The 144,179-nt window shown below is 35.7% G+C and overlaps 1 protein-coding gene, 1 non-coding gene and 1 pseudogene across 2 annotated transcripts; 1 reads left to right on the forward strand and 2 right to left on the reverse strand.

Annotated features, from left to right (window-relative positions):
* Nucleotides 1-14,106: 14,106 nt before the first annotated feature.
* Nucleotides 14,107-115,803, forward strand: GLRB (glycine receptor beta). Its single transcript, NM_001132363.2, is given in 10 exon segments — nt 14,107-14,229; nt 15,932-16,082; nt 64,905-65,011; nt 66,672-66,739; nt 79,515-79,744; nt 79,850-79,932; nt 81,847-81,987; nt 86,848-87,000; nt 96,446-96,738; nt 114,144-115,803. Coding segments are annotated over 9 exon segments (1,494 nt in total). The 5' UTR covers nt 14,107-14,229; nt 15,932-15,960; the 3' UTR covers nt 114,441-115,803.
* A 23,033-nt stretch (nt 115,804-138,836) lies between these two features.
* Nucleotides 138,837-138,943, reverse strand: LOC112133175 (U6 spliceosomal RNA). The gene has a single exon (XR_002914862.1). It is a non-coding gene; the product is annotated as a U6 spliceosomal RNA (small nuclear RNA).
* A 2,789-nt stretch (nt 138,944-141,732) lies between these two features.
* On the reverse strand, nt 141,733-142,229 carry LOC100438593 (chromatin accessibility complex protein 1-like; annotated as a pseudogene).
* Nucleotides 142,230-144,179: the final 1,950 nt, after the last annotated feature.

The raw sequence follows: 144,179 nt of genomic DNA on the forward strand, positions 1-144,179 counted from the left end.
TGTGCCAATGCACTCCAGTCTGGGTGACAGAGTGAGATTCTGTCTCAAAAAAAGAAAAAAAGAAAAAGAAAAAAGAAATATAAAATTAAAATGAGCTATGTGGTATTCTTAATGAGTAATTTTCTTACCTTTTTTTTAAAAAAAAATACTGTTGTCACACACTGAGGACTGTGGTAGGGTGGGGAGAGAGCATCAGGAAGAATAGCTAATGGATGCTGAGCTTAATACCTAGGTGATGGGTTGATCTGTGCAACAAACCACCATGACACACGTTTACCTATGTAACAAACCTGCACATCCTGCACATGTACTCAGAACTTAAAATAAAAGTTGAAGAAAAAAGTACTGCTGTCTGATTATCATTCTAGCTCTCTATCCTTCTACCTTCACACACTTGTGATAGTGAGACCCTAGGTTTCATTAATTTACAAAGGAAAGTACAGGGCAATGAAATGAATTAATTGGAATGAATAAATAAAATATATGGAACACAAGAATAAGAGATAAATCTTTATCAAAAGTGCAGTTGACTATTTTGTCCTGGGATAAAAAGTTTTCACTTGGGACAATCAATTTTGAGTAATCATGAATTCCATGGATGATTATGGAAATTTCCTCCTATTGATGACCCTTATGTGATATTGACAAATGTAAGTTTTTTGTTTTCACAGTAGGTTGATCTATATGTCCAACTGTCTACCTATTTATTTATCATTTGTTACCAATTCTACTTTCCCTTCAGTACTGTTTTGACTTCCATATTTTTAAGTTCTATCTAGATAATTTGCTATAAATTATTTACATATAGCAGGATATGAAAAGATAAAAGGGCTACATTTTAATCCTGGCCCTAATGCACAGAAAAAAAGAAATATATCTACCTTCAAAATGAGAGATATTGTACATAAAGTTTCTGGTACAAAGTAACTGACTCATGCTTGCCTTTAGTCCTTTACTCCATCCATACCTCATTTTCCTGTGAACCCCATCATACTCATTGAAGATGATGAATTGCAGCCTTTGTCTCTGATAATTACACTTTTTCAAACTCTGCCATTTCTTCACTTCCATGATTTCTCTGTCTTTCTTCCTCTAAGTGTAAGCATCTTCAAAGATACAACTGGACTTTCTTTCCTGTATTTTCATTTTCCCTTGGTGTATCAGTTGGTATTGGACATTATATTACATCTCTATCCCTGACACTCTCCTGAGTATAGGGTCTTTCATTTCTTCTTTTTCTTTTTTTGAGATGATGTCTCACTGTGTCACCCAGGCTGGAGCACAACAGCATGATCTTGGCTCACTGCAACCTCCACCTCCCCAGTTCAAGTGATTCTCCTGTCTCAGCCTCCCAAGTAGCTGAGATTACAGGTGCATACCATCACGCCCGGCTAATTTTTTGTATTTTTAGTAGAGACGAGGTTTCATCATGTTGGCCAGGCTGGTCTCAAACTTCTGACTGCAACTGTCTCAGCCTCCCAAAGTGCTGGGATTACAGGCATGAGCCACTGCACCTAGCCGGGTCTTTCATTCCTAATAGCCTATTAGAAATCATCATTAGGTGCCTCAATCTGAATTGAACTGAAATAGAATACTTTACCTTTCTTTCTACAACTGTACTTCTCCACTTATTTCATAATTCTATAAATATCCCATCAAGCACCTAGTTATGTGAATTCAAAAACTACAAGTTCTCTTTGAGTGGTTTTTACCATCATTCACAATTCGCAATCAGTTACCAAGGTGCGTGGATCCTTCTTTTGAAATTTCTCTCACCATTTTCTTCTCCATTTCAGCTTCTTCAAAGTGCTATCCATATATCTGGTATTTACTTCAGGTGCTATATCCAAAACCTAATTATTATAATAGGTCTGCAACTTTTGCCTCCACTTTCAGAATAGGGAATTAATTAATATGCTAATATCTAAGTAGTCAATAAAGTTGTAAGAGTCTTCACTATGCTTCCTTTTACATTTGCTTATAGTATTTATCATGACTGAATTACGTCCCCCTCAAAATTGATACGCTGAAATCCTGAAACTCCAATACCTCAGAATGTAACCATTTTTGGAGACAAGGTCTTTAAAGAGGTGGTTAAACTAAAATGATCCCATTAGGGTCGAGCTCTAATCCAATATGACTGGTGTCCGTATAAGACGAGAAAGAGACACTAAGGACTCCTATACACAGAAAGATAATCCTGTGAAGAAGCAACAAGAGGACCATCTCCTGCAAACCAAGGAGAGAGAGGCCTCAGAGGCAACTAACCTTGCCAGCACCTTGATCTTTGACTTCTAGCCTCCAGATCTGTGACAAAACAAATTTCTATTGTTTAAGCTTCCCAGTCTGTGGTACAGTTGTTCCTCTAACATCTGTAGGGGATTGATTCCAGAACCTTCCACGAGTACTGAAATCTGTAGATGCTCAAGTCGCTGATATAAGTGAAGAATTTTCATATAATCTATGCACATCCTCCTGTATCCTTTAAATGATCTCTAGATTACTTATAATAGGCTGGTCCGAGTGCAGTAGTATTTGCAATAATTAATTACAACCAGTTACAGTTTTCTTTGTTCCTTCTCCAGTCCCATTGCTGGAGAAAATTTAACTAACTTAAATTTTTTAAAATACAAATTTAAAAATAGATTACTTATGATAACTAATACAATGCAAATGCTATGTAAAGAGTTATCATACTGTATTATTTAGGGGATAATGACAAAAGTCTGCACATGTTTAGTACAGATGCAATATTTTTTTCAAAAATTTTTGATCCATGGTTGGTTGAATCCACGAATGTGGAATCCACAGATATGGACAGCTAACTGTATTTTGTTATGGCAAACAATGTGTATAACTGTAATTTGTTATGGCAGCCCTAGCAAACTAACATAGTATTGAGCTTAGGTAAAGCAATTTCCAATCCATAGCCATCTTGTTTAATCTTTAATCTTGTTCCTCCTAGACATAATAAAGTCAGTTGGTTATGTAAGTAGGAAAAAAGAAAGTGCTAGCAAAAGGCAAGCATATATGTAGATGTAGAGCTTCAGAATTAGAACACTTTTTAACCCACTCCTTTATTTTTAATTATAAAATTGAATGCAGGTTACTTAGCCTGTCAGTTTATCCCTACAGTGCTCAATACAATTTAGGTGAAGCATCAAGTTTATAAAATGAAGTGAGGTGTAGAAGTATCCATTTTATTTCCACTTCTTGGCTTTCTGAATTATCCCCATGGGTACGAAAAATAAAATTAAAGAACTCAATTTACTTATTTTTCCTTTCAGCAAAAGGTAATTTAATTGATTTAATTAAATTAATTAGTAAAAGATCTCACTGTACAATACAATATTCCAGTGGTATGTTTCCTCTTTTTTTTTTTTTTTTTTTTTGAGATGGAGTCTCGCTCTGTCGCCCAGGCTGGAGTGCAGTGGCGCGATCTCGGCTCACTGCAATCTCCGCCTCCCAGGTTCACACCATTCTCCTGCCTCAGCCTCCCAAGTAGCTGGGACTACAGGCGCCTGCCACCATGCCTGGCTAATTTTTTTGTATTTTTAGTAGAGACAGGGTTTCACCATGTTAGCCAGGACGGTCTTGATCTCCTGACCGACCTCGTAATCCACACACCTTGGCCTCCCAAAGTGCTGGGATTACAGGCGTGAGCCAACGCGCCTGGACTGTTTCTGTTTTTTTGAGACAGGATCTCACTCTGTTGCTCAGGCTGGAGCACAGTGGCACGATCTCAGCTCATTGCACCATCTACCTCCCTGGCTCAAGTGATCCTCCCACCTCAACCTCCTGAGTAGCTAGAACTAGGCATGTGCCACCATGCCTGGCTAATTTTGTTTATTGTTTGTAGAGATGAGGTCTCACTATGTTGTCCAATGGTATATTTACTGTCAAGGATTATTAGCTGTAGACACATTTCTATTTATAGCTTTGATTAGCCTTTTCTGGGTTACCTGTGTAGCCTTCTGCATTTCAACCTAGGGAAATATCTAATAAGTTTATTAAAAAAATTATTAAGTTTCTATTATGTCGCCATGACAGTGCTAAATGCAGAAGATACAGTGGTAATTCAGATAGGCATAATCTCTAAGAGACCTTACATTTTAGTGGAGGAGACAAACAAGTAAACAAACAAACAAGACAATTGCAGGCTCTGATAAGGGCTGTAAGGAGACCAAATAGCATAATGAGGTGGAAAGTAACATGTGATGCTAATTAGGGGGACAGGAAATGCTAATAACACATTTCAGGTAATGATAAAGGAGAGCACTCTAGCTGTAGGAAGAATTGGTAAAAGAGCATTCCTCATAAAATGCACAATTGTAAAGGCCTTTGGGTGGGGATAGGTTTGGCTTTTTGGAAGAAGAGAAAGAGATGAATGGACTGAAGTATAATGTGTGAAGTTGCACATGGTACAAGGTGACTGTGGAAACTGGATACATAATAGTAGTTTTTATTGAAATATTAAGCCCTGGACTATGAGAAGTTTGGAAAGATCTGCAGAGGATTGTATATTTCTAATTTCGAATTCTAGCAAGATCCTCTAATAGAGATGTCTAGGAAGCAGTTGTGATACAGTTCTGAAACTCCCAGAGAATTCTGGGCTAAAAGATATTTTTAGGTCATTAATTATTATTGACTGAATGTTTGTGTCCCCCTCAAATTCATATGTTAAAATACTAACCCTCAATGTGATGATATATTAGCAAGTGAGAGCTTTGGGAAGTAATCAGGTCATGACGGTGCAATTCTTACGAATGGGATGGTGCCTTTATAAAAGAGACACCAGAGATGATTTCTCTCTCAGCCATGCGTGAATACAATGAAAAGACAGATGCCTGCTAACCAGAAAGCAGCCCCTCATCAGACACAATATCTGCTGGTGCCTGATCTTGGACTTCCCAGCCTCCAAAACTGTGAGAAAGGAATGGTTGTTGTTTAATGTGCTCAATCTATGGTATTCTATTATAGCAGCTTGAACTGACTCAGATATTCACAAATAGAGATGCTACTTGAAGTAACAGAAGTAGATGAAGTGAACAGAGAGATTATGTAGAGTGAGAAGACCAGAGGGCCTGAGAAGGAAATTTGAGGACCATCAGTTTTTAAGAAATGGGTAGAGTAATAAAAACCTATAAATGAGATGAAGAATAAATAGCCAAAGGAAGCAGAGAAGACAGAGTCAAAGGAAGAGCAATTTTCATGTAAGAGAGAACCATTTGCTACATCAAGGGATGAAGAGAGGTCAAACAAGGTAAAGATTCTAGAATGTTCAAATCGTTGGTGATGCTGGTTTGAGCAGGGCACGTGCAGGGGAAGACACTGGATTACAATACATTTGAGAGACGTATAAGAAAATGAAGACAGACAGAGGGTTTGCAAGTGTTTGCTCTTGAAGGTCTGGCTGTTGAGGGTCAGGAGTGGAACTTGAATGTGCTTCATACTTAAGCTGGGGCAGAACAAGGTTTTCATTTTAAATGTTGGAAACTTTGGTCTGTTGAAAGATGGAGTCAGTGGAAAGGGTAAAGATGCAGGTAAAGAGAAAGGAGAGGAAAACTGATGTATCAAAATTCCTGAATTCATGAGAGGTGGATAAGATTCAAAGCACAGGTGGAGGAATTGATCTTGGACAGAAGAAACACAGAAGGAATGTTCTATTTTAACAGAATAGACGGAGAAAAGAAAAATTCATAGCATAAATAGATTTGTTGAATGAACTTGAAAGCACTTCCATTTTGATGGCTTCCATTTTCTCATCTCTTGAGACTAAGGAGGAAAAATATGCTTGGAGGTTTGAGCAGAGTGGAGAATGTATGAAATAACCATGGAAAACAAGAGCTACTATAATAAAATTCCTGAGCATATGAAGGATTTCTCTATTATACATGACAATTAAACTACAGATGCATCTGCACTTATGTCAGGTTATGTCCCAATAAACACATCTTAAGTCCAAAAGTAACATAAGTCAAAATGCACTTAATGCTGGGAACAGAGCAGATGGTCTCTGACTTACAGTGTTTCTACTAATGATTTTTCAACTTTACGATGGTGCAAAAGTGATACATATTCAGTAGAAACCTTGTTGTTCATAAGAAGCTTTTTGAGTTCTGATGGGGTTATATTCTGATAAACCTATTGTTAAGTCCAACCACTTTAAATTAAAGACCATCTGTATTCTACTGCATAATTAATCTGTTGACTCAGTTTGGAGAAAGCAGGTAGTAGGCTTTACCCACTATTGGAATTTTGTCAAGGGAATGTAGCAGAAGGACCATGAAGTAGTTCAGGCTACCTGTAAGAAAGTTTTTCCTGAAATTTTCTAACCACAATTTACATTCCCTTCCCTGCCACTTGAGCTGGGAATTCAAAGATCAAGGTGTCTGCCAATTCAGTGTCTGGTAGGAATTCACTTTCTGGTTCACAGATAGCAGTCTTGCTGTGTCTTCACATGGTAGAAGGGGGCTAGAGAGCTCTCTGGGGTCCCTTTTATAAGGGCACTAACTCCATTCATAAGGGCCTACCTTCATGACCTAATTACCACACAAAGGCTCTACCTCCTAATACCGTCACATTGGGGGAAAGGACTACAACATAGGAGCTTTTAGGGTACAAAAACATTCAGTCCATTGAACTCGGTTAAACAATATTGACAATTTTTTTAAAATTTATAATATAACAGGCCAGGTGTGGTCACTCACGGCAGTAAGCACCTAGCACTTTGGGAGGCTGAGGCCAGAGGTTCACTTGAGCTCAGGAGTTTGAGACCAGCCTGGATAACATAGTGAGACCTTGTCTCTATAAAAAAAATTAATGTTTAAAAAGCAACAACAAAAATTAATATGCTAAAATACTTATAAATCTCAGAAATACTTTATAAATCTTAAGAGAAAGACAACATTTTTCATTGATTTCTCTCTTTCTTTCTATTTTTACTCCCACCATGAAGCATCCTGAGGGCTAATGTTGAATAGAACATGCTTTAAAAAATGCTAACCTGCAGAATTTTCTCCAAACGTTTTATTCTGGTCCCTTTTTTTTTTTTTCTAACCCAACCTAATGGGTTAGAAACTTTCCTTTTGGCACATTTCCCAGCCAAGCCAGCCTCAGAACTGTATTTTTACCTCTTTGCTGATGCTATTACTCCATAACAAATCTTCTTCTACCTCTGCACCAGTACTACATATAAATTCTATTGATAATTTTTTTTTAAATTCAACTAGGAAGATATAATCTCAAAAACCCCTGGCAAACTTAAGTAAGTACATACTTAATGATAATGAAATGTTGAGAGCTTGCTCGGTGAGCCTAATTTTTCTTTCATTCTTTTTTTTTCTTTTAAGACAGGATCTCACTCTGTTGCCTTGGCTGGAGTGCAGTGGCATGATTTCAGCTCATTGCAATCTCAACCTCCCAAGCTCAGGAGATCCTCCTACATCAGCCTCCTGAGTAGCTCGGACCACGTGTGCACACCACCATGCCTGGCTAAATTTTGTATGTTTTGTAGAGATGGGGTTTCGCCATGTTGCCCAGACATGTCTTGAACTCCTGGACTCAAGCTATCCACTCACCTTGGCTAGGGTTACAGGCGTGAGCCACTGGGCCTGGCACAGGGAAGCTATTTTTAAAGTCTTATTTTAAAACTGTAATAATTTGATAAATGCAATGGTTTTCTTTCGATAGCTAATTTGTACTATTTGTATGACTGTTGCCTGTTCACTTGCTTATTCTAATAAAGTTACTAAAGTAGAGTGCTGGTTCTTGTTCATCTTATCTCATACCATATATATATAAATTATAAATGGATTTTACTGGTATGGTTAATGTAAAACATTTCCCACGAGGCCAGATTTAGAATTCAGAATCTGCATGTTTGGAGCTTTCAGTTGAACTGTCTTGGTATGAGAAAATCTGGAAGAATAAATTCTTTACATGATCCTCATGTAATGCTTCTGCAATGTTAACTGTTTACCTAGGTCTTAAAGGAAGGAGAAAACAAAAAAAAAAATCAAGATTGACATTATTGACAAGCTTCTAAAAGACAGATTTTTGGATTGCTTATTAAACTGAGATTACATATCTACTTTAGATTCCAGGGGAAGAGGACATGTCACAAACACTTAGGACTTGAAATCCTGGCTTGTGGAGGATAGCATGACCTCTTCTCAGATCTGCAAAAATGCTGATGGGCAGATTCAAAAGAGTCAACAATAACTTTGCTCTGACTTGGTAAAAACTGCTTTTGGAAGAGATTCTGTTTGGGAAATTTGTGGGCCTGTGTTACCAGTCATCTGTTCCTGCCACAATAACTGTCATCATTGCTTCGAAGCAATGTTTGGCTTGGAGCAGTCCCGAATGAGCTGCCTATCACATGTTGACCACAAAATAAGAAGAACAAATAACTCGCACAAACTGATCTGTGGTTGACAGTTGCTTGGTAATACCTACTTGGATGTAAATAATTTTGGCTAAAGTTCATGATTCTGTATTATGAATATTGACATTGCCTTAATAATAGAAGTGAGAATAATCAACAGATTTATTTGTTTTTAAGACGTATTCTTGAAATACACTAATAATAACATGTCATTTTCATAGAGGAAGGTGATTTTTTTTTTTTTTTTTTTTTGCTAAGGACTTAAGATATATGTCTAATTTATCTAAAAAGCTGTGTCATAGCTGTGAATACTTTGACAATGCATTACACTCTTGATATCTGTTTTAAGTCCACACGCATCAAGGCACACATGGTTCTTCCCCATGGGGGTAAGCACTGATGGCAGATTGGTAGATACTAACGGGGGCCATTTAATTGTTCTGGACTGTTTCCTCAATTAAATGAAAGATAGTGGGACACTCAAATTTGTAAATAGAAATATCTTATCCACATTTCTTCTCTCTTCTCATATCATCACAATTAGTGTGGTATTTTGGTTGAATAGTATTGTTATTCTGTGTATCATAAGATGTTATTGAATATACAATTTAGAGTCACACAAAAATATTCTAAGGGCCAGCTTCCAGAATCAGACATATTTAGATACATATCTCTCTCAATCACTTACTAGTAAACTGACTTTGGAAAAATTATATGATGCCTGGGGATCTTTATCTGTAAATTGCAACAAGAAAAGTATTAACCTCATAAAGGTATTGAGGAGATAATAAATTCAAAGTACTTTGCTGTCAATCAATGACGATGGTCATTATTATTTTTACTATTATTAATATGATGAACAGAAAAAATATTAAGTAAAAAATGACTCACATATTAGTTCATCTTTAAGGCCAATCTGGAGTTGGAGGTAAGAACAACCCCTTTGACTTCAATTTTTTAATTTGCGTTCAGTATTCTGTACAAAGACATCTACGTCTAAGAACTAAGCTTCTTTCACTTGCCTATGTGCAATTGGAGTCAGTCTTAATGTTGTAAAGGACATGAAAGATGAAATAATCCTATCTCTTCCTCTTCCAACTCTAATATTCTGGATAAGTTAAATTCCCTTTCTGAGCCTCTCCTCTGGTTTCTCATAAAAAATATGGATATGAAAATAACTTGCAAGTAAATTTTGAAGTTTTAAAACCATAATGTAGAAAACTTTTTTTGCAATTAATAGGTAATCAATGAAAGATGGCTATTATTGTTTAAAAGTTAGTTTAAAAATAAGAGATTGGAGAACATTTTAAGGATAGTATGCTATTTGAAGAAAACATATGGAAGTGATTTTATCAAATATCAAATAATGTTTTTATTATTCTCATAAGACTGGCTACACATCATTTCCTAATGTAAGTTTTACTGTCTTTTAAGTTTTATGAATAGTGTTTGCAAGATGCTGAATTACTGTCCCACTATTCTCGTCATCTTCTGCTGTAATTTTCTCTTTATTTATATTTATTCTCCCATTATCTATTTTGATAAATGTTTAAAGATTATTATTTAGAGGAGAACCATATCTAAAACAGCTGGACATACTTTTCTTGAAAATATCTGATCATTATAGTGGTAAATGGACTGAAAGTTTGATGAAAAATTTCATGAATGACTATTACAGTGCAGGCTGTCATTAAAGAGGAAGTATGACTCATGTAGAGAGAATACAGAAAAAAAAATTATATCTTTAAACCATGTTGTAAGGCTATTTAGGCAATGGCAACAGTGATGAGTACTTATGTCACACACAAAAAATGATTTGGTGAGAATACTCTCTCTGTATTCAAAGTTTGGTTTCTTAGTATAACAGAAGATATTTAGGGCTGTATTTAGGTTTTATTATCAAGTCAAATAAAATAAATATATTATAGGCCAGGTGAAGATGGATGCATAGAAAATAGGGTCCTTAGCTACTCAGGAGGATGGGGTAGGAAGTTTGCTTGAGCACGAGAGAAGGAGGTTGCAGTGAGCCAAGATCATGCCACTGTACTCCAGCCGGGGCGACACAGCCAGACCCTGTTTCAAAAAAAAAAAAAAAAAAAGAAAGAAAGAAAAAAGAAAGAAAAGAAGGTTAGAAGGTTTTTAGTGTTTAGATGTAGGCCTACAAAATGTTTTCAGTGTAGATGTACAAGAAAGAAATGGATAACAGGGTCCCAGTAAGCGAAAAATGCATGTACCCACAAAAATTAAAAATAATTAAAAAAAAAACAGCCACAACAAAATTCTATCATTCCGTTGAGCAAATAAAAACAAGCAAAAATAGGGGAGGGTAATTCTTTGTGACTTTTCTTCTCTGCAGCAGATTTTTAACGTCAATTAACCTGCTTATTTCTTGGAACAATCCTGCAAATTATGCATTGTCATTTTCATTTTGCTAATAAAGAAGCATGAAATTTGAAGAAATTAAGAAATGAGGCCAAGATTTACACATTCATTCAACACTATTCTAGGTGTGTGGGCAACATCAATGGACAAAAATAGATACAAATCTCTGCTTTCATGAAGCTTACATTTTAGCAAGGAAACAGAGGCCACAAACTGTAAGTATATTGTATGATGAGTTGGGAGGCAATAAGTACTATGAAAACAAAAAGAAAAGCAGGCAAAGGGGGATTGGAAATCTTTGGATGGGAGAGTGTTTGCACTTTTAAATAACATTGGATAAATCTCTGTGAGACGGTGACATCTGGGTTGATGTTGAAGATATGAGGGAGTCAGTCATGTGGTGGTCTGGGGGGAAAGCATTTTAGACAGAGGAGCCAATAACCTAAGATGGGACCATACCTGGCTTTGGCATGTTGGAGAAGCAGCAAGATCAGTGGGGCTGAAAGAGAGAGAGCCATTAGGAGAGAAGAAGTCAGAGTTAGGGGGAGGAGATGCATAACAATTGAAGGTTTGTAGACCATTGTAAACACTTTGGTTTATAAAATGGGGGACTAATTGCTGGGTGTTGAGCTGAGGAATGACATAATATGACCTATGACATGTTTTAAAGGGATTACTCTGGCTACTGTTTTGAGATTACTCAAGGGTGGGAGAGGACAATGATAGAGGCAGGGTGAGTAGCTAAAATGCTATTACAGTAATCTAATGTAGAGATGAAGGTCACTGAGTCTAGGTTGGCTGCAGTAAAAATCATAAGAAGTAGCTGAATTCCTGTTATTATTTGAGAGTAAACAGGATTTCCTCAGAGATTTGGTTGTGAGGTGTGAGAAAAAGAGAGGAATCAAGAACAACTTCATGAGTTTTGGCCTGAGCACCCCTAGGGATGAGGTTGCCATGAACTGAGAAGGAGAAGGCTGAATGTGGGGCAGATTTTAGGGAGAACAATAGTTCAGTTTGGGATACACTGAGTTTGACATGCTTATTAAATATGCAAGTTGAGCTGTCGAAAAGGCAGTTAGATAGATGAGTCTGGAGTTCTGGAGAGATGTCTAGTCAGGAGAAGTACATTTGGGAGCTATCAACACGGTGTTTAAAACCTTGTGACCAGATGGAATTACTAAAGGAGTGAATAGTGATAGAAGTAATGGAGAAAAGTAGATCAACGTTTGATAGAATTGGGGAAAATAGGTTATTTCATGACGTTATTTAGAAGCATCCCTTTTCACACTATGATACAAAAGTTATAGAAATATAGGTAAGCAGATCACCTTCATAGAAAAAATTTTCAAAATTCTGAACTTGACCATTTTACAGGCTAGAAGAAGTGCTTTTAGGGCATCAACTATATTTCTTAACCTTTGGGTAAAAAACCCACAAACCCATCCAACCTGCTGGACATGCTTTTCTTCTGAATAACCTAATTCTCCAATATAACATCCATGGATGGCATAGAAACAATACTAGGGAAGGTGAGCAAGTCAATTGTAGGTATTTTCAGCATAGTTCTTCCAAATGTGGACATTAGAGTTTGTAAATAAAAGATGTTCATTTTATTACAGGAATCGGAATATCCTATTATTCTAAATTCTTAATAATTTCTTGATTACTTGAAAACTAAGTGTAAGGTTTTCGCCAACTTCTAAACTCCCCTTGTTGCATGCAAACTAATTCCTTTATCATTCTTCATATGACCTATTCACCAAAAGTTATATCTTATGAAATGTATATTATCAATATAATTCTTTTTAATAAAGCATTAAAATCCAAAGTTATATCCTGATCCACTTTGGGGGGGGGGTCTCCACATAGTACAGCTCTTTGAATAATGATCATTTTGTAATGTAAATAAGGTAATGATCACTTATTAATGATCACTACTCTTAGGCAGCAGAATATCTCATGAAGCTTATGGAACACGGTTATATGCAGGAAATGTTCCTTTCCTCCATAGGCTGTGGGTGGAAAAATTTATTACTGGATACATCTGTAGGTCCACAACACAATGCTAAGTGATGCTCACTTGAGACAATGCTTTTTTAATAAAAAAAATCCATCAGGGCCTGGTGTAGTGGGGTGGGGTGACTCAAGCCTGTAATCCCCCCAGCTTGGGAGGCTGAGGCAGGCAGATGGCTTCAGGGCAGAGTTGGAGACCATCCTGGACAACAAAGCCAGAGACGCTGTCTCTTAAAAAAAGATAATAATAATTAGTGGAGCACAATGGCCTGTGCCTGTTGTTCCAGCTACTATACTAGGGAGACCGAGACAAGAGGATCTCTTGATTGCCCAGAAGTTCAAGATTGCGGTGAGCTATGATTGTGCCACTGCACTGCAGCCTGGGCAACAAAGTGAGCTCCTGTTGCTTAAAAATAAAAATTAAAAAAAATCAATCAGGCATACATTCAAGAGGTAATAGGATAGACTTATCTGTTATTTAAGGGCTGCATATCCAAGTAAGGGCTACTTCTTCACAAGGATGAGGACAACAGCATTTTGCTCTTATAAGGCAGAGACCCTATCTGGTTCAGATATGCAAAAATCACTAACTTTGAATCTCTGGTAAATTTCTTTCAAGATCTCTGTAACTCTAAGTAAATCTCTTAATATAACTGAGTTTCAGATTCTTCATCTACAGAAGTGGAAGAATGACAAAACTTGCCCAGGAATGTGGTGAGGGCCACGTGAGATAAGGTGAGTGAAAGGTGTTTTGGAACTGTCAAGTTCTGTACACATGTGAATTATGTAAGAGTTGTTAAAAATAGTATTACCTGTATGACTATATTGTCAGTAATTTTGACCAATTTAAGCTTGCTCAGAAAGTTCAGGCTTTTAGAAATTGGAAGACCCCGAGATTAAGCTGGATGTCTGGGTTCCAGGCAAATGATGAAATGACAGAAAATGTGTTTTGTTCGCTTTGACCCAAGAAGGTCATTTGTTGCTCTGTTGTTGTTTGTTGCTAGTGGTCAAAAGCTGACCCCAAGCAATCCCAGCTCCTTGAAAGGTTTTTTCTTTTTGTACCGACACTATCATTCCCGCCCTTCGTCCCCAACTCCTTTAGTCCCCTAAGGAGTGAAGGGGGTACACATTTCTGCTCGGTAACCCCTCCAGTGCCTGAAGGGGACGATGCCGTGACGTTGCTCTGTCGGGACACCTCTTCCCTCCCCCGCCCGCGGTCGCCAGGTTCCCCCGCGGCCCGCGCTGTCCCCGCTGCGGCCCCGACCGCGGCGCGCCACGGCGCAGGCTCCGCGGCCCGAGCAGGCGCGTCAGCCGAGCTCGGCGGTGGCGCGGGCGGCTGGGACGCAGCTGCCCCCGCTCGGCGCCCGCTGCACCCCTAGCAGCCACTGCCACCTCGGCCCGGAGCCTCCACGATCTCGCCCGGCGGTTGTGGGCAGGGGCGCCTCCGGGTAAGTGCCAGGAGCTCCACTTAGGAGGAGGGGACGCGGGTTGGGGCGGCGACGGTGGTCTGAGGACGGGAATAGACGCCTCTGCGGAAAGAGCGGGTCAAGCCCGGGGCGGCGGAGCGCGAGGAGCACTGCGGCGTGCAGGGGAGGACGCGCGCTGCCCTGCGCGGGAGAGGGGCGCGGGGCGCCTGGCAGCGGCAGCCGGGTCCCCGCTGCGGTGGCGCCCGCGGAGACGCTCCGGGTGGAGGGATGCAGAGGGCCGGGGTAATTAGGGAAGGCAAGGTTGGCCAGGAGGGCTCCTTGCGTTGTTTTGTTTATGAGGATCTTCCAGTCAATGCAGCTGTCCCCCTTGAAAGATTAGGGGTGAGGACAGAGCAGAGTGTTGAATTTCTCTGTTTTTCGAAGCGTTAGGAGGGCTCAGCCCTCCTTTTTTGGGGGGCAAGGATGTGAAAGTGGGAGAAGTACCTGCTGCTGTGGGCAAAGGTGTCTGGAAGCAGGTGCCGCTGTCGGATGGGGGAAGGGAGCGTCCAATGCTGTGAAGTTGCCAGAGGAGAACCTTGTGTTGTTGCTGTTGGTCTGATGAGCCCCCTCTGTTGTCTTCAATTTAAAGTACCCAGGGATAAGCCCGTCTGGCTTGCCTCGAGTGTGTGTAAAAGATAAATATGGGGGGAAGAATCCTGGGGGGGGGAGATGAAAAACACGACATAAGGAGAAGCAAATTTATGAGGGTGAGATGGGAGATGGGAATTAAGTTAGCATTGAAGAATATGACAGGTCTTTTACCCTGCGGAAAACAATGAAAGAGAAACAATTTATGGTTTGGAAATGAAGGATGCCGAAGAGTTTGAACTTCTCTAGTGTCAGTAGAGGCTTAATTATTTTTTATTTATCAGAATCTCTGGCAAGAATATAATTCTGATTTGAGCATGAAAAATGTTATTAAAATATGGCTAGGACGATAATTTGAAAAAAATGTAACAACACTTGTTTTATTTCTTGTTGTAGAATTTCTGAAGTAATCTTTTTGATGATAAATGTTAGTAGCAAATAAGTAAGAAAGCTTTAAAGCTAACTTAAGAGGCACCTTTTTTGGGCAAAAAGGTAGCTTGCCAATTTAATGTGTTTAAATAAAAAAGCAATGAATTTTGAATGTGGAACTCTTTGATATTAATTTTTTCTTTTATCTGTCAGGTTTTTAATACTTAGAATTTCTTTTTCTTTAAAATACATTGTTTTTGAAAAAATATACATAAGAACTTCAAACAATATAAAAATTTAAAAAGAAAAAGATACTTCCAATGTACTAGCCGAAGATAATCATTTTAACGCTGTGTTAAAACATGCTTCCAGATATCTTTCTAAACATATTTTTGATATACTGTGCAATTCAATATCATTTTATAATTTTGTGTAGCTATAGAATCAGAAATTTTATACAGTAACCTATTATATCTCATTGGCGGTCTTGTTTTCTATGTGCCATTATTTAAACTGACTTTTACTGCTATATAAAAAAGACTTTACAGCTACTATATAAAAAATACTAAATATGTTGTGAAGTATTACCACGTAGGACTGAGCAACGAGGATTTGATGTACAAATGTACTTGCCCTTTGGATAGTAATGATTATACTCTTTGAAGGGACAGTCATGTAGTTATCATTTGCTTCATAAATGTAAACATTTTCTTGTTCTCTCTTGTAGATCGATCTTCTGAAATTTAAGTTTTCAAGATGAAGTTTTTATTGACAACTGCCTTTTTAATTTTAATTTCCTTGTGGGTGGAAGAAGCCTATTCTAAGGAAAAGTCTTCAAAGAAAGGGAAGGGGAAAAAGAAGCAGTATCTATGCCCATCGTATGTTCTTCATGTCTTATATTCTTATATGGAGAAATGTTATTGCGTGTTTTATAAAAGTAAGGTGGTTTATGAAGACACACATCAACAAAACTTTTCGTATCAGAATATATATCCATCTGTTACAGAGACAGAAAATGATAGGGTGAAGAGAGGTTTAGAATGTGAGAATTAATTCCCAATGTTCAAGGTGGTTTTATAGTTTTCTTTTTTTAAATCATGCCATGGGTTTATATAATTTTTATACATTGTTTACAAAAGTAGAAAAAGTCACTATTTTTTTCTTATGCTAAATATGCTGTGCAACTTTAATTGGATACTGATATACTGTGTTTTGAGCAAATACCAGTTCAAAAAGTTTTTTTTTAAAAAAAACCCTAAAATATTTAATAATATTTTATTTAAAAGTCAGATAGGTAACTGTGATCTTAAGGTCAGTTCATATGTATGCATGGCAAAAGGAAATTCATATGATAGATCAATTTTCTATTTTAGTAATTATAAATAAGTTATATTAGGAGATTAGGATATTTTGTAGAAAGCAGGTCATTAAATTTGAAATTACTTGAAAACACAAATTCTAAATCCAGCACATCCCCCACATAAGACGAAGTTTTGTGGTGTGGAGTCTTGTTTATTTTTTTTAGATGAAGTCTCATTCTGTCACCCAGGCTGGAGTGCAGTGGCACAATATCTGCTCACTGCAACCTCCACGTCCCAGGTTCAAGCAATTCTCCTGCCTCAGCCTCCCAAGTAGCTGGGATTACAGGTGCCCACCACCACCCCCAGCTAATTTTTGTATTTTTTAGTAGAGACGAGGTTTCACCATGTTGATCTGGCTGGTCTCCAACTCCTGACCCTGGGTGATCTGCTTGCCTTGGCCTCCCAAAGTGCTGGGATTACAGGCGTGGTTCACCACACCTGGCCAAGTCTTTTTTTTAATAGGAAAGATTAACATTACTGGTCAATGAAAGTAAAATAGAGCAATTGTACAGTATATGAGTAAACAACTTTCTCAAAATATAATGTGCTTTTAGGTAATAATGCAATATATGCAGTGATTTGGAATAAAAGTTAATTTTCTATTACAGGTCATCTTCAATTAATATTTCTCAAATGTAATATTGATCATAGATAACATTTTATTCCAGCATCATTATTATTTAAATAGAGATTATTATAGTTTTACAGATGTTCTGTAAGAGATGAGGTACACTTTGGGAAGTATATTTTGTAAAGAAAGGACACTAGAATTGGTATTTTGTAATAGGTGTTTGTATGAATTTGTGAGAGTAAAATTCTGGAGAGAGTATCATGATCCACGTAATGTCTAGCATTAAATTCAGCTCCATTTGAAGGGATATTTCCTGATTTTCACCCTTAATAGTGCTGCTTATTCTAGTGCTGCAGCATATTCTGATGTCAGGGCCAAATTTCTGGGTATATGACACAATGGCCCTGAATTATGTTTGTGTGTCCCTTCTTGGCCATCTGCCCAGCTGGGTATCAGCTGGGAAAAATGGAGGTAGGTTCAGGAATAACCACAATCTACAACCATCTCAACTCTTCACTGTTACTGTTTTTGTGCTACAAGCTGGAGATTAGCATTTTAGGGAACTGGACATTGTCAGGCCTTAGTCTTCCTAAGCGAAAGGACACTTCTTTGTGTTTTAGATATTCTTTCTATTACCTTTTCTTTGATGAATGTTGGGACATTAACACAAACTGTTGTCTATGTCATATAGTCACCATAATTCTATGTATGGAATCAAGCCATCTTGGGTTTCTCTATCTGAGGAAGCTGATAAGGCTCTTGTTCTCCCGGTACACCCACCCGCTGTCCTACATCAAATGTCATAATCAAATTATTCTGACGATGGCGACAGCAAATCTTATAACTACCATATATATTACGAGAGTATTTTAGAGGACATTCTCTTTTCACAACTACATTATTAAATAGCCTTATGTGTAGACTGTATATACTTATGGTGTGTATAGTTATTTAAGACAGATTTTCAAAGTTAAATTTAGTAGATAAAGAGTATAACAATAAGAGTTCTCTTCTGATGAATATGACATCTTCAAGTGGAAGACCCAACATATGCCTGTTAAGCCCACATCTCAATATTTTAGATATGTTGAGTAATTAATTGAAATTTTATCTTTGAATTTTTACATTATAGGTTTTTTAAAAATAATTATGAGACTAGATCAAGCTTTATTAACCATTGCGATGTGATGCTGCCAGAAGTCTGGCTTGTTAAAAAGTGGATGTACCTTGGAGAGTTAGAGTTGTATATTTTTCATTTGAGCATTTTATTAAGAATTCTGATTATCACTGAATTAAGAACTTCAGAAGACTAGGGTTGTCCCTGACTATGATTGGATCTATCATATCAAATTTCTTTCAGACGTCTTGATTAAGAATTTGAGCTATAATAATGGGCTGTGAAAGAATATGCAAATTGTATGTATGTTAGAGAATGATCCAGTTTGCTTAGCCTGTGTAAGTTGCTTATTTATTAAACATCTTGACTAAGAGGAATATTTAAAATTACAAAACCCAGAAATCAAGTACAGACTACCCTAATACTCCTCAGGATGGTAAAATTCTTGCCCAGTGATGTTTTCATTTGTTTACACTTTTTTTTTTGAGTAGAGTGGATGAAGCAATGTGGGTGCATAGACATAAGCAGTTCATGTGTAGCAATCCAGAGTGAAATCTTCCAGTTTTACTGTTATAACAACATTTCCCCCCAAGACTGTAAATAGAGGAAACATGTTTTAAAATGTAGGAGAAATAAAGGACTGGAGTTCCTTGATATTCTACGATTTAATATTGATGCTGAGCTTGAGTCAGATCATAAACTTTTCTTGGCCTCTTTGCTGTTTCTTTTTTCTAACCTGTTGTTTTTTTGATATGTAAGTGAAGCACTAGTACCAGACTGACAAAGTATCTGATAAATTTGCTTCCAAAAACTTTAGAAATTTAATATGTATTAACAAATAAGAAATAAACTTTAAATTAATAAAAATATTTTAGATAAGTCCTTGGACAGTTACCTTTTTATTTTACAGCTTACATTTGACATTGCCTTTAATCTTTTGGTCTTTCCTCTGATTTTTCATTCTACCTGAGTGATTTTGTAGAAATCCATGGTTGTAGTTACCATCTACTCACTGTTAACTCCTAAGTCTTTATGTACAGCTCAGATCTCTCTAGAGTGCCACACCCATACATTCACCATTTCAACTTGACCGTCCCATCATGAAACTCAAATTTAACTTGAAATGATAAAACCTGAACTCAGAATCATGTGAATAATACAATGGATAATCACTGTATTCAGAGTAGTGAACTCCTCTTCTCACCAGATGACACCATTTCCACCTTTTCATTCATACTACAATCCTGGGGATCACCTTAGACCATCTCTTTCTACCTTAGCTTCTCAAATTCAGTAGTCACCAGAACTCGTCAATTACTATCACTGGAATATGTCTTACATTTTCATTCCCATGTGGGACATTGCCTTAGCTACTCCTTCCCACCCTCTTCATTGACTCCTTTTCAGCCTTCCTGCTTCTTATCTTCCTCCATTAATTCATATGCTACATTGACCTTACTGTGTATTTTCCCAATAGTGTCTTGAGTCCAGTCAGGTCGTGTCAATATTGAGAACACTTTAAAGGACACCACAGTGTTCTGGATAAGGTGGAAATTTTTTGGCTCCACACACAAGGTTCCTGATGAACTGGCCTCTGATACCTCCAGCAGTATCTTCCCCATCCCAACCCCTGCCCCTGCCTTAGCCTCACACACATCAACTCTCATATACCTGTGCTCTTTCACATCTCTGCAAGTGTTCTTCCCTTTCCCTGAAATGCCAATGTTTTTCTTCTTTTTAGTTAACCTGTGTCAGTGGGTCTCATCCAAATTCATGGCTATAACTACCACTTACTGTTGATTTCTCTGTCTGTATATATAGCCCGTACCTCTCTGAAGAGCACCACACCCATACATCCAACATTTTAATCTGATTGTTTCATAATGACCTCAAACTTAACTCAGACTCAAACCCTATTGTCTTCTTTGGGAAACCTTTCCTAATCCCGAGGATTTAGATAATCACATTCTGTGCCCCCACAGTTCCCCAATTGCCACTCATCTATAATACAGTATGATAATTATCTATTGTAATTGTCTGCTTTCCCCACTAGATTGTAAGCTCCATGAGAGCAGTGTCTTGATTACCTTAATCACCAGCGAGCAACATAGCTCCTGGCACAAAATATACATATAATAAAAATTTATTTAATGAAGTGAATAAAAACCTAAAGATCTTCAACTATCTTATATTAAGTCATTATATTTGGATTTTGTTAAGTTACCTGAAATTGACTGATATGATCCCTGTGGAAAATTTAGAAATATGGTCTCAATATAAGGATAACTAGGTGAGTTAGCAGCTAGGTAATTAGTGGAACATCTTCATCCTGGATTATGTTACCTGGTTCAGTTTTGGCCTCATCATAGTCAATTATTTGTCAATGACTGAAATAAAACTATACAGAGAAAAAATCCAAACTGAGGCTCTGTGATATTCAGACATGTAGTGAATATGTGAGGCAGAATTAGGATCCAATATGATCTTGAAGGGCTAAATGAGATAGGTCTAACACTGTTGAAGAATAAATTGCACTTTGGTCTAGAAGCCACTTGGGTAAGTATAGGATGAGGGAAAACATAGCTTGGCAGAGCACATTTGGGAAAAATATTACATAATAATTATCAGACAAATGAATAGTGTTTTTTATATATATATACACACATACATACAATTTAGTATTTTAAGAAAGACATTCTTAAAATTAACATATTCTTAACATAAAATTAGTAAAATAAGAACTATTTATTTGAATAGTGAAACTATTTTGCTAATTTTATGTTAAGTATATTACTTTTTAGAAGTATTTAAAGCAAGGTTTACGGAGAGTTCTGCTCTGTGCTAGTGCAGAAATATTTTCAGGAGAGAGAAATAAGAATAGTAGAAGTAATTAAAATCATGTCACATTAGGAAGAGCTGAAGGAACTGAGATACTTGAAAATTTTCTCCAAAGTTTCAAAAAACTGTGATGGTGATGAGAAGGTAGACTTTGTTGCTTGGCACCAATAATTAAAAGCAGTACTAATGAATAGAAGCTACGGGGAGGCATATTTTTGGCTCCAAGTTAAGAACTTTTGATGAGTTCTGCCTAGATGTAATTGATTAGGAAGGGAGGTGGTGAAGTTCACAATAAGTGGAGGTATGCAGGCACGTGGGATAATTACTTGGTGGGCATATTTTAGAGAAAGCTTGAGCATTAGACAGGCGGTTAGACCAGAGACTGATATAACGTGATTTCAACTTGTGCAATTTTTGAGATTCAGTGGTTCTAATACATTGTATTTGATTACAGCTTTATCATTATCTAATAGCAAAGTAACCCACAGAGAATTACGTTTTAAAAATTTTATCTTGATCTATTTATTTAAGTATGTCTTTATTTTGGGGGAATTGACTTAGAAAGCTCTAGTACATAAGATAAATGTATGTTGGTGGTGTGTTAATAATAAGGATTTTAAAATCTTATTATTAAGATTTGAAATTTCATGAATAATATTTTTTAAAACATTTCTTTCAAACCCAGAAAAACTTTTCTCTTTTCTGACCTTAGCTGTAATAGTAAGAAGAAATATGTCAAGCTACTATAATTTTCAAGAAATAATGATCATAGGATAACAAATATAATGATCTAATAAATGCTGCCATAATTTATAAGGCATAGTTTTATGGATTTATATTTGTAGGTACATCATATATGAAACTAGAACATACTAAAATAAACTTTCAGATTTTTTATTGAATAACAATAATTAAAAAACCAGAACTCCCTCAATTAAAAATAAAACTGAATATTGTTTGCCGTTTCTATTTTTGCTCATAGCAGACATAATAAGCACTTTTTAATAGTGAATTTGGCCAAGCTATACAACGCCTTGTCACATACTACATTTTTTTGCCACCACCATTAGGAAACTTCTATCTTTTGTTGAATACTGTTTGAATTTCAAACATTTAATAGCTTACAATAAGTGAAACTAATATGTTTGAAAGTTGCATTGGAAATCTCACCTCTTTTCTCCCATTTTGGCCCATACTTGTATCTTAGGTCTGGGAAGCTTAATAACAAGCCCTTAAGTGTTGAGGGCTGCTATTATTTATAGTAGTGTTAGCATGTATTATCCTACCTTCTAAATTATCTTTCCTTCAAGCTGTTGGAACTCTAGCTTTAAAATAATTACACAAATAACTTTTAATTTTTATTCTTGTTCTGTGTGTATGTTGAGAAAATGTGATTTCTTTCTGTTAGTTTTTTCATAAACTAAAAATTGTGTGTGCATATGTAAATGGTTTGATGCTGTTATGATTTTTTTTGTCTCCTTCAGAGAGAGATTGTACCATTGAATGATAGCATTTTCATACTTCAGTCTGTATGTACTAAGAAGGGTAGGTTACTATTGATTATTCATTGATTATTCAATGCCACTATATGCTGCTTGGGTATTATATTAGCCATCTTCCTATTCTGACTCTTTTGTCTCCTTTATCTTCTATTCATTAATAGATGAAATAGATTTTAGTATAATTCCAGTTTCTTACTTCCTAGTGGAAATACTCAAGACAAAGACATTGGCCAAAAGATGAAAGGCTGATTGGAAAAGGATATGGACAATCTATAAAATGGATACTATTGAAAATTGCCTGTTATCGCTGTTACGTATCTAGATTGAATTTTTCACTGATGTTTAGTTATGTATTTTCTTATTACTTATTGAACAATTTTAATGGCATGCTGTTATTTTGCAATCAATTGAATTGATCTTCTTTTTCCAAAAGGAAATCAGCATCCTTATTATTCCAGTTACCCAGGCATGAAGCTTAAATGGAACCTAACATTCTCTTAAAATGATCTCCTATATCTGCCACGTTGAATTTTTTTTTCGCTACATCTGCTCTTACCATTATTTTATTTTCCTTTTTGGAGACAGGATCTAATTCTGTCATCCAGGCTGGAGTGCGGTGTTGTGATCATAGCTAACTGCCACCTCCAACTCTTGGCCTCCAGCAATCCTCCTGCCTTGGCCTCCTAAGTACAGAGATTCCAGGCAGGAGCCACCATGCCCAGCCACCATTATTTTTAACATATGTGTTACTATATCTTCCTAGTTATTCACCCTAGCTTTTCTATCATTATTATCCATCTTAACATGCCATCTGTATTTTCATCTTTTTTTTTTTTTTTTTTTTTTTTTGGAGATGGAGTCTCGCTCTGTTAGCCAGGCTGGAGTGCAATGGGGTGATCTCACCTCACTGCAACCTCTGCCTCCCGGGTTCAAGTGATTCTCCTGCCTCAGCCTCCCGAGTAGCTGGGACTACAGGCACGTGCCACCACACCCTGCTAATTTTTTGTGTTTTTAGTAGAGATGGGGTTTCGATATGTTAGCCAGGATGGTCTCGATCTCCTGACCTCGTGATCCACCCACCTCAGCCTCCCAAAGTGTTGGGATTACAGGCGTGAGCCACCGTGCCTGGACTGTATTTTCATCTTGTTATTCTTATGTTTGAAAACTTACAATATCTTACTACCGGATGGTTCTTGAACTCCAGTACATACTTCTTACCTTGATTTTCAAGGGCCTCCCTGACTTATATTTCTAAATTTATGTGAAACAACTCTCTTATATTATGTGTGTAGGTATGTATATATGAATGTATGTTTTTAGAGACAGGATCTTACTCTGTTGCCCAGGCTGGAGTTCAGTGGTGTGATCATAGCTCATTGCAGCCTCAAACTCCTGGCGTCAAGTGGTCCTCCCGCCTTGGTCTCCCAAAGACTTGGGGTTACAGGTGTCAGCCATACCCAAGCCTACTCTCCTATTTTGGGAAGGCTTATCTGCTGTTGTTCCTAATCTTCCCTTGCTATTATGTGTGCTTGGACATGTTTATGTTTGGAATGACAACTTCTTGCTTAATATATCTAGGCTTGACTAGTCCCTCAGAGCTCATCTTAGATATTGCTTTGCTTTATAAAACATTTAAAATAAGTTTTAGTTGAGAATATGATTAATCTGAATTAATAGTGTTGTGGCTTATTAATGCTTTGATGTCTTGGATATTGATAGAAATACAATGTTTAGAAATAAAAAAGTATTAATCTCATGGTGAGTATATTACCTGAAGCATTATGTTGAATTCTGGTTGCCATAATTTATGAGAGTTAGAATTACATGTGAGTTTGTTTGGAGAATCATGATCGGTATTTGCATGAATGTGAGTCTGTTGTGTTGTTCGATTAATTCTATTGTGCATTATTTTCTCTGAAGAATAGAAGAGTAATTACCTTCTATTTGAGATGTTGTCATATAAAATGACTAGACTTTCTTTGTATGACTCCAAGTTATAGAATTAAGACCAAAGAGAGAAACAGAGGAAGATAAGTTCAATTAAAGGAAAATATAGAACTGTCCAAAGAGAAAATGGGTTTCCTTAGGAGCTTCTTTGTTGCTGGAGTGACTGAACATAGCTTGGGTAGGAACACGACCCAAATAACATCAATGGGAAGTTAAAAGTATTTAGAAGTTCTTTTTATGCCCAAGATCTCATGGGCCTATGATTAAAACTGAAATTAAACTCCCTGTTCTTGATATCTCAGAATCCTTTTTGTGCATACTGGATGTTTTGACACTTGATTAGAATTAGTTCTTTATACAATGATGTCTTTTCTTTTCTAATTGAACTCTATTGTGTAGTTTTAACTCTCTAACTAAATTTTAAGTACTTGAGATGAAATGGTTATATATACTTTTATATCCTGCCCTACTTCAAAATTGTTTGCATAAGAGCTCCATTTATGCTTGCTAGTTCAAAGAAAATTAAATGGATAGCTGATGATATAGACAAATCCTAAATTAATCTTTTGATGGGTTAGTGGTTCACTGGGACTGTGTTTAGATGTTTAGAGATAAAACACGTATTGTTTAAAATTTACTTTGTATGTCTACTAAATCATGATGGCAAAGACCTTGTATAATAAGATAGCAGAAAGAACACCGCTGTATCTCCTTTAGCACTTTTGCTAATTGGCTGTGTAACTTTCAATAAGTCACTTAATCTATCTGAGTCTCAGTTTTCTCATTTGTATAGTGAAAAGTTTGATCTCAATAGTCTCCTAATTTTATTCATTCATTAATTTATGACAGCCATATCTTTTATGATACAATGCGGTTTTGTTTATGATTGCTTTGGTAACTTTATATTCAGGGTTAACTATTTTAGTGTTTTGTTGGTGCTTTTTGTTTCCCAATTTTTAACCAGTCAAGCCTGACCAGTGGAAAAAGAATACACAAAATTCTATTTCTTAGGGAAGTTAACTCCAAAGGAAATCTAATTTCAGAGTTGATTTATCAAAACATAGGTATTTAACTGAACTCCAAAGTAGAAGAGTAAGGTATGAGGAAGGTGAATTGTCTGCATTCTTAGCCTACCAAATGTTCACAGATTAAGGAATTTGACTTACTGAAATGTATCCTTTTTTTTTCTTGTGGAGGCAAATAATTTCTGTAATACAGTAAAAAAAAGTATACTTGCAAAAGTCTCCTATATTTTCCTTATGCTACTACCTGAAATAGACATATCATTGCTCTGCTAAAGAGAGCTGAGGTCTCTTTATAAATGAATTCCTTTACCATGGGTATTTTATGGAAATTTACACTTAGAATTCATGAAGCCAATTATTCAAATTTATGTACGTACAAATGGCTCCTCTGAGAAATGATGTAAATATGAAACAATATTTCTAGAGCTCTGATTGGAATAACAGTGAAGCACTTATTAAATTGCTAATAAAATATGTTGGATACCTTGACACATCTGACATTTATTAGTCCTCATACAAGAAAACAATAGTAGGAGTTTACTGCTCCTGGGCTGATTGCTGAGAATAACCTAATAGAAAAGGCTTACCTATTAATGAGTGGATGTGTGGTGTTCTTTGTATCATGTTTAACTCTCAGTGATACCATGGGCATGGCTGACAAAATAATCTAAAGGTCTTATTGCAACATTCTTTAATATTCTCTATACATTCTACTTTTATGTGTCTGGAATCTCTATAATATTTTCGACTTCATGATACAAATGTAGATGTTTTCAGTGATCTAGAATCTTGGTTGATTTATTTTGATCTAGTCTTGGCTAAGTCTTCATTTTGGTTCCAAATTCTTTTCCTTACCCCTCAGAGGCTCTAAATTTCTCTCTCCACATTGTTCCTGCCTTTTATCTTGTTCCTTTCAGTGTTAGCATAAAATTTTAACTTTTATTTTAAAGGAAAAGAATAGAAGTCCTTGGATGGGAATCCCTCAGTCTTTCTTGATTTTCATTCTAAAGCTACCTGAGGCATCATCCTTCCTTTTCTGCTTTTCTCTTGATTTAGCAAAAAAATGAATTTTTTTAGGATCCCATCTCCTTCACTGTCTTCTGAGATGTACCTCTTAGCTTACTTTACTCCCCTATGTTTTAAATTTTCTTCGTTTCTTTGGCTCTTTTTTTCCTAAGTGCTTACAAACATATTAAAGAGTCACCACCTGGAAAAATATATATAGTTTTTGTATTCCTTTTATTAACTTTGATTTTCCCCTTTGTTAATTACTATATTTCTTCAACTAGTAGGATAAAATGGCCTATACTTTTTGAGCTCTAATTCACTAGTTCTTTTCTTCACTTACCTTGAATTTCCTTAAATTACAAAAGACATGCAACATTATTACAACAAATGAAACAATATGTGCCACTTAATCATTCTATTAAGACTGACTCCTGACACAATTTTACTTTTAATAAAGATTTGGGCTGGGCGCCATGGCTCACACTTGTAATCTCAATACTTCAGGAGGCCAAAGTGGGAGGATCACTTGAGCCCAGGAGTTCAGGACAAGCATGGGCAACATAGTGAGACCTCATCTCCACAAAACATAAAAAAAAAATTAGCCAAGCATGGGAGAGGGGGGACACACCTGTAATCCCAGCTGCTTGGGAGGCTGAGGTGGGAGAATCACCTGAGTCCAGGAGGACAAGGTTGCAGTGAGCCATTATTGCGATCATGCTACTGCACTCCAGCCTGGGCGACAGAGCGAGACCCTGTTTCAAAGAAATAAGTAAATGAAGATATGAATTTTATTATTTTAAAACAAATATAGTGACTTTATTTTAGGTCCTTGTTATTACTCAGTAAGGGCTAGCTATCTTCTGTAAACGGAAACAATCTCCGATTTCACCCATCCCACATTTGGCTTCCTGAACTTTACTCACTCCTGGCTCCTTTTAGCCACCTTTCTGACTACAGCTGATTAACCACCTTCACTGGCTATTTCTTATTGTCCTTCCTGACATATTGGGTTTTCCAGGTATTCATCCTTAGTTCTTTTAGCTTCTTGCTTATCAATTTTCTCCTGAGTAATATCTATTGGTATCTATGATTGCTTCTATATCTTTATCTCTATATGTAACTTCACTCTTGATTTCCAAGTAATTATTTTCAGCTTCCTACTGGACCTCAAAATTAACATACCCAACATATTAAACTTGCTTTCCTATCTGTATTCCCCAACTCTACACCCAGCCTTTCATGAGAAATGACAAAAGCATCTTCAAATCCTTCATGCCCTTTCACTTTCATCATCTCATCAATTACTCATTCTGTTGATGGTTTAGAAATGAGTATTGCATCTAGCTACTTCTCCTCATCTCTACTTTTATGGTCGCTGTCAGGCCATAGTCATGTCACCTTGAATCTGTTATTGCAGTGCTTTCCTAGATTCCTGAATCTGATCCTGTCCTCTCTACTTTGCTCATCCTCTACAATGGTATTTGTACCATTGATCTCAATGATACAAATTGTTGGTCTCAAATTGTTGATCTCAGATTGTTGATCTCAAATTGTTGGTCTAAGGTCCCCTCTACAATCTAGAGCATGTTTAGGGACACAAAGAGCTTTAGTTTATGTGGCTTATACTATTGAAATTACCTTATTACAAATTGAAACAGAAATTTAAAAGATTAAATCACTTAAAATAACTGTACGGATATTAACATGAATAACTTATTTTTATGAAAGCTGCATTTTCAAAAAGAAAAAAATTAATGCAAAGTGGGGCATTGTTTTACTGTAGCAAATCAGTTTAATGGCTGGTTTAATGGAAGACAGCAGGATTCTCTTATCTGCTTCTGTATTCAGTTTGTTGTGATATATTGTTTTGGTTGAAGTACGTGAAGACATTATGACTTCATGCAGACATAAAATTGAAAAAGGGAAGAGTATTTTAATGGCCTTGTAACTGTGAATATTCTTCTTTAATGTCATGACAAAATTTAACCAGTGCTAGTTTCTTACAAGAGAGTTGCAATGTGAAATCTGAAATCAGATCAGTGAACATTTTGTCCTCTGTTGCAGTAAAATCAACTAGTCTGTCTTGCACTTTGAGTGGTTCTTTTGTCCAATTGTGATTGTGTAACATCATTTGGAAAATACTGATTCTCTGGGTTTTGCAGATTTTCCAAATGTTGACATATTTTATTATACAACATCAAAAAAATCATATCTATCTAATATCACTTATGATATCATTGGAATGTCTGTGAGTGTTGGAAAGCTGTCAAACTCATGGTGGCTAATATTAATTTTAAGATTCCAATTTTTGTTTGGAAGTTCGTATTTTATCACTGGCAACAAATAGAGTAGTGTTTCTCAAAGTTACAGGTTCTCTTCATTCACTTTTGAAAAATATTTTCCTAAATATTCAAATCTGAATTACCACAGGTTTTCTATGGTGTTGCATGAAAATGGCTTTTCGTGGAAAGTGTCTATCTAGTTCAATCTATCTATTAAATCTATTAAGTTCAGTCTATCTAGTAAGTCAAACAGTCACTCTATCTCTACATATAACTACACTTGTAATTTTCAAGTAATGTTTTTGAAACGATTATAATAGTTTGGCGTGCAGCACAATGATTTATGGGTACTCTCCATTTTGTCATACAACATTAAAAAGATGTTAAGTTTCAACATTTAATAAAATTAATATTTTTTATTAATTCTTAAGGAACATTGCTTAGGAAACTGTCTTTTAAAATTCTTGTTTATTTTTTTCTGCTAGTATATGATGTTGAATAATGCAATGGCTGTGAGTACATTTAAGTATTATTTTCTTGATTTGTGCTAAAACACCAACAGTTTTTCCCACCATTGCTTTGGTACCATCAGTGCAAATGTCAACATAGTGGAAAAAAGTAAATAACATTTTATTATTACTATGATAAAAATAGTTTTGACTCTGTGGACAGTAACAGAATGTGTAACACTGGGTAACACTCCTCAAAGTATTGTCCACAGACCCCCTGCAAGTGTTTTGGGTACCTTCAGGAGCCTGTGGCTGTGGACCACACTTTGAGGACTGTTACTCTATAGTGTCAACGTGAGTGATGCTCAGTGTATATCCAATCACTTACTTCATTGCTTGTGACCCAACTTTTCTCTTTTCAATTCTGCTCTGCACTTCCAGTATCTTCTCCTGCCATGCTGCATTTCTTGGTGTTCCTGGGCAGCCTGATCTCTTCGTGACACTATTCTGTTGTTTATTCTTTAACTTCTTCCTAGGGTTTGTCCTGTCCTTTCCCCCTTAATCTGTTACATCCCTCTTTATCCTTCTAGTCCCAGCTAAGTCAACTACTCTATGAACTCCCTGCCATTAACATTATACAAAATCAAATGCTACAAAAATCAATAATGATAAATTTAAGGTGAAATTCGTTGAATTAATATGGAGGAGAAAATATTGGATTGAAAATTCAGGAGACTTGGGTTCTAGTTGACTCTATTACTGACCAATTGTGCATCCTCAGATGATTCTCTCTGGGATAAGTGTCCTGATCTTTAAGATAAAAACATTAACAATGTGATTTCTTAGGGTAATTGAGATAAAAGTTTATTCTGGGGGTTTGATAGATGGAAATGGTATTTTTGAGTAAAAAGACATAGGTTCTACTTTAGAATAGATCACTTAATACATTTGTGACCTAGAATAAGTGATCACTTTGCTTCTCTAAGACTTTCTTATCTGTAAAACAGAAATAAGAATCTGTACCTATTCACAGAGCTTCTCTGATAGTATAATTTGGAATTATATGTAAAAGTATTTTCTAACTGTAATATTCTACAAGGTGGATTACCTATGTTTGTGATAGTAGAGCCTCTTTTAAAGAGTTCAAAGTGGTTTTGCATGTTTACTACTACTCTTGGTCTCATTTTTATTTTTATTTTTTTACCATTACTTAAGCTAATAGTTAAATACAGAAAACCTAATCATGGGGAAAATATCTGGGTTACCTTATTACACATAGCTTTCCTCATAAACTCAGAGTGTTAGGTCTGGGATAGATAAGACATCTGTGGCATGACTTCTTTATGTGAGAGTTAGTTCCAGATGCTTGTCACATGGGAGGCCATCGACTTTTCACAATGAATCTGTACTGCAAGCAGCATCATTCAGCATTCATATATAAAGAACGTAGGATGTGTAGAGTGTTTGTATAGCTTTCTTAAGGTCATAAAGTCAGTCAGTAGTAGTCAGGTGGTTGCTTGAAGCTAACTCTAGTCGTACTGTACCTATCAGAGTCGTCCTTGTTTATTTAGAAGACTCGAAAACTGTAGTCACAAAAGGTAGTAAAATGGCTTTCCTAATGGCCTACCACTAGCTAGTGGCAGATTTGGCAGTTAAACTTCGGTCTTCTGCTTCCCATTCCAAGTTTTTTCATTAATGTTCTTGCCACTATATTTATGTTTAGTCATTACCCTCACCAATGGGAACACATTTTTCATCTTGATTGTCACTTAGCCTTTGAATATCTTTGCCATTTTCAAGCAACATACTGGGTTTACTTATGGTCTTTTACATACATTTAAAGTTTATTGAAGTTCTTTCTAAATAATAGAATGCTACTTTCTGAGCACACAATCTGACAATCTTCTCTTTCATAGATGTGTGTTCCACACCTAAAAACTAGTCATTAGTTTGATTAATAGTATATAATTTGGATGTTAGCTATCAATGGACATTTTGTAAATAAGAAACCATTCCTAAGCTACTGTGGTCAGGAAACAATAAATGATTTACTTCCTTTCCATGCTGTATGTATGCATATGCATTCATATAATAAGATCACAAAAACATAGCTAAAAAGAAGCGAAGTATAAAATACATAGTTCTGGCCAGGCGCAGTGACTCACGCCTGTAATCCTAGCACTTTGGAAGGCTGAGGTGGGCTGATCACAAAGTCAAGAGATCAAGACCATCCTAGTCAACATGATGAAACCCTGTCTCTACTAAAAATACAAAAATTAGCTAGTCGTGGTGGTACATGCCTTTAGTCCCAGCTGCTTGGGAGGCTGAGGCAGGAGAATCACTTGAATCCGAGAGGCGGAGGTTGCAGTGAGCCGAGATCGTGCCACTGCACTCCAGGCTGGGTGACAGAGCGAGACTCCATCTCAAAAAAAAAAAAAAAAAAAAAAAAATACATGGTTCCCTTTGGCTCTGCTTTCAAGGGATAAAAAGCAATAGACTAATTCTTCAGAGAGGGAAACATGAGTTATCTTTTAAACCACCATGAAAAATTTAGATACAGGCATTTACTTTCTCATATAGAATATTACATAGAGACTTAGTTTTAACTGATCAAAGATTATAATACCATATTTTAATTGCTTTATGCAATCTCTCTCTGTCTTTCTGCCTCAATCTGTCTATGCATGTGTTTGTTCTCTGTATATGTGACACACAAATAATTAAACACAAGCTGTTTTTGGGCATTTATTTTTAAACCTTTTTGAAGTATGTGTAACATGCATATAGAAAAGTGCAGCAATCATAAGCTTTAATAAATGTTCACATTGGTAACCAGCACACAGATCTAGAAACAGAACATGTCCAAAACCTTAGACATCACTTTCTTTCCAAATTACTCATTGCCAACTCCAGTGATTACCATTCAGTAAATTAATTTTGCCTAGTTTCTTTTTTTTTTTTTTTTTTTTTGGCTTTATCCTTTTTTTTTTTAATTTTTAATTTAATTTTATTATTATTATTATTATTATTATTATTATTATTATTATACTTTAGGTTTTATGGTACATGTGCCCAATGTGCAGGTAAGTTACATATGTATACATGTGCCATGCTGGTGCTGCCTAGTTTCAAACTGTATGTAAATAGAATAATCTTGTATATATCTTTTATAACTGCTTCTTTTGCCCACTAACTCTGTGAGATTCATTCACAATGTTAGATGTAACATCAGTTCATTCATCGTCTTGCTGCCTAGTATTCCATTATATGAATCACCACAGTTTATTTTTCTGTTCTGCTCTTCTTAAACATTTGGGTTGTTTCTAAATACGTCTATACACACATACCAATAAAAACTTGTTGAGAATATACAAATAACTTTTAGACATTATTAAGAAAAAAGCAGACAACCTAATTGAAAAGAGGGTAGCCTAAAGGCCAAAAGAGGGTAGCCTAAAGGCCAACAAAAATACATAAAGGTGGTCAACTTCATTTGTCATCAAGGGAGTGCAGATTAAAATCATAATGGTATACCAATACACATCCACCAGAATGGCTAAATGAAAGAAGAAGAGGATGTGAAGAACCACAATGCTCAAATCCTGTTGGTGAAAGTTCAAAATGGCATAAGCATTTGGTAAACCATTTGTAAGCATCCGCTAAAATTGAAAATCCATATACTCTATGAACCAGCCATTCTATTTCTAGTGTATACAGTACTCAACAGAAATGTGAACGTGTTTACCAAAAAATACGTACAAGAATGTTTACAGAAGCACTATCTGTAATTATAAAAAATATTTATTTTGTTAGCACTTAGAAGTGCTTTATTGATTCAAAAGAGTCAAAAATTTTCACACTAAAATAATATTCAGCACCACATAGATTGGAAAACTAGAACTTTGGTGGTGCTGATCTACATTGAGTTGGCTACAGGAAGGCCATGGAGATTTATAGAGGAGTAGTATTTCAGGGAAACAGGCATCAAATACAAAATTTCTATGGCAGGCTTTATGTGTTCAAACCACAGCATGTAGACTAGGAAGAGGATGAACTATGGAAAGAGTGACAGATATGAGGTCAGAAAGGTTGTAATGGCTGAATCATATGTGGCTTGATAGGTCATCATAAGAGTGATTCCCACGTTTTGTGCCTGAGCAAAAAAAAAAAATGGTTTTTATTTACTGAGATATCTGTTAAAAACTCCAGGAAGAGTAGATAGGAAATGAGGGGAAAACAAGAGTTTAGTTCTGGATGTGTTAAGTTTGAGGTATCCATTAGACATCAAGGGAAAATGTCCAATAAGCTGTTGAATATAGAGTCAGAAATTCCAGGGAGTAGTCTAGGCTGGAGGTATACTTTTAAAGAGTTGTAAATTATGAAACTAGATGAGGTCACTTAAAAAGTGACTTAGCTAGAAAAGTAAAGATATCTGAGAATTGACTGGGAATGAGGTTGAAGAAATGGAAGAACAGGTGAAGGAGAATGAGGACATGGTGAAACCCTATCTCTACAAAAACTTTTTTTAAAAAGACATAAAGCTAGGATCGTGTCTGTCTCTTGCATATTGAGGGCTCTCTGTGGACTGATATGAACTCACACTGGAGAAGTCAAAGCCAGCTGTGACTGTAGGGTGGAGCAAACAGATCAGATCAGAGAGGGCTGCCTTGGAATGGGAGTGGTTTCTGTCTGAGAAGGAAAAGTCATGCTCGAATATTTACTGTGCCTCAGATGTGGTCACACAAGAGACAACCAGAGAGCACGAGGGCAAGGACAAGTGGAAGCACTGGCTTGGAGCTCACAACATAGGAACTTTGCCTAAAAGGGCCTAAGTGGGTAGTGGAAGCCCACAGTGTGGACTGCAGAATGCCTGGGGCTGATAGGTGGAATTGGGAGTGGCCAGTTGGAGAAAAGCCACAGTCCTTTCCTGGGAATTGAAATTAGAGGAGATCAAAGTGGGGATTTTGAGAAAACCACAAGGATATTATAAGCTAGCCAGGCAGGGGAACAGTGCAAAAGCCAATCACGCCCCCATCCCTCAGCAGGCTTCCCTATCTGGGGAAGGCCTGGCTAGGAAAGGAGACCATATCATTTTTAAATCAAGCTCAGATTTTGATTATTGGACATCTTACTTAAGGGAGTGCCAATTTTAGTGAGACTGGAAGTACCAGGGGGTACTTTTTGTTATCTGAGAGTGACAGAAAATGTTATGAGATTTGCTGGAGATTTCATCCAGGTATATTGAGTAGTCTTACCTCACAGAGACAGTTTGGATAAATGTTGTGGGAAAACATAGAATTTCTTTATAATTGAGGCCTGCAGATTCTAGCTTATTCAATAAAAATTACATTGGTTTCCAAACAATGGTCAAGAGGGACAAGAAGGGCTTATCTTTCAATATCCAGATGCCACCATATTTATATTGGGAGGAGGCAGTTTGTCCCTCAGAATAGCATTCATGTTTGTTGCCTCCTATAGCCTGAGTGGGATTTGTGTCCAGGACACATACCATTGTTCAGATATGTTGGCCTGTGAATATTTCAATGAAGATATCATTCAAATTCAACAGAGATAGTCTTCTTGTCTCTGTATTACAACTCATTTTACACATAAGATATATAAAGAGAAGCTGCAAAAAATAGTTAAAGCAGAAACAGGTTACATAGTAGGAGTGGCCTTTGAAGGCTTTTCACTCAGTTTATTAGGTTTCCTGACAATAGCAAAAGCTGTGTTATCCCAAGGCATTGTAGTGTCCTTTGAGGTAATTTACTCAAAGAGCTATGATGCTTAAATTATTTGTTTCAGTTCTCAATTTCTGCTCTGACTTTTCTTTGCTTAATTCCTTGGTTTTAAGTTTTAGTTTGTAGTAGCAAGAAACTGCCCTCCTTTCATTAACTTGGTGCCATAAATTTCTAGAACATTAAAATTAGAGTACTGATTTGGAAAATAAGATAGATGAATTTACAGTGTGTGGATATATATAAGAAATCGAGATATTCTGTGTATTTGCTTAGCCAAACCATATATTGATAATTTTCAACTAGTTTGGACTTGATTAGATTTTTTCTGACTAGTTTTCTTATTAATACTTTTAGAACATTGATTTCTCTTTCTCTACATGTGACATAAAATAGGTTACTGTGAATTGGTTATCACACAAAGTGTTAGATGCTACTCTATGTTCATTACTTTTATTGCCTAATTTAAATCTGAAAACAGATATTTTATGAAGAAGTGATTTTCTAGAATGATAATAAACACCTATGTATTCACTCCCCAGCCTAAGAATTGAACTATTATTCTTGCAATTTTAACTATGAGAGATACAAATATAGAACAAATGTTTGCTTATAAATTACAAAATTTGTTTCTATTGCTTTAGTTAATAGAAGACTTTGATGGGCTATGTATTAGGGCACCTAAATTTGTCCACCTAATTTTTTCCATGTTTTAAAAAAGTTGAGTTCTAACATTCAGCAAAATATATAAATCTTAATGGTATGGTTAATGACTTTTTACATACAGCTCATGAATCCACCACCCAGACAAACAAATAGAGCATTTCTAGTAGTCAAGAAATTTCCCAGCTGGGCGCACTGGCTCACGCCCATAATCCCAGCACTTTGGGAGGCCGAGGCAGGTGAATTGCCTGAGGTCAGGAGTTCGAGACCAGCCTGGCCAACATGGTGAAACCCTGTCTCTACTAAAAGTACAAAAATTAGCCAGGCATGGTGGCAGGTGCCTGTAATCCCAGCTCCTTGGGAGGCTAAGGCAGGAGAATCACTTGAACCTGGGAGGCGGAGGTTACAGTGAGCCGAGATCGCGCCACTGCTTTCCAGCCTGGGGGACAAGAGTGAGGCTTTGTCTCAAAAAAAAAGAAAAAAAAATGAAATTTCCCATATGCCCTATCCTAGTTAATACCTCCTTCCAGGTGTTAATTACTGTTCTCATTTTTATTGCCTTAGATTGGTCTTGCCTCTTCTTGACCATAATATGAAAGGAGTAATAACAATTTATACTCTTTTGTATCTAGATTCCTTTCTTCAATATCATATCTGTGAGATTTCATCCATGCTTGTTGGTATAGGAGTAGTTCCTCCCTTTTCATTGCTGTGTACTATTTAATTGTTATGAATATATTATAGTATATTTATCTATTTTACTGTCAAATGAAAAGACAAATCCAAACTTAGGTAAGGAGACATTATTTGAAAAGACTTTTGCAATAGGGAGAATGCTCTGATTGTAAGATCTATTAGCCTCTCCAAGGTCAGAAAGGGCTTCTCTTTTATAGCAATAAATGAGGCTGGAAGGAACCAGCTGCTGGGGAGTGGGATGAGCAGGTGCCATGATGAGACAGTTTTTCTTTGCTATAAGCTGATTCTTAGGAGGGGCCATTAAGGAGAGTTAGCCCTTTGCAAACAAGGATGATAATCCTAGAAAATCACTTTTTTCTCTTCTTTTCTTTTCTTTTTTTTTGAGACGGATTCTCGCTCTGTCACCCAGGCTGGAGTGCAGTGGCATGATCTCAGCTCACTGCAACCTCCACCTCCCTGGTTCAAGCAATTCCCCTGCCTCAGCCTCCCAAGCAGCTGGGATTACAGGCACACACCACCATGCCGGCTAATTTTTTTTTGTATTTTTAATAGAGACGGGGTTTCACCATGTTGGCCAGACTGGCCTCGAACTCCTGACCTTAGGCAATCCGCCCGCCTTGGCCTCCCAAAGTGCTAGGATTACAGGCATGAGCCATCATGCCCAGCCGAAAATCACTTTTTTCATAAAAGGAGAATGCCTTCCAGTGACTGCTTAACCTCAGGGGCAGGAGAAAATTGAGGGACATGTAGGTGAGGGAGAAACCTAACTAAAGTTTGGTCAAGTTGAGTTAGTGAACATTTAGTTCAGATTGGTCAGTGAGGACAAACAGCTCAGCTACTCGTTTATGAGACAAAGAAGGGACGTTTGGAAGGTCTGTGTCTGGTCTTATAGGCAAGCAAGGGGGTCATCCGCGGGTTTTGTCTAGATCATATGGGGCAGGGTAGTTATTTGCAGTAAGGTGCTTCCTGTAACATGAAGACTGGGGTTAGTTTTTAACCATTCAGTATTCTAGGAGTTCAGGTGAAGTTCAGCTGTTACTATTGAATATTCATAATGTTTTCAGTCTGGGGTCCTTATGATTAAAGGTGTTATTAACATTTTCTTTTTTTTTTTTCGAGACAGAGTCTCACTGTGTCACCCAGGCTGGAGTACAGTGAAACAATCTCAGCTCACTGCAACTTCTGCTTCCTGGGTTCAAGCGATTCTCCTGCCTCAGCCTCACGAGTAGCTGGGGTCACAGGCATGTGCCACCACACCTGGCTAATTTTTGTATTTTCAGTAGAGACGCGGTTTCACCATGTTGGCCAGCTAGTCTCAAACTCCTGACCTCAAGTGATCTGCTCGCCTTGGCCTCCCGAAGTGCTGGGATTACAGATGTAAGCCACTTTGCCCAGCCTGTTATGAACATTTTTATACATGTATTTTGTTGGACATAAACATTCATATCTGTTGGGCACATATCCAAGAGTAAAATTTTTTGTATCATAGGATATATGTTTATTGAACTTTAGAAGATATGGACAGTTTTCAAATTATACTCCCATCATCGAGTCTCAGTTGCTCCACTTCCACATAAAAACTTGATATTATTGGTAATCATTTTAAATTTAGCCATCTTCTGTGAGTATAATGATATCTCGGTGTAGTTTTAATTTGCTTTTCCTTGATGATTGATGTTATTGAGCAACTTTTCACCTGTAAACTTATTTTTCAAAATGACTTTTCAAGTGTTTGCCTACTTTAAAAAATGTTGATTTTCTTATTAATATATAGGCATTCTTCATATATTCTAGAACAAATCATTTGTCAGATATAGGTACTACAAATCTCCATTCTTTTTATGCCTTTTAACTTTCTTAACAGTGTGTTTTGGTGAATTAAAGAACTTATTTTTAATAAAATCTGATCTGTTACTCATTTTTAATTCTTTTTTAATTTTATTTATTTATTATTATTATACTTTAGGTTTTAGGGTACATGTACGCAATGTGCAGGTTAGTTACATATGTATACATGTGCCATGCTGGTGCAGTGCACCCACTAACTCGTCATCTAGCATTAGGTATATCTCCCAATGCTATCCCTCCCCCCTCCCCTCACCCCACAACAGTCCCCAGAGTGTGACGATCCCCTTCCTGTGTCCATGTGTTCTCATTGTTCAATTCCCATCTATGAGTGAGAATATGCGGTGTTTGGTTTTTTGTTCTTGCGATGGTTTACTGAGAATGATGATTTCCAATTTCATCCATGTCCCTACAAAGGACATGAACTCATCATTTTTTATGGCTGCATAGTATTCCATGGTGTATATGTGCCACATTTTCTTAATCCAGTCTATCATTGTTGGACATTTGGGTTGGTTCCAAGTCTTTGCTATTGTGAATAATGCCACAATAAACATACATGTGCATGTGTCTTTATAGCAGCATGATTTATAGTCCGTTGGGTATATACCCAGTAATGGGATGGCTGGGTCAAATGGAATTTCTAGATCTAGATCCCTGAGTAATCGCCACACTGACTTCCACAAGGGTTGAACTAGTTTATAGTCCCACCAATGGTGTAAAAGTATTCCTATTTCTCCACATCCTCTCCAGCACCTGTTGTTTCCTGACTTTTGAATGATTGCCATTCTAACTGGTGTGAGATGGTATCTCATTGTGGTTTTGATTTGCATTTCTCTGATGGCCAGTGATGGTGAGCATTTTTTCATGTGTTTTTTGGCTGCATAAATGTCTTCTTTTGAGAAGTGTCTGTTCATGTCCTTTGCCCACTTTTTGATGGGGTTGTTTGTTTTTTTCTTGTAAATTTGTTTGAGTTCATTGTAGATTCTGGATATTAGCCCTTTGTCAGATGAGTAGGTTGCAAAAATTTTCTCCCACTTTGTAGGTTGCCTGTTCACTCTGATGGTAGTTTTCTTTTGCTGTGCAGAAGCTCTTTAGTTTAATTAGATCCGATTTGTCAATTTTGGCTTTTGTTGCCATTGCTTTTGGTGTTTTAGACATGAAGTCCTTGCCCATGCCTATGTCCTGAATGGTAATGCCTAGGTTTTCTTCTAGGGTTTTTATGGTTTTAGGTCTAACGTTTAAGTCTTTAATCCATCTTGAATTCATTTTTGTATAAGGTGTAAGGAAGGGATCCAGTTTCAGCTTTCTACATATGGCTAGCCAGTTTTCCCAGCACCATTTATTAAATAGAGAATCCTTTCCCCATTGCTTGTTTTTCTCAGGTTTTTCAAAGATCAGATAGTTGTAGATATGCAGCATTATTTCTGAGGGCTCTGTTCTGTTCCATTGATCTATATCTCTGTTTTGGTACCAGTACCATGCTGTTTTGGTTACTGTAGCCTTGTAGTATAGTTTGAAGTCAGGTAGCGTGATGCCTCCAGCTTTGTTCTTTTGGCTTAGGATTGACTTGGCGATGCGGGCTCTTTTTTGGTTCCATATGAACTTTGAAGTATTTTTTTCCAATTCTGTGAAGAAAGTCATTGGTAGCTTGATGGGGATGGCATTGAATCTGTAAATTACCTTGGGCAGTATGGCCATTTTCACAATATTGATTCTTCCTACCCATGAGCATGAAATGTTCTTCCATTTGTTTGTGTCCTCTTTCATTTCCTTGAGCAGTGGTTTGTAGTTCTCCTTGAAGAGGTCCTTCACGTCCCTTGTAAGTTGGATTCCTAGGTATTTTATTCTCTTTGAAGCAATTGTGAGTGGGAGTTCACTCATGATTTGGCTCTCTGTTTGTCTGTTGTTGGTGTATAAGAATGCTTGTGATTTTTGTATATTGATTTTGTATCCTGAGACTTTGCTGAAGTTGCTTATCAGCTTAAGGAGATTTTGGGCTGAGACAGTGGGGTTTTCTAGATATACAATCATGTCATCTGCAAACAGGGACAATTTGACTTCCTCTTTTCCTAATTGAATACCCTTGATTTCCTTCTCCTGCCTAATTGCCCTGGCCAGAACTTCCAACACTATGTTGAATAGGAGTGGTGAGAGAGGGCATCCCTGTCTTCTGCCAGTTTTCAGAGGGAATGCTTCCAGTTTTTGCCCATTCAGTATGATATTGGCTGTGGGTTTGTCATAGATAGCTCTTATTATTTTGAGATACGTCCCATCAATACCTAATTTATTGAGAGTTTTTAGCATGAAGGGTTGTTGAATTTTGTCAAAGACCTTTTCTGCATCTATTGAGATAATCATGTGGTTTTTGTCTTTGGTTCTGTTTATATGCTGGATTACATTTATTGATTTGCATATATTGAACCAGCCTTGCATCCCAGGGATGAAGCCCACTTGATCATGGTGGATAAGCTTTTTGATGTGCTGCTGGATTCGGTTTGCCAGTATTTTATTGAGGATTTTTGCATCAATGTTCATCAAGGATATTGGTCTAAAATTCTCTTTTTTTGTTGTGTCTCTGCCCGGCTTTGGTATCAGGATGATGCTGGCCTCATAAAATGAGTTAGGGAGGATTCTCTCTTTTTCTATTGATTGGAATAGTTTCAGAAGGAATGGTACCAGTTCCTCCTTGTACCTCTGGTAGAATTCGGCTGTGAATCCATCTGGTCCTGGACTTTTTTTGGTTGGTAAGCTCTTGATTATTGCCACAATTTCAGCTCCTGTTATTGGTGTATTCAGAGATTCAACTTCTTCCTGGTTTAGTCTTAGGAGGGTGTATGTGTTGAGGAATTTATCCATTTCTTCTAGATTTTCTAGTTTATTTGCGTAGAGGTGTTTGTAGTATTCTCTGATGGTAGTTTGTATTTCTGTGGGATCGGTGGTGATATCCTCTTTATCATTTTTTATTGCATCTATTTGATTCTTCTCTCTTTTTTTCTTTATTAATCTTGCTAGCGGTCTATCAATTTTGCTGATCCTTTCAAAAAACCAGCTCCTGGATTCATTAATTTTTTGAAGGTTTTTTTGTGTCTCTATTTTCTTCAGTTCTGCTCTGATTTTAGTTATTTCTTGCCTTCTGCTAGCTTTTGAATGTGTTTGCTCTTGCTTTTCTAGTTCTTTTAATTGTGATGTTAGGGTGTCAATTTTGGATCTTTCCTGCTTTCTCTTGTGGGCATTTAGTGCTATAAATTTCCCTCTACACACTGCTTTGAATGCATCCCAGAGATTCTGGTATGTTGTGTCTTGGTTCTCGTTGGTTTCAAAGAACATCTTTATTTCTGCCTTCATTTCATTATGTACCCAGTAGTCATTCAGGAGCAGGTTGTTCAGTTTCCATGTAGTTGAGCGGTTTTGAGTGAGATTCTTAATCCTGAGTTCTAGCATGATTGCACTGTTATCTGAGAGATAGTTTTTTATAATTTCTGTTCTTTTACATTTACTGAGGAGAGCTTTACTTCCAAGTATGTGGTCAATTTTGGAATAGGTGTGGTGTGGTGCTGAAAAAAATGTATATTCTGTTGATTTGGGGTGGAGAGTTCTGTAGATGTCTATTAGGTCTGCTTGGTGCGGAGCTGAGTTCAGTTCCTGGGTATCCTTGTTAACTTTCTGTCTCGTTGATCTGTCTAATGTTGACAGTGGGGTGTTAAAGTCTCCTATTATTAATGTGTGGGAGTCTAAGTCTCTTTGTAGGTCACTCAGGACTTGCTTTATGAATCTGGGTGCTCCTGTATTGGGTGCATATATATTTAGGATAGTTAGTTCTTCTTGTTGAATTAATCCCTTTACCATTATGTAATGGCCTTCTTTGTCTCTTTTGATCTTTGTTGGTTTAAAGTCTGTTTTATCAGAGACTAAGATTGCAACCCCTGCCTTTTTTTGTTTTCCATTTGCTTGGTATATCTTCCTCCATCCTTTTATTTTGAGCCTATGTGTGTCTCTGCATGTGAGATGGGTTTCCTGAATACAGCACACTGATGGGTCTTGAGTCTTTATCCAATTTGCCAGTCTGTGTCTTTTAATTGGAGCATTTAGTCCATTTACATTTAAAGTTAACATTGTTATGTGTGAATTTGATCCTGTCATTATGATGTTAGCTGGTTATTTTGCTCGTTAGTTGATGCAGTCTCTTCCTAGTCTCGATGGTCTTTACATTTTGGCATGATTTTGCAGTGGCTGGTACCGGTTGTGCCTTTCCATGTTTAGCGCTTCCTTCAGGAGCTCTTTTAGGACAGGCCTGGTGGTGACAAAATCTCTCAGCATTTGCTTGTCTGTAAAGGATTTTATTTCTCCTTCACTTATGAAGTTTAGTTTGGCTGGATATGAAATTCTGGGTTGAAAATTCTTTTCTTGAAGAATGTTGAATATTGGCCCCCACTCTCTTCTGGCTTGTAGAGTTTCTGCCAAGAGATCCGCTGTTAGTCTGATGGGCTTCCCTTTGTGGGTAACCCGACCATTCTCTCTGGCTGCCCTTAACATTTTTTCCTTCATTTCAACTTCGGTGAATCTCACAATTATGTGTCTTGGAGTTGCTCTTCTTGAGGAGTATCTTTGTGGCATTCTCTGTATTTCCTGAATCTGAATGTTGGCCTGCCTTGCTAGATTGGGGAAGTTCTCCTGGATAATATCCTGCAGAGTGTTTTCCAACTTGGTTCCATTCTCTCCGTCACTTTTAGGTACACCAATCAGACGTAGATTTGGTCTTTTCACATAGTCCCATATTTCTTGGAGGCTTTGCTCGTTTCTTTTTATTCTTTTTTCTCTAAACTTCCCTTCTCGCTTCATTTCATTCATTTCATCTTCCATCACTCATACCCTTTCTTCCATTTGATCACATCGGCTCCTGAGGCTTCTGCATTCTTCACGTAGTTTTCGAGCCTTGGTTTTCAGCTCCATCAGCTTCTTTAAGCACTTCTCTGTATTGGTTATTCTAGTTATACATTCTTCTAAATTTTTTTCAAAGTTTTCAACTTCTTTGCCTTTGGTTTGAATATCCTCCCATAGCTCGGGGTAATTTGATCATCTGAAGCCTTCTTCTCTCAGCTCGTCAAAGTCATCCTCCGTCCAGCTTTGATCCGTTGGTGGTGAGGAACTGCGTTCCTTTGGAGGAGGAGAGGTACTCTGCTTTTTAGAGTTTCCAGTTTTTCTGCTCTGTTTTTTCCCCATCTTTGTGGTTTTATCTACTTTTGGTCTTTGATGATGGTGATGTACAGATGGGTTTTTGGTGTGGATGTCCTTTCTGTTTGTTAGTTTTCCTTCTAACAGACAGGACCCTCAGCTGCAGGTCTGTTAGAGTACCTGGCTGGCCGTGTGAGGTGTCAGTCTGCCCCTGCTTAGGGGTGCCTCCCAGTTAGGCTGCTCGGGGGTCAGGGGTCAGGGACCCACTTGAGGAGGCAGTCTGCCCGTTCTCAGATCTCCAGCTGCGTTCTGGGAGAACCACTGCTCTCTTCAAAGCTGTCAGACAGGGACATTTAAGTCTGCAGAAGTTACTGCTGTCTTTTTGTCTGTGCCCTGCCCCCAGAGGTGGAGCCTACAGAGGCAGGCAGGCCTCCTTGAGCCATGGTGGGCTCCACCCAGTTCAAGCTTCCCAGCTGCTTTGTTTACCTAAGCAAGCCTGGGTAATGGCGGGCGCCCCTCCCCCAGCCTCGCTGCTGCCTTGCAGTTTGATCTCAGACTGCTGTGCTAGCCATCAGCGAGACTCCGTGGGCGTAGGACCCTCTGAGCCAGGTGCGGGATACAATCTCCTGGTGCGCCGTTTTTTAAGCCCGTCGGAAAAGCGCAGTATTCGGGTGGGAGTGACCCGATTTTCCAGGTGCCGTCTATCACCCCTTTCTTTGACTAGGAAAGGGAACTCCCTGACCCCTTGTGCTTCCTGAGTGAGGCAATGCCTCTCCCTTCTTCGGCTCGCGCACGGTCTGTGCACCCACTGACCTGCGCCCACTGTCTGGCACCCCCTAGTAAGATGAACCCGGTACCTCAGATGGAAATGCAGAAATCACCCATCTTCTGCATCGCTCACGCTGGGAGCTGTAGACCGGAGCTGTTCCTATTCGGCCATTTTGGCTCCTCCCTCTAATTCTTTCGTCTCTTAAGAAATCTTTCTCTACTTCAAGGTAATGAACATCAGTTTATTTTGATTATTTTCGAAAATAAGCTTTATTACTTTATATTTCACATTTAGATCTGTAATCTATTTCTACTAACTTTTCTGTATGATATGGGATAGTGTTAAGACTCATTTTTAAAATAGGCATATCCAATTAATACAGCACATTTATTGAAAAATCCTTGTACAATACTAGTAAGTTGCAGTTGTGCCTTTATTGTAAATCAATTATTTGCTTCTCTTTTCTGTCTCACTGGTATATTAGTTTAGTCTTGTGCCAGTAACACATTCCCCTATTACTAAGGCTGAATGCCTAGTAGGGTATATCCTGTTCTAGTCTTGTTCTTCTCCAGTATTTTCTTGGCTATTTTGAGTCCTTTGCATTTTGATGTATATTTTCGTGTTAGCTTTTCCATTTTAATACACACAGAGATAAAATGCTGGGGTTTTCACTGACATAGTATGGACTCAATTATTTCTAATTTGTATTCAAACATTAAATTAAAAAAAAACATGAAGGCAAAGCAAACAGAAACCAGTTGGGAGTGAAGACATTTACTATCAGCTTGGAATAATCACCTTTTCATAAATGTGGCTAGATTTGGGATATTGGTTATGTGAACCTTAGCAAATACAAACTATGACACTGCATAGTACACTTTGAAAAATGAGAACTAGGAAATTTTTGGTGCCTACCCTGTGGCCAATTACTGTGATGAATTTGGGGTTGAATTCCATGAGGTCAACTGTTTTTGTGGGTTTTGTTTGCTGGTATTTTTCCAGGGCTGAGAGAAATGCCTGATCGTAGTAGACACTTACTAAACATTTATTGAATGAATGAAGGTATCTACATGTGGCAGTCTTCAGACTGTGTAGTTCTAAGTATGAATTCTACAAGGGACAAATAATTTCAACACTTGAAAATTTGCATTCAAAGAACATTTTCCCCCAAAAGCAATGTTAGAAAAATGCAGAAAATTACAGGTGATAGATGATATTAATCATTTATGGTATTAATCATTTACTAAAGGTACTGAATACTATACCATAATATATTTAAAATAAATTTTAAAAGCAGCCACATTAATATATAACATAAAATATAAATAATATATTTTTGGTGACCTATAATGTTCTGAATTGTTCTAAAATACAATGTAGTATATTCCATATTTTATCTTCTAGGTGTTCATGCAAGACCTCTTATTTTCTGGCAGATACATAAGAACATTGTTCTCAATTTTTTACTTGAAACTTTTAAGGAGGAAACTTAATCTATGACCCAATCTTCCACTAACAGACACACAGTCTCCCCTATATTGCCATTTCACTCCACCTCTCCCCTCCTTACAATGAGAAAGTTCTCCTTTGTTTCATCTAAGGCTAATTCGGATGAGATTTAGATCTCATTGCCTACTGTTTTGTGGTGAGGGGGGATCTGAAATTGGGGTTAACTTTTTCAAGTTTTTCCTTCAACTACATCTTCTGTAGTATACTTAGGTTTTCCATTACAGTCTAATAAAAAGAGAAATGCCAACACATTTCTTAACCCTACACCCATCTCTAGTTTTCACTCTGTCTTTCTCCTTTTCTAGAGTCTTTAGAGTCAAACTTGTTTTTTTTTTGGTGGGGGGGGTGGAGTTCAGGGTTGGGCGGGAGCGGTTGTTAAAAAACTAGATTTATTTTATTAATTTTTAAAGTTGAAATATTTAGAACTACATTCATTGACATTTCATCCTGGTACTATTCACTTTTTATCTTGTCATGTGCCAGATTCTGCTTAGCAGAAAGCCAAGAATTTAAATTGTGTTTTCAAGTAATAGCTATGCAAACAGTTCAAATAATAATAACCCAATTGTTTCAGTAAAAAGGTGCCAACTAATTTTTGATGGACTTTTTTCTGTGCTAAATTGAGCAATAGCTCAAAAAGTCATCATGTTGTATGTATACATACGGTGTGGATTGTTTTGGGAGGATTATCACTAGAGGTTGTTTTATTTTAAATTTCATTGTGGCAAGAACACTTAATATGAGATCTGCTTTCTTAACAGATTTTTAAAGTGTACAATACAGTATTGTTAACTATAGGCACATATCTAGAATTTATTCATCTTGTATAATTAAAACATTATACCTCTTCAATGGCAACTCCCCGTTTTCCCTACCCCCAGCCTCTGGAAACCACCATTCTGCTCTCTGCTTCTATGGGTTTGACTTTTAGGTATCTCATGTAATTAGAATCATATGGTATTTGTCGTTCTGTGATTGGCTTATTTCACTTAACATTATGTCCTCAAGGTTTATCTGTCTTGTTGCATACAGTAAGATTTCCTTCTTTTTAAAGGCTAAATAATATTTTCTTCTATTATAAACTTAAAAATCACACAATTTATAAATTTAGAAAGGAGACCTTTATTTTAAGAAGGAGATTACAACCTGCAGGCAGGAAGCACAGACTCCAGCTAAAAAAAAAAGAAAAGCAAGTACTTTTGATGGAGGGAAAATCGAGACAGGAATTTATGCTGAACAGGTTGACCAAATATATATATTCAGCAGGCTGTGGGAGGAGCTCTGAATATTCATGAAAGGAGGTTGTATGCAAGCAAACATGTTACATGTATCCCATGTTCACCTTGGGGTGGAGACTTGGCATTTAAATGTGTTACAATTAGGTTCTCTATGTCAAAAGGTGAAGTAGGGGCTGGGGGCGGTGACTCACGCCTGTAATCCCAGCACTTTGGGAAGCCAAGGCGGGTGGGCGGATCACAAGATCAGGAGTTTGAGACCAGCCTGGCCAACATAGTGAAACCCCGTGTCTACTAAAAATACAAAAATTACCTGGGCATGGGGATGTGCACCTGCAGTCCCAGCTACTCAGGAGGCTGAGACAGGAGAATCCCTTGAACCTGGGAGGCGAGATTGTGGTGAGCTGAGATCGCGCCACTGCACTCCAGCCTGGGCAAAAGAGAGAGACTCCGTCTCAAAAAAAAAAAAAGAAAAGAAAAGAAAGTGAAGTAGGGACAATAGGGACACAAAGGCACTCAAATGCTCAGCTCTGTGAAACTGCCCAAAACCAGTCCATGGCCAGTGGTCTTCTTATCAGGAAAAAGTTGCTGAAATCAGTCTCTCATCCAATCACAGCTGTAGTTATGGCTTGTGGAACAGGGGGTCAGTTAGTCAGTGTCTGGTGGTGAGCTGCAGTTCTTTAATTGTGCTTACCTTGAGGCCAGTGCTTGTTTAGCTGCTAAAGAAAAATTAAAATCTTATGGCAGTTAGAACATAGTTTATACTTCAAGCATAGTTCTGCATTACTTAACTCTTGCATTGTTCTTTCTCAAGATTGTTTGGCTGTTTGGGATACTCTGTGGTTTCACATGAATTCTAGAATTGTTTTGCAAAAATTTTCTATATGAATTTCCAATGGGATTTTCATAAAGATTGAATTGATCTGCTGATCCTTTTGGGTAGTATGGGCATTTTAACAATATTAAGCCTTCCAACCCATGAACACGGGCTGTCTCTCCATTTGTTTGTGGCTTTAATTTCTTTCATTGGTGTTTTATAGTTTTTGGTGGACAAGTCTTTGATTACCTTAGATAAGGTTATTCCTAAATATTTTATTATTTTTGATGGTATTACAAATGGAATTATTTTCCTAACTTCCTTTTCAGATATTCATTATTGGTATATAGAAAAGCAATTGATGTTTTTATGTTGTGTCCTGCAACTTAACTGAATTTGTTTATCAGTTTTAACTCTGTGTGTGTGTGTGTGTGTGTGTGTGTGTGTAGTCTTTAGAGTTTCCTTTACAGAGATTATGCCATTGGCATACAGAGACAATCTGCTTCTTTATTTCTGACTTGGATGTCTTCCTTTTCTTTTTATTATCTAATTACTCTGTGTACTAGGTACCATGTTGAACAGAAGTGGCAAGAATGGGCATCCTTGTCTTATTCTTGATCTTAGTATAAAAGCTTTCAGTTTTCACTGTTGGGAATGATGTTCGCTGTGAGCTTTTCGTATAGGACTTTTATAATGTGAAGTAATTTCCTTCTATTTCTAGTTGATTGGGCATTTTTTAATCATGAAAGGATGTTAAATGTTATCAAATGCCTTTTATACATCAATTAATATGATTATGTGATTTTTATCCTTCATTCTGTTGATTTGGGTGGTTTATGGTATTAATTGATTTCTGTATGTTGAACTATCCTTGTATCCTGGTTATATATCCCACTTGGTCATGGTGTATGATCCTTTTAATGTGTTATTGAATTGAGTTTGTTAGTATTTTGTTTAGGAGCTTTGCATCTTTGTTCATCAGGAATATTGGCCTGTAGTTTTCTTTTGATGTGTTTTTTTTTCCTTTGGTTTTGGTATCAGAGCAATATTGGGCTCACAAAGATGTTGGAAGTGTTCCTTTCTCTTTAATTTTTTGGAAAATTTTGAGAAGGACTGGCTTTTATTCTTTAAATGTTTCGTTGAATTTGCCAGTGAAACCATCTGGTCCTGGGCTTTTCTTTGTTGGGAGGTTTTGATTAGTGATTCAATCCCTTTACTAGTTATAAGTCTGTTCAGCTTTTCTATTTCTTTATGATTCAGTCTTAGTGGATTGTATGTGCCAAGGATTTTATTCATTTCTTCTGGGTTATCCAGTTTGATGGTATATAATTGTTCAGCGTAGTCTCTTACAATCGTTTGTGTTTCTGTGGCATCAGTTGTAATGCCTCTTCTTTCATTTTGATTTTGATTTCTTCTTTTGATTTTATTTATTTGCATCTTCTTTCTTCTTTGTTATTCTAGCTGTAAATTTTGTTAAGATTTATGAATTTTATTTAAAAAATTTTTAAATTATCTATTATTTCTTTTCCTGTTCTAGTCTTTATTATAGTCTACCTTCTGCTAACTTTGGGTTTTTTTTCTTTTTCTAGTTATTTGAGGTATTAATATAAAGTTAGGCTGTATATTTGAGTTATATCTTCTTGTCTAATATAGACATTTATATTATAAGCTTCCCTCTTAGTACTTCTTTTTTTGCATCCCATGTTTTAGTATGTTGTGTTTTTTTGTCTCAATGTATTTTCTAATTTTAATATTTTTCATTAGCCCACTGGTTGTTCAAAATGTGTTAATTTCAACATGTGTGAATTTTTCAGCTTTCCTTTTGATGCTGATTTCCAGTTTCATTCCATTGTGTTTGAAAAAGATACTTTATGTAATTTCAATCTTCTTAAACTATTTAAGACTTGTTTTGGGACCTAACATGGTCTATCTGGCAGAATGTTCCAAGTCTTCTTGAGAAAAATGTAATTCTTCTGCTGTTGGATGAAATGTTCTGTATTTGTTTTTTATGTTTGGTTTATAATATTGTTAAAGTTCACTGTTTCTTTGTTGACTTTCTGTCTGATTGTTCTGTCCATTACTGAAAGTAGGGTATTGAAGTCTCCTGCTATTATTGTATTGCAGTCTATTACTCTCATCAGTTCTATCAATGTTTCCTTATAAATTTCTGTGGCCCTATGTTGGATGCATGCACACTTATTATTGTTACATCTTCCTGATGGATTTACCCTTTTATCATTATGTAATGTTTTTCTTTGTCTTCTATGATAATAATTGACTTAAAGTCTATTTTATCTAGGTATAGTCACCCCATGCTCTAATTTGGTTAACATTTGTATCTTTTTTCATCTCTTTGCTTTCAGCTTATGTGTATCCTTAAATCGAAAGTAGAAGATCTCTTTTTTAAAAAAATTATATCAAAATTAAAATAATTTAACCATCACCATTATAGTAATATAATATTCTTTATTAGACTATATATAACTTTACCAACAAGTGTTACGTTTTAGCATCCTTTCATTTTAAGTTGAAGAACTCCCTTTAGCATTTCTTATAAGGCATATCTAGTGGTGATGAATTCCCTCAGCTATTGTTTGTTTTGGTAAAGTTGTTCCTTCATTTTTGATGGACAAGTTTGCCATGTAGGGTACTCTTGGTTGAGTTTCTTTTCTTTTTTCTTTCTTTCAGCTCTTTGAATGTATTATCCCACTGCCTTTTGGGATGTATGATTTTTTTTTTGCAGAAAAATCCACTGATAGTCTTATGGAGGTTCACATGTACTTGACAAATGGCTTTTAGCCTGATTCTTTCTCAATTCTCTCTGTTTTTGCTCTTGACAATGTCATTAGAATGTGCATGTTGATTAGATGTCAACTTGACTACAACAAGGAATATCTTGAGAGCTCGTAAAGCATTACCTTTGTGTGTGTCTGTAAGGGTGTTTTCAGAGTAGATGGGCATGCGAGTTGGTGTACTGAGTAGGGAAGATCTGCCTTCTATGTGGGTGAACACTACCCAGTTGGATGGGGGCCTGAATATAATAAAACAGCAGAAGATAGGTGAATTCTTTCTCTCTCTCTCTTTTTTTTTTTTCCTGGAGCTAGGACAACCTTTTCTCTTTCCCTTGGACATCAGAACTTGAGGCTCCCTGGTCTTTGGAACCTGGGACTCAGCCCTCTAGGTTCTCAGGCTTTCAATATCAAACTAAGAATCACACCATTGCCTTCCCTAGTTCTGAGACGTTTGGACTTGGACTGAACCATGCTACTGGCATTGCAGGGTGTCCAACTTGCAGATAGCCTATCCTAAGACTTCTCAGCCTCTTTAATTGAGAGCCAATACCACTATTAAATCTCATCTTCTATATACTGCCTTTTTAGAAAACACAAATTAAAGGTTTGTGGCAACCCTGCTTTGAGCTAGTCTATTGGCATCATTTTTCCAACAGCTTGTGTTCCCATTGTTTCTCTGTGTCACGTTTTGGTAATTCTCACAATATTTCAATCTTTTGATTATTATTGTATCTGTTAGAGTGATTTGTGATCAATGAACTTTGGTGTTACTGTTGTAATTGTTTTGGGGTGCCACAAATCATGCCCACATAAGAGTGCAAACTTACTAAATGTGGTGTGTGAACAACTGGGAGTCTGTCTTTTCATCTCCCTCCCTCTCCTCAAGCCTTCTTATGCTCTGAGATACAACAACATTGAAATTAGGCCAATTAATATCTCTACAATTGTCTCTAGGTTTTCAGGTGAAAAGAAGGGCTACATGTCTCTCACTTTAAACCAAAAGTTAGAAATGATTAAGCTTAGAGAGGAAGGTATGTCAAAAGCCAAAACAGGCTGAAAGCTAGGCCTCTTTGTCAAACGGCCAGGTTGTGAATGCTAAGAAAAAGTTCTAGAAGGAAATTAAAAGTGCCATTCTCATAGCACGTGAATGATAAGGAAGTGAAACAGTCTTATTGCTGAGCTGGAGAAAGGTTAATTGGTCTAGATAGAAGACCAAATGACCTATGACATTCCCTTAAGCCAAAGTCTAATCCTAAGCAAGGCCCTAACTCTTTAATTCTATGAAGGCTAAGAGAAGTAAGGAAGCTGCAGAAGAAAATTTGGAAGCTAGCAGAGGTTGGTTCATGAGGTTGAAGGAAAGAAGCCATTTGCATAACACAAATGTGTGAGGTGTCACAGCAAGTATTGATGTTGAAGCCACAGCAAGTTATCCAGAAGATCTAGCTAAGATCATTGATGAAGGTGAGTATACCAAACAACAGATGTTCAATGTAGATTAAACAGCCTTATATTATATTGGAAGAAGACAGCATTATTCATAGCTAGAGAGAAGTCAATGTCTAGTCAAAGAACAGGCTAACACTCTTGTTAAGGGCTAATACAACTGGTGACTTGAAGTTGAAGTCAAAGCCCATTTACCGTTTCAAAAATCCTAGAGCCCTTAAGAATTATGCAAAATCTACTCTGTCTGTGCTCTGGAAATGGAACAACAAAGACTGGGTAACAGCACATCTGTTTACAACATGATTTACTGAAGACTTTAAACCTAGCATTGAGATCTACCACTCAGGAAAAAAGACTCATTTTCAAACGTTCCTGCTCATTGACAATGCACCTGGTCACCCAAGAGCTCTGATGGAGATGTATCATACAAGGAGTTGTTTTCATGCCTGCTAACACAACATCCATTCTTCAGACCATGAATCAAGGAGCCATTTTGACTTTCACGTTTTATTATCTAAGAAATACATTTACTAAGGCTATAGCTATCATAGATAGTAATTCCCCTGATGGATCTGGGCCAAATACATTGAAAACCTTCTGGAAAGGATTCACTCTTCTAGATAGCATTAAGAACATTTGTGATTTATGAAAGGAAGTCAAAATATCAACATTAACAGGAGTTTGGAAGAAGTTGGTTATAACTTTTTTGGATGACTTTGAGAGGTTCAAAACTTCAGTGGAGGAATTAACTGCAGAGATGGTGGAAATAGCAAGAAAACTTAAATTCAAACTGGAACCTGAATATGTGACTGAATTGTTGCAATTTCATGATAAAACTTGAACAGAAGAGGCATTGATTCCTATGGATGAGCAAAGAATGTGGTTTCCTGAAATGGACTCTACTCAGATCTTCTGGTGAAGATACTGAGAACAATGTCAAAATGACAACACAGGATTTTGATTATTACGTGGCTTAGTTTATAAAGCAGCAGGAGTTTGAGAGGATTGACTCCAATTTTGAAAGATGTTCTGTAGATAAAAGGCTATCAAACAGCACTGCATGTTAAAGACACATCTACCATACAAGGAAGAGTCCATTGATCAAGCAAACTTCACTTTTGTCTATTTTAAGAAATTGCCACAGCCATCCCAGCCTTCAGCAAGCACCACTTTGATCAGTCAGCAGTCATCAACATCAAGGCAAGACCCTTTTATCAGCAAAAAAGATGAAACCTTGTTTAAAGCTCAGATGATTGTTAGCATTTTTTAGTGATATTTTAAAATTAAGGTATGTTTATTATTTAATACATAATGCTATTATACCTTTAACAGACTGCAGTTTAGTTTCTTATATGCACTGGGAAACCAAAACATTTGTATGACTAACTTTATGGCAATATTCACTTTATTGTGGTGGTTTGCAACTGATCTCTAAATATGTCTGAGGTATGGCTGTATTTCCTATTGGTTCTGTCTTTCTGGAGAAACTGGACTAATACAATTTGTGTGTATTACTTTAGTTTTATCTTTTTGGGGGCTTTCTGGGATTTCTGAATCTGAATGTTCATTTCCTTCCTCAGATTTGGGATGATTTTAGCCATTATTTCTTAGAATTAATTTCCTAATTATTTCTCCCTTTTTACTTCTTCTGTAATTCCCATAATGCCTATCTTGGTCTGCTTGATGGAATCTGTAGGAAAAGCCTAAGTGTGTTTTTTACACTGTACTCTCCAGGAGAATACTTCTGACAACAGATGTGTGTGTGGCATTTTGCTTCAGACGCCAACCAGTCAGTTCTCCAGGGGATACCAATTGTTTGTCCTATAATTTATTTTTAAATTCTATTTTCCTGGAGATAGTGTTGGATCACACAGCTCGAAGGCTCAGTCCAAGAAGACTGCCCCACACTTCACATGCCAATAACAAGTCCCAGGTTGTGTCCTGTACTTCTGACTGACTGTAAATCTGGATTCCCCTGATCATGTCCTTGGGTTTGATTAATATGCTAGAGCAGCTCACAGAGCTCAGGAAAACACTTCACTTATTTTTACCCATTTATTGTGAAGGAATTATACAAAGGATATAGGTGATCGGGAAAGTGGAGAATATGCATAGAACGAGGCATGTAAGAAGGGGCATAAAGCTTCCATGCCCTCTCTGGGTACACCATCCTTTACAATCCTCTATGTCTCCAGCTTTCTGGAAGCTCTCTAAACCCTGTGTTTGGGGTTTTTTATGGAGGCATCATAACACAGCCATGATTGATGAAATCTTCGGCCATTGGTGATCAACTCAACCTTCAACCTTTCTCCCCTCCCTGAAGGTTGGGGGGTGGGAGTAAGGCTGAAAGTCCCAACTCTCTAATCATGTTTTGGTCTTTCTGGTGACCAGCCCCCATCCTGAGGCTATTCTAGGGGCCATGAACTGCCAGTCATCTTATTAGCATACAGAAGACATTCATCACTCCAGAGTGTTTACAGGTTTTAGGAGCTCTGTTCTAGGAAATAAGAATGAAGATCAAATATATATATATCTTATTATAAATTACATTATCACAGTGTCTTATAAGACCCTTAAGTTTTCTTCACTCTTTTTTTTCTTTTTTTGCTTTGAATAATTTTAAATGACCTGTCTTTATGTTTGCTCATTCTTTCTTCTGCTTATTCTAATGTGCCACTGAATTTCTCTATTGAATTTTTTAGTTTATTATATTCTTCAGCTTCAAGGTTTCTGCCTGCTTCACTTTAAAATTTTCTCTCTTTGTTGAAATTCATACTTTGTGTATTGTTCTCCTGAGCATGTTGAACATTTTATTATTTATAAAGATATGACTGTTTATTTTAAATTTTCTGTCAAGTAATTCATATATTTCCATTCGGGTTGGTTTTTGGAGTTTTATTTTATTCCTTTGTTTGGATCATGTTTGCCTGTTTCTTTATTTTTCTTGAGTCTTTGTATTGTTATCTATGCAGTAGAAAAACCTCTACATCTCCCAGTCTCCACAGATTGATTGTGTGCTAGAGAAGACCTTCACCATTCAACCTGGCCAGTTTCTGTGGGTCTCTCAAACCTTCTTGGTAGTCTAAATCACTGTCTTTTTTTAAGTGGCTCCCAGGTGTCTAGAGTTTGTTAGGCCCTGCCTGTCTATCCTCCAAGAAAGGTGGGTAGAAATAAATTCCTCTGGCAGCTCTTGGAGAAGTTGGAATGCCAGATCTATGATCCGTCTCTTTTTCTTCCCCAAGAAGAATCTGGGCACTGATGTTTTTTACGTGCTCACTCTGTTGAGCTTGGGTAGCATCTGTGATGAGTTCTGCACACTTGTTCAAAGCACCGCTTTGTTCTTTATAGCCTTCAGTGGTCTAGTGTATACTGGGCCCTATCAGTGCTCTGAGACAGATGAGAGAAAAGCCAGTCCCTTCAGTAGCACCAGAAAAAGTTGGGATGGTAGACATGTGGTTCAAGTGTTCTCAGGGAGAAGCTGGGAGCTAGGGTTTACTTCCCTTCCTTGCTGTGCACTGAGCTTTGGGGAGGAGCTGTGGCATGTCTTCATGCTAGTGCAAACTGTTACTTTTTTCTCTGTAGTCCTTAGGGGCCTAGTGTACTAGTGTATGCTGTGCTTTATCAGCTTTCCAAGACAGGAGAGATAGAAGACAGTCTCTCTGGTAGTATGTGCAAAAGCTGAGATACTAGGTGTATGGTCCAACTGCTTCACTCCAGAGGAAGAAGCTGTAAGCTGAGGACTCCGTCATGATTATATTATGCTGTGCTGGGGTTTTAAGGGTGGGGATTAGGGCTGGAGGGTGTCTTATTTTCCTACGAGTTCAGTGTGGCTGATTTCATACTCAGTTGACTCTCAACTAGTTTTAGAATTTCTCACAAAGAAGATTGATCCATTTGTTGTTGAATTGTTATGTCCTTGAGGGGAGGAAGAGTCCAGAGCTTCCTTTTTCACTATCTTGCTGACATCACTCTTAGTGAAACAGACTTTTCAATAGAGTCATATGCAGTCCCTCATTCATTTCTTCACCTACTACTTACTATACTATCCACCCCAATCTAGCCTCTTTCTCAACTGAAAAACAGTTCTTTCTTTTGCTGAATCCCATGGAAAGCTTTCAGTCCTCATCTCAACCTCTCAGCAGCTTTTGGCCCTGTTAGCCAACTCTTCCATGAAATATTCTTTTTTTTCCTTGAGTTCTGTTGGTACCACACACTGCTGGATTTACCCCTTCTTCCTGGGCTATTTATTCTTTGAATTATTGGCTTGTCTTTTCCTATCTGCTTATTAAATGTTGCAATTCCTCACATTTCAATTCCATGTCTTTTTTTTTAACCATAAACTCTCTTTTCAAACAAGTGATTCTTCTGATCATTAAAATCATCTGAAGAGCTTTTTAAAAACCCGATGCCTGGGCCACATCCAAAACTAATTAAATCTAGATATGGGTGATGGGATGAGGTATCAGTAGTTTCTAGAATTCCTCAGCTGAATCCAATCTATTTCCAACCTTGAGAATCCATAAACAAATTTATCTAAACTTACAGCTTTAAATACCATTTTTTATATCAGAATAAGGATCATGTATGTTTGATTCTCAAGTGCATAACCTGTACATAGCAAGTGCATGGCACATAGGAAATTCTCTGAAACTGTTAAATGAATTAAGGAATGACTAAAGTGAGAGAGAAATTTAGCATATTGGTGGTTGCATAACTGGTAAAGCTCCTTAAGGAAGGTTAGTATTTAGTTGATGTTGTAGGTTGAATTCTCTTAGAGACAGAGACATTGAGATGAAAATTTGCGTGAAAAAAGGGATTACTTTTGGGAACATGTCTTAAGAGGGAGTAAAGCAGGCTTAAACACAGGAACAGTGGGGTTGCAACTGAGTGATCAGTCCATGCCATTGGGAACTCTGAAGATGGGATGGCCCTTCAGGGTTGTCTTAATTAGTAGAAAGGGACCCAGCCACCTTCATATACCCCTATCAAAGTCTCTGGGTATGGGCTGCCTCTAGGACAAGACACCTTACTTCAGCCAAAGGCTATTCCAGAAGACACTCAGCTCTGAAGTGTAGGCAGCCAATATTCCCAGGAGCAAGCTCATTCCTGGAGGGGTGACCTTGATGGTGGGGCACTGCAGCATCCACCATAGGTAGAATCAGATTGTCAACTGAATGAGCTCTGAGACCTCACCTAATTTAACCTTTGGTTTAAAGGTGAGTATACTGAAGCTCACAGAGGGTAAGTGCTTGGCCCAATATCATGTGGGAAGCTTACAGTACATTTGGGGGTTAGAACACTAGTCTCGTGACTCTCACAGAAGTGTTTTTCAATTATACTCACATTTTACTCAAATTTACTGTGTGTGTATATGTGTGTGTGTGTAATTTTTCATATAGATATTTTCGTTGGGCCAGGAGGGAAATATTTTAAGTTTTTGCTGTATGTGGAAAGTTGAGAAAAGCTAAGTATCATTGCAGTTGGTTGGAGAGTTAGAAGTCGTAACTATGGATTTGTACTTGCTGGGCCAGGATGTAATTCTATTCCGTATAGTATGGAAAGTAATGGCACAGTAAACATTGTGTTTGGATTGAGGTTTAACTCTTTATGTCAAAGAGGTTTGGAGATCATTAGCAAACCCATTAGAATTAGTGCGAATGTATAATGTTTTACAGTTGAGCAACATACGATATAAATAGAAGATACTTCTATCATGGTTTTCATAGAATGAGTAATCTCACATGAGATATGAAGTTACCAACAGATAGCCTTCAATAGTCACCAAAAGTGACCAACAGATAGCCTTCAATGAGATTTGCAAATTGCTGGTATTAAAAATCCAGCATCTCTCCAAATAGATGCTTCTACTTTACGCAAAATATTTTTTCTTTGAGCCATGGATGATGTAATTGTATAATTGGAGCTAGAGAAGATTTGAAAATGTTTCCACAGGCTACAACAGTTCCTGAAACCCAGGTGAGGGGATAAATAACATGAATGTTGCGGAACACTCTTCTTAATTATGACTCTTGGCCCATAATAACATGACAGACTTTGCCACACATATACACATCTACTCATAAACACATTCTTTTCAAATAAGTTGAGACTAAACTAATCATGTAAAAGGTATCACTCACTGTCTGCATTCATAAAACTGTTCACAGTTTAATCTGTGAAAACAGAATGGAAAATAAATCCGGAAGCTGTCAAGAGAGGTGATAGTAAATTATAGGATAAGTAGGAAAATACAAAAATAAAAAATACTCCACAATAATTACACAGTTATGTGTATTCATGAATAACCACCAATTTAACTTATTAGCTGAATACATAAAGTATTTGTCTGTCTTTGTATGTCTATTTATCTATCTGATTATCTAAAAATTATTGCATACAGATGGAAATGTAATGCTGAACTTTTAATACATTTATATTTACAGACCAGTAGCAGTGTTTTTTTCATAAGCCCCAGCCTTAACACATGATCAAGGTTTCACTTCTATATGATTATTATATACATAGTTTGCTTCCAGTTAAGGCTGTGGATTTTGGAAGGAAAGAGCACAATTGACTCTCCTGACTCTTTCAGTGTCTTTCCTTGTCTCTCTCTCTCTCTCTTTTTTTTTTTCAAATAAACATTTTATTTTAGAATAACTTTAGAGTTATAGAAAAATTTCCAAGGTAGTACAGAGAGTTCCCAAATACCCTGCACCTAATTTTCTCTATTTTTATTTTTCTTTAGTATGGTGCTTTTATTTATTTATTTATTTTTTACAATTAAAGAGCTAATATTAATAGAATATTAATAAGTAAAGTCCATTCTTTATTCAGACCTCTTTGGCCTTTACCTTAAGTCCTCTTCTATCACAGGATCCCTTTCAGGATACCATGTTACATAGTCGTCATGCCTTCTTGTGCTTCTCTTGGCCGTGACAGTCACTCAGACGTTACTTACTTTTGATGACTGTAAGAGTTTAGTAAAGTATCTGTCAAATATTTTGGGGATGTCCTCCAGATGGGATTTATCTGATGTGTTTCCCATGACTAGACTAGGTTATGTGGTTTTGAGAGGAAGACCACGGGTTAAAATGTGATTCTCATCACATCATATCAAGGGTCCATATTATCAACATGACTTATCACGGTTGAGGTTAACTTGATCACCTGCTGAGGAGAGTGCCTGTGGAGTTTCTCTGCCATAAAGTTACTCTTTCCGCACCCCCCTTTGCAGACTGAACTCTTTGGAAGGGAGTCATTATGCACAGCTCACACTAAGGAGTGGGGAGTTATTTTCCACCAATTAGAAAGCAGAAGATCTACACCAATTATTTGGAATTCTTCATGAGTGATTTGTCTATATTTCCCCATTTATTCAATTCTTATTTTTATCTGTATGGACTGTGGAATTTTTATTTTGTACTATAATACAATGCTACTTTATTTTGTTGCTCAAATAATTGCAGCTTTGGCCATTGGGAACCCTCTCAGTTTGTTCCAGTGTCCTTCCGTTGACATATTTCCATTATGGTGCTTTTTTTTTTTTTTTCTGAAGATTTCTTTAATTTCTGTTACTGTAAGATACCTGCTCTTTAAAAAAAATTGTCTTCTCATTTCACTTTATATGAGGTTACCAGCTTTAAAATAATGACTAATAACATCACGGTTGCCACTATTTATAGTTATATTGTTTTCTTTGATATAATTCCTTTCTGAGTCCTTTTAGTGTAGTATTCAGAAAGGGAATCTTCCATCTAAAACCTCCACCAACAATAATACCTTGTGTTTTCTTGTATCTTGCTGTGTCTGAAAAGCAGAATTAACAGTAATCAAAACATCCCACAGAGTCAGAATTGCTTGCTGTAGAAGGGAAGATGATTGATCTGTTTCCATGAAGAATTTCTTAACTTGTGGTCTACTCATCCAGGAACCCTCAGAAACACAAATTTTGACACATTAAATAAATGAACAAACCAACAAACCAAAATCAAGAACTCAAAGCCAAAACACTCCATTGTAAAATTTTGATAGAGATTGTATTGACTCCGTAGATAAATCTGGGGAAAATGAACATCTTTGCTATTGAGTCTTCCAAAACATGAATGGCATATTTCTCTAACTATTTAGCTCTACTTTAATATATTTTAATAAAGTTTGATAACTTTTATCCATAAAACAATCTCATATCTTATCATAAATTTTTTTTCTAGACTCTACATTATTATTATTTATTTAATGTGTCAAGCTGAATCTAAAGTGTAATTGGACTACTAAGGGCTAATAACAGCCAACTATTTCTGAAAAAAACAATAAAAGTAGGGGATCATAGCCCCTTAGTTCCACTTTCATTCAAGGCAAGATTGTACTTTCCTGATTTCTTGTAATTTGGTATTACTATGTACTTTTGGCAAATTAATATAAACAGAAATCAGCAGGTGTTTTGTTTTGGACTTAACTGTTTGGTGTTCAATGAGAAAAGCATCTACGCAGGACTTACAGAAAAAGAGCAAAGCCCAGATATTAAGCAACTAAAACTCATGTTTCAAAGAGATCATACACCTCTGAGTGGAAATTGTAAAATTCCCTGTATGATTTGACATACTGTCTCTTTCTCCAAGGCAAATGGCAATGTTTCAGATAATGCCTGCTCCACAAGCTTGGATCCAGAGCGATAAGAAGGAATGACAGAGCTTCCAGTTTACTCACGATGGACGTGAAGCATGACTAAGAAATAAATTTCTGTTGTGTTAAGCCACTAATTAAAAAAAAAAAAAAAAAAGAAACACAAATTTTGTATACCCTTTTTGGGGAAGTGTAGAGTTTTTATCAGATTTTCAGAGACATCTGTTATCTAACAAAGAGGCAAAGAATCACTGCCTTAGAGCATGAGAAATGATACAACCAACACATATTACATCCTCATTCTACCCTTGTGTCTGCAGCGTGGTATTTGTTTAGGTTCACGCCCAGCTGAAAGCTGCGCAGCCCCACACTTACTACATTCAGGTCTGAGAAAGCCTCTGACAATTGTCATTGCATTTATTGCTCTATGGAGAAATAAAACAATTCCTTTAGACTCAGATTTCTGGTTTTAGCAAGAAGATTAAGACAATATACTCATCCACACCTGTTTTGAAATGAAACTGTGCACTGTGGTCACTGAAGGGTCATGTAAAAAAAAAAAAAAGAATGTTCTACAGTTAATAGAAAACTGAGCTTCCTCCTTTGGAAATAAATTTCTGGATTTTTCCTTTAGTGCTGGAAAATATTACATCATACAGCTATACAGTCTGACACATTCCTTGCATAACTTTACATATTAGTAATGACATTGGTTCAAGTTTAGGCAAGTGAACAAAAGACGACTGGTTGTAAAAGGCTTTTGATATAAAACTCTATTTTCTCTAGTCATTTGATCACTTTGCCCAAGTAGAATAAGTTATTTTCTTAAATTAATGTCATATTTCCAAGAAATAAATCCTGCTTTTTAATATATTGGAATTGTTGATAGATTTCTTAAAATAAAACGAAATAGCATAGTCAAATGCATAACACTTTGGATTGAGATTCAGAGTATGAAGACTTTAATAACAAAGCAGACAGTAAGGTGTGACCTAATTTAAATCATTTAACTCTCCTTTTTCCTGTTTATTTTGTGTTAAGTAATACTAACTTACTTTCTAAATTATAAGGAGATATGTAGTAACATATAGACAAAGGAAAATATGTTACATGCAAATTGTTTTAACTCTAAAAGAAAGTGACTATATCCATTTAATCTCTTAAATATATTTTAGTCTGTAGAGATAATTTTAATGTTATTTTAGTATTGATAAGCTAAAACATATGATTTTTACTTTTTTTAGGTGGGAAAAACCCTGAGTTCATGCATGTGAATATAAACTACATGGAATTTTATTTAAATTTTAAAACATCTCTGTATTTCTAATACAAATAAATGTGAATTGTTGATTAAACATTCATGCCAAGTTACCTGCAGCTGAGACGTGAAAATATATATTGACACAAATAAGAATAGAAGAAAAGGGGCCATATGATGTTTGGTATATTCCCTGGGTTTTTTTTTTTTTTTTTTTGGTTTGCTTGTTTTATTTTCAAAAGATTTTTGTCAAACAATGTTGAGTTTTTGTTGCTAACAAACAAAAATTTGTTTTTAACTGTGGAGAGTTGAAAAACATTTGGAGATGGTAGAAGAGTGAACTGATAGAAAGGGCCAATTTATATTTTCAGTACTAATGATTTTTAACAATGCTTAGTAAGATGAATAGAACTCAAGGTAAAACATATATGCCCTAAAGCAATATGTGTATGGATGGTAATAAGAAGATAGATAATATTTCACTTACACTATGGCAGGCTTACCATGGAGCAGGTTTCATTCTTGGCTCCACCACCTTAGAAAAATCTCTTAACCATGCTGTCTTAGTTTCTTCATATACCATGTGCTCTACAGGTCCATTTACTTACCTCTTACTCTTCTACCAATTTTTTTCTACCATTCTCTCCTTCAAAATAACAGTTTTCTGTGTGACTAATATCTCTTCTGTTTAATCACATGAACATGACTATCAAATGGAAGAATGTAATGGACATAATGGTGATTCTCCAATATTCATTCCACACCAGAATATTGATCTGAGCCAATCATGAATGTTTCTTCCTCCTTGCTAGTAGTTCAGCAATGGTCAATGCTGGAAAGATTCTGAGGGTGGGGGAAGTCATTACTCCTAAGAGAGCGCTGCAGGACAAAATGCTCTTCTTCCTCTGGAAATAATGAGTGGAACTGCTTACCCCTTACAGCACAGGCAACATGAGGCTGAAATATACCTAGAAGAGATGGCAGATTGGAAGTACTTGAACCAATGTGTATTTAATACCATAAAAACAGTAGGGAACTACAAATATATAGAAGCCATGAATCCCTCAATAATCATACTGTTTTCATTTTGTCTAGTTGGTAACATACCCATAGATAAGAAAAGAAAAGCTACAAAATCATTGCCAAACAATATATTTATTAGTTCATGTTTATTAAAGTAAGGTTGCATGGTGGATGCAAGATTTTACAAAGAAGATGAGGTTTAGAAGGACAGGTTTGATTTAGATTAGTACAATAAAGAATGGAAGTTACAATATTCCAGGAAGAGAGACTGATTCTGTGACAAAATTTGGTAGTGAGATAAAGGGCTAAAAATGAGTTTGACTGACACGGCCTACAGCTAGAAGCAGAAAAATCAGCTGGAAAGTTCTAAACTACAAAATTTAGTGTTAATTGTCTTCATGTTGTCTTTTCACTGTTTAGAAGGAATGTACTTGTAAAAGATTTTATGTGAAGAGACACAATAATAGCAGTCCTGAATTGATCCAATACAAGTGTATTTTGTAATCAATCAATTCTTTTTCTTCCTTTGAATGAGAAAACTTGTAGATAGGTATGAACACTAATTTTCATCCTAATATCCAATTTTCCCACATACCCTCATTCTCTTTAGAGTTTTCCATCTTTTGTTAAAGGATGACAACTGGCTGTAAGGAAGTTATAGTTTTACCTGCAATGAAATGGAAAATCTAATTACCAGCCCTCAAGTTTATGAAGCTGTGATATTGGAGCCAATAAAGCCACGAGAAGCAATTTTTAAAAATCCGTATGATCTCTGCACTTTTGGGAGGTCTAATTGATTGATTTTCATTTTTTAAAACGCTTTGCACTCTGACTGAATTTCTATTTGAAAGGGTTGTCTGTATCAATTCATAGTATTATTAGATTATGTCATACTTTTTTTCTGTTATATCTCACCTACAATGATTGCCTCTTATCGGCAGATTGTATGAAAATAAACTCAGAAGTGCCAAATAGATAAAGAGTTTTGATTTCAATACAAAGCCAAGCCTGTTGCATCTAAGTTTCCTTCATATAAATTAATATAATTTATGAAACTGAGACTTTTTACCATATCAATACAGAAAAGGCTGTGCTAGGTGCTGCAAGTAGAGTTTTGCTCTTCCTTGTGATTGTCATGGATTTTGTGTGTGTGTGTAGGTAATGGGAAAAATTATTATGCATAAGACTTTATGAGGGGTAAAATAAACCAAACCCAAACAAAAACAACAAAACATTTTCCTTGGCTTCCAAGAAAGTGCCTTTCTAAAAAAGGGCTCTTAAGCAACCACCAATTTTGTCACTTATCGTTATTCAAAGTTGATTAAAATAGCAAAACAATACAGATTTTCCTCTTCTTAATAAAGAGTTCATGACAAATACATACAGAAAAGCAACAGGTAGTTATCTCTTACAGCTCTGTATAGTATAGAGTATTTTACTTGCTTCATTTATCTGATGATAGTGAAAAGTGTTTTACCAATTCCCTTCTGCCTCCCAGGCTGCCATATTTAACTGAGTGAGGAAAATGTTCACTGTTTTTCTTGGGGAATATCATTTTATGAACATCAGCATGATTGTCTTATGAATTCTTAGACCATCTCTCTGGTCAGATTGTTTTTGTGTTGGCAGGCTAATATTACACATTGTTAAAAAAATGTTCTTTGCCGTTTTTTTCTCATTTTGTGCACTCCCTTTGTACTTGCCTAGATTTCGATGGCAGGTTGCTTCAGAACAAGTAAACTGTCTGCTTAATTTTACTTTATAGAAAGTAACATGGAGTATTTAGAGCAATGTTTCATACGTTTAGTAAAGTTAATTGTTAAAATATATATATTTTTAATAACAATGTCTTTTGGGTTTTTAACAATGTTTACTATTCTCTATTTCTATTTGAAAAAGCCATACTATAGTTGTGGATTTGTCTCAAAAAGGCAGTCTTTCCTCCCAATGAGAATTACCCATTTCTGTTGTTTGCTATTTATAACTACTTATCAGGATTTTTCTCTCTCTTATAGTCAGCAGTCAGCAGAGGACCTTGCCCGAGTACCTGCCAACTCCACTAGCAATATCTTGAACAGGTTATTGGTCAGTTATGATCCCAGGATAAGACCAAACTTCAAAGGTTTGTCTCCCCCATATAAATGTTCATTTTTATTGTTTAAAAATTAATTTTATATGTATAGAGATTTGTGATATTTTATATGTATATGCTTTGTGATATTCAAAACAGTAAGATTTCAAAGTGATATATAACAAAAATGTCCTTAAGTTCAGAGCAATTCAATGCCTAAAATATTCAGATAAGTAAAATATGAATTCTAATTGTTTTATGGGTTACCTGTTTTTAAAAATTCAAAACAGGATATACTGTGAATTAATAGGCCAACATCCGCAATGAGTTTTCTAAGTACTATTCTTAACCTTAGTGGTTTAAAATTTAGGCTCTGGAAATAGACCTGGCTTTCATTCACAGACACCAGAGTTATAATTTGCAGAATGATGATTTTCTCATTTAGGGAAAGAGAACAGTTCTGATGTATATTTAGAGTCTTTCTTACTTTTTGTTATTATTTCACATTAATAGAAAATTCTGTCTATTCTTTTGCTGAAAAAACAATTGGCCGTATGATTTTTTAAAACATGTTAGCTTTGTGAATAAAAGTGACTATGTATTCTACAACATAGATTATTTTTATTCCAATTAGATATACCATTTATCACACCTTTTAAAAACCAAAACTATGCTTACAATAAAATAAGCCATGAGCAGATTGTACAGTTGTATAGACCTTTTTTGTACTTTTGATGAATTAGAAAAAAGCTGTATGAAAAACATCTCCTCTGGAAAACTATAATCCTTGTTGCTGATTAAGGACAGGTATTAATGTAGATCAGATTAACATTATAAGGCTTGATTTTTTTTTTTGCCTTTAGAAAAAAAAAAAGGTCTGCAGCTGCTTCTAGTCAACTGAAGTTATACAACTATGTTGTAAAAATGGGTTTTTGTTCATTACCAGGACCTATTCAGTTACTTTCAACAACAGCCATGGTCTGGGTTGTCACATGTCTACCATATATTGATTCACCACCTGTTTTTCATCAGTTAGTGGTTATGTGGCTAAAAGGCTAAATTCACATTTTCCCTTTGTTAGCACAACCAGCAGCCACAATGAGATGGAAAAAAAAAAAGAAAGAAATTTGCAACTTTATACCTTAGTTCTCACTCCATGAACTTTCAAATTATTTTTCAAAAGGTCAGGCAAAAATCTTTATAATGACTCTGCTATGTGTCCAATTAGCTTTGCATTTTCATGAATTAAAAATTAAAATGTAATAATTATAAGTAAAATTTATTGAATACTGTTTTACCTATTAAAGTAAGAATTTGAACTGATTAGAAAAATGCAAAAAAATTAAACCCTGTTTTCAAAATGATTCTTTAAGAATAATTTGTAGTTCCTTAAAGTAAATGTATTAGGGCAATTTAAAAAAAGATTTAAAAGTAAATGTATTTTACAGAGTCTCTACAATTTACGACATTATTCTTCCTGAAAAAAAGAACATTATAAAATATAATCGAACTCATTTTTTATTTGTATTATGATTCCTATTTAGAAAAATACATTAATAGCAATTATGAACATGTTATACTGAGACCATAGAGTTTGCATTCCATATAGACTGGAAAAAATATAATAATTAAATGTGTAAACCAAAAGACTATGATGATTCTGACCAAGTTTTTTACAGCTAATAAATATATTCTTAATTTTTATTCATAGGCATTCCTGTTGATGTAGTAGTCAACATTTTTATTAACAGTTTTGGATCCATTCAAGAAACAACAATGGTAAGATTGTAATTAATTTAATATTTTGTCAAATATTTCAATAGAGGAGATAGTGAAAGTAACATTAAAACTGAACAATAAGGAGCAACTCAAAAAATCCATGCCCTTTCGTAGTATAAAATGTCCAAATTTCTAGATTTTGTTAATCAGTGATTTCAGTTACCCACATAATTTTGCAATTCAAATTTAGCTTTAATATTGCATTAAAACTTACAGACTTAAAAGAATTAATGTATTCCCCCTGAAAAACTGTGATTGGATACAACCTGGAGAAAGGACTTATGCCATGAAGACTCTTGGGCAACAGTTTTTGTTTTCTAATACGCTTACATGTTGGAACATTCAGAATGTTTTAAGCATTCAAGTTTTTTCTTCCAATTTCCTGAGGAGAATCCTTGTTTTATCTCTTATGTTCATTTTGTGATATGTAGAGCAGGGAATTGTAAGAAGCAAATAAGAAAATTGATTTTCATAAGATAGGGCAATGTGAACGCCTTGAAAAGATGGTGCAGCAAGATGAAAGGGCCAGGAAAGGCAGGTGAAGACTGGGAAGGAGTGACAAGCAGACTCGTGTCTTGAAAGGAATAGGAAAGAGGTTCGAGAGAGGTTTGGCTGTTGTCCATGATAAATTGGACTTTAGGGACAAAGTTTTCGATAAAGTAATATTAGTAGATTTCCTAAGCCTCTTGAAAGCCATTCAATAAAGTCTATTTGCTTATTAAGGTTTTAGAATATTAAATTTGTGCTATTTTTGACAAACCACATGGTGAAATAATACTTCAGGTGGAAGAAAGAAGACCTAAGGTTTATTTTCCTGTATTTTTGGGAGATACTTTTATTTTATTAAATATAAGATTTTGATTGCAAGCCTAGTAAGAATGGCAAGAGTACAGTCTAATTTTCCTGAGAATATCTCAGACTAGTGAAATAATTACTTAGAATATTTACTCCATTATTCCTAGTAGCAGCAGCGTAGTGCATTATAAAAGCAATTGTACATTGCATTTAATTAATGACACCTATTTTTATATTTTAATTGTGATGAGAGTGTTATTTATTTGTAGAAGTATATATTTAAGCTGGGTAATGGACAACGTGTAGATATTTTAGAGAGTTACTTAAAAGATTTGGGGATTATGTCCAAAATTCACTTCCAGTGACTTTTTACATCATTTAAGTAACATAGACATGCATTATAAATCACTAGGAGACCTTTCTGAAATAAAATATAAACTACTGTGTATGACTCAAGAGACAGTATAGCACTCATTAACTGAAAATGTGGTTAATCTATCTATATACTTCACTTTCCAAAAGTAAGAGATATCATTTTCTCAAGGTAAAACTTGTCAGGAATCTATTTGATCTCCCCACCCCGTTCTGTACCCTGGTTATCTAGCATGACACCACTACACTAATACGGAAACACAGCTATCAAGATATTGCGTCCTATAGGAAACATCCCCACTCTTTATCTTGCATGCCCCTGTGATCAGATCCAAGACAGTTTTAGGTCAGCTAATGCAAGGATCTTTTTTTCTTCTTTGCATATGTCATAGCTCAGTAGGTATCATTAATGTATCTATTTTGTAATAAATACTGAATTCCTTCCAACTATCAGGAAGGAATTCTAGTAGGTCTCATCAGTAGTTACTTGATTGTATTGAGTTGAAAATACCAGGGAGCATGTAATATTTAAATAATGTCTTACAGAGTTTTGATGATTATGATTAAATATTTCATCATTTCTAATATTATATCCTCTCACTCATCTGCACAGACCCATCCCAGTAGTTAGCCAAGAATAACTTATCCTTGGCACCAGATTCAATAAATTCTCACCATAGAGTCTTTACCCTTGCTTTTTATTCTTGATCTTCTTCTCTTCTAAACGGAAATTTTTATGGCTATTCTCACTCACTTTGTGCACTCTTTTCAATCTAGGTTTTTCATCTCTATTATTTGCCTGTTACTTTAATAGCTTCTATGCTGTAATTAAATTATTTTTGTGTGTATTCCTTTTATTCTGTAATGGACTATAAACTCATAAAATTAGCAATAATGTATTCTACTTATTCATTTTTCCATAAAATACAGAAGACATTAGGCACTCAATAGTGAACACATAAATAAATATTTTTATATTAGCCAACAGTGAATGAATAAATGAACAAATAAAATTGCTATTTGTTTAGTTAAGTAAAATGGTTGGTGGAACAAATTTAAACAGTAGACTAATGTTGAGCATTTAGATGGCTTAATAACAGACTGAATAATGTCATTACTACAGAGTGTAATTTTGAAAACTTTGAAAACCTTTATCTAAAGGAGTCAAATTATTTATATTCATTATTTCTTTGATCATATGGCCTGGATGAAAACCAATCTGCCCTTTACTTTATATTGACTGACATGCCTAAATTTAAGATCAGAACTACACTCATTAAAGAGATGTAAATATTCCATTTTATCATAATTATTTTTTTTTGCTTCCAGCAAGATTTATTTTATATACCCTTATAAAGTAGAATTGTACACATATATCATTTTACAGTCATATTTCATATATTTGCTCAGTCTTCTCAAGGCAAATGCTGTAATACCTTGTTGCTTAATAGTTAGGAAAGCATAAGTCATTATAGATATATAAATGACATTAAAATATCTTTCAAAAGAAAAAATTCATCTAGACAACACTTCATTTCTTCATAATCTGTTATAAACAATGGTCAGAAAATAATAGTGATAGCACAGAAGTGTAACCCAAAAGGGTATACATGTCTGGACAGGAGTTATTTATGGGAGGATACTTCTTCAAAACAAACAAAAATAATAAAAATAAACAAAAAAAGTTCCCCAAAACAAGAGTTTGAGAAAGCAGAGAGTATTAGATTTGTCTACATATAGGATGTACATTCATGGCAATATAATGGTGGGCTGTGTGTGAGTTGTGTCATCCAACAGGCTTGTGTTTGAGTCTGTTGTGTCCTTGCTGTGTTATTAAAGGGAGTGAATAAGTTACAAAATTAAAACAACTGTATTTTGACTGGCATAGCAACCACTATGCCAGTGATGATGACTTTTTGGTTGCCATACATTAACAAATTAATTTAAAATTTCACAATAGTATATTATCCTAAAAACCGAATTATTTCTAACTGTATTAGCAGTCCTACTGTGTATGTGTTGCTTTGCCTATTACTAGCCTCCTAGAAATCTCCCCTACAAGGATCTACAAAAATAAAGGAAGTCCTGGCCAGGCACGGTGGCTCATGTCTGTAATCCCAGCAACTTGGGAAGCTGAGGCAGGTGGATCACTTAAGGTCAGAAGTATAAGACCAGCCTGGCCAACATTGTGAACCCCATCTGTACTAAAAATACAAATAAATAAATAAATAAATAAATTAGCCGGGCATGGTGGTGCACACCAGTAATCTCAGCTACTTGGGAGGCTGAGGCTGGAGAATCACTTGAATCCAGGAGGTGGAGGTTGCAGTGAACTGAGATCATGCCAAAGGAAGTCTTAACATTTAAAAAGCTTCAGTACTGCCCTCTGCTTTCCTCTGAAGTTCAAACCGTTCTACTTCAGCAGATAGTGCTTATTAAAGAAAGCACAATGCAGAACACGGAGCCTGGGAGTAGATATAACATGAATAGCCAGGAGTCAGGTGTCAGAAAGATGGAGGGCAACTTTTAAAGGAAGAGGGGCAGCCCATTTCATCAGTGGATAATGTTGATTATCAAACAAAGAAGCAAGCAATGTTATTGGCATTAATGTTATTGTCAGGAAATTTTAACCAATTCTACTTGGAAAAAAATTGTTTTTGCTTTTTTTTCTCTAAATTTAAATGCTAAATGTTGCTGGCTAAACTAGAAGTCACCTCACATTATTCATAAACCATAATTGTGTAGTGGAGGAAAAATTACAGCCTAATTAATATTCTTTAAGCTCTTCCATATCTCTGTGGTTATATGCTGCTTCAGCCTGTTTTATGGCCTCATTGTGAAGCTTTATAGTTCCTATTTCTCATGTTGGTGTGCTCATTTGTATTTTGCTACCTTACATTTTTGTAAGGTATCATTATCAATACTATAAGTGGTATTTACCAACAGTAGCATCACTAAAATTGTCAAATAAATGTTATCATCCCAATTTGAAGTTGCTGAAACAGTCAGTTCTAGTTCTACCAGTTTATGTGCTACTGCTTGTGACAACTGAAATAAGAGTATTCAAAACAGTGAGAAGAATGATTTGTTAGGGGCTAGGTGACATCTGTTCTACAGTTATGCTTACATTTTTTGAGTTTCCATTCAGTTCCTAACTTTGGCTTTAATCAGCAGGATTTTCATAATTGAAAATGTGACCTATTGAACTTATGTGGGGAAAACTGGGTATTATGGTGTATTGTCATAATCTATACACTGACACTTTGCCTTATCAGAAATACATAAGAGCTCTTTCATGGAAATAAAAGCCTGTTTATACAATCCATTTTCTTTCTTTAGTTTAGGCATGCTTTGTAATTATATTGAATTATTATTGCACTATAATTCATGATCCTGTCAGACTTTCTATGCCTTTTTGTTCCATGACTTTTTGTTTATTTTAATAATAGATCGCAACTCCTTTTGGGAAACACAGCTGTGACTGTCAAGAAAAAAAATCATATTTGGGATCCACTAAAAATGCTTGATTCTAGTTCTTGGTAGTTGCTCATCTTTGTTGTTTTAAAACAATTTGATTTTATATATTTTTATATTTAGATTTAAAATGCTTTCCTTAAAACTTGCCTGAGTTTACTATTTATATTTTGTTTTTGTTGTTAATTTTAAAGCATGTACTATAGAATAATAGAATTTACTGTAGAATAATATTAGACATATTTGTCCCGTTTTTTATTTCACATATCTTAATAGATTTTACATCTTAGATGTAAAATCATAAATATTAAACTGATTTCATATTTATTTTTCTGATGTTATTCATCTTCAGGGTTTGCACTCTGTTGTTGGCTGAATAATGGCCCTCTAAAGATGTTCATGTCGTAATCACTGGTAATCACAATCTTATATGAAATTTCTAATCTCACTAGAGGCTAAATTTTATATTCTTTTCAAACCTGTGGATATGCTGTTTCATATATTAAAAAGGACATTTCAGATGTGATTAAATTAAATATTTGGAGATCGGGGGAGAGTATCCCAGTTTCTTCAAGTGAGCCAGTGTAATTGCTAGCGTTCTTGTAAGACAGACAGCAAGATCAGGGTCAGTGGTAGTAGCTGTGATGCAGGAAGCATGAAGCAGTAGTCATGCAAGGAAGGGACCATGACTCAAGGAATGCAGGTGACCTCTAGAAGCTGAAGAAGTGAAAGGAAACACGTTCATTCCTCAGAGGCTTCAAAGGAACCAGCCCTTCAGACAGAACAATTGACTTCAGCTCAGTGAACATGATTTTGGTCTTCTAAGCTACAGAACTGTAAGATACTAAATTTGTGGTGCTTTAAGCCACTATTTTTGGTAATTTTGTTACAGTGGCAATTGGAAACTAGTACATATGCTGATGAGCATTTGCTAGTATTTTTTTTCCTTCTGAATTCTGCTGGAGGTTTATCTGATTGCATATAACTTCCTCCCAAGTCCAGCTGAAGGATTATCTGATTATAACATAACTTTTTCCATATATGAAAATGCCAGACTCAATATATCATTTTTTGATTATTTGTAATGAAATATCTGATTATTTCATTATAGAAAATAATCAGTTGTATTTTATTGAGTAATTATTTAAACCTCCCACTCATTAAGGTTAATTCTATTAAGGATGTAATTTTTAAATATCTATATATATGTTTTTAGTAGTTAAAATATACTTTATTCCTTTCTCTATGTCAAAGTTACCTTTTTTTAGTGTATGTACATGAAACTGAACAATTTATTATGGATACTTTCCTCATTACCTTTTTTCTTCAAGTTACATTATTTGGAAGCATTGGTGATTAAATTTCACAAGTAAGAGTACTGTATCAGGCATTGAGGAAGGATGAAAAATGTCCAAGTTTTGTTTTCTCTTTCCAGTAATTTGATTATTGTTATTAATGGATATGAAAAAAATTCATGGTGTGAATAATGCTAGACAACTTCCTGAACTGGACTGTCTACATGATACAGAAGGCATTTCCTCATTCCTATATTTAATAGAAGTGTATTGGACGCTTTTTATACTCAGCCTCAGCAGGTTTCTATTCTTTATGGGGTTTCCAGCCTAGTGTGGCACCATAGCACCACCTAGCAGGCTCTCCTAATAGAAATGGACTATGAGCATAGATCTAGAAAAATTAATTATCCATAAGGTTTTATTGAAGAATCTTTAATTAAAAACCTTGAAAAATGATATATTGAGAAAAATCACTACTGTATAACCTAAGAGCTTTTACAGGCATTTGGGTAACTTGCAATTCTTATATGAAATTTTAACCTGACTAGAGGCTAAATTTTAAATCCTTTTCAAACCAGGCTTTTAATAACCCTATTGACAGAACTTTAATTATAATGCTGCCAGATGCTATAAGAGCTGATCTCTTTTATTTATTTGAATGCTAATTTTTGCCATAATGCAAAGAAAACAAATGAATTAAAGATTACATATGTGAGCTATTCTAACAACATTACAAAATATAAACAGTTCTTAATATTAAAATATCATTTATGAAACTTAACCGATTATAGTGTCTTGTTGTGAAATGTTTTATTGCCTTCAAGAAATAGTTTAATTTGGGTGTTAATTGGTTCTAAAAGTTTTTGGAGACCATCCATTTTTTCAGATAATGATTAATAGTGTGCTATTTGGAATGAACAATGAATAGTATTTGTCACCAGTACTTTAAAAGCAATTAAGTAATTTCCCACTCATAAAAGAAGTCTGTTTCTGATGGGAATTTGTTTCTTGCAAAATAAATAATTACTGTGTTTGAATAATTGAAAATGAAAATAAATAGATTTCAAAGGTGGTTATCTTAATATAAAGCATTTGAAATGCCAATAACTAGTAATTATTTGAAAGTACTCATAAAACACTAACCAAAACATGTAACTAATGAGCTTTTATCTTTTAATGAATGTTCAACACAAACTATTAACTTAAATTGTAAAAATTTGAAATATTCTTAAAAGATACATAAGTTTGCTGGAACTTGTGTGGAATCATAATATTATATGGCCTCATAACTAATAGAAAAGAATCTTTGAAGCACTTTCATAATGAAATAAGACATAATAAACAGGATGATACATTGAATGAACCAATGAAGTAGGCAATTTCCAGTTTTGGTGATGCTCATTGGAATACAACTCTGATGGAATTCTATTTAAAAAAAATAATTGGGGTAGAGACCCATTTGAGCTTTTTTTCTGTGGTGTATTGAGGTTACAATGGTGCAGCTTAAAGCAAGAAGAGTTTAGGAGATGCTAAAAAATGTATGTTAGCACTGTGTTGAGATTTGAGATCTAGAGGTGAATGACTGTTCAAAGTAATTGTAGGTAGATCATCTCAGTACAGAGAAACCCAAATATGTTACAGTATATGCAGAATTTTTTGAAGCAAAAAAGCATATTAAGCACTCTACAAGCATTAAAAAGGAATAACAACAACATGAAGGATATTTCCTAATAAAATGAAAAAGCTTTTTAGCACCTAATATCTCCGGGTGCAGTTCATATACTTTGCGTATAACATCTCACTGAATTCTTCCTAAAACTCTATGTTGTGAGTGTATGATTATTATCCCTATCTTATATAGAAGGGAACTTTGTCTTCCATTCACTCCTTAATCCCCTGCAATTTTGTTTTTGATACACCACTGTATCAAAAATGTTTTTGCTACAATCTTCAGTGGCTTCCTCATTTGCTGAAAGTAGTCAGTGTTTTTGTTTGTTTGTTTGTTTGTTTTTGTACTTCGCCTGTGGCACTTACTGCTGTTGACCATCACAAAGCTTTTGTTCTGGTTTGGTGAAATCACATTCTTAGGATTTTTTTCTTTTTCAGTCTTCTAGCCAGTCCTTTAAGTGCTTACCCTCCCAGGTATTTTTGTGTTTCTTGTTTTTGTTTTTGTTCTGTATTCCTGCTCTAAGTAATAATTTTGAACAAACCTATTCTTAGTCTCGATTTTTTTTGGTAATGTTTTGAAGGTTCATGCATGTTGTAACATGTATCAGAATTTCATTCTTTTTTATGGCCAAATAATATTCCATTGTGTGTGCATGTACATACCAAATTTTGGTTATTTGTTTATCTGTTAATGGACATGGGTTATTTTCACCTTTTGGCTACTGTAAATAATGTTGCTATGAACATGGGTGTACAAGTGTGTCTGTTGGAGTGTCTGCTTTCAATTTTTGGGGGTATATACCTAGGATTGGAATTGCTGAATCATATATAAATTCTGTGTTTAGCTCTTTGAGGAAAATATATAATTTTTAAAAGTTTAAGACAGACTTATAGTGAAGACATATCAATGATTTATTTGATGCACTAATAAGGGAACCAACAGCATAGTGAAGCTGATTCAAGGAAGAATTCAAGAGACTGCAGTGAAAGAAATAATGCTGAAATTAGATTGTTAAATTTAATACAAAACTTGTTAATGTTACACAGAGACGTATAGGCATAGTCTTGGAGAATTTTTTTTCTACAAGATAGAAATCATTAGTAACATCAATTTTTAAAAGTTATCTAATTTTACAGTCATAACCCTAATCAATAGAAAGTAGCAATTCAAAGTTACATTGTCCTGGAGAATCACAGGCATTAAGGTGGGCTTGTTAGACATTGTTTTAGTGTGATATTGAAAGAACAAACAATATTTTTGCCTTATCTTAAAATTTTGGATGTTTTTTCTTAACCTTGTATTTCTTTGATTTTGTTTATGGTATTTTTTGCATTCACTTTTTAAGAGTAGACTCAATGTAGACTTTATTGTAGCTTTATTCATAATTGACAAAAATGTCATTTAGTAAATGAATGGATAAACACACCAAACTGGTACATCTGTTATCAAACATAATTAGACATTATCCTCCAAAGTTTATCTTTTATATTAGGTTTCATTCCTACTTTAGAACATTCTATGGGTTTTGTCAAATGTATAATGATGTATATTCACCATTATAGTATCATACAGAAGAGTTTCACTGCCCTAAAAATCATCTGTGCTTTGCCTCTTGATCCCTTTCTCCTCTCTAAATTCTGGAACCACTGATCTTTTTACTGTCTCCATAGTTTTGCCTTTTCCAGAATGTCAGATAATTGGAATCGTACATTATGCAGCCTTTTCAGATTGGCTTCTTTCACTTAATGATATGCATTTAATGTTCCACCATATCTTCTCATGGCTTGATTGTTCAGTTCTTTTTAACACTGAATAATATTCCATTGTCTGAATGTACCACAGTTTACTTACCCATTTATCTACCGAATGACATTTTCATCAATTATGAATAAAACTACAATAAACATCCAAGTGAAGGGTTTTGTGCTGACATGTTTTCAGCTCCTTTGAGCTGAAACTACCCAAGAGATTGAGGCTGCAGTGACCTGTGATAGTTTCACTGCCCTCCAACCTGGGCAACAGAGCAAGACCCTGTCTCAAAAAATAAAAATAAAAATCTAAAGTAAATAAATAAAGAATACCTATAAGGTTTTAATACTTATATTCCTATACATATATGTAATATTCTATCAAAAGGAGATAAACTAATATTAGGCTGAAATACAGCATTCTAACTCTGGAAGCCACTTTGGCAATGTTTCTTGGCAGCTACACCCAAATAATACTGAAATACTTTGTCAAGAATAAGACAGTATCTCAACTATTATTTTATTTTCTATCCATCCCTATTTCAGAAAGAGTTGAGGTATATGATAAGAAAAATGCAAAGAAGTAATTGAGAAAGAACTGAATGTGTAAGAGACATACAATGATAATTGCACCAGGATATGAGAGATAAATTGTTAATGCAATTGATAGTAGAGTTAATGTTTAGCTTCCCAGCTACAAGACTAAAAGAAAAACACAAGTCTTATTTTCCAGTCATATGAAGCATATAAAAGCATCAGGAGAGCATTTTGATAGTGTAAACTCTGAGGATTAAATGTGATTTTGTAAAGCACTTAACATTAAGTATACTTAGCACATGGTAAATACCTATATAATGGTATGATAGTAATATATTTCTTTTTATTATTATTATTATTATTATTATTATTATACTTTAAGTTTTAGAGTACATGTGCACAATGTGCAGGTTAGTTACATATGTATACATGTGCCATGCTGGTGTGCTGCACCCATTAATTCGTCATTTAGCATTAGGTATATCTCCTAATGCTATCCCTCCCACCTCCCACAACCCCACAACAGTCCCCAGAGTGTGATGTTCCCCTTCCTGTGTCCATGTGTTCTCATTGTTCAATTTCCATCTATGAGTGAGAACATGCGGTGTTTGGTTTTTTTTTCTTTGCGATAGTTTACTGAGAATGATGATTTCCAATTTCATCTATGTCCCTACAAAGGACATGAACTCATCATTTTTTATGGCTGCATAGTATTCCATGGTGTATATGTGCCACATTTTCTTAATCCAGTCTATCATTGTTGGACATTTGGGTTGGTTCCGAGTCTTTGCTATTGTGAATAGTGCCGCAATAAACATATGTGTGCTTGTGTCTTTATAGCGGCATGATTTATAGTCCTTTGGGTATGTACCCAGTAATGGGATGGCTGGGTTGCAATCCTAGTCCCTGATAAAATAGACTTTAAACCAACAAAGATCAAAAGAGACAAAGAAGGCCATTACATAATGGTAAAGGGATCAATTCAACAAGAAGAGCTAACCATCCCAAATATATATGCAGCCAATACAGGAGCACCCAGATTCATAAAGCAAGTCCTGAGTGACCTACAAAGAGACTTAGACTCCCACACAATAATAATGGGAGACTTTAACACCCCACTGTCAACATTAGACAGATCAACGAGACAGAAAGTTAACAAGGATACCCAGGAATTGAACTCAGCTCTGCACCAAGCGGACCTAATAGACATCTACAGAACTCTCCACCCCAAATCAACAGAATATACATTTTTTTCAGCACCACACCACACCTATTCCAAAATTGATCACATAGTTGGAAGTAAAGCTCTCCTCAGCAAATATAAAAGAACAGAAATTATAACAAACTGTCTCTCAGACTACAGTGCAATCAAACTAGAACTCAGGATTAAGAAACTTACGCAAAACCGCTCAACTACATGGAAACTGAACAGCCTGCTCCTGAATGACTACTGGGTACATAATGAAATGAAGGCAGAAATAAAGATAGTAATATATTTCTAACAACTTAAAAATTAAATAAGGAATTCATCCTGTGTATTTTGATATAAGGGTCATTGATCATAATAAAGGGTCACAGCTTTAACAACAAGTATGTAAAATATACATGCACAGCTTCATCTGGTTATTTCTTGTACTGAATCTTAATATCAAATTAAGGACATAATATTTTATCATAATATTATGAATGCATATTTTAAATATAGCAATTCAAAGTTATAGGGTTTTGGTGATTTATCTTGATAAAACACAGCACCTAAAGGTGGTGATATGGTTTGGCCATGTCCCCACCCAAATGGCGTCTTGAATTGTAGCTCCCATAATTCTCACATGTTGTGGGAGGGACCTGGTGGGAGATAATTCAATCATGAGGGGAGGTCATTTCCCTGTTGTTCTTATGATAGTGAATAAGCCTCATGAGATCTCATGGTTTTATAAAGGAGAGTTCCCCTGTACGTGCTGTCTTGCCTGCCACCATGTAAATCATGCCTTTGCTCCTCCTTCACCTTCTGTCATGACTGTGAGGCCTCCCATGCCATTTGAACTGTGAGTCAATTAAACCCCTTTCCTTTATAAATTACCCATTCTTAGGTATGTCTTTATTGGTAGCATGAGAACAGACTAATACAGAATGTAATAGAATAATTTTCAGTGTGTATATTTCAAGGAAGATTTTTAGCAAATAATTTGAAATGAGTTATATTGAGTGTTCAAAATGATGTTAGTGGCTATCAGCCACATGCTTTGGCTAAGGTAGTATAATTCATATTTTATTAGAAAATGCTTGAAACTAATGTGTGTTCCCTCTAAAGTACAGGGCCATGCATGTCTTCCTGCAATGGATAAAAATGTTTGCCACATTGTATCTGTTGAAAGCCTTCACTCCATGAGATAGATAGGTTTTAGTCTTAGACATTCTTGAATTAATTTTTGTAGGTGTCGCAATAATCATCAGATATTAAGTAATAATCTAAATTTCATCATGAATTTTAATTTTAAGATATGTGTATACTTGGACAAAAAGTTTTGGGGAAGAATGATAGTAATACTTAGTGATTCTCAGGCTTTTATGGTACTACTATCTAATCAACTGTAATAATTGGTGTTTGTATAAAGGTAAAGGAACTATCAACAAGGTTATATTCTGATGTTTGAGCTAGCAAGTGCTACAGAATGTCTGCAGAGAGCAATTACATAGAGACAAGTGTCTTTATACTGCTAATGGAACTCTCCTTTAGTGACACAGTTGTTGTGATCTTGGTTGATGTTGGAAGAACAAAAATATTTGTGCCACTAATCATTGTAACCCTTTTTGTTTTGGGGCCGAATAAGTTCTTAAAAATAGCAATAAACATACACATGTGCACGCATGTACTTTTTCTTCAGGACTATAGAGTTAACATCTTCCTGAGACAAAAATGGAATGACCCCAGGCTGAAGCTCCCCAGTGATTTTAGGGGTTCAGATGCACTGACAGTGGATCCAACGATGTACAAGTGTTTATGGAAACCTGATTTATTTTTTGCAAATGAAAAAAGTGCCAATTTTCATGATGTAACCCAGGAAAACATCCTCCTCTTTATTTTTCGTGATGGAGATGTCCTTGTCAGTATGAGGTACTCTTTTATATTTCATATTTGTGCATTTATATTTTCCTTCTAAAATCAATGGATGACAGAGAAGTATATTAAATTATTTCTAAGACCCATTTCTACTTCCAGGTTATCTATTACTCTTTCATGCCCTTTGGACTTGACATTGTTTCCCATGGATACACAACGTTGCAAGATGCAACTGGAGAGCTGTATGTAAATGAGAACATGATTGATTATGAAAATAAAGTGTTTAAAATGTCTGGGTAATACATTCTACTGACATCTTAGACAACAGTGGTAAAACTAGTGCTTTGATTATAAATAGTCATTAAAATAATTTATTTAGGGAAATTATAGTTACTCTTTTATTAATACTATATTAACTTGTATTAAGATAAATCATTTTTGTACTAGCCTTATTTCAGTTCATTGATGTAGGTGTATACTTCTAACATTCCAATTGCCATTGTTATTTGAGTTAGTAATACAGGCAAGGTAAAAGAGAAAATGACGTCCTAATTTCAATAGCATTTCTGATGTTAAAACCAGATTTTCTTAGCAGAAAATTTAGAAAACATTGAAAAATATTCTGTAAATCCAACTAAGCATTCATTCTCTATGAAAGTAAAGAAATGTAAACAATTTTTTTACAAAATTGTATTTTTTATGTTTATTTGATCATATATTTTTTAGTTATTAAAAGGTACCCTAGGTGTATTAATTGAAATTATTATTTATCTATACAATGTACTAATTAACTTCCCATGATACTTATCTTTTGAAAATAAAAGTAGGACATAAACCTCAAAAAAAAAACACAAATGCAAGGAATGTTTAGCCTGAATACATGGATCATCTTATCATAAGGTCGTCTATTTCTTCAAAGAGTAAAGAATAATTACCTGGCAAAATATCTTGCATATGTATTCTAGGTTTTATGTCTAAAGTTACTTTGTGGTTGTTTTTTAAATAATGTACTGAAATGGATCCTAAATTTGAGCAGTATTTATTTCTTTCTAACTATAAAATGAGATTTTGCACATGTATGTGTTTATATGTTTGCACGTCTGTTTATGTTTTTGTATGTATTCTACATGAGAGCCTGCATGTCAAGATGTAGAAAACTTCCAACAGTGCATTTACACTTTGATCCCATTACTGGATGCACTGAAGTATTACTTTCAAAAATACATACACTTTTGAGTTCGATAGTAGACTAGTGTATGCTGTAAAATTCCTGAAATTGTAGCCACATACCTAAGCCCAAAATGTGTGTGCTTCAGGATGCTGAAATGATGCTGTAATTATGTCCCTTTGAAGGATTATTTTATTGGCCTTCTATGGTGATGCAACTCCTTTAGGGAATTTTGCAGTGATCATAATGATAATGAGTATTATTTTTTAAAACAGAGTCTTGCTCTGTCACCCAGGCTAGACTACAGTGGTGCAATCTCGGCTCACTGCAACCTCCACCTCGTGGGTTCAAGCAATTCTCCTGCCTCAGCCTCCTGAGTAGCTGGGATTACAAGGTGTCCACCACCGTGCCTGGCTAATTTATTTTTGTATTTTTAGTAGACATGAGGTTTCACCATATTGGCCAGGCTGGTCTCGAACTCCTGACCTCGTGATCCACCCGCCTTGGCCTCCCAAAGTGCTGGGATTACAGGTGTGAGCTACCGCACCAGGTCGATTTCTTAAAAAAAATGTAGATGTTTCAATGATTACATTTCTTTTAAAAATCCCAGGGAGCATATTACATGATAGTAAATGTATACGTTCGGAAAGCTTGCATCACTTATTTATTAGCTTTTTATTGATGACCATTAAAAAATAATTCTGACATAGAGAAATAAGTTATTGTATATGATGCCCTAGGATTTTAAATCTGTGCAGTATGCTTATTATTTAAACTTGTTCTTTCTTTAAGATGAATATCTTTAACTCTTGTACTAGTACTTCCATTAGTGACCATGGGTTTTACTTCTTTACATTTTAAACTACAATTTCATATAAGAAGGTCTTATTTTCTTTCCTTTGCTATGTTTAAGATTTTAATTATGAAAATATTTAAAAAGCATTATTAATTATATTTTAAACTAACATTTATTTGTTTTTGTTTATAGTTGGTTACACAACTGATGATTTACGATTTATCTGGCAGTCAGGAGATCCTGTGCAATTAGAAAAAATTGCCTTGCCTCAATTTGATATCAAAAAGGAAGATATTGAATATGGTAACTGTACAAAATACTATAAAGGCACTGGTAAGTAATATTCTTTAAATAAAACGAAGTTCTATTTCAAAGATACATTTTAATTAATACATAGACAAGGGGAGAGTAAAAAAGAATTGGCCAAAACTTAAAATTAAATTAGCAAATAGTTTATCTTTACATTCATATGTTTAAGTCTTTCACAGAATTGTATTCACTAAAGTTTTTTGAACTTTTAATTATTAGATAGACATGCTTGATTTTTCTTTATGTAATTCTCGTGGTGAGAGGTTTTTAATTGTTTATGTTAGTAATGAAAACTCTCTCAGGTAGTGGTTTTCAGATGTCAGGAAATTCTACTTCTGGCAGGATTCCATTTGGGGCTGAACATTTTAGATATAAACAATATAATCTATATATGTTCACCCATTGTCTTTTGGGTCGTTTTTAGATGGTGGTTGGCCCATATTTTTAATTTTAAAAAGCATTGATCCTTATGCTATGCAGGAAGCAATAAGAATGTGAAATAATTGGACATCAGTAAATATTCGCTATGCAGTCTTCTTGACCTAGGTCACAGAGCAGCCAGTTATGAAAAGGAAAACAAATTAACCTCATTCATTAAGTTGCATGGAGCTTTTGCAGAAAGTACAGTACTCACTACTCAATACTGTCATAATATGCTTAGTGTTCAACCTTTTATTTTCTGCTAGTGGTTCTAGGTTAGTGAGGGTTTTAGATATTGAATATGGTGTTATTTCACTTAGCAATATAAAGAAGATTATTCAATTTTGATTATTATATTAGTAATAATAATCAGTTCAACATGTAAATTATTGCACAATTCTAATTCTGTCTTTGGAAGTAAATCATAACAAAAATATTCATAAATAGATATAATTAAAGCTTTATTGCAAAATGCATGTTGACTTGAAAGAATAAAATGTATATAGTATAATTGTGTAAAACTGAGAGAGATCAGATGTTTGTAGAATGCTGACAGAATGAGCTAGAATGCTGTCCTCATGACATCATCAAGGCAACATATAATTTAAAACATTCCTGTTAATATTAAGAAGTGGAGAGAATATTTACATATTTACAATGTTGTGATAAAGACAATACTAGGCAGCTTGGGGATATAGTTAAACATCTATTGTTGACTTCAAAATACATTATTAGCAAATGATATAACTTTAATATGTAAGCATTCCTTCTTCTTAAAGCTTATAGTACATTAGGAAAACAGAGATAATAGTCAAATATATTGCTAAATAATTATCGAGGTTTTTAAAAGTAAAAAATGGAGAGCCATTAAAAATTTGACCATCAAAGTATTCAATGAAGAAGTCATAGATAGTTGGATATGGAAGTGATGTAACTGATAATTCTGAGCCAGCTCCTTTATTTAACACATAAAATAACTGAAGAGCAGAGTGAATACATTACTTATTAAATTACTTATTACTGGTGACTTATTACTTACTAAATGTCACCAGGCAAATTACTGTCAGCCATGGGACCAAGAGTAGTATTCCATCTCCCATTTATACTTCAAATTAAGAAGATTATAGTTTTTAGAGATTTTTGAGACTGTCGTATAAGAACTTGTACTTAGTAGATAGGTTTTTGATCTCTTGCTCTATTAGGCATTGTTTTTAGTTCTTTGCAGGAATTATTTAACTTAATCATCCCAACAGTTCTATGAGTTAAGTACTTTTATTATCCTCATTGTACACATTAGGCTAATGAAATAGACACTTGCCCAAGGTCATACAGTTACAGTGATGCTGTGGGAGAGGGAGTCTGATACTGTTATACGATTAATACCTGTGGAGTCCTATTATAGTTTGAAAATTGTTACCCACATCCAGATTATATGCTTAACATTTCAAAAAGAGTAGTGTCTAAATTGTTTTGAGAAATTTGAAGGAGACTCTATTGGAATTTTAAATTTCTTAGAGATGAAAATGACACTAGCAATTTTATTTGTAATTTTATGTAATAGCATATGATTATATAATAGCTTTGAAAGTCCTAGGAGTGTTCATTTTTTCACTTTTAAGCTCTACTTAAAAAAAAAATCTCCATCTGGGGACTCAGTAGTGAATAAAAGAAAGGTCCCTGCCCTTTAGAGAGCCATATTTCAATGTGGTTAACAAGTAAACAACATAAAATATAATTCATTTTAGTTCTTAGAATAAAATTAGAAGGTGTGCTATGGTAGACAGAATTTGGGGGATTACTCAAGAGTTATAAGCTTTTTTTGTGGAATTTTTTGAGTCATAAATAATTCACTGAAATCTCATTAGCTACAGAAAATAACAACAAATCAACTTATGCCTAACAATATTTTTTGGCACTTAGTATGTTTCAGGGACTTGATCAGTACTTTTATGAATTATCATATGAATATAAGTAAAATATGTTTTAATGTTTGGATAATTAGAAATCTAGTTAGAAAAATAAGACATTGAAAATACATGCAATAGTTAACAGCATAGAAAAATGGGAAAGTATAAATATATATATGAGCAATACATGAAAATGATAGCCAATATTTAATTTGTATAGAAATAATAATGCAGCTTCAACTTTATTAAAATTATGCTTTTTTATGATTATAGAAATAACAAAAGTGGAGAAATATGTGGGAAAGCAAGTATACAAAAATACTCAAATTGGAAGCCTGAGTGAATAATGGAATAAAACTTCACAGGAAATAGAAAGTAAATTGAATTTGCCCAATGAACATTTATATCAATTAGCTGCCCACCTGCCTCTCATAAATGTAACAATACTAGGAAAAGATCAAAAAAAGATCAAGAAATGTTTCTCATAAAATTTTATGGAGCAAATCACTATAATATCCAAGCATGTATTTTACTGCTAAATGCATCCAAGTCTTGTGAAGCTCCCCTAGTGGGTACCTTCATAAAAGGGACACGATGGAAACTTGCTTCAAATTGCAGGACTCTTGTTAATGGACTACCATTTAAACATAATGGGATGGAATGGAAAATTTTATTTTAAACTATGCTAGTTTGTAGTAAATCGTTATAATATTTGTCACAACTGAGACTACCTAAAAATATATAATTTGTTGAGAAACATTTCATGTGCGCTAGGTGAATACAAAACTAATTTGACTTAGTGATACTATTACAAAGTCATGTACTTCAGAATCAGTTTTAGGAAATATTTTGAGCCTTCTTAATTGTAGCAATTGTACTTATGAAAGATTCTATTTTTGAAATATTGCACGTGATTGTTAGTTAGAAACATATTTTCTTATTTGTCCAGGCAGGGAGTTAAGGGGAATGGTGGGAAAAGAAAAGAAAGGGAGATTTTTCATTGTTATGTTTTTTACATCCTTCTAAAACCTGTGAATGACTTGATATATTGCCTAATTTTAATTAAATTCAACTGTAAAAAAGAAACACTTGCATTTCTTGTCTTTAATATAATGTGGAAGCATTTGGCATAAATAGAATTTGCTTCAGTCGAAAGCAACTATTTTTGTTACATATTAGCTCTACTGTCTGTGTAACCTCTCAGAGGTGGCAATGATTCTAAATCACATTGGGAAAAGAAAAGATTTCTAATCTATTTGTTGAGGATATAAATAACCATTCTTTTATTTCATGTTTATTAAGGTCCTATTCTGTGCAAGTACTGCTGTAGGTGCTATTAATGAATAAATATGTAGATTATTCTTGTGTTAGATATATGTATATTTTTCCCAATTAGGAAGACCAGGTAAATATTATTTTTAAACTATAAAATAGGAAAAAGTAACATTATTCTTTCCCCCATAATTGTTTCATTTATTTATTGTTCATTAATTTGTTTCACCATTTTAAAAAATTATATAGAGTTTAAACAGAAAACTATTATAGATATTTTATTTTGCTATTTATGCATAATCTTACATTTGTGAAATGGCAAATGACATTCTTATCTAAATTAAGCACTTTCGGCATTAGATATTATATTTAAATAGCTAACTGAAAAGACCAAACATTTAAGAAATAATCTCGAACATCTGGAAATACCTTTTCTATTTGAATGCAGTACTGTGAGCATATTCGTGTTACTGTTTTCTTTCTCAAGGCGGCAAAGGCTATTGTGAGGCTGCCTGTAATTGGTGATTAATTTGGGGGACTAGTTGATGTCATGACCACTCTAGAATTAGGTTGTAAAACAATTTCTGCATTTGTCTTGGCATGTGAAAATGAAAGTTCTTTCCTTCAGTTGGAGTACCTTTGAGAGCCTGAAGTAGAGGTGGGCAAAGAATTGAGAGGAATATCCGATGTTTGCACCATATACATCTTTTCTGTAAATGGATTGAAAAGACTGATTTCCTATACTTGCTAATGTTTACTTCCAATACTTTCTTAATTTTTAAGGTTTATCTATATATGAGAGTCAGTGTAGACTGCCATCCATCCTAGATAAGAAGTGGTACATATGGCTGAAAAATTATACTGATAATGTGTAGTCCCGGAGTGTTTCTTTTTAAGATTTGTTCTACTTTGATTTACTACTGCCTGTATGACTCCTTTAGATCATTGCCCTGAGAGGACCCATGGGTAAGGAAAAGTTCAACTCTATTGCCAGTTCTCTGAACACTGACCTAAAAGCCTAGACACTGACACAGTGGAGCAGCATGTGGGATCTATTTCTCAATGTCATAATGAAGTTGCGAAAGGTCAGCTGAAACTGGTTCCATAATGTCACCCTTTTAGATCACATAAATTATATATCTGCAAAGAGAAACTTTTTTTTGAGGCGTTTACTCTGTGAAATTGCCTCAAATAGAAGTGACTTACCGTTTCCAGGTCTTTCATTGATGTTTGCAATTCTGTGTGGGTGAAAACCTCATGCCTTGAATGTGTTTGCTTCTGAAAGGCTACTACACATGTGTGGAAGTCATCTTCACCCTAAGGAGGCAGGTCGGCTTTTACATGATGGGGGTCTATGCCCCAACCCTGCTCATTGTTGTTCTCTCCTGGCTTTCCTTCTGGATCAACCCGGACGCGAGTGCTGCCAGAGTGCCTCTGGGTAAGGTGTTCCATGCTTTTTTGTCACATCAGAAACAGATTATATCTTTATCTAACTTACCATATAATCAACTACTTTGAAACAATGAGTTTTAGAATTGTTAGCAACCAATTTTGGTGTTTAAAGACTTTCTTCAAAACTTGATATTGAACTAGATTTTCTCAATGTTTATGCACCCTATAATTAAGCTAAGTTTCTCTTTTCATGTCCTTGGAGTATTATAAGCAGTTAATCTATTTTTCTGTCATGAAATAATTATTTATAAGTGATTTTCACAGATAACTATGTCTAAAACTTTCAGTAGTGCCAAACTTAAAAATGAATAACTATTTCGAAGGAAGTCTTTCTGAAAAATAGTATGTATTATCACATACTCTTAGGAAATAGTAATATAATTTACTTTTTAAAAATTATGAAAAATTATGTAGCCATCATTTTCCCAACCATTGGTTATTGTGTGCTATATCAGGGCTGGTTGGCTGTCCCTTGAGGGCCATTGCTCTCCAGTTTATTTTTAATGCTTTGTGACATAGAAATACCACCAGCCAGTCTTTTGAAAATGATGTCTGTATAATGGCTAAAAAGCCTTTGCTTAAGGAAATAAGCAAGAGCCCTTCCTATGGATAAAGTGAATAAACTTCAAAATATGTATATTGTGTCAACAAATTTTGATTGGTTGGAGTGTTTCAAAAATTTTTATTACTGTGTGTCTGTGTGTTTTCTGAATATCACCTGGAACTCACACAGGTAAGACTGTGATATGTCTGACCTCCTCAGTGAGTACGTAGTTGCTACATTTAAATTTTCTTCCATCGAAAAGGCCTTGTGCAAATCTCTCTCCTGACTTATTGGAGGAATTAAATGAAATACAGATTTTAAAGAGTAGGAAACTAGGAAAGAAGCCATGAAAATGGCAATGTCATCCGAAGAAGAAATTTGGTTTTTTTACATCTAATAGAAATCACACAGACCAAATCTATAATAAAAAATGTGAGAAATTTCATCATGGATAAAAACTATGTATTATTATATGTATTATAGTTACTGGGAAAATAACCAAAAAATCCTGAATTTAAATTCTTAGACTTGTCAAAAATATATATTTCTCTCAAATATTTTTTTTTGTTGTTATTTATTAGAAGTTTCTTATGCTCATGCAGTGATATAAATGTCAGGCTTCCAAGACTACTTTGGGAACATCTCAATTTTTGACATATCCTTTAAGAATTTTTCATCTCCATTCATTGCAGGACTTCTGATACCAGGTCCCTGAGCTGTGACTTAATATCCAGGAGACCTGTCATGTGGAGAAGTGTTCAATGGCTGAAAGTCAGTCTCTAGAGTTAACCTAGGTTTGAAAGCCAGTTCTGGATTAACTAGCTGTGACAAGTTGGACAACAGATTTAACTTCTTTAAAAATAACTCTGCTGAAATATCAATAGGAATGATAAAAATACCCAAGAAGCTCCAGGGAGTATTAAGAAAATGAGTGAAAGCCTATATTACACATTCAGGAGTTAATAATGAGCTACATTTTTATATTGCTTTACAGTTTGCAAAGCAGTTCTACATATTTTGATTCCTTCAGCAAATATTTGTTTTGTGTTATGTGTTAGGTACTATTCAGAAAGATTGGGATGTTGTTAACAAAAGAAATAGCTAATAATTAGTTAATAAAATGCATTAAAACACTTCTTAGCTTCAATGAGTACATATGTTATTGGGAAGAAACAGACACCAAATAAATGTAATATATCATATGTAAGATAGTGATGTAAGATAGCAAGTTTGGAGGTAGCAAACTGCTTGTTAGAAAGGCCTCAGTGAGAGGGGGATACCGGATAGAGACATGAAGGAAGTGAAGAAATGAGTCATTTCTAGGACAGAGTGGGCCAGACAGTGATCATCTGGGCTGCATTCCTGAGGCAGGAGCATGCTTGGACATTGGGGGAACAAGGAGGCCATTGTGGCTGGAGCAGAACAAGTCAAACGGAGAGTAGTGGGAAAGGAGGTCAGAAAGATAACAGGGATGAGGGGTGGACTATGTAGCATCTGCTAAAAAATCCTGATGATTTTGAGCTTTTTTTTTTTTTTTTTTTTGACAGAGTCTCGCTCTGTTGCCCAGGCTGGAGTGCAATGGCGTGATCTTGGCTCACTGTAGCCTCCACCTCTCGGGTTCAAGTGATTCTCCTGCCTCAGCCTCCCGAGTAGCTGGGATTACAGGCACCCACCACCATGCCCAGCTACTTTTTGTATTTTTAGTAGAGACAAGGTTTTGCCATGTCAGCCAGGCTGATCTCAAACTCCTGACCTTATGATCCGCCCGCCTCGACCTCCCAAAGTGCTGGGATTACAGGTGTGAGCCACTGCACAGGGCCAATTTTGGTTTTTATTTAGCATGAAATACAAAGTCGCTAAAGGCTTTTACACATGATCTGACTTAAATTTTAACCAGATCTCTTTGCCTACTTTGTTGAGAACAGAATGACCTGGGGCAAGAGCAGAAGCAAGGAAAGCAGTTAGGAGGCAATTGCAATAATTCAGGTAAATAACCATGGTTTGGGCTAGTGAGTAGTAGTGCAGGTGCTGATAAATATTTGATGATGGGGCCAAGAGCAGTGGCTCACTCCTGTAATCCCAGCACTTTGGGAGGCAAAGGTGGGCGAATCACCTGAGGTCAGGAGTTGGAGACCAGCCTTGCCAACATGGTAAAACTCCGTCTCTACCAAAAATACAAAAAATTAGCCAGGCATGGTGGCGAACGCCTATAACCCCAGCTACTCGGGAGGCTGAGGACCTAGAATTGCTTGAACCCAGGACTCAGAGGTTGCAGTGAGCTGAGATTGCACCACTGCACTTCAGCCTGGGCAACAGTGAGACTCCATCCCCCACCTCCCCCCCCAAAAAAAAATTAGATGATGGGTGGTAGTGAAGGTTGAGATAAAAGGTATTTGTAGGTATGTTGAATGTGAGATTAAAGAAAGTAGAATCAGGGTTGACTTCAAGATTATTTTGGATGAAAAACTAGAAACATGAAATTGACATTAGCCGAGCTGGGCAAAGGTGCAAGTAAATACAGTGGGTTTGAGAAGATGGGCAGGCCAGGAGCTTTGCTTTAGACATGTTAAGGTTCCAATGTCAGTTAGGTGGAGATATCAGATAGGCAGTTGGATATGCAAGTCTGGGTTTAATTGGAAATTTCAGAACTGGAGTAGGAATTTAAACTTTGTTAAAATATAGCTGGTTTTCAATCTCTGGTTGGAATCACTGGGGAATGAGTGTAAGTAAAGAAATCTAAGAGGGACTGAGAAAATGAGGAACAACCAGTATTATGCGGTTTCCTAAAAGTCAAGTGGACAAAGTATTTCTAGGTCAAGAAAGTGATCAACCAACTGTTCATGGATCAATGACTTTTGAGCTAAAGGTTACCATTAGATTAAAGGAGCTAGGGAGGTCATTGGTGCCCATGGACAGTTTCTTTGAAGTGAGAAGAAGAAAGCCTGATTGGACTGGCTTCAGGAAAGAAGATGAGGGGAGGATTGGAGATATTTAGTATAAATAATTCATTGGAGGTTGTTAACTATAAAAAGAAAAAGAATAAGAAAATAGCTAGGGTAAGAATAAAAGTCAAGAAAGTGTTTTTCGTTTTTTAAAGGTAGACGAATTCATAATATGTTTAGTTTGTTTTTGACGAAGGACAACCAGTAGTGAAGGAAAAACTGAGAGATGGAAAAAGTGCAGGAGCAGTGACCTTGAGAAAGGAAGAGGGGATGAGATCCAGGAAATGGAGATATTGCCCTTTGCTAGGAGCAAAATGCATTTGCCCCAAAGGTAAGCAAACTCCTATAAAAAGCCAGAGAGTAGAATCAGGGTTGACTTCAACAAAGTCAATGAACCTTCATTTGAGGTTTGTGGGCCATATAGTTTCTCTCACTCCATTAAACTCTGCTCTTATATGTTCTATGGTAAAGCAGCCATAGGCAATATATAACTGAACAAGTATGGATGTGTTCTAACAAAACTTTGTTTATAAAATAGATGGGTCAGATTGGCCTACAGGTCATAGTTTGCTGATCCCTGGTCCATAGTATCAGAAGAGAAGGCAGAGTATATGGACACAAAGGGAGGTAGATGGGTAGATATTTAAACAGTTGTGTGGGCTACCTCCTGTTATTTGGTGAATTATACCAATTGATTTCTAGATGTTAGATGAGTTGTGAATTACTGGAACAAAAAGTGTTCGTAGTACTCCCTTTTCCTTTTAATGTCAGGCTGTAGTAGTAATGTTCCATCTTTCATTCCTGATATTATTAAATCGTGAATTTTCTGTTTATTTTCTTGATCACTCAAGCTAAAGGATTTTTTATTTTATCGATATTTTCAAATCACCAGCTTTTATCTCATTCATTTTCTCTCTTTGTTTATTTTCCTTTTTATTGATTTTTAGCTATGTTTATTATTTCCTTTCTACTTACTTTGCATTTAATTTGATCTCTTTGTAATTGCTGAAAGTAGGACTCCGACAATTGGTTTTAGAGCTTTCTTCTTTTCTAACATGAACATTTACAGTTGTAAATTTCTCTGTAAGCATTGCTTTAACTTCAGTGCACAAATTTTGGTGTATTGTATTTTCATCTTTCAGTTGAAATATTTCGTAACTTATCTTGTGATTTCTTTGGCGCATGGATTCTTTAGAAATGTATTTAGAGTTTTTCTGGGTACCTGAATATAATTGCTTTCTAACTTAATTCCATTTTTGTCAGAGAATATACTCGCGGATTTCAATTCTTTTATGTGTGTTGAGATTTTTTTTAAACAGCCCATTCTAGCATATGCCTCCTGGTAAAAACCATGTGCACGTGCAGTGTGTATTAGTCATTGTTTGTTGTTGTGTTCTGTAAGTATCATTACAGTCAAGTTGGTTAGTAACTTTGTTGAAATCTTTTATCTCTTTTGCGTAGTTACTGTTATTGGTGAGAGATGTTAAGATCTCCAATTATAATTATGGAATTACACTGCTGGTATTCGGAAGGTCTGTTATTAGACCCTAAATTATAATTTTATCTAAAAAGAAAAGGAAATAATACTGACTCAGACTAAATTTCAGGATATCCAGTTAATATAGCTGTTTTGATTCTGCATATCTTTCCTTACTCTACTCTTTTTCCCCTACATTCTCCCAAAGGATTAAATAAATAAGTTTACCAGTCTCTTTTGTTATGGCCTGTAGTTTTTATTTTCTAAAAGTTAGCAGACAACATAGAGCATAAAGTAATTACTTTAAATTGCCCTAGATTCATTTTGCTTTTATAAAAAATTAGTTTTGTATTCTACTTTTATTTTTCACTCAGCCTTTTTGTGATTAACTTTCCCCATTGTTAACAAACATCAAAGATTCCCTGGAGAATTTTAGGCGATGACTTTTGTCTTAAGCTATTTCTCCAAGTATGGAAGTAACTATGCACGGAACTATGAAGTAATGTTTTGTAATACTCTTAACTAAGTAAACTATACTATATCTTTTTCTATTACATAAAATACTTTAGTTGCAGCTAAAGGGAATACATTTTCTTTTAACAAATAACTTTCAGTTATAAATACAAAAAGATTAATAATTTGGGTCAAAGTTCCCCTTCCTTTTAGTATTCTTTAACTAAAAATTGTGAAATGATAATATGCTAATATAATTTATTAATAGTAGTACTTTTAAATGAATTTTCATTTTATTAACAACAATTTCAAATGTACAAATTTGGTGATTATCACAGTATGAGATAAATTATTTGGAGTTGAGACAGGAGTTGGCATGTGTGCACTTGCAATTGCTCCTTGACCTGCTCTGTTGATTCATGGCGTTGGTTATTAATAGCAAATGCCATACTGTCTCTGCCTTCCATTTGTTTTCTTTTCCTTTTCTAAACTCTCTTTTCCTTTCTTTCTTCCTCTCTTTTCTTTCCTTATTTTTTCTTCTCTTCTCTTTTTCTAGTTTTCAATTTTTCTCTTTTCACCAATACATTCCTAGCATATATGCTGTTAGGGAATTATTTTGTAGATTCTTCCTCTGTGATTGGCTGGACAAGAAATCTGTGGACATTCCATAGGCAATCATAGAGGTTACTGTATATATCTTGAAAAATTGAGATGATTTTATCATTATACAATTCTGTCTCCACGTTGATGAGCTAAATAACTTCAACCCTGACTTGTTTATGGAAGATTTTGCTCAATTCAACCTCCTTATATAGCTTATTTATTAATAATTTAGTTTATATCATTTGTTGGCTTTAACTTTTCATAGACAAAGACTCTACATCTATTTGTAACAGTTAGTATCAATTTCATGACATTTTCCCTGATTCGAAATCTAGGTTTGATTTTGGAGGAAATAGTCTGACAAATAAGGTCTATATAATTTAAATGTGTTTTAGAAATATTTTACCAAAGAGTCCTAGAATTTATTAAAGAGGAGCATCACGGTAATTTATTAAGAACATAATATTAACACTATAAAGATATTTGGGTTTTTTTTTTTTTTTGAGACGGAGTCTTGTGCTATTGCCCAGGCTGGAGTGCGTGGCGCAATCTCAGCTCACTGCAAACTTCACCTCCTGGGTTCAAGCGATTCTCCTGCCTCAGCCTCCAGTGTAGCTGAGATTACAGGTGTGTGCCACCACAGCCAGCTAATTTGTTTTTTGTATTTTTAGTAGAGATGAGTTTCACCATATTGTTTAGGCTGGCCTCGAACTCCTGACCTAAGGTGATCCACCCACCTTGGCCTCCCAGAGTGCTAGGATTACAGGCGTGAGCCACCGCGCCTGACCAAAATCCACACTTTTATGGGTGATGGCTTTATATTTCTTTCTGTTTGTAATTTGTTGAAATTTAGATAATTTCACTATGTACCATTTAACAATGAAGTAATCCCATTTGAAGGCTGTATTATGATAATGCTAAAATATTTTTACAAAGTAGCATTATTTGCTCAGATTTCTTATTTTTGGATAGAAAATGCTAATACGTGTTTTCTATTATAATACGATTTTCCAAAGATAAGGCACATAGTGTGTGTTCACATTCTTCTTCTTAACTTCTTCAACTTTCCTTCTTATATCTGATATGATAAAAGTCTTGAATTCACTACCATTGTTTCTAACCGAATGTGTGGAATTGTGAATACTCCCCTTTTCCCTCCAAAATCTATAAATATTCTGTCACACCTTTTAAAGACAATCCTTTCATCTGTTTCTTCAATCAGCCCCCCTTTTCTGACACCAAAGCATCTTTACCTCACAAAGTCCTCACTCTTTTCAGACATCTATCTGAATGATATTGGCTAATCTTTTCAAAAAGTTCTTTCAGATTCCCAGGTGCACTGTGCTGTGTCAAGATCATCGGTTCTTTGTTCCTTGGCCTTTATCTGATCTTTCAATGTTTTCCTGACAAAGTCATCTTCTTTTCTATAGGCCCCCTCCCCATCTTTTTATGGAAACTCTTCCAGTCATCCTGTTTATAACTTTGTCTCAATTTTTTCCTTCTTCCTTGAATCAGTAACTCTTTTCAAATGTTGTCTCTAATTTTTAACTTTTTTTCACATCTATCCTATCATAACCTAGGCCTTCATTTCCTTATACTTTGTTTCCCCAACTACTAATTTTCTTTCTCAGTCTATCTTGTATATCCACACCAAAGTAATGCTACTTAAATATTCTTTTGACAATGTAATTTCTCTTTCCTTAATTCCAAATTTCTGAATATTCTCTACCAAACATGGTATAAAAAGCCACTACAGAACTCTGAAGGCCTTCTATAATCTGAAATTATTCTCTATTTCATCATAAAGTTTCTAATCTATCAGGATAAATATTCAGGTATACAGCTAAGCTTACTAAAATTTAGTATCTTCTAGGTTATTGATCAGCATGAAATGCTATGGAAACAGAGGATAGTGTCAAAATAGTTTATCTCAAGGAAATAAGTTAGGCTTGTTTTTGATTGGTAATTTGACTCACAAAATTTGACAAAGAATAGAAAAATTAACTTAGAATGACAGTTTGCCAAGTTAATTCCCATGGCTATAATCAACTGTAGTTTAGGGCAGTAATTGATAAGGTCTTGGATTTTTATGTTACTTTCCACTTCCAGGCTAGAAAACATTAAGACCTACATTAACTTTTAAAATATAGTTCTATTAATTAGTTCTTAGTTTCCTTCAGGGCCAAGGATAATTATAGTAAAAGTAAACTAGGAGCTTATCAAGTTGTTATATGTTGAATATTGTTTTCATCCGCAGAAGTTATATTTGCTTAATGTGTTTCTTTCTAATAGAGAGTATCTTAGGTTCTTGAATGCAAAAGACACTTTTCAGAAGCTTCTGAAATGATGCAATTGATATATTTTTCAATGTTTAACTGATTATTAATACTAATATAGTGCTTATAATTTCAAGGGAAGGGAAAAGAGCCAAGTAGACAATTAATTATTATGGTGATATATAATTAATTCTCATAAGTGGCCAAATCTAAGAAGAAAAAATTATGCTCAACCCAGCATGTGAGATGGACTCACAGATCTAAGTCAGATCTGTTTTCTACTTCAAGTAAAGTGAGTCTCCCTTGACATTGAATGAGGTTCCTTTTCTGACTCAGCATGTTCCTGGTAGCCCATGCCCATAGGTTATAACTATAAAATATATTTCATCATTTTCTCTCTTGAAAATACGAAGGAAAGGAAAAAGAGAGAGGAATGGGAGGGACAGTGGCAATTGGGAAGAGAAAGAGAGCAATAAATTATTGCAATTCTTCTTTGGAGTCTGACAATTGCTTGACTTAAATTAGTATACAATGTGTTATCTTTCATTGAAGGGTTACCATTACATGGAGCAGACTTTTATTCCTTTCTTTGGAAATCTGGAATCATATATTCTCCCCAAACAGGAATATTTCCTACTGTGTCTTTTCTATTAGGTTTTTTTTATTATGAACCTTATCAAAACATTGCTTTATATGTTCTGTTCTTGCTCTGATTTAGTTGCTCATGGGGACAAAACTCAGCTCTATAACTGAAATCTTTCTCAAACAAAGCTGAAAAATAACATACATAATCTGTCTAATAAGAGAGCTCTGTGGCTTCCTCAGAGATACTATACAATAGTTTTAGCCATCTTTAATATTGAAAACAGGTCCAAATTATATTTTTATACCCTGGTTTAAATTTCTATTTATTTTTTAAAATCCTAAGCATTTACAAAATCCTCAACCATAGTCAATAATCCTTAGATAAAAGGCATGTACCTATTATTTCTTCTAGTCTTTGAGCTTTAAGGGGACCTGACAAATTGTTCATGGATCACTGGAAGTTACTGGAGACGGATTTAGTCAAAGAGTATGACCGCAGAACATCTCATAGGGATAAAAAGCAACTTTCATTCCTCTTTCTGTTTCTGTAGGTATCTTCTCAGTCCTCAGCTTGGCCTCTGAGTGCACAACCCTTGCCGCTGAGCTTCCCAAAGTTTCCTATGTGAAGGCTCTTGATGTTTGGCTTATTGCTTGCCTTCTCTTTGGGTTTGCTTCCCTGGTGGAGTATGCAGTTGTCCAGGTGATGCTGAACAACCCCAAAAGGGTTGAAGCCGAAAAAGCCAGAATTGCTAAGGCTGAGCAAGCAGATGGAAAAGGTGGAAATGCGGCTAAAAAGAATACTGTGAATGGAACAGGGACTCCTGTTCATATTAGCACTTTGCAGGTAAGGATAAAATTATCCCATGAAATCATTTCCCCCAACCTCTTCATAGTGTCAAGAGAGAGACACCTTTGTGTATGTGACAAGTTTTGATGGCATTGGCATTTGCTTGTTTTTCTCTCACAGATGAAAACAAACTGAGCACAACACAATTTTTCGGAAACATGCTTTTTAGAAAACATTCAGAACGTTTAGGTCAAATACCACTTAAGGAAAAAAGTAATGCCTTGTTAAATTTTTTGAGGACTTTGCACTGAGTTTAAGGATTCAACTCTGCTTTGATGGTCACCATTGAATATGGAGACCTTGCTGGATGGAGCACAGACCTTCCTATTGTTTCTCATTCAGTGTATCTTAATGAAAGGCCCGAGGACTGTGGGGCATCACTGATCATCCGCCTTACATAAAAAGGCTTGGAGAAGCCCATGCTCATGATTAAATCACTCACCATTCCCCATTATGCTAGAGAGCTTCACATGGAGCATGTCAGGCAGGCTACTTGTTTATTGGATGTCTGGCTCAGGGAAACGATGCCCGCAGTTGGGAATCTGTCCTGCCCAGCAGTGAGCGGCGGGAGAAGGAATATTTAAGATTTTACCCCATAACCCTGCCTTGTCAATTGATTATGGGTCTAAGAATAGTGGGAAATGGTAAATCTCAATGTGCCAGGCTGTGTAAAGGATTGAGGTTAACTGTCCATTTACCCCAATGTGCCCCTCATTGATGCCCTCTGGATGGGTGGACCAGTCAACCAGAAGACCATTTTCATTGAGCTAACAGCAGTAAATTCCACAAAAGACCAATAGGTCCATTCCATCCTACAACCTTGAAAATCTTACCTTCCATGCTTTTCCTGTGGTCCCACAGTTACTCTATCGGTTTGTTAATCACCACTAGTCCCCTTACCTAGAATGCTAGATTAGTATACCGCATGTGGTTCTTAGATGCAGAAGCAAAGGAACCATGCTTATCTGGTGCTGCCTGTGGCCTCTAAAAAACTGTTTAAATCATTTATACTCATTTTCTGGGCCTAAAGCCAAGACCCTCTGCAAATACTTAGCTGAAACCTTCAGGGAGGCTTCTTGAGGCCTTGGAACTCTTTTATGCCTTTCATGAAGAATAAGGATAAAATTTGCATTAATCTAGCACTATCTTGGCCTTAAAGATGTCCATAATATATCTTTTTCATACTTCTACATCCAATATTTCTATATCATTATATTTCAAGTGAGTTTCTTGTAGACAACATATAGTTGGTGTTTGGTATTTAAACTGCTCTGCCATTCTCTTATGTTTGAATTAGTATATTTAGATCACTTCCATTTAACGTAATTATTGATATAGTAAGACTTTATGTTTTATTTTTCTTTGTTTTGTTTATTTTGGTTTTTGTTTCTCTATCTTCTTTTTCCCTTTTTTTTTGAGATAGAGTTTCACTCTTGTTGCCCAGGCTGGAGTGCACTCTTGTTGCCCAGGCTGGAGTGCAATGGCGTGATCTCGGCTCACCACAACATCTGCCTCCCAGGTTCAAACGCTTCTCCTGCCTCAGCCTCCCTAGTAGCTGGGATTACAGGCGCCTGCCACCATGTCTGGCCAATTTTGTATTTTCAGTAGAGATGGGGTTTCTCCATGTTGGTCAGGTTGGTCTTGAACTCCTGACCTCAGGTGATCCACCCACCTTGGCCTCCCAAAGTGCTGGGATTACAGGTGAGAGCCACTGCACCTGGCCCTGTTTTTCCTTTTTTAATGTGGGTTACTTGAACATTTTTTTAGAATTTCATTTTGAGCTTTCTGTGTTGTTTTTAAGTGTATCTCTTTGTTTAACTTCTTTAGTGGTTGGTCTGGATAAGTTATGCGTGCATAACATCACGATCTACTAGTGTCATTATTTTGCTAGTTTTTGTGATGTTTAAAAACGTTACCTCTCTTTCATCCCTTAAGCTGATGTTTACAATTGTCTTAAATACTTCTGCATACATTTAGAACAACATTATAGTTTTTGCATCACCATCAAATATAATTTAGAAAACTCAAGGAGAAGAAAATGTTACTGTATATTTTTGCTATGTTTTTCTTTCATCTTCATATATTCCAAGGTTATATCTCTTTTATTATTTTCTGTTTAGAGAATTTCCTTGTTTTTTGTTTTTGAGGCAGAGTCTCACTCTGTCACCCAGGCTGGGGTGCGGTGGCGTGATCTCAGCTCATGCAACCTCCACCCCCTGGATTCAAGCAATCCTCCCACCTAAGCCTCTCAAGTAGTTGGGACCACAGGTGTGTGCCGCACCACACCTGGCTAAGTTTTATATTTTTGGTAGAGACAGGGTTTCCCCATGTTGGCCAGACTGGTCTCAAATTCTTGGCCTCAAGTGATCCATCTGCTTCAGCCTCCCAAAAGTGCTGGGAATACAGGCATGAGCCACCACGCCTTTTCGGGAACTTCCTTTACCCATTTTTGGATAGGTCTGCAGGTGACACATTTTTTTACTTTCCCTTTATCTAAGAATGTCTTGATTTCTCCTTCATTGTTAAAGGACATTTTCTCTAGATGTAGGATTGTGAGGTTACAATTCTATATGCATTTCTTTTAGCACCTAAAAAGTATTGTGTTCACTTCCTTCCGGCCTCCGTGGCTTCTAATGAAAACTAGTTGTTCTAATTGTTTTTCCCCTGTAGGTAAAGTGTCACTTATCTCTGGATGCTTTCAAAAAAATTGTTTGGTCTTTTGGTCGAGTAGTGATCAGAAGTTTAATTATGACATGTCTCTGTGTGGATTTCTTTGAGTTGATCTTGTTTGGGATTTTTCTCAGCTTGTTGAAAATGTAGTTGTATGTTTCTTGCCAAATTTGGAGTTTTCAGCTATTATTTCTTCGTGTACTTTTCCTGCCTTGCCCTCTCTGTTCTCTTTTCAAGACTCCAATAACACAAATGCTAGATTTGTGATACAATTGTCCCTGGGTACTGTAGGAGACTGGTTTTAGGACTTTTATCAGATACCAAGGTCTGCTAATGCTCAAGTCCCTTGTATAAAATGTGAAACTTGGACATTTATTATTTTTGCTTATGATTGTTTTGGCTATTCAGGCTCTTTTTTAGTTCCATATGAGTTTTAGGATTGTTTTCTCTAATTCTGTGAAAAATGATATTGATATTTTGATAGGAATTACATTGAATCTATAGATTGCTTTGGGCAGTATGGTCATTTTCACGATATTGATTATTCCAATCCACGAGTATGGGATGTGTTTCCATTTGTTTGTGTAAGGTTATATAAATTTTTTTTGCTGCTTTGTAAGAGAAATTGAGTTCTTAATTTGATTCTTAGCTTGGTCATTGTTGGTGTATAGCAGTACTACTGATTTGTGTACATTGATTTTGTAACTTTTGTACATTGATTTTTGTAGACTTTACTGAATTCGTTTATCAAATCTAGGAGTCTTTTGGAGGAGTCTCTAGGGCTTTCTAGGTACACAGTCACATCATTGTTGAACAGCAATAATCTAACTTCCTCTTTTCTAATTCGGACGCCCTTTATTTCTTTCTCTTACCTGGTTGCCCTGGCTGGGACTTATTGAACAATGTCTTCTGTAATCTCCAAGTACACTGATTTTTTTCCTCTGCCCTTTACATTTTCCTGTTGATCTAATCTATGAGTTTTACAGTTTCCATTTGGTATATGTGTATTTTTTTCATTTGTTCCAATCATGTTCATAATTGGTCGCAGAATAATTTTTATCATGAATGTTGTAATATCTTTCTCAGATTTCTCAGAATTCTCAGATTGTTGTACAGTTTGAGATCTTTTGTTATACAGTTTGGGATCTTTCCCAGTTTTTTGTATGATGAGTGATTTTGTATTGAAACTTGGACATTTTGATATTATATTATGAGACTCCGAATTGTGTTTAAGCCTTCTGTTTTAACTTGCTTTCTCTGGCTCTGTTCTGTCAGGGGAAGTATGAGTGCTGCCTCATTACTTCCAAGTGGAGGTACAAGTCCAGGTCTCCCACTTCGTCAGGGTAGAGCTCCTTGTTACTGCTGGGTGGGATTGGGGGTCACCAGTTCCCCATATTGTCTCTACCAACACAGCAGCAGGGGTTGCCTTCGAGACCAATTGGTGTTGGCGAAAGTCCTGACCCTCCAGGGCCTCCTGTGACATCACCTCAGTGTGGAAGAGGAGGAGCCCCTTGTTACTGCTGGGTGTAGGTTTAAGTCCTACTCCCTACATTGTTTCCACAGACACTATGGCAGGGATCAGGGCCTTGTTACTGGTCTACAGTGATGGAAGTCCTCGATCACCACTTGACACTATACTTTAGTGTGGATCAGGCTGCCTCATCACAGCCTTTTTTTTTTATATAGTTATTACACTTTAAATTCTAGGGTACATGTGCACAATGTGCAGGTTTCTTACATATGTATACATGTGCCATGTTGGTGTGCTGCACCCGTTAACTCGTCATTTACATTAGGTATATCTCCTAATGCTATCCCTTCCTGCTCCCCCCACCCCATGACAGGCCCCAGTGTGTGATGTTCCCTACCTTGTATCCAAGTGATCTCATTGTTCAATTCCCACCTATGAGTGAGAACATGCGGTGTTTGGTGTCCTGTCCTTGCGATAGTTTGCTCAGAATGATTGTTTCCAGTTTCATCCGTGTCCCTACATAGGACATGAACTCATCCTTTTTTATGGCTGCATAGTATTCCATGGTGTATATGTGCCACATTTTCTTAATCCAGTCTATCATTGATGGACATATGGGTTGGTTCCAAGTCTTTGCTAATGTGAATAGTGCCACAATAAACATATGTGTGCATGTGTCTTTATAGCAGCATGATTTATAATCCTTTAGATATATGCCCAGTAATGAGATGGCTGGGTCAAATGGTATTTCTAGTTCTCGATCCTTGAGGAATCACCACGCTGTCTTCCACAATGGTTGAACTAATTTACACTCCCACCAACAGTGTAAAAGCATTCCTATTTCTCTGCATCCTCTCCAGCACCTGTTGTTTCCTGACTTTAATGATCACCATTCTAACTGGTGTGAAATGGTATTTCATTGTGGTTTTCATTTGCATTTCTCTAATGACCAGTTATGATGAGCATTTTGTCATGTGTCTGTTGGCTGCATAAATGTCTTCTTTTGAGAAGTGTCTGTTTATATCCTTTGCCCTCTTTTTGATGGTTTTTTTTTTTTTCTTGTAAATTTTTTTAAGTTCTTTGTAGATCCTGGATATTAGCCCTTTGTCAGATGGGTAGATTGTAAAAATTTTCTCCCATTCTGTAGGTTGCCTGTTCACTCTGATGGTGGTTTCCTTTGCTGTGCAGAAGTTCTTTAGTTTAATTAGATCCCATTTTTCAATTTTGGCTTTTGTTGCCATCGGTTTTGGTGTTTTAGTCATGAAGTCCTTGCCCATGCCTGTGTCCTGAATGGTATTGCCTAGGTTTTCTTCTAGAGTTTTTATGATTTTAGGTCTAATATTTAAGTCTTTAATCCATCTTGAATTCATTTTTGTATAAGGTGTAAGGAAGGGATCCAGTTTCAGCTTTCTACATGTGGCTAGACAGTTTTCCCAGCACTATTTATTAAACAGAGATTCCTTTCCTTATTTCTTGTTTTTGTCAGGTTTGTCAAAGATCAGATGGTTGTAGATGTGTGGTATTATTTCCGAGGGTTCTATTCTGTTCCGTTGGTCTATATCTCTGTTTTGGTACCAGTACCATGCTGTTTTGGTTACTGTAGCCTTGTAGTAGAGTTTGAAGTCAGGTAGCGTGATGCCTCCAGCTTTGTTCTTTTGGCTTAGGATCGTCTTGGCAATGTGGGCTATTTTTTGGTTCCATATGAACTTTAAAGTAGTTTTTTCCAATTCTGTGAAGAAAGTCATTGGTAGCTTCATGGGGATGACATTGAATCTATAAATTACTTTGGGCAGTATAGCCATTTTCACGATATTGATTCTTCCTATTCATGAGCATGGAATGTTCTTCCATTTGTTTGTGTTCTCTTTTATTTCGTTAAGCAGTAGTTCGTAGTTCTCCTTGGAGAGGTCCTTCACATCCCTTGTAAGTTGGATTCCTAGGTATTTTATTCTCTTTGAAGCAATTGTGAATGGGAGTTCGCTCATGATTTGGCTCTCTGTTTTTCTGTTACTGGTGTATAGGAATGCTTGTGATTTTTGCACATTGATTTTGTATCCTGAGACTTTGCTGAAGTTGCTTATCAGCTTAGGGAGATTTTGGGCTGAGACAATGGGGTTTTCTAAATATACAATCATGTAATCTGCAAACAGGGACAACTTGACTTCCTCTTTTCCAAATTGAATACCCTTTATTTCTTTCTCCTGCTTAATTGCCCTGGCCAGAACTTCCAACACTATGTTGAATAGGAGTGGTGAGAGAGGGCATCCCTGTCTTGTGCCGGTTTTCAAAGGGAATGCTTCCAGTTTTTGCCCATTCAGTATGATATTGGGCTGTGGGTTTGTCATAAATAGCTCTTATTATTTTGAGATAGGTCCCATCAATACCTAATTTATTGAGAGTTTTTCGCATGAAGGGCTGTTGAATTTTGTCGAAGGCCTTTTCTGCATCTGTTGAGATAATCATGTGGTTTTTGTCTTTGGTTCTGTTTATATGATGGATTATATTTATTGATTTGCGTATGTTGAACCAGCCTTGCATCCCAGGGATGAGGCCAACGTGATCATAGTGGATAAGCTTTTTGGTGTGCTGCTGGATTCGATTTGCCAGTATTTTATTGAGGATTTTTGCATTGATATTCATCAGGGATATTCATCTAAAATTCTCTTTTTTTGTTGTGTCTCTGCCAGGCTTTGGTATCAGGATTATGTTGGCCTCATTAAATGAATTAGGGAGGATTCCCTTTTTTTCTGTTGATTGGAATAGTTTCAGAAGGAATGGTACCAACTGCTCTTTGTACCTCTGGTAGAATTTGACTGTAAATCCATCTGGTCCTGGACTTTTTTTGGTTGGTAGGCTATTAATTATTGCCTTAATTTCAGAATCTGCTATTGATCTATTCAGGGATTCAACTTCTTCCTGGTTTAGTCTTGGGAGGGTGTATGTGTCGAGGAATTTATCCATTTCTTCTAGATTTTCTAGTTTATTTGTGTAGAGGTGTTCATAGTGTTCTCTGATGGTAGTTTGTATTTCTGTGGGATCAGTGGTGATATAACCTTTATCACTTTTTATTGCATTTATTTGATACTTCTCTCTTTTCTTTGTTATTAGTCTTGCTAGTGGTCTATCAATTTTGTTGATCTTTTCAAAAAACCAGCTCCTAGATTCATTGATTTTTGAAGGGTTTTTTGTGCCTCTGTCTCCTTCAGTTCTGCTCTGATCTTAGTTATTTCTTGCCTTCTGCTAGCTTTTGAATGTGTTTGCTCTTGCTTTTCTAGTTCTTTTAATTGTGATGTTAGGGTGTCAATTTTAGATCTTCCTGCTTTCTCTTGTGGGCATTTAATGCTATAAATTTCCCTCTACACACTGCTTTAAATGTGTCCCAGAGATTCTGGTATGTTGTGTCTTTGTTCTCATTGGTTTCAAAGAACATCTTTATCTCTGCCTTCATTTCATTATGTACCCAGTAGTCATTCAGGAGCAGGTTGTTCAGTTTCCATGTAGTTGAGCGGTTTTGAGTGAGATTCTTAATCCTGAGTTCTAGTTTGATTGCAATGTGGTCTGAGAGACAGTTTGTTATAATTTCTGTTCTTTTACATTTGCTGAGGAGTGCTTTACTTCCAACTATGTGGTCAATTTTGGAATAAGTGTGATGTGGTGCTGAGAAGAATGTATATTCTGTTGATTTGGGGTGGAGAGTTCTGTAGCTGTCTATTAGGCCCACTTGGTGCAGAGCTGAGTTCAATTCCTGGGTATCCTTGTTAGCTTTCTGTGTCATTGATCTGTCTAATGTTGACAGTGGGGTGTTAAAGTCTCCCATTCTTATTATGCGGGAGTCTAAGTCTCTTTTTAGGTCTCTAAAGACTTGCTTTATGAATCTATGTGCTCCTGTATTGGGTGCATATAAATTCAGGATAGTTAGCTCTTCTTGTTGAATTGATCCTTTTACCATTATGTAATGGCCTTCTTTGTCTCTTTTGATCTTTGTTGGTTTAAAGTCCGCTTTATCAGAGACTATGATTGCAACTCCTGATTTTTTGGTTTTCCATTTGCATGGTAGGTCTTCCTCCTTCCCTTTATTTTGAGCCTATGTGTGTCTCTGCACATGAGATGGGTCTCCTGAATACAGCACACTGATGGGTCTTGACTCTTTATCCAATTTACCAGTCTATGTCTTTTAATTGGAGCATTTAGCACATTTACATTTAAGGTTAATATGTTATGTGTGAATTTGATCCTGTCATTGTTAGCTGGTTATTTTGCTCGTTAGTTGATGCAGTCTCTTCCTAGTCTCGATGGTCTTTACATTTTGGCATGATTTTGCAGCGGCTGGTACCGGTTGTGCCTTTCCATGTTTAGCGCTTCCTTCAGGAGCTCTTTTAGGGCAGGCCTGGTGGTGACAAAATCTCTCAGCATTTGCTTGTCTGTAAAGGATTTTATTTCTCCTTCACTTATGAAGTTTAGTTTGGCTGGATATGAAATTCTGGGTTGAAAATTCTTTTCTTGAAGAATGTTGAATATTGGCCCCCACTCTCTTCTGGCTTGTAGAGTTTCTGCCAAGAGATCTGCTGTTAGTCTGATGGGCTTCCCTTTGTGGGTAATCTGACCTTTCTCTCTGGCTGCCCTTAACATATTTTCCTTCATTTCAACTTTAGTGAATCTGACAATTATGTGTCTTGGAGTTGCTCTTCTCGTAGAGTATCTTTGTGGCATTCTCTGTATTTCCTGAATTTGAATGTTGGCCTGCCCTGCTAGGTTGGGGAAGTTCTCCTGGGTAGTATCCTGCAGAGTGTTTTCCAACTTGGTTCCATTCTCCCCTTCACTTTCAGGTACACCAATCAGATGTAGATTTGGTCTTTTCACATAGTCCCATATTTCTTGGAGGCTTTGTTCATTTCTTTTTACTCTTTTTTCTCTAAACTTCTCTTCTCGCTTCATTTCATTCATCTGATCTTCAATCACTGATACCCTTTCTTCCAGTTGATCAAAGCAGCTACTGAAGCTTGTGAATGCATCACATAGTTCTCTTGCCATGGTCTTCAGCTCCATCAGGTCATTTAAGGACTTCTCTACACTGTTTATTCTAGTTAACCATTCGTCTAGTCTTTTTTCAAGGTTTTTAGCTTGTTTGCAATGGGTCTGAACATCCTCCTTTGGCTTGGAGAAGTTTGTTATTACTGATCGTCTGAAGCCTTCTTCTCTCAACTCGTCAAAGTCATTCTCCATTCAGCTTTGTTCCGTTGCTGGCGAGGAGCTGCATTCCTTTGGAGGAGAAGAGGAGCTCTGATTTTTAGAATTTTCAGCTTTTCTGCTCTGGTTTCTCCCTATCTTTGTGGTTTTATCTACCTTTGGTCTTTGAGGATGGTGATGTACAGGTGCAGTTTTGTTGTGGATGTCCTTTCTGTTTGTTAGTTTTCCTTCTAACAGTCAGGACCCTCAGCTGCAGGTCTGTTGGAGTTTGCTGGAGTTCCACTGCAGCCCCTGTTTGCCTGGGTATCACCAGCAGAGGCTGCAGAATAGCAAATATTGCAGAACAGCAAATGTTGCTGCCCGATCCTTCCTCTGGAACGTTCGTCTCAGTGGGGCACCCGGCTGTATGAGATGTCAGTTGGCCCCTACTGTGAGATGTCTCCCAGTTAGGCTACTCAGGAGTCAGGGACCCACTTGAGGAGGCAGGCTGTCTGTTCTCAGATCTCAAACTCCACGCTGGGAGAACCACTACTCTCTTCAAAGCTGTCAGACAGGGACATTTTAAGTCTGCAGAAGTTTGTGCTGCCTTTTGTTCAGCTAGGCCTGCCCTCAGAGGTGGAGTCTAGAGAGGCAGGCAGGCCTCCTTGAGCTGCAGTGGACTCCACCCAGTTCGAGCTTCCCAGCCACTTTGTTTACCTACTCAAGCTTCAGCAATGGCGGACACCCCTCCCCCAGCCTCGCTTCCACCTCGCAGTTCAATCTCAGATTGCTGTGCTAGCAGTGAGCGAGGCTCCGTGGGCATGGGACCCTCCAAGCCAGGCGTGGGATATAATTTCCTGGTGTGCCGTTTGCTAAGACCATTGGAAAAGCACAGTATTAGGGTGGGAATGTCCTGATTTTCCAGGTACCATCTGTCACAGCTTCCCTTTGCTAGGAAAGGGAATTCCCCAACCCCTTGCACTTCCCTGTGAGGCAGTGCTCCACCCTGCTCCGTGGGCTGCACCGACTGTCAGACAAGCCCCAGTGAGATGAACCCGGTACCTTGGTTGGAAATGCAGAAATCACCCATCTTCTGCGTCACTCATGCTGGGAGCTGTAGACTGGAGCTGTTCCTATTCGGCCATCTTGGAACCTATGATCATCACAGCCTTTTTAAAGTCCAAGCCTTGGCCCCCTCACCTCTTGGACATTGCTGGCATGTCTGTTGGGGTGGGGTGGGAGCACATTTTTTTCTGTAGTATTTGGCAAGAATAGAGAGGTTAATATCTAAAAGTGTTCTGTATTGCTGGGCTGCTCCTTTCTTTATCTTCTGGCTAAACATAGCAGGCTGTTGGGGTTTTTTTGTCTGCACCCATTGGCGTTTCCACTTGCTGGCTTCTTTAGCTCCAAATCTGGGATTATATGAGACAAAAAAGGAATGCAGGAACTCACCATTTTGTGGTTCCTTGGATCCTGAGTCCCCAAGCTGATCTGCTTCCTCTTCTCTCCCTTTCATAGTCTGTGTGTGTGTGTGTGTGTGTGTGTGTGTGTGTGTGTTTTAATATAATGTCCAGGATTTTTTATTGAACTTAGCAGGAGGAATAGGAAAGGTATGTCTACTCTATCTTCCTGGATGTAGAAGTTCTCTATGCTTTTCAAGGCCCTCAGCATCCTCATCATAACTGCACCCTGCCTACCACACTCTAATAATTAAATAGATTCATCAATGGGCTACTCTTAACACTTTCATTGTTGTTGCTGTTCTGTCTACTGGGTCATTTCAGACTTACTACAATCCTACACCAGGAAAACAAACATTTGGAGTAATTATTATTCCCTTTATCCCTTTACCAATATTTTTTTTTGTCTCTGTTACCACCCAAGTATAAGAAGCCACATAATATCCGGAAGAACTAAGGGATTGCTTAAGGGCATGCTTTGGCACGACAAAGAACTGGTATTGAAAGCATACGGTTTGTGAGAAACTGTGCTTCCCCTTCTAAAGCATACAGTTATTTCTCCAGGCCAGAAATGGAAGAAAGAATACCTGAGAGCCTTATGTTATGTGGAAGTTTTCTCTACCTGATTTTTTGACACTTGTTATCTACTCCTCGATTTACATCTTCCTATCTTTTACCACTTCCTCACATTTCCAGCCCACCAATCCCCTCTAACTTGACCTCTGGTTAAGAGATTTGGATACAGAAAGCAAGGATGCTCTGTAGAACAGGTGCTTGATTCCTAGTAATCCCTATGATCAGCTCCATTAGCTGGTATATTATAGGTCCTCAATAAGCACAGGAATTAAATGTAGTAACAGAATACTAATAAGCAATTAAATTAAATTCTGTTACTACATTAAATTAAATGTAGTTACAGAATACTAATGTGCAATGATCCTGATACCTTAATATATTCCATCAAGTACGGGTACTGATGGAAGGAGGCTATCTAGAACCAGCGTTCTAGAGCATTGTAGAATATATTCAGATTATTTATGAACATGGATAGCAAGGATGAGAGGATCCATGAAGTAGTAAACCCAATTATGTTATTTTATCTTTAAAGCATTAAAATTAAAACTAATAATTAAAATAATTACCCAATAAATAAAAGTTAAACACATATAAGAACTTTTATATTTTAATTCTCTGTTTTTAGCTGCTCATAGAAACACACTTGTTTGAATTCTGAAACTGCTGTGACATTTTGTTTCAAAAGACAACGAGAGATGCATAGAGAGTTAAGAATTGACCAGAAATTTTAATCTTTAGAAACAAATGTAAATTACTTTTATTCTTTACAGGACAAAAATGCACTTTCCAGAATAAACTTTGTACCCATAGAATATTTGTTTCCTGAGACAGGCTTCAAAATGATAACATGAGTCTAAAAATAACTTACATCAAATGTGTAACTTGAGGAGTCATAAGATTTTACATATTGACATATGAAAGAAGATATAAAAGTAGAAATTTATAAATTATTATCTTTTCAATCAGTGGTTTTGCAGTGAAAAATGTAATTAAACTTTTGTTTTCCAAATGCATTTGTTCTAATGTACTTTGCTTTTCTAAATGCAAACTTTTGCCAAATAATTTCAATATTGTTATTCAACAGAATAACAATAATAATTAATGGACGCATAATATAATTTGGATTGTAGGAAATGTTTGAAGCTGATGTATAAAATAATGTTGTGCTTCCTAAGGAAATGAATGATTTAAAAAGTAGAAAAAAATTAAATGATAATGTATAGTTTTTACTATGAGGTTTTTATAATTTGTGGCCTATATACAAAAACATGTTACCATGCCTCTATAATTGTCTGGAGGATTTTTTTCCCAGTAAAAGTGGTGCTTTTTCTCATTCCAATATCTTGGTTACTTTTGTTTGTTCATTCATGTATTCCTATTTTTGTTCAACAAAGCAGTTAAGAACCTACTGTTGTTAATGTCACCCTATTTCTAACACTAGTATGTGCCATACACAAAGGTTTTATGAATAAAAGAAAGAAAATAGTACCTATGCCTACAATTTTATATAAATTAGAAAATAAAAGCTGCTGTTTATATGTAAAGGAGATCTTTTAATGGTAGTCATTTAATGGACTTAAATTTAGCAAAATATATACAAATTATTCCCTCTGAACATATTTTATTGTCTGTAGAGGATACCATTATTGACATGAAATCATGCCTAATTATTCTGGTCGAGAAATACTGCATAAAGTTATTTGCTTTTAAATTTGTGTGGAATGAAACTTAAAAGAACCACAAAGAAAATCTTAGAGGCTAAAGTTGGAGGCATTAGAAAGTTTTTAATAGTATCGTTTTTTATTCTTGACAGTTTCATTATCACACTACCTCATTTTTGTTACCAATAATTTTCAGAAGTGACAGAAGTTTATATGATGAAAGTAAATGAGACACATATTTGTAATAAGGAACAACTGAGAAATTATTAATTGTAGGTTAATATAGCCAAATTCGCTTTTAAGAATGTGTTTTAAGTAGGGTTAATGTCTTGTTTATAAGCAGTTTATTTCATCTCTTTTCATGTGATGTTATAACTGTTTAAAATAGTATTTATAGTGTAAACTCTTTTGTACTTTCATGTATATATTTGATATGATAATAAGGTGTGAAAGAAAATTTTCTTTGTGTAAAATCTGTGATGAATGGGGCAAGGAGACTAGCCAACTACTTAATGAACCATGACCTATTTAAGAAGCCCTGAGTACTTCTCATTAGGGAACCTAATCTTGTTCTTTATTCAGTTATGTCATTATCATTAAAAATTACTTCTGTAGTAGAGGTTCCGTCTACCCCACATGTGCACCTCTACTTATTCTTGAATACAAGAATCTTCAAATATATCTCTGAGAGATGTTTTAAAGACTTAAATGGCTAGAAACTTAATATAACCAATTTGCAGCTTTTTTGGAATGCTTTGTAACATTATGGCTTCAACACTGAAAAAATTATTCTCTTACTGACATGTTTACTATAAGTAATCTCTGTGAATAAACATAATATTCTATATCTATAGTTTGAATAAACTGGATCAAATCCTAATATTATTTAAATTGCTGGCAGAATTTATATGGTTATATAAATAAAATAGATTAGAAAATTGGAAATATTTATTTGTGGCCTAGGTTATAATAGTATATAAATTTGGCCATTTGTTTAGTTATTTACAGATACTAAAACCACATCTAAAACGATATAAAAATATGATTTATAGCAAATGCATTTCTACAGTATATTCTAAATATACTTGGTTTTAAGCCATTAAGTCTATAGGCAGAATCTAGAGTACTCCTTTGTTATGATAAGTAGCTTCAAAAGCATAATGAGTACACCTAAAGCCTTTGGAATGGGGAATTCTAAAGGGAGAAAGAGCAACTGTGATACCCATAGAGTCCTTGATTTTAAAGATTACTCTGAAAGTCTTAGGGTAATGCAAAGATTTGATATGTAGAGTCTGTTCTCCACTTCTATTCCAATCAAGATAGTTACTCTTTACAAAAGTTCACTGATACATGCGGACACTCACACATTCCTCAAACTGCACTGGAAAACTGAACATTAAATGTGGTCTTCTGTCTGATGTTCTGTCTGGAACAATAATAGGGCAGATGTGAGTGTGCAAGTCTGTATGTGTGTGCACATGCATGCATGCCTGTACAAGTACTGTTGGAGGTGAGGTGGCGGACAAATTGATGAATGTAGTCTTTTAAAAATTCAATTTAGATAAATGGGGCAAAAAATAGATGTATATTTGTATATGTTTATGTGTGTGTGTGCATTTCCTGAAGTCATATTTAAAGAGTTTAGATTTTAGTTGCTGCTTTTTCTCTCTCTCACTCTTTCGACTTGTGTATAGTCCATTTTATGCTGCTATAAAGGAAATACCTGAGCCTGTATAATTTATAAGAAAATGGGCTTATTTGGCTTATGGTTCTGCAAGCTGTACTAGAAGCATGGCATCAGAATCTGCTTCCAGTGAGGGCCTCAGGAAGGTTACAATTATGGTGGAAGGTGAAAGAAAGCCAGCATGTCAGATGGCAAGAGCGGGAGTGAGAGGGAGGGCAGATGCTAGGCTCTTTTTAACAGTCAGATTTCACTTGAACTAACAGACGGACAACTCGTTCATTACCACAGGGAGGACACCAAGCCAGTCATGAGGGATCTTGCCCCGTGACCCAAACACCCCCACTAGGCCCCACCTCCAACACTGGGAGTCACATTTCAACATGAAATTTGGAGGAGACAAATATCCAAACCATATCAACCAGTTCCTATTTTTTTTTTTGCCAGACATTTTGCTAGATACAGAGTATAAATTGATAGGGACTAAAGCCTGTCTGTACTTCTTGATGCTGTGCAGATGTAGGCACTGCTCTTTCACGCTCAATTGAGCTCTCACAATTGGTAAAATGTAACTGCACATTAAAGAAGTGGAGTGAGGGGGTGGGGACAAGAATCCTCTTTTTTCACATTGGCCTACTTCTTGACACACTTTCTTAAAAGCGAATTTGGCTATATTAACCTACAATTAATAATTTCTCAATTGTTCCTTGTGAATATGTGTCTCATTTGCTTTCATCATATAAACTTCTGTCACTTCTGAAAATTACTGGTAACAAAAATGAGGTAGTATGATAATGAAGCTGTCTAGAATAAAAAATCATGCTATTAAAAACTACCTCAATTAAAGTCCTATTGAACCAGGATGGGACTATGTTTCCATTTGGGCTATTTTATAATGAACAATTTCTAAATAAGTCAATATGTTAGTGATTTACATCTTTTTTTTCAAATATCAAATGTATAGAAAGGTGAACTTCTAGTTCCTCCATCCCCATTCGTCATCAACATTTTTTTGTGTATTTTTCTGCAAACATATTTACATAAATATCTTTTTAAAAGTTTCTTACCCACTGACATTTTACAAATGTATATATGGCATAAAGTATATAATAACAAAGCCAACATTTGTATGCTAGCTTAATAAATATAACATCAATATATGCTCATAATTGGAGAAGAAATGGAAATAATTTAAATGCATAATCACAGAAGGATGTATAAATATGTTTAACTTGCTTTGTCAGTCAGTTTATCTTAGGTATTTTTGCTATCCACCTTTGCACACTGCCATCTGGCTCTTGTCTAGGAAATATATATATAAATATATGTGTATTCAGGTAAAGGATAGTCTCCTGGTACCTAAAGTACTGTTGAGGAAAGATTTGTTTTATTTATTGTGTGAGGTATAGTGTTTTTAACCCAGCTATAATTTAGTAAATGTAAATAGAATCTATAGAATTAGTCAATGTATTAATTATATTAATAAAGCAGTTACTAGAGTAACTGTGATATAATATACAATTAAATGGTTTCCATGTTCAATAAAAATTGAGTAAATGTCAATAGTGAAGATTCTGAAGGTGAATAGCAAAACTCAGTGGTAAGAACAATGAGAAAATGAAGCAATCTAGCCAAGAGCTAACCTTTTTGTGGACTTTTGTAATATGTAAGTGCTATTCTCAAACATTGGTGTTAGCCTACTCCTCTAATCTAAGAGCATTTGGATTACTAGAGAGAGTTCAGCATAAAATATAATTGTCCTTTTGTATCTGCAGGGAATTGGTTCCAGTATCCCCTGCAGATATCAAGTCCCTGCAGTCTGCCCTGTGGAACCTGTGGATACAAAAAGTTGACCCTCTATATCCATGGAACACTGTATTTTTGATCCACATTTGGATGTAAATTCAGAACCTACAGATACAAGGGCAACTGTATTTATTGGAAAAAAGCCCATGTATAAGTGGACCCTTGCAGTTCAAACCCATGTTGTAACTGTAATTATTTTGTATATTATAGGGAATTTATTCAAATTTAATAATTCAGAAATTAGTGACTGAATAATATTCTCTGTAGCATATGGTCTATCTGAAGAATACATAATTCCTTTGTATTGTCTGAGCATGTTTGGTTAAGTTTAGCCAACAAGTTGGGAATGCCTATCACTAGTAAACATTTGGTACGTGATAATTGTGACCATTTTTTAGTCCTTGTTTGTGAATGTGGCTTAGAGAAAGTCTGTCTCATTGGAGGGATAAATTACTTAGCATTTATAAACTGCTCTACTTGGAAATAGGATCTATAGGGAAGTCAAAGGCTAGTAATACCAGAATATTTTTATAATCCATACATTGTAGAATATTGTCTCTGTCATGGTTAAATATTGGAGCAAAAATGGATGTTCATTTATTAGTCTTACAACTGAGAACTTTCACAAGCCTGGAGCACCTAAAATCAATCTGAGCTTTGATTCCTTAGCATGAAATAACCAATCAAAAGTTCATTCCATGACATAAGCCTTATTATGTAGGCAACATTTTAGAGCCCTAAATGCTCAGGCAATCTGATGGTTTAATCAGATAACCATTCTCTCTGTTAGTTCTTTGTGACATAAGCAAATGCTTCTTGTAGAAACTAGCAATTTTAAAAATATCCTTTGAAGAGATGAGTTTTGTAAGTAGAAAAATTCTAAATACATTGTCTTCAATATTTATTCTTAGGTTGGTGAGACCAGATGCAAAAAAGTTTGTACTTCTAAGTCTGATTTGAGATCTAATGACTTCAGCATTGTTGGAAGTTTGCCAAGAGATTTTGAATTATCCAATTATGACTGCTATGGAAAACCCATTGAAGTTAACAACGGACTTGGGAAATCTCAGGCTAAGAGCAACAAGAAGCCTCCCCCTGCAAAACCTGTTATTCCAACAGCAGCAAAGCGAATTGATCTTTATGCAAGAGCATTGTTTCCTTTCTGCTTCTTGTTCTTCAATGTTATATATTGGTCTATATATTTATGATAAATCTTTTCCATTTGTACAAAATAAAATTCCATTTCATTGTGACCTACTCCATTCATAAATGCCAATCTGCAAGAACTTTTGAATTTTCATAGCAACATTGCATTTTGGATGCCATTTGATTGTGATAAAACTGTGGTACCTTAATTTTGAATGGCAGCATGATCATGTAATGTCTGTGCTCTAATAACGATGTATATATGTATAGTGAACATATTGCTTAGTAACAAATGAAGGACAAGCATACTACATAATATAATCCATACAATTCTCTTCAGTTAGTGTAAACTGCAAATACTACAGATAATTCTGATAATAAAATGATTTGCACGCTGAATCCTGCTATGGTCACCATTCTAATGTATGTAGTATTTCAAATTTCCTTCCTTGTAACTTTCGAAGAAAGCCATCTTATTCTTGTAAAATTTTAGATGGTATTATCACAGATTTAAAAAGGTTGTATTACATATTGTTTAAACTTTGTAAGTAGAAATATATCAGTTATAATTATGCAGGCTCTGTGGAGAAATAAAGTTCAAAAAATATTAATTTGTAAAATCAGTTCGTTTTAAAGTGTGCTTGTGTTGTCAAAAATATCAGATAGTAATACACAGTAAGCATTTTTAAACAAAGGGAAGCCTATATTTATGTAACTGTATACTGAATTCTGACAAAATAAAAAAATTAAAGATACCTTACTGATGAAATATTTAGGGTAAACAAAATTTTATTTAATCCACCTTAAAACCTAAATGTATTTTCATGGATTTCATTTGTTGGTACATATTACACAAAACATTGTGCCTTAAAATGAGTCATACATATTTTAAATTGGAATGCAGTAATAGATACGTGATTTTACATCATTTTTAAGAAACCAAGGGGAAGTAATAAGTTGAAAAAGAAATCCATAATTATTAAAAGATTTTAACTTTTTTATTTTATTAAAATGCTTGCATATTTTCAGTAAAATTAAAAATGTTTTCTGAATTTATTTTTTTATTTGAATATTTTGGGATTAGTTACAAAACATTTAGAGATTAAGTAAATAATAGCTTTGTTTGTATTAGACTTCACTTCTACTTGTATTTTCTTTCTTGTTAAAAGTCTACACAACTGAGATTTACTTACTTTGAACTTGTTCCAACCCAAAAGTAAGCACTAAGTCTCATTTTATGAGACCACCATTTCTTAATATCACATCCAGTGCACCTTTGTCTTTCTGCCATATCTGAAATAAAACTATCAGTAATTCACACAGATAAACATAAGACTAAAGAAGTATATTTACATTATCTGGAGAGTTTTGTTGCAGCTACGAGTTTGTATGGCAAATTCAATAATAAAGTATTGTTTATGCAAATTGCCATATGTAATTCAGTGCTATTCAATTTATTGAAGCCTTGCATTTTTAAAAGATTCTCACTGATTATATTATTTTTAATGAGATATAATCGAATCCTTTGTAGTCCTTCAGCACCCTCTAGTTGTAAAGGTGACATCCGGATAATTTTACAGTGCTACAGGTAACCCTGTTGATGGACTTAATATCTTCTAAGACCCAGGGCAAGAGCATTTTAATGGAACTGTGGTAAGAAAAAAGAAACGAATAGGATTTAAATCACTTAAAATGTTTACTTGTAATAATTATATTTGCTTATAATCTGGTTCCTTCATTTTGGCAACTTTCATTCATATTAGGGAATTTGATCTAGATATAGAGTTTTAAGTGGAAGATGTACCATATTGAAGACATATCTCATTATATAGAAATTTATGGAAAATAGTATAAATGAATTACTTTTCTGTAATATAATATTGTAGCCTCTTAAGACCAATTTTAATACCCAAGTATATATGAATCGCTATCCCAGGATTAAGTGTGTATGTGTAACTACAAATGGAACACTAGAAAAAGATCGTAACAAAGAAGTACAATGAGTGTCTGCTGACAGTTTTATAATTCTTCTCAAAGATTTAGTCACAGAACTCCAGAGTAGTTCTGATCTGTGTACTTTCAGTATTATATATTTCCAGGAGATTTGCAGTATATCTACCTGGAGCATCTGTGGATACCTCAAATTCAGTGTCTTTAAAGTAAAAATTATCATCTCAAAAATCAGGTTATCTCATTTTTTATTTCTGTTAAAGCCATTGCTAATCCAGTTGCCCATGTTAAATTCTTTCTTTCTCACACAGTCTGTCCCTTTAAGTATCACGTCCTATAAATTCTCCCTCTTATACCTATCACCTCCTCTCCATTCCGGCTGACACCCTCCTAATTCATTTTCTCATTCTATGTAATCAGAATCTTTCAGCAGTCTACAGTCTCACTCTAGTATAACTCTATTTTTGAACTAACTTCATAATTTTTATTTTTTAGTTGCATAGGTAATACCTGAATATGTTGAATATTATGAAACAAACATGTATTTAGAGTCAGTATTTAAAGTTGCTGTCCATAGCCTTTTTCCTTTAAACTATTCTGTCTCGTCCCCAGAGGTCATCATTGTTTTGTATCTATTCAGAACTCATTCTTGGCGTTTTCAACATCTATCTAATTTTTAAATATAAAAGATAATGTAACATAATAAGATATTACCTAAATGGGATTTTACCTTAGGTAGGGTTTTGCAATTTTTAAAATTTAACATGTCCTAGAGTTTTTTCCAGGTCCTCACGTGGGACATATTAGGTGTTCATAAATTGAGTTCTGCTATTATTATATAGGATGAATGTGTCTTAATTTAACTTCTTTTTAAGTAAAAACTTAGTTTGTTTTTCCTCCAAATACAAAATAAATTTGCAATAAATATATTTGTGCACAAATACATATATTTCCGTGAGGCTGATGCCGAAAGTGGAGTTGCTAAATTGAAAGATAAGTATCTATAAAATTCTGGTAGACTCTGTCATTTTCTCTCTAAAAAGCTGCTAAAGTAGATTTTCACCATGATTTGCCCAAATTCCCACAGTAGTAATCTCTTAAAGTTGTAGATACATTACTTTTCTTTTTTAAATAATCTTTTTTGACATTGTCTCAGACTTTCAAAAATATTGAAAAAAATCTTATGAAGAATTTCTGTTTACTCTTCACCTAAATTCCCCAAATGTAAATACTTTCTCATACTTGCTTTATTTTTCTCCCTCTACTGTGTGTGCATGAGATATTTTATTTTGAAATGTTAAAATTGCAGATATGATGTTTCTTTACCTCCACACACATTAGTGTTTCCTAAAATACAAGAGCATTTTGTTTCATAACCATAGTAGAACAAGATGTCAATATCAGGAAGTTAACACTGATAAAATGCTAGAATCTACAGAATTAATTCAAATGTCCCAGTTGTTCCACTATTTTTGGCTGTTGTTCAGGGTTCATTCCAGGATCATGTTTAATTTTCTGATGTGAATTTCTGTAAAATAGAGCTGTGATCGTGGCATTCTGCTCAAATATCTTTAGTGTCTTCTTTTGTCACATGAACTAGGTAAAAAATCCTCTCTCATATGAAATTATCCCTATTAAATGTTTAGCTTATCTTTGCAGATATTTCTCACACTACTATTTTTCTCATATCCTAAACTCTACTCAAACTGATTTTGACTGTTTTATATCACATTTAGCAGTGACTGGAGTACTAAGTTCAGCCTGTTCCTTTTCTTTGAAGTAAGTGGTTAATTTTACGTTTCACGATTTCTTTCAAGTGGAGCAGGCTTGGATGTTAAGTGTCTTCAAATAATTATTTTGACTAATATGTATTCAACATTAGGTATTTTTACTGTTTTTATTGACACATAATAGATGTACATATTTTGAGGGCACATGTGATAATTTGATACCTTTGCATAAAATCAGTTCGGGGTAATTAGGATATTCATCACCTTAAATATTTATCTTTTCTTTATGCTAAGAACATTAGAATTGTTCTCTTTCAGCTATTTTGAAATGTAAAATAGATTAATGTTAACTCTAGATACCCTATTGATCTATTAAATACCAGGTCTTTTTTCTTCTTACTGTATGTTTGTTCCCATTAATTAAGCTCTCTGCATCCACTCCTCCCTGCTACCCTTCCTGACTTCTGGTAACCAGCAATCTACTCTCTATCTTCATGACATCCACTATTTTAGCTCCAACATGCGAGTGAAAATACGAGATTTTTAAAAATCTTTTGGTTTCATTTCTAGTGAAAAATGAAGTGAAAATATTTTCCATTACATCTGCCGTGCTCAAATTAAGCTTCTTTAAAAGCAACTCAGTTCTTATTTATACTACTGAAAATTTCCATTTATATAAATAGGTATAAAATTTTAAAATATCAAGCCTAAAATGAGAAATAGTTTGAAATACTTTATAGCCTTTACTCAATGCTTACTCGATAGAATATTATTATCTTGCTTTACAATAGCAGATTTATTCAAATTATTTTTTAAATAATTGCATATGTTTGTGCAATGTATTAATAATTTAGCATTCACTCCCATTTTTTGGTAAAGCTAATCTTAGCCATTTAAGAGATTAGGGTCAAGTCCTTTCAAAGCATCAGCCACATCACTGGAGTAATGCTTGGAGACTTTCATGTGATTAATATTAATGGAAAATATGGATGCCATAATCAAAATGGGTTATACTATCTGTATGTACCATATATGCATAAACTTGATATTTTATACGTTGATAACCTTTGCATTCTTTCTATGTATGTATACAGATATATATTATGTATGCATTTACATCATTTTAATATGTCCTTAATTAACAGGAACAATGAGAAAGTTTATGAATTCTGTTTCCATTGGATTTTCTGTATTCCAAACATATCACTCCAAATGTCTCAACTCTAACATATCATACCCAAAGCAGTTCTTTCTAAATCGTCTAAGTGAATACTAAACAAGAAAACTGTAAACTAGTTAATATTTATTGGCTACTTCATATATTAAAGGTGTGTGTTAGCTAAAAACTGAAAAGATGAATAAAACCTGGCTTCTGCTTTTAAATGATATAGAGTGAATCATGTGAGAAGGAAGATACATTAAATATACAAATCACTATAATGCAAATCAGAATATAATACATATTATTTTAAAAACATAAGAAGAAACAAAGTCATTTGTCTAAAAGAACAAAACCTGTTTTAAAATAGATTAAAAATACTGTAATATGGCTGAAGGCAATTTTACAATCCATCATAGGATTTTGAAGCTAGAAATTTACTAAAAGTAAATAAAAATACGAATTGTAAAATGCAGAAACATTGCAAATGAAAAAATCTTAAAGTGTTATTTGAATTTTATTTCCTAGTTAACATTGTTGAGAAAATAATGAGCAGCAAAGCAAGTTTTCCTTAGCTGATGAGGTAATGCATTTTAGCTAATGTTTGTTTCTTAACTAAAACCCACATCTGATCTTAATCCTATAACTTGAAACAATTTTCAGTAAATCCCAATTTGCAGCCTGAAGCAATTGCAGTTCAATTAATATCATTGACAGTGATGTGGCCAAAAGGAGTGTAGAACCCCCATGGTTTAGCAAGAATTGCAATCAAACTACAGGTCCTTTAGCAATTACCTCACTGAATAGAGATTTCATTAGTCAATTAGCATTGCCTCACCCTATCCCATTGATGACACATAACAGAAACCCCTTTTTGTGAAATGGTAAACAAGATAAAGAAGCAAAAGATTTTAGCCCTTGAAAAACTAAGCTCAGTTTATTGGATGTTCCCATGGGATGTTGTTTTAAGTGTTAGAGTTGAAAATGTGGCAGAAGGAAAATGGCATTTAACAATAGTAAATACTTATCTGCTTCTATTTGAAGACTACAACCTCACATCGTACAGTTCCTGGAAATTCATGTTCTAAGGAACATGAATTTGGCATACAATGGCAGCATCATATCTGCTTGCTTTAGTAAGAATCTCCAGCATTTTTCATAAGTCTAAGTTAGAATCTGCAGGCTCGTCAGCTACAAAGATGCTCTTTAATTTATTAACTGAGAGAATATTATATAGAGCTCATTAAGAGGGAATACCTAATAAATTCTGCCTTGGACTATTATAAAACCTCTTTCTAAACACAGCTGCAGTTTTCTGGTTCATTCATTTGCAGGCTCAAAAGCTCTTTCTTTCAAAAATAACTAGGCTCCACTCTGTCCACTGACATCTTAGAAGCTTTCAAATTTTTAGATGAATTAATTTAAATATCCAAATATTTATGTGAAATTTTCTAAGAAATACTTGTGAAACATGCACCACTGCAAAATAAACTACTGATCTAAGCTAAGCCCAAAGCCAATATGACACATAAACATGTAAGGAGGCAGGAGAAGGCAGTAGAAAGACCTTTGGATTGGAAGTGATAGTACCCGAGCTACAGTTTGAGGTTTGCCATTTAAACCTCCTTGCAAACTTTGTCAAAGAATATTTCTTATCTTCAGTTACCCTATTTTTAAAAAGGGAATAATATAAACAATTATTGATAATAATACATTATTAACATAATGTAAAAATAATTGATTACAATGTGTGAGTCTTTTATAGTGATTCAAGCAAGGACTTGGAAACAGCCTAGGCTAGAGTCTCACTAATTTTATAAACCTTGGCAAATTATTTAAGATCTGTGAGCCTCAGTTTCCTCACTTATGAAATATATGTAATGATGACTACCTCATCACATGATTGTGAGAATTTAATATATTATCATATGTAAAGTGTACAACAGATTTCCTAGTACGTACGTAAGTATACAAAAATTATAGTTATTATCTAGTTTTACCTCTTACTGCTACTATAATTTCTAGCACCAAATCTGCTACTAATGACATTTCTTTTTTTTTCTAAATTTCTTTATTAAAATAATGAGTGTTAGGCTATAAAACACACTGACATTTTGACAATAGATGCATATTACCTCTACTCATAAGGTATTTTAGCATGCATAATCATTGATATCAATTTAGGATACAAAATAACTTAATGATGGGTAGAGTAGAAGGAACTAGAAAATACATACTAAGATATTCTTGGTTGAGTAAAGGAGCCATTGAAATATTTACTTAGAGTCTACAATTAAATGTTAGTAATGCAATGTGGGTAATGCAATATAATAATTCTAGAAATTCAGAATCCACATATTCAAGGGTCATATTTTACATGTTAGAAAAATAAAAATAAGTGAGAATACTTCTGAACTTTTGAAAGAAAGAAGAAAAAGAAGAAAAATTTCCTAGATATGTTAAACATGCAGTAAAAATGGAGCTTAATCTCTTATTAATTCATGCATGTATGATACTAATAAAAAATAATGCTCATAATAAGTAGCCTAAAAACTTCATGATTCTGACTTTTTTCTAAAACACAGTGGGACTATTTTGTTATATCAAACAGAATTGAGGTGTTAATATACTTTATTGTATTCTAATTCTTTGAAGTTTGACAATCTAACTACTAAACTTAATGATATTCCCAATTAATCAAACTATCCAATTAACACCATTTAGTATAAATGATAATGTGTTACATTCTGAACTCATACTTAAAATGAATGAGGTTAAATTCTAACTGATAGAATCATGTTTAATTCTCCTTAAGGCAATATATTTTATATTATAGCCACAATATTTATCTATTTATTGAAGAAACAGTTGTTAAACACTTTACAAGCATAATGCTGAATAAACACTAAAGTAAAATTAAACTACTAAATTAGGAAGTTTCAACTACAGATACATTTTGATAAAGGAGACATGGGAAGAGGGTATCACAACTTCTAGAATAGAAAAAGAATAAGTAGTTTGAAAATACTGCAAAACTTTGTCCCATTACTAGAATATTTAGGGTCTTTACAAGGCCTCCTGAAGCCACCGATTTTTTTTTAATCAAAGGGAAACTTCATTTTTTAACCAAAGGGAAAGGGAAGGTTTGAGATGTCCTGTATAAGACGATTAATCAAAACTGAGACAAGCCCCAAAAGATATGGAAGAATTGTTAATGAAGGATTTCATTAAAAACATATTTGCTACACATTGGGAGGCTGGAGGATGGCTTGAGCCTAGGAGTTTGAGACCATCCTGGGCAACATAGGGAGACCCCCATCTCTACGAAAAATTTCAAAAATTAGCTGTGTGTGGTGGTGCACACCTGTGGTCCCAGTTACTCAGGAGGCTGAGGCAAGAGGATCATTTGAGGCTGGGAAGTGGAGCAAGACCCTGTCACAGAAACACACACACACACACACACACACACACACACACACACACGTTAGGTATAATTTAATTACTTTAGGTAAACAGTATCAAAAATTAACCAAGACAGATCATTTTACCTGTTCTACAGAAAAGTCATTGAAATTTGACCTAAAGTATGTTAACCTCTTAAATTTTAGGGATAAATCAGTGAGTATGTTTTTAACATATATTTAGAAACATTTATTTGCCTGCTTTGGTGTGTATTCTACCTACAAAATAACAAGTTAGATTAGAGTGGTGTAGGTGAACATATATGTTCATGTGTGTATATATTTGTATATTATATATATATGTGTATATACACATAGTATAACATCATTGATTGGTATTCTATTTGCAACTAAGACATACTATATTTTTGCCCTTTTTGAAGTCTTGCAGGGTATCTATTTAATGTATATATGGAACAGTTTCACATTAAGGTTACATTAGAAGCTCTTTGAGAGAATGCCTAGTTAAAGATCAAATAAAATAAGAGTGTGCTAATTGATATGAACCAGATGGCCCACGGAGAAAAAAAACTTAGTCTCAACAGATTGTTCCGTTTATTTATTTGTGTGTTTATGCATTTAAATACACTCTCATTCTTGTATGTATCCCAGGCTCATTCTTCCCCACCTCATAAAATGACCCACACCCTCCCCCACATCCCCCTTCATTTCATACATCAAGAAAAATTCCTGTTTGCTACGTGCCAAATGGTTCTGGAAGGAAGCATACCCTGTTGTCTCACCTACTCACCTAGTCTGGTTCTTTTAGATTTATACAAAATTCAGGCTAAAGTCTAACTCCTTCCACACAGGCCACATTACTCCTGTTCTCCAGGAGGCTTGGGGACACGCAGAATATCCTGTCTTGTTAGGTTGTCCTATCTTGGCAAATATTCATGAGTTGCCATCTTTGATTACAGCCCAAATCCCAACTCTTTTTCTACGTTTGTGGCCCAGTTCTCCTCTAGTTCCCATCTGTCTGTATGTTTTCCTCTGGAATGCCTATGTCAGTATAAAGCTTCACATCCCTAAGCTTTATGTATTCCATTCCTTCCTTTGCCTGGCCTGTGCTTAATCAGAACTCTCCAGAGGACTGTTCAAGTTAGATATCAAACTGTGAAATAGATATTAAACTGTATCTAATTCAAGCAGTCCCTGTTTATTTTCTCTCACCATATGTGGGATATGGGTCTTAAATTCACATTTTTCCTGCTACCTAATAATGTTCCCAGGTTATTTCTCTACTTATGCAAGCTCCTTTCTTTTGATGATTGATCTACCTTTTTATTATGCTTTTAAACATTCTGTGTAAGTGCCTCTGTGTATGAAAGAGAAAAAAAGAGAGCTAGGAAGAGGTGAGAGTGGAATAAGAAAAATTGTGAAGATAAGAATTACCCATATTTCAACACTGAGAATCAAATCACTTTAACTTTTTGTTATATTTAATTTAAACATTGTTTATTTTTTTCAATAAGTAATTGCAAATATATACATTGTCTTAGGTATATCTGAAGTTGTGATCACCTGCAATCATTTATCTTGGTCCTCTGCAATCGCACCTAGAGTCATCCATGATTATTAGTTTGCTTGTATTTCTAAAAAATTAAAATATTTGAAAGAAAAAATATATACAAATACTAGCATTTTTAAATTTACATAAGTGTATTACTCACAAAGTGTTCTTACAACTAGTCATATAAATATGTACTCTATTCGCTCATATGCATGTATCATTTTTTTTAAGAATCTTTACCTTGTTCAAACATTTTTCATTATTTTAAACAAAGCTTCAATAAACAGCTTTGTGTCTATCTCCCAGTATTTATGTCTGTGATTTTGTGTAGTAACTACAAGTAGCCTCTATTAAAGGACACACACATCAGCAATTTTTTAAAAAATTAAGAAAAAAGGACCTGGAAGGGACTTCGGGATAGCTGTGTAGAGGTATTTTCTACTTGCTTCCTCCACTAAGAAGAACCAAAATAGTGAGTAGATAATCACACTTCAAATAGATCATCCAAGAAAGAACACTGGAATTCAACAGAGAGATGTCAGGAAATCCCAAAGCAAGGAAGAAGAGAGAAGCCAGGCAGCCTCATAGGCCAGGACTGACTGGCAGCCAGGAGAGGCTCCCCAATGCAGGGAAAGGGTGAGTGAGAGACTCCAAGAGGTCTACATTCTCGCCTTGCCTTGGACTTCTACAATCCTAGCCACAGGAGAGCTCCTTGACCTTGGACAATCACGGGGCCTTGAGTCTAACACAGAGAGCTTCCCAGAAACTGCCTGAAGGCATTGCTCCAGAGCCAGAGCTCACATTGGATCTCACAAACCCCAAATCCTAAACAGCAGTAGCATGGCACTATTTTAAAAGCCCAGACCACAGTGGACTGCATCCATCTCTGCAACCAAGGCTGAGTGGGGAGCCACAGGCAGCAAACCCAGTCCTCCATGAAGAGAGATGACCTTGTATTTTCATGCATCCTGAGGACCAATTTCACTGCCTGCAACTGCCAGGGCTGCAGACTGCTGTGGGTTAAGGTGCAAGTGAAGCCCATGTCTCACCTTCTCCCACTGCCTACCTAAGGTTGATCCTAAAGAAAGCAAAGCCACCTTTCCCAGTAACATTTTCACATTCCAGCTGCTGCCACTTCCACCTAAGCCTTCCACCAGCAGCTTGGCCCCTGCATACCACAGCCGGTGGTATTTGCATATATTTAGCTATTTCTATGCCTTCTTTTGAGAAATATCTATTCAGGTCCTGTGCCCATATTTTAAATTGGGTTGTTTGTTTTCTTGTTATTAAGTTTCTTATATATTTTGGATATTAACCACTTATTAGATACAGTGCTTGTAAATATTTTTTCCCATTCTGTAGTTTGTCTCTTCACTCTGTTGGTGGTTTCCTTTGATGTGGCCACTGCTACCATTCCCAGTACCTGCACAAGCCACCAGAAGGTCCAAGAATTAGCCTGCTTGGACAGGCTAACACTGGTGCCAGCATACACCACCCTGGGACACAAGAACAGGCTCCTTCAGCCCACTACTGCCATCACTGGGGACTGAAGACAAGCCCACCCAGCATCTCAGTCCCCAACAAAACTTCACCAGTGTCCACTAACAACTGCACCCTAAGCCACCCCCCCAAAAAAAATCACAGACACAACTGATGCTGTTTATAGTCAAAGAAATCAAACAGAGATGATACTATCCAAAGTGCCCTGCTCAACCAACACCATAGGAACATCTTCAGGAAAAAGTTCCTCCTTACAAAAGCAAATTCAAAAAATTGGAAGAAGCAACGTTTATACTAAATGTGTCAATATCAATGTAAGGATACAAGAAACACGAAAAGGAAGGCATATGACACCCCCAAAGAAACACAACAATTTCTTGGCAACAGATCCGAATCAAAAAGAAATAAATGAAATCCCAAAAAAAAATTCAGAATTTTGATACTAAAGAAGCTCAGTGAGATATAAGAGAATTTTGAAAACAAAAACAAAAACCAATGAGGAAAACAATTCAGGAAATTCTGGAACTAAAGAATTTATGGAATGAAATATAAAATATATTTGAATGTTTCAATAATAGACTAGATCAAGGAGAAGAAAGAAAATCAGATCTTGAAGACAGATCTTTTAAAATAACCCAGACAGACAAAAATAAAGAAAAAATAATAAAAAGAGAATAAGCAAAGCCTCTGTGACATAGAGGACACCAAAATGCAACCAAATGTTCAAATTACTGATGTCCCAGAAGGTGAAGTGAGAACAAAATGTTTAGAAAATGTATTTAATGAAATAATAGATGAAGCCCCTCCCCATTTTTTTTTTAAGATAGAGTCTTGCTCTGTCACCCAGTCTGGAGTGCAGTGGTGCAATGTTGGCTCACTGCAACCTCCATCTCCTTGGTTCAAGTGATTCTCCTGCCTCAGCCTCCCTAGTAGCTGGGACTACAGGTGTTTCCCACCACACCTGGCTAATTTTTGTATTTTTAGTAGAGATGGGGTTTCACCATGTTGGCCAGCTGGTCTCAAACTCCTGACCTCAGGTATCTGCCCTCCTCAGCCTCCCAAAGTGCTGGGATTGCAGGCATGAGCCACCATGCTTGGCTGAAACCTTTTCAAGTCAAGCAAGAGAAATAGATATTCAGATAAAGGAGCCTAGGAGATCCTGAAGAAAATACAACACAAAAAGGACTTTGCCATGACACATTATAACAAGACTGCTATACACAATGACTGTACTAATTTATATTCCCACCAATAGTGAACAAAGGTTCTCTTTCTTCCACATCTTCACCAGCATTTGTTATATTTCATCTTTGTGATAATAGCCATTCTAGCAGACATGAGATGATATCTGATTGAGGTTTTAATTTGTGTTTCTCTGATTAGTGATGTTGAGCATTTGTTGCATACCTTTGGCCATTTGTATATTTTCTTTTGAGAAATGTCTATTCAGACCCTGTGCCCATTTTTAAATTGGGTTTTTTTCTTGCGATTGAGTTTCTTATATTTTGGATCTTTATCACTTATCAGATATGTTGTAAGTATGCTTTCTATTTCTGCAGATGTCTCCTTTGATCTTATTTGACCTCCTTTTTTTCCTGCACATTCACCATAAAGGGAAATAATCTACTGTAGGCTTGCCACTAACCTTTTCCTCACCTTGTTGATGGTTTCTTTTGCTGTGCAGAGGTTTTTCATTTGATATACTCCCATTTGTCTATTTTCGCTTTTGTTTCTTGTGTTTTGGAGGTAATATCTAAAAAATTATTTCCCAATTCCCTGTTCTAGAGTTTTTCTCCTATGTTTTCTTCTAGTAGTTTTATAGTTTCAGTTCTTACATTTAAGTTTTGAATGAATTTTAAGTTTTTTAAATATGATGTGAAATAAGGGTTTAATTTTGGAATCCCAGTTTTCCCAACACCACTTATTGAAGAGACTGTCCTTTCTCTATCATGTGTGACCTTGGCATTGTTGTAAAAAGTCAATTTACCATAATGTGTGGGTTTATTTCTGGGATCTCTGTTGTTTCCCATTGGTCTCTGTGTCTGTTTTATGTAGTACCGTGATGTTTTGATTGATAGCTTTGTGGTGTATTTTGAAATCAGGTAGTGTGATGCCTCCAGCTTTGTTCTTTTTGCTCAAGATTGCTTTGGTTATTCAGGATCTTTTGTAGTTCCATTTAGAATTATCTTTTCTATTTCTGTGAAAAATGTCATTGGAACTTTGATAAGGATTGTATTGAACCTGTAAATAGTTTTGGCTTATATGGACATTTTAACAATATTAATTCATCTAATTTGTGAACGCAGGGTATTTTTTCCATTTATTTGTGTCTTCTTCAATTTCTTTTATCAATGTTTTATAGTTTTCAATATACAAGTCTTTCACCTCCTTGGTTGAATATATTTCTAAATATTTTATTTTATTTTTATTTTTTGATAGCTAGAATTAATGGGATGTTTTCTTGATTTCTTTTTTAGATCACTGCTTGTTAGTGTATAGAAATACTATTGATACTTGCGTGTCAATTTTGTATCCTGCAAATTCAGTAAATTTGTTTGTTAGTTTTAACAGTTTTTGATGGAGTCTTTAGGGTTTTCTATATTAGAGATGTCATCTACAAACAGGGACAATTTAACTTCTTCCTTTCCAATTTGGATGCCTTTTACTTCTTTCTCTTGACTTATTTCTCCAGCTTAGAAGTTGTTTTGTTCAGCAGGGCACTAGGTACTGTGGTAAACTTTATGAGTTCATGCACATCTGGAAATGTCTCTGTTTCTCTCTTAAATGACTTTAACTGAGCATAGTATTTTCAATTTAAAGTTATTTTCCTTCTTGTTTCAGATGAAATGTATGATATCAATCTAGGTCTTATTTTTGTGTAGTCAATCTGCCTGTTCTCTCAGTAGCTTTTAGGAAAATCTTTTTACATGATAGGCTAAACTTTGATTAGATATATTTATTTTAGTCAGTCCATGTCAACACTCTGTAGATTTTTAAATCTGAAGGATTTTGTCTTTCTTAGATTGGGGAAAATTTTTAGTTATTGCCTTTTAAATTATAATCTCACCATCATTTTATCTATCCTCTCTTTCTGAAACTCCTACAATCGTCTTAATCTCTTCGCTTTAAAAATTACCCAGTATCAATCTTTGGTAATAATTCCCATGATACCAGTCATTACAAAACACACAAAAGCAGAGGTTCAGGACTGCCAACAGTATTCCCTTCTTGATGCATTAGGATGTACAGCAGACTCACTTTTACATATCAGACCTCTAAATGAAGTATATGATCTTATAACTTATCAGAAGGAAGCTTATTTGGTCATGAAACATTTTCCTTTTATACTATAACAGTTGCATGGCTTACATTATATTTTCCAGGGAGCCGTGAAATTCATACACTTCATGTTTGTTTACGATGATTAATTCTAGACAGATTAGGTATATCCTCCTAACAACATTCTAAAGATAAGGACACTTGCTGCTAATGTGTTTGCCAGGAAGTTTTCCACTAGCATGTTCACCAGAAGATTTCATCTCCTTTTTTTTTGTGCACATTCACAATAAAGGGATGTAATCTACTGTAGGCCTGCCACTAACCTTTTCCTTACCAGTCCACCTTCTGACCTCATTTGACATCTCTTTGATGCATACTTATCAGGAACTTTTTATAATTTTTCTTTTTTAATTTTATGGACTATGTTATATTAAATAATAAAGCTCCTAAGCCCCTTAACAACCAGAAGTTGAACGATTTAGTGTGTAGGCGGAATTTTCTCTATAAAGCATGCTAACTGTAACCATATCCTTTCAAGGTTCTTTAAGTTTATTTTTTTTTTTTTACTCACTCTTTTAACTCCAGCATCCGGAGTTATTTAAACTTTTTAAAAAGCACATGTTGGTGAAGGCATTTCAAATGTTTTAAGGTAAACTTATGATTATTTTTCTAGCAAACCTGTTATAAAAGTTTTTATATCACTTGGCCTTTTGAATTTGCCTCTCATCCTGGAGGTCATCATTAAGTACTTAATTCTACCTAAAGACCTACATACACTGTATTACCTGTAGCGCTGTGGGAGATAAATAAATATATGGCACACTAGCCATCAGTAAAATGACAGTATCAGTCTCCATTCATCCCTAGCAGAAACCATGTTTTATATAGTGCATACACTCAGAGCAACTGGGGTGGTATTTAGAGGCCTTTGTTCTGTAAATTGTGGATTCTATCTGGTCTGCGGACATAACCATGTCCCATATATTATAGTACAGATTTTCATAGAGCCTGATGTCAAGGGCCATAGTGTACTGTATTGTTCATTTATCTCTTCAGTCCTAACCAACTGCATCATAGCAATGACAATGTCCTTTTTTATTCACAGAACTGGACCATTAGAGAACAATAAGAGCCAACAATCCTGTAACATCTCAGCATAACTTACCCTAGCCCTCAATCACTTCTTCTAGAACTAAACTTTAAATATATCAAATTTCATTATAATTAAAAGTCTTTCCTGGGTGATGGTATCAGTTCTTTGTCATTGTTGTTGAGAGGTATGGAGTTTCATTAGAGTAGTTATTCAATTATTCATGCTGTTATAGTCTAAACACAATAAACTGAATAATAGTTGGAGTAACCTACTGGTATTTTGAGTATACAGGATGCTCTTTTTCCCATATCGTACTGGTGGAGTTGTTAGGCAGAGCTCATGTATCAACAAGCATTCAATTCTACTTCTCTAGAGAAGGTAAGTTAAGGGTCTCCCCCACTGCCCACAAAAATCAGCCATTTGTCAGTGCCAGATATGAGAGCATTTGGTAAGATATTATTCTCTTGCTTTTAGTTACTCTTGTGGAAATATTATGATTGCATCCCTTTCTGGGATTGTGAATCGCTTATGAGTTCCTATTCCACTTACTATTATTTTTCCTTGTTTTCATTTATTGTGCCTCCTGGTGGACTTGCTGAACCAAATGTGCTATTCACATATAGGGCTGGACATAGTAGCAGCCTTGCTAATTTCCCCATTTACCCTATCTGTAAGCAGATCTTGCAGAATATGACAGATAAAGGATGACAGCATTGTTGCTGCCATTTGGTAATGATAGTACATTCATAGCCAGCCCTAATTCTTCACCACCTCACACACTCCCACCTCTTGATCCAGGAAGTCTCTCCAGCAGAGTCCTTGCCTTACTTCTTTTCACAGACAATGTGAGGACCAAATCATTTAAACATCCAAGCCATTTGTTCAAGATGTCCCCATTGCCTATATTGAATAATAAATATTCAAATTGCCTATTCCAATGAAAATTTTAAAATGTTGTAGGTCCATATACTATTATATTTCTTTCCCATTTTTGGTTATCGTTAGCAGTAAAGTACATATATTTTTTCAAAAGAAATATATCCAGGTGGTCTGAAATGGTAGAAAATTTGCTGTTCCAAAATTTTAATTGTTTTCTCTAAGGTTGTTTTTAATGTAGAGTAAGAAAAGCCTAGAATGAAATCTGTGCCAATCCCAGTTAAACCTGTTTATGCTCTTGGAGCTATTGGTTGAAGTCCAGTGTAATCAGCTTTGCAGGTATTGATTCCATTCCTATCAACAGTAGGCAGTTTTTATCTCATTAGCCATTTCATCAGGTCCTAGAAGAGAGGTACATGACATCTCTCAGGCCATGAGTACGTGTCCTGAACACACGCATGCCCACTTATTTATGAAATCATGAGCTAACTAGGCATCTACCTTTATTTTCCAATCCCTTTCTTATCTGACAACAGTATTTTTTTGGTGGGCATCTATATGAACCAGATTAATTCTTCCTCTAAATTCCTATAGAGAACTCCATATCCGAATGCTCTATATGTAGTATTTTTTTTTATCATGCAGTCATATACAGACCATTTGCCTGATCACATAGCAAGCTCTTTGGCTACAGCTCAAGTCCATAAATATGCAAACACTCTTTAGAGGGTCTGAGCCTAATTCCTCTTCCACTTTTAATTAACCGCTCTCAGCAATTTTCCCTACGTGAACTTGCCCTTCCTTTCTTTCGTCAAAGTTTTACCACCCACTGGGCATATTGTGGCTGCTTTCCAAATAGCAATATGGCTCTAAGATTGGGAACTCCCACTAAGTGACCAGAAAGCCCACTTTTCCTCAGTTGGGAGAGTATAAGGTTCAGCCTACATAGCACTGGAAGCAAGGAGTTCCTCTGAGGTCACAAGGCCTATGTGCAGTGAAGCAATCTATTCATGTACATGGGATATACCCCATTGAACCCTCTCACCCACTCCTTGTCTTCTTGCTGTTCTTAAATATACCACTTCCACTTTAGGAGTAATCTTTGCTGTACAGCTCTTTCTCTGTTAGAATACTTCAGTGACACCACCTAAGTCCTAATTGATATTTCTGGCCTTAGATTTATCTGACCCCTTTTGTGGTGGGTGACATTTTGATTAACATCCAGTAACAAGACAACAATTATCTTTCAAGTAGACTAGAATTAACAGCTGTCTTTGGCTGCTCTCAGATCCAGAACCTGAGAAAGCTTTGTTGGATAGATGTATTCAAATTTTCTAAAGTGTCCAGTCTGTGAATGTTCTGGTTACAGACATTTCTAATGTAATTTGAGCAGTTAGGTCTTCAGGGCTCAGTAGGGCCGCTTGTCACACCACTCTCTGTAAATCTTTTAATCGTTTCTGTTCAGAGGGCAATTCCAATTTAGATTTCTTTCTAGTGATTTTGTGATTAGGAGCCAACAGGATTATTAGATGAGGTTGATTTTGCTAAAACCCAGATAGTCCTCTTAATCACTGAGCTTCTTGTTTATTGGCAGGATCTGTGAGAAATAATAACCGATTTCTTGTGGTTTTAGAAATCCCCAGAAATTCCACAGACCAGGCTAAATCTGAATTCATCAGCTAGCCTCTATTTGTTTAGCCCTTAGTTTCTCCTGAGATTTCCCATCTGAGGAAACAATTACAGTTTAGGAGTTTAACTGATTTGTGAAGGTTTTCAGATCCTTCATTACACTATTGTATTGCGCTAGTAAATTAAAATATTCCTACAGCAAAACTGAAAGTGTATACTCTGTTCCAGGAGAATGCAAACTATTCTGGCTGGACTTCAAAATTGAGATTGGAAAATTAGATTTTGGCCAGGTACGTGGGAGCATATGAGCCTTCCTTTTCCTGCTGTACTTCCTGCATAGCCTTGGCATATCAGGTATACTGAATGAATCAAAGATTTCACTATATGTAATTCTAAATTGTCTACTGTTAACCTTCAGGAACTGTCTGCCTAATATACTATCTAGACAGGATCAATAAAAGAGGATTTAGTGGGAATCACTTCTCCCATTTCCTTAATCAGAACAGTGATATCTCATTGCCCTTCTGGATTTTTATATTGCTTAATGTTTTCTACTGGGGAGAGCTCAGGCAATTCCAAAGTTCCCATTTACTACGGCCAATTTAAATTGGGCCAAAGGTAGGCTTAGTTTATACCCCTTGCGAAAAACATACCTGTTTCTCATTCACACATAATATCTATTCCAGTTATGCATGTAGTTAAAGACGAGAAGGCCACAGAAGAATCTGTCCAGCCTCAATTTCCAGTTTGTACTTTCATCCATACCTTGGTTTCCTTCACTAAGAGTCTCCGTATCCTCCCATTTTCAACCTTGGGACTTTCAGAGGACCATCCTGGTCCCCAGTAAGTCTAACTGTTTTGAGCAAGGAAGCTTCACTTTGTGCTCCACAGGGATGAGGTTGAATCAGGGACTTCCCCTGAAGTAACACCCTTCCTGGGCACACTCCCCTTCCCTAGCTGGCTTCCTTCACTCCTTAACTGGTTTCTCCCAGGGGTACTTTATAAATCATTTGCATTTGAATCTTTGGCTCAGGTTCTGCTTCTAGGAGAGTCTGGCTTAAGATTCCTGGTTAGTAATCTCCAATTCCTGTCATCTTTCTGAGTAACTTTTATGTGTTAGAAGAGAAATGGCAAATAGGTGGCATTTCGCTATCAGGCTTCCCCCACTCCCACTGCTGCCTCTCATTAGGTGCATTGCATATGTGCTGGCACTGTTCCTGCTGAGCTCACACATGGCTTCAGAGTTCTCTACAATGTTCTCCAAAAGTTACAGATCATCCTTAAATGTTTTAACTTCTAAACCTCAATATGAAAACAATAACAACAAACAGTAATAGCACTTTTAATCACTCAATCTCCCATTCTTAGTGATCTAGAGAATTTCATGTATAAATCAGATTAAATCTATGCTATATTCTTACTTATCAGTGAGTATATACCGACATTTTGTTCCCCAGTAACGAGTTTTAAATGAATGCTCCAGCTGTGTAGTCAGAGACTAAGGGCATAATATTTTGTTGTATGGATCTTATTGGAGTTCTCTTAGAATAGTCATGGGTTTACTTGAAGTGTGTCTCTCGCTCGAGTCTGAAAGTAAGTGTATTAAAAGAAGTGGGTTTTTTTTTTCCTTCTGTTCCCAGAAAAGATAACAGCTTCAGATTGGTTTCTCTGACAACGATTCTTTAAAGGACAGTTCTCCTTCCCTTTTTGTCATCATGTCTCTGTTTAATTGTTCTTGTTTCTTATCACAGTCTGTAACTATTTTGTTAGGTTATAAATTAACTTACTGTTGGTGTCTCTAGTTATAATGTAAAAAATATGAAATAATATTTTCATAAGAACAAGGGCCACAGTCTGACTTGTTTAATACTGTATCTCCAACAGTCCCTTGCCTTGCTAATAGGAGGAATTTGATAATTGTGTGATGAACATTTGAACAATGAATCAAAGAATAGAAAGAGGCCTGTATGAGGGATGATCTGCAAGGCAGATGGCACATGTGAGTTAGAAATTGAGGATCACATCTTCTTTCTCATTACTATGATTTTATTATGTATTTTTATTCTAGAACAGCGGATCACATATGGTTTTAGGAGTTAAATGCAATTTACTTTTATATCCTCGTCTATCACCTACTAGTTCAGAGTTGCTTAAAATATCAGGACTCAGTTTGTTACTCTATAAAACAATGTTATGTCTAAGAGGGTTGCCATGAAGATAAAATGAGGTGAATTTTTAAAACATCTAGTGTCTGGCGTAGAGTAGGTACTCAGCAAAGACAATATTCCAGAACTTTCAGCATGCAATATGTTTTCCTTTATATATTATGAGGATAAATAGAGGAATTATTATTACTCCCATATATAACACAATTATACTCACTTAATGTGAACACATAACTGAATAATGCAGTTTTGGCTCTAATATGAGACATAAAAATTGGAGATCTTCTTGTCCAACATTCTCCTAGACAATTTCAAGACTGATGATCAAGATTTGCTGTTCATATTCCTTAGACTCCTTCCCTGTGCAATAATTTTAAATTTGAAAAGCTGCTTTAAAATTTTAATGGTCAAACGTAAATAGATAGTAAATGGAAAATACCATTTAAAGAATGCCAGAGGTGGGATGCCCTGTGATGCCAGTAGCTCCTTCAGACCCAAATTTTTCTGCTAATCTGTGGAGAAACTGAGCTGCTAAATGTTATTCCAGCTAATCTTGGCCTTCTCCTCGTGCCTTGCCTGGATCATGACTGGAAAATAGTTAACATAACTGTGTTTTAAACTATGTCTGCATTTGCAGAAAATGCTGTTTGAGAAGTCTGGACATTTTAGTACTATCCCTATCTATTTGGCCTTTCATTAACTCCCTATCTATTTGCTTTTTCATTAACTCTATAGATTGCTTAAAAGCCAGGTGTTTTCTTTTTGGTTGTTTGTTTTGTTTTCTGTTTGTTTTTTGTTTTTGAGACAGAGTCTGGCTCCATCGCTCAAGCTGGAGTGTGGTGACATGATCTCGGTTCACTGCAACCTCTGCCTCCCAGGTTCTAACCTGGCTAATTTTTGCAGTTTTAGTAGAAACGGGTTTTCACCATGTTGGCCAGGCTGGTGTCGATCTCCTGGCTTCAGGTGATCCACCCACCTGGGCCTCTCAAAGTGATTGGATTATAGGTGTGAACCACTGCACCTGGACAAAAGCCAGGTGTTCTAAAGGTTGCCTTTGCTTGAGTGCAGGGTTGTTTTCATCCTAATATAATAACATTTTTTCCTCTCATTTATTTCTACATTAAAGAAGGCTTTAGTGTTTTTACAGAAGTATTTTGGCTAAGTAATGTTTTGTTCTCTGTCTTTACTATTTGGAATTTAAAGAAGGAAATTATTTTAGAGTTTTGAAATACACCAGCTGAAGGGGAATTTTAATTATTGGTGTCAGCTGGATTGTTACACCGATCAAAGGTATAATAATAAATAGAGAATGTGATTTCCACCCTCAGTTGTAAGGGAGGTCATGGTACCCTTATTTAGCTAATTGAAGTTAAATCTGACTCAATGCCCTCACTTTCCCAGGGTGGACAGAAATTCAATTTGGTTATATTTTGAGAGATCATTCTCCTTCTTAGGGTCACATGACAAACTAGAGAACTTTGTAATGCCTGGAATACGGGAAGAAGAACCACATTCTGCAATACATCAAGTTGTTGACAAGATGCTCATTTTCTGAGCCATGTGATTATTCAGATGTGAACAGCTCAATCCTTCCATGAGAAACATGAGCAGAAGCCTAACCATACCATGGTTGTTGGCATTCTCCATCTCTCCAGGCATCCACATGCCACCCCATCTTAGGTTTCAGTGGCTCTCAAGTCCATATTTCTCCATGTGTTACGAAGAACCACATCCCCCACTACTCTCAAGGAAAAAGAAAAAATCAAAACCAAAGTAAACAAAACACCCATCTCTATTCTTCACTTCAAAGAAATTTTCCAGAAGTTGAAGCTCTTTTAGCCTTAATATTCTATTAACTTCAGAACCACACCCTTCCATTTATGACAATTTAATTCAAACGCTCTTATATCTGACCCTAGAAAAATGGAATCCTCCTGCTTCTAGGACTCAAAGCCCAGCAAAACATTTCAAAAGAGTTGAATGTGAGAAGGAAAATAGTTCTCATTCTTTAAAATTGTTTATAAGAGCAGGATCAAAACATATTATTTGTATCTATAAATTTTCTAACCACTAATGGTACCAGGACTTCTTGTCACTAAAAATATGCTCTGTAATGCATTCCAGTGGAAAGCAGTGTTTATAGTGCACCTGAATTAGACTTGTGTCAGACAGGGGTATTGTTCTAAAATTAATAATGAGTTGTAAGATTGTATACATTTATAATTAATTTTTCAAAACCTTGGGTAGTTGGTGAGACTTATTTCAGGTATCTTTTCTTTATTTCTGTAAGTAGCTTTGATCCTTGCATGCAGTACAATGCACTCTAACTAGAATTTTAGCTTTAATGTTACCATCTGAAAAATATCTTCTGGTTGCAACTTTAACACATTCCTCATACATGATATAAAGTGCAACAATGTTTTATTGGTAGCATACCAGTCAGTACACTGCTATTTAAGTTCTGAAAAAAGGAGGCAAACAAAAACCAACAGGACAACAAAAACAAACTTTGTGGTCATTTTGTGATAATATGATAAAATTTTGCTCATTCTGATTTTTTTAAAAATAGCTATTTAATCATGATATATTTTAGCATAGTCACATAAAAAAAACCTAATTACTGTTGCCAAAAGGAGAATGCTGAACAATGATGTTTGTGGGATAAAATTCTTTTGTGGAATTCATTAGCAGTATCAGACACAAAAATATTTATGATGTTATAAAACTGCTGGAAAAAAGAAGACATTCTGTATAGTTCAGGGTTTATTTGGGCCTCAAACTACTTTTATGACCTTGAAATTCTCCCAGGTTGTGAGTTCACAGAGTTTATACAATGTGCAAGGAACACCTTTGAAATGAGACTGAGAAGCCTTTCAATGAATTTTGATCACTCAATATAATTTGCTATGAATGCTATATTCAGTCTACATAGCAAAGTTACACTGTAGGTTTGGACAAGGGAGAGGGTTATGTCCTAGTGATACAACCTTGAATATCAGACCTACATTTTAAAAATAAATAGTTTATGAGTGCTATATTCATAGCAAATGATATATAAGTGATCAAATCCATTTAAAGTCTTCTCAGTCTAGAGAAAATGTGTTTCTGTATGAAGTCATAGAATTTCTTCTTCCTTAGATTTAGCCTTATCTCCACCCCCCCATATTTATCTACTCTAATGGACATATTTGTTTTTCTGTTTAGCATCCCTTTCTTCTTCCTCCTCATTTTGAAACAATACTGACACATTTCACTAACTCCTGGCTGTAGTGGTAGGTCCCAGATATAATCGCTGCATTTCTTTTCCCCTGTTGTAAGTATTGGGTTAGTACTGGCCATGTAAACTTCACAAGCCAGCTAGATATACCTTAGGACATGTAGTTGGAATACTGTAGCCTGAGTGCTTTCTCTCCAACTGGTGTAAACACCAGTTGCTACAACCGTAAAAGGAATTAATCTTAACCTTAGACTAAAACTTATTTTAAAAAATCAGAGTGATTGGGGTGAATTGGATCACCCAAATTCTGCTCTAACTCTGGAATTCTAGTTATATCAGTCAATACATTTAAGTTACTGTTAAGGCAATTGGAGCTGCAATTCCTCTTGTTATTTGCATAAAACTTCACAGACTTAGCAACCAAATTATTCTTTTCAGAAAAGGAAACATTTATTCTTCCTGCCTTAACCACGTATAAAAACTTCTGTATTGTCATAATAAAAACGACTAAATTTTTCCTCAGGCTTCACTCCCCAACAGTTATACCGTTATTTATTTTCTCTTTGAAAACAGATATGCTAAAATGTGTGACAGGTTGTAGGCATTGCCCCCAGATATCCAAAATCTAGGTAGTAACTGCTTTCTTTCTTTCTTTTTCCTTTTTTTTTCTTAATTATACTTTAAGTTCTAGGGTACATGTGCACAACATGCAGGTTTGATACATGGGTATACAATGTCATGTTGGTTTGCTGCACCCATCAATTCATCATTTACATTAGGTATTTCTCCTAATGCTATCCCTCCGCCAGCCCCCAACCCCGCAACAGGCCCTGGTGTGTGATGTTCCCTGCCCTGTGACCAAGTGATCTCATTGTTCAATTCCCACAAAAATATAGAACGCTTCAGGAGTCTGCATGTCATCCTTGCACAGGGGCCATGCTAATCTTCTCTATATCATTCCAATTTTAGTATATGTGCTGTCGAAGTGAGCACGGTAGTAACTGCTTTCTGCTCTTGCAGAAGCAAGGTTGTAGGCTGAAGTGGAACTCAACCTACAAAGCAAAGTTACACTGAAGGTTTAGACAAGGAAGGGGGCTATGTCCTAGCAATACAACTTCGAATATCAGACCTCCATTTTTAAAATAAGTAGTTTACGTCCTCCTTCCTGGGAATTTCTGACCACCTTCTCTGTGAGATCTAGCCTCCTACTATGCGATGTTTCTTTGCTTCTCTGTTTTCTGGGCCATTTGTACTGGATGTCTTCTCCAAATTCCAGTCTCCTCTTTTTATTAAAAAAAAATTAGTATAATTTAGCTCTTTCTGCCTCTTTTTAGCTAAGATCCACCTTTGTACTTCTAAGGACTCCTTAAAGTGCTCTATTAAATAACAGATTAGCCAAGGTCTGTGCTGTCCTTCAGTAGCTCAAACCTGGTGAAGGCTCTGTGATTGACATCTTCCTTATTTTGCTCTTCCATAAGACTCAGTGGAAAGGGCAATTCGTTTTCTGTGTTATTTGAATCATGCCTCTTATCTTGAGAACAGAAGTAACTTTATACACAACTTTAGCTCTTCAATGAAATTGTCTGTCTCTCTCATAGAACATGAACTCTGTGAAGGCAAACTATCATACTAACATTAGTTTTTCTCTTCGCAGCACATAGGTATTCAATAAATATTTGTGGAATGAATGAAAATGTAACAGAGCAATACAAATAAAAATTCAGTATATGAGGGAATTTCATTTGACCAAATATCACAGGCATTAGCATAATTTTATCCAAGTACTATAGTCACGTGTCGCTTAACAATGAAGCTACATTCTGAGAAATGTGTCATTAATGGTGATGTCCTCGTTGTGCAAACATCTTGGAGTGTACTTACACAAACCTAGATGTTATAGCCTACTACACACCTAGGCCATGTGATATAGTTTCTGGCTGTTAGTCTACGAAATCTGTACAGCATATATAATTTTTGATTTTAAAATATTTTATATTAAAATAAATGTTAATAAACAAGAGGAACAGAAAGCATCATTGATTGCCAGGGGACAGAAAAGACTGAATACAAGGGGGCAGAGGGGAATGTTTTGGGTGATGGATCTGTCCTGCCTACCGACTGGTTACAAAACTATGCATTTGTCAAAATTCACAGACTAGACAAACTAAAAAGGATGATTTTACTGAATGTAAATTATAAACCTTTTCTTCAAAAAGAAAAAGTGAGAGAGGAACTAAACATATACCCTATGTGGAAAAAAAAAGTCTTATAACAGGTTTTGTCTTTTTTTTTTTTTTGAGACGAAGTTTTTGCTGTTGTTGCCCAGGGTGGAGTACATTGGTGTGATCGTGGCTCACCGCTACCTCCGCCTCCCGGGTTCAAGCAATTCTCCTGCCTCAGCCTCCTGAGTAGCAGGGATTGCAGGCACCTGCCACCATGACTGGTTAATTTTTTGTATTTTTAGTAGAGACGGGGTTTCACCTTGTTGGTCAGGCTGGTCTCGAACTCCTGGACTCAGGTTATCCACCCACCTCGGACTCCCAGGGTGCTGGGTATGGACATGAGCCACCGCACCTGGCCGTTTTTCTCTTACAGACAGTAAAAACAAGTACCAGGGATTTAAAGCAAAGAACAGTATGAGAGAGATCTTCAACAAATAAATGTTTCAAAATGTGTGTTTCTTGGTTTTTTTTGTTTGTTTGTTTGTTTTAGAACAACATGCTTATACCAGAGGTAAGGCTTATTTTTGTATTTGATTTGATAATTTGACTTGCAATTTTTCTATGGGAATAAAAGTGTTAGAATGCTTATTTTTAAATTTCACAAAATTTGCAGGCAGTAAGCAAGGCCTTAGAGCCATAGACGGCTCTAAAACTAGTTCTATAAAGCATCTTACCATAAAAATATGTACAGATTTTTAATAGAAAAGTGTATTTCTTTACAGTAGAAAAATAATATTTGAACAAGTAGTCAACTTTTCTTGAAAGACAAAAATTCAAATGTAACATACTACTTATAAACTATTTAGCTAAAATTGAATCAAGCTGTTTATAAGAACTGATTCCAAAATTTACATATATAAATGTACATAACTGATCTGTAGAAGCGCTTCAAAATCTATTGTAAATTTAAAAGTTAAAATTGTCCTTGCGGCCGGATGCAGTGACTCACGCCTGTAATCCCAGCACTTTGGGAGGCCGAAGTGGGCAGATCACAAGGTCAGGAGTTCAAGACTAGCCTGGCCAATATCGTGACACCCCTTCTCTACTAAAAATACAAAAATGAGATGGGCATGGTGGCACGCGCCCATAATCCCAGCTACTCGGGAGGCTGAGGCAGGAGAATTGTTTGAACCCAGGAGGCGGAGGTTGCAGTGAGCCGAGATCGTGCCACTGCACTCCAACCTGGGCGACAGGGCGAGACTCCGTCTCAAAAAAAAAAAAAAAAAAGAAAGAAGCAAAGAAAAAGGAAATTGTCCTTGCAGTTTGGTGCTACAGCAGATCAGCCCGCAATGGCTGCCGCTATCCGCTGCTTTCTTGGTGTCTGAGCTGTAGAGCGGACCTGTCAAAGAGGGGCTGCTGTTTGGGTCACTTTCCCTCTGGCTGTTTGTGGCGCAGGTACATGAGTACCTCAATCTTGTCCTGGAAAGAATACCACGCACTGGAAGTCTGCGAAGAAGTGAAGACACTAAAGGGGCGCAGTGTTGTGTTTACTTGGTGGCAGTGGAGCGGGTCCAGGGCAGTCCTCCTTCGCCAGGTTGGTTTTTAAAGCACTTTTTTGGTTTAGGATTCAACTTGGTCATGGTCACTTTCATTATCATTGTCATTCTCCTCATCTTTTTCCCTCTTTCCTCTTTAAGTATTTTCGAGTATTTACTAGCTAAAATCTTCTTCGGCAATATATCTTCAAGAAACTGAAAAGTTTCTGATTCCTCTGCAGTATTTGCGAAATCGCTGTCAGTGTTTTCTTTTCCTTCCCACTGCCATGTCTTTATGAAAAGGGGGCTAGATATTGAACAGAGTTCCATGGCGTTGGCCGTGAGCACCAGCGCCTCCTGGTGGACGCTGGACACCTCGGGAAGCTCTTCATGATGACCCGGATGCGGGATAGGGGCGCCAGAGTAGCCGCTGCTGCCGGCGCTTTTCTTTGCCCACGACCACCTCCGCCATCTTCCCGCCACTGACGGTCGCACCAGGAAGTGACTGCTTGGCCAGCCGGTGTGTGCGGGGCCTGTGCAGCATATTACTGCACTGAACACTGTAGGCAATTGTAACACAATGGTATTTGTGTATCTAAACATACCTAAACATAGAAAAGGTAAATCATAGAAATGTGATATGAAAGATTAAAGTGGTGTATGGGGCACTTCCCATGAATGGAGCTTCAGGACTGGAGGTTGCTCTGGGTGAGCCAGTTTACATTCACTGGGTGAGTGAATATAAAAGCCTAGGATATGACTGCATATGACTATAGACTTTATAAACACTGTAGATTTAGGCTTACTAAATTTCTAAAATATTATTTTCTTCAATAATAAATTATTAGTGTATTGTTTCTTTTTTATTTTTAAACTTAACTTGAAAAACTGACTCTTGTAATGACACTTGGCTTAAAACGCAAACACATTGTACATCTTTTAAAAAAATTTTGTTTTTGAATATTCTTCTATAAGCTTTTTTCTATTTTTAAAATTGTTTTTACTTTTTAAACTTTTTTGTTGTTGTTAAAAGTTTAAGAGAACCAAGACACAAATACATACATTAGCCTAGGCCTACAACAGAAACAGAATCATAAGTATCACTCTCTTCAGTCTCTACATCTTGTCCCGAGGGAAGGTCTTCAGGGACAATAACACACATGAAACTGTCATCTCCTGTAACAACGTCTTCTTCTGGAATATTTCTTGAAAGACTTGCCTGAAGCATTTTACAGTTAACTTAAAAAAAAAAATAAGTAGAAGGAGTACATTCTAAAATAATAAAAAGTACAGCATAGTAGATAAATCAGTAACATAGTTGTGTATTATTATTCAGTATGATGCACTATACATAATTGTATGTGCTATACTTTTATAAAACCGTCAGCATAGTAGGTTTGTTTACATCAGCATTACCATAGACACATGGGTAATGCATTATGTTACAATATTATGGCTACAATCTTACTAGCTAATAGGAATTTTTCAGTTCCATTATAATTTTATGGAATCACAATTTTATATGTGGTCTATTGTCAACAGAAACATCATTATCTGGTGCATAACTGTACATTTACTTGTTTAATTATGTTAACAATTATTGTTTATAATGTAATATTTCTTTCTAAATTTAGGCTATTCTGTCTTTAATATTGTTGGTTTGGGTTGGGTATTTTATAAACTCTTAAAGATAATTGCACTATTAATTTTTAAATTTATTTTTATTATTTATTTTATTTATTTATTTATTTATTTTGAGAAGGAGTCTTGCTCTGCTGCCAGGCTGGAGTGCAGTGGCACGATCTCGGCTCACTGCAACCTCTGCCTCCCAGGTTCAGGTGATTCTCCTGCCTCAGCCTCCCAAGCACCTGGGACTACAGGCGTGCGCCACCACGTGCGGCTAATTTTTGTATTGTTAGTAGAGATGGGGTTTCACTATGTTGGTCAGGATAGTCTTGACCTCTTGGCCTCATGATCCACCCACCTTGGCCTCCCAAAGTGCTGGGATTACAGTTGTGAGCCACTGCGCCTGGCCTAAAATTTTTAAATAAATTTTCTTTGCAATATTCCAGAAAAAACATTACTAGAGAGTAAATTTTTTATGCTTCTTATTGGTCTATGTTGGAAACAATGGCAGATTCTTGGGCTTTCTGGCTACTTCATTTCTATCAACAAAGTTACATCATAGAAAATGAATTCAGAAAATCAGAGAAACGTCTAGTCTGGGTCAAGTAGGAAAGGTAACCAATTCTCTAAAAATTGATCTCACCCATACAAACTGTATTCCCCCAGGTCTTCATAGTCTGTGGTTTCAAAATGTGTCATTTAAAAAATAATATTTAAAATTTTACTGGCTCTTGACACCTTCTGCAAAATACATTAGCCCTTCCAAAATTCATTTTCACACTTCTATGTGTCTCTGAAATTGTCTCACATATGTTCCCAAAGGTTTCCTCCACGATTCTTCAGTTCTCATCCCCTCATCGATGTCTGACACTTCTGAAGCCATTCTATGACAGAACCTTCCCCACC

The sequence above is a fragment of the Pongo abelii genome, chromosome 3, assembly GCF_028885655.2.
Source record: "Pongo abelii isolate AG06213 chromosome 3, NHGRI_mPonAbe1-v2.0_pri, whole genome shotgun sequence".
Classification (NCBI taxonomy): domain Eukaryota; kingdom Metazoa; phylum Chordata; class Mammalia; order Primates; family Hominidae; genus Pongo; species Pongo abelii.